Genomic DNA, 144,179 nt, shown 5'->3' on the forward strand with positions numbered 1-144,179 from the left:
ATTCATCTCTGTGTAGTATGGCATGTTGACATGATGGTAAAATTACTTATTGATATGAAGGATTCACAGGTGTAATACAAAATATGTAATAAAGAGAGAAATGTGTCTCAGTAAAGCCATCTTGGACCACTCCAAAGTGAAGTTTTGTTAATAGGACACATTGCAGAGATAAACAATTAATTTACTAATGTTTTATAAATGTTATGAAGACCTAAACTAGTGTATGGTAAGGTCTTGTTACATAACAGTAAATGAATAAGAGAAGCATTTTTGCATTACATAAATGTAAGTGTTAACGAAGATTTATTTGCAAAAATCAGAAAATTAAAAAAAAAATGCTCAAAAAGTGTCATTAAGGTAAAAGCAGATGCCAGCAAGCCAATCCAATAGCAAAAATGTCCCCACACAAAATATTAAATTAAAATCCCAAGAGAGCGTCACAAAGAGTAAAGAAAGAACTGCAAATCCAAAGACAATAGCAACAGAAATACTCACTCAGTGAATGAAGAGGGAAAGAATTTCCCACCTTCCCTTACAGGGCTGTGGGCAGTCCCTCAATGGTGATAGACAGGTGGCCCCAGATCTTGGGGACCCACCCATAAAATACATGTAACATCAGAGACTCATATTCTCACACATAGCAACTGTATATTAACTAAATACAGTATAATCAAATTATCAGATATTACATAGACAAATAATAAATGAACACAACAATATTGTAAAAAATAATGGAAAAAATGAACAACAATGAAAAGTGAACAAAGAAGGCAAAAAGAAGCAATTTTAACATGAAACAGGGAAGGAACGCTGGCTTGACCATAACACAGACATTCAGCGGTGAATATGTTTAGTGAGAAAGAACGAGAATTCCCTTTGTTTGCTAAACTTAATTTTCGGCTGCAGTAGGGAAGTAGATATTCAGTTTGGCTTTGAGTGCTCAGACTGAAGGAGCTTTACAAACAAATGCATGGAGAGAGCTGCAGTGGGCAGAAGCTAGAAAGCTAAGTGTTTATTAGGAGTGGTAGTGTACATTAAGGAAGGCACTCTGTAACATAGATTGAAACACGGTGTGATCATTTTCAATGCTGAATGAGTGATGAGCAAGAGACAGATGTCTACTATGAACCAGAGTAACATGGACCAAGAGGAGGTATGTGAACTCTCATCAGTCTGAAAGAGGTCATATATATATATTTATTTATATGAACCCTTTCATGTCATATATATAAAATCCAACGTCTCTCTGCCTGTCTGTATGCCTGTCCACTTTTCATGAGAGAACTACATAATGGATTTTCTATAATTTGCTTCAACATTCCGGTTTATTTTGTGACTTCTTTCGTCACGCTAAGTATTATAGTTTAGTTGTAGCATCGATTTATTTGTGCAAATCTGAGAGACAGGCTGCGGGCAAAGTGGATGGGGAGGTGGAACCTCAGGAGTAGGGAGTCTGGCGGGGCCCTCCTCACTCCAGTGCCAGCCACCGTTCAAGTCACTCTACCTCTCGCCACGTGTTGGAGCACACCTTGCCTCTGCTTAGCTAGCGATACCTGTTTGTTCAGCAGACATTAGCATCTAGAGTTTGTTAAAGAGTAACGTCTGACGTTTTTGCGAGAGAGATCACAGCTATGTGTGTTTTAGAGGGTACCTGCTCATTGACAGAGATATCATGGCCATGTGCTCTTCTCTGCACATAGGGGACGCTCTCCTGTCAGAGCTGAACACGATCAGATACAGTGCCAACGTTTGACATTTTTGGCAAAGAGATCACAGCTACATTCTCACCCCGAGAGCAAATCCAAAAATACTGTATATCAAGAGTCCCTCATATATGATTGTCAAAATAAATTCTTCTCAATACAAATTACTACATTTTTTAAAATGTTTTTATTGATTTTTAAAGTTTGTCCTGTTTCACTACTACATGGGCGAGGCTGCAGGGGACAGCTAGTATATATCGTTATTGTCACCATTATGAGGGTGGTAGATAATGCTTTATTTTCATACCTAATTAAACATTAAAACAATTTAGAACTCTTCTAGAAAACATCTTTGAAAAATGTTAAAATAGTCTTCCTTCCTGAACAGACAGTTGGCTTTAGGACCACAGAACAAATCATTTTGGTTTTAATTGTTTTAAAGATTTTTAAGAATATTAAAGAAAGTGTTGCATTAAATTTTCACTTTCTTACAGTTCAATATTATATTTAAAAAACCTCACTGGATTTCTTGTGAGTATACTCTTGTAGTAGAGTGTTTACAGGTGGCACAATGATAGCGCTTCTGCCTTACAGGAAGGAGATCATGGATTCGCATTCCGGGTTCTCCCTGCATGGAGCACAAATTGCTTTGAGTAAAGAGATAAGCACTATATAAATGTAAAGAATTATTATTATAGAAGTTTGTGTGTTCTTTAAGGATACCTTATAAAATTCATGTACAGTATCTATATAGGAAATTCCAACTGAGTACATCTCAAATAGATTATTAACACATATTTTTAGAAGTATGCTCCACTGCAATACAAGTCAGAGCTTGTTTTGCGTTAGGTTTTTGAAACCTGCAATATTTAGTTTCCGTAATAAAATTTGCAAATAGAAATGTTAAAAAACAGAATATATTTGAAAAAGTACACTACCTGTTCCTTTTAATATAATATCATAACTCTGGTGATTCTGTCAGCCCAAGATAAACCATACCTGTTGCCCTACAAACAGGAGTAAATGGAAGGTGCAGGGTGATACTAAAGCAAGAGGTCTCTTGTGCTTCAGTCAGCCAACTTGACTGAAATCACTATATGTGTCCTGAATGTAGCTGATTTTTTGCAACTTATAAATAACATGTCAGCAGAATCTGCCATTGACTCCTACATTAGTCTTCTTTGTTGACCAGATTATTATTGTAAATGGCTCTGTACGATTACTCGAACTCCACTCACTAGATGGTACTGTTCACTCTACTATGTGTTTCCAAACTGCTGTGCTGCATTTACCAGATTTAACTCAGAATTTGATACAATGCCTTCTGGCTTATAGAACATTATTTTTTTCAACTTTCTGATTTCATTGATATTTTTGTTTTCTTAATCTCTCTTGCTGTCATTCCTGCGTGTTCCTCACTGAAGTTATCAATCCTTTGCAACATGATTTTATGGTAGAGGGTATAAAAAAGAAGTGAGTGTGTGCAGAATTTGACTTGAGCCTTGTTTTTCCAACTCAATTGGAGATGATCCAAACTCTTTTTGTACAGGTCACCTTTCAACAAATATTTTGGTTCTTCACTTGTTCCTGAGTAAACTGAACATACTGATCTGGCTTGAAGACAACAATATCATTCTTTGTTTCTTATAGTTTTCTTACATTTAGTGACACTTCTTGAGTGCTACAAGAGTTGAGCAATCCAACACCTTGGGTTGCCAAGTGGCAACCTAATTTTGAAGGAAAGATAATTCCTAATTCTGAAGTTCAGTTAACAGTAGCTTTAAGGTTTTTAGACATAAGATATACATTTGTATATTCCCATTTGATGGTACATTAGTTGGTTCTGCTGATTCGTGGGGCTAGCATTCCATGCTTAGTTGTTGTCCATATGGAATGTGCATGTTCTTCATGTGCCTGCCTGGGTTATCCTGCAGGTACTAAAAATCTCCCTCTCAAAGATGTACATATTAGGTTAACTGATAATTCCTAATTGACTGTGTGGATGTGTGCATGTGTGTATGATGTACTAGTGCCCTGACTAGGCTATTCCCTGCCTTACACAAAAGACCCTAAACTGGATGAAACATATCTGAAAATGTTGTTATACAAAATTTCACTTTGTTACTTTTAATGATAATCTTGCAGATGATTGGCAATTACAAATAAATATAGTTAAAAATTAGAAATGTATTCATTACTTTCTTCAGGAACATTTCTTTTCTGTGCCCATACTGGTTTTTCTATTTTGTTTTTCATCCCATATTCAGTAAATGATGTATACATGTTTCAGTGGCAACCCTACATTTCTGAGTGTTGATCGATATGGGTGGGTAGATGAGAGTGTCTCTGACTTGTTTCTGTTTTGTGCTGGACGTGCTGGATGCCCCCTACACCTCTGTTTTGGGATACACTAAGTAGATATGAAAAATGAATGAATGTTTGCTTGACTGCCTGCAACATTTGGTACAGAAAAGCAGGCTCAGAAGATCAATAGAAGAGACATTGCTGCATTGTACCATATCACTGTGGAAAAAAGAGAAAGATATTTATTTTAAATCAATCCAAAATAATGATTACATTGCTTAAATGTCTTCAAAATATGTCTGTCATGCAGCTTTTCACCTTATTTGTTCATCACATGGCCTGATCCATCCATTGCCATGCCACATCTGCACCTAACCTTTGAGACCGTTTACCCCTTTCCATATATTCATTTTTAGGCTAGCATGTGCAGAGTGATAAGAAAGAGTATAATAAAATGTAAAAAACAAATGATTGACAAGAAAAATATATGAACAAAACATTCCTGTAATTGCTTAGCAAGCAGGAACTCGAAACCAAAAACTGACAAAAGGTATAAAAGAAATTCTTAGAAAAAGTGTAACCATTAGGGGGCGCCACACTGAGCACCAAACACTAGACATAATTTCACCCACCATGACTCTTCAAATAAAGGATTTGTTTTTCTACAACATCTCCCATGAATGAACACAGCCAAAATAACACAACTATGAGATGAGACACAAAAATAACCGGACTGGGTTTGGGGCTGGAGGTCAGCCGGACGTGAATCATAGAACTTTATCCCCTCCTACACACCCTCTCAAACCGCTGACCAACTAGATATATCCTTTGAATAGCTCAGTCAGTATTTGCATGACAATCGCTACACAAGTTGCCGCGATAATGTCAAGTTAAAAAAATCAAACAGTGAATCAACATCAAATTTCTCGTGAATTTTCTCTTTTTCCATAAGGCAGTTTTTGACTGACAAAAACAGTTCTGTCCTCGATCATCCTCCTTATTCACCCGATTTAGCTCCCTGTGACTTTTACTTGTTCCCGAAAATCAAGTGTCCTGAAGGGAACACATTTTTCTTCAATGGATAAAGTGAACACAAAAATGGCAAGCCTTTTGAAGAGCCTCAAGCAAGAAGACTTCCAGCACTGTTTCAATCAATGGAAGATACATATGGAGCGGTGTAGAGATCAGGAGGGGGACTATATAGAAGGTGACAATGTTTAGAATGCTGTAATTCATCAATAAATATTTTTGTGTCTCACCTCGTAAACATAATGTAAACAATCTTTCCCTCCACGTGAGTTTTGTCCAATACCTCCCATCTCTAACTTCCTGTGTTGAGGTGGTGGGACTCCTTTTATGTGAGACCAGGGAGTGCTTGCAGTGTTACAGCAATGGTCACCTGGAGGTACTTCCGGGTCTCTGATAAACTAGGGTAGTTCTCCTCCAGCAGCGCTGTCTGGGGACCCTGACAGGACTGCGCTTCCGTACTCCAATTCCCATGCCACCCTGTGAGTGTCCTAACCGGGATCAGCTAGGTGGCACAGTAGTCAGTTCTGCTAATTCATGGGGCTGGCATTCCATGCTCAGTTGTTGTCCATATAGAATTGTCATGTTCTTCATGAGTCTGAGTAACACTGCCACCTACCGTGCGAGGGAATGAACTGCCCCCCAGAATCTACCTTCGTCTAGTCCATCCGTTACCCTTCGCTCCCAGCCAGAATGAAGATTGTAAAGCATTAGCCTCCTTAGTCTATTATCTAATGCCATTAATTCCAACAAGAGGTTGTGAATTTGAAGGCTGTGTATTTTAATTATCATTGATAGACAACCATGCTCTAATTAATGGCCATTCTTTGTGTGAATGTACATCAATCCATCCATCCATTTTCTAAACCTCTTTTTCTTCATGGAAGTCAGCGGAAGTCATTTAACTGAGAATTTGTTTTTGTGTTAGCTTTTAGAAAAGCCTACTGCTAGCCATTATTTGTATACAGCCTGAATGAACAGCCTCTGGGGCTGTAATATGAAAAGTACTGTCTGCTTAACTGTGCCTTTATTTTAAACTCGCAACAAGTTAATGGGGAAGTAAGATGCCAAAGCAGACTGCTTGTTCACTTCCACAAATAACTCAATGTTAAGCCTAAATTACCTGTCATTTGAGACATTTTCATTCCTTGCTAGTTTGTTTCTTGACTATGTTGTAATACAAAGCAGGTTTGCGTTAGAGGGCAACTACCAGTACACCTTTAGTGTTTTTGGACATTATGACTATTGACCTCTGATGGGACAAATAACAAAAAGTCTTACTTGCTCAATGCACTTTAGTAATACTTTATATAAATATGCATGTTCTAACTACAATGTTCAAGATGGAGAAAGTGAATACCGGTTACACAATCCATTAACACAACCTCAGCTTCAAAATATACATGTATATTTTTGACTAATTTAATCTGAAGCATGCATTTCAAAAGTCTATATACTCTTGAGAAGCTGAGCTGTGCAATCACTATGCAACCATATTCAAAATGAAGTTTAAAACACAGTAGTCAGAAACAATCCAACATCTGAAGTGAACCAGGTAAAAACGTAAAGCTTAGGTTTATAGTAACTTGAGCTATTTATTACTACACAGTCAAAAAAGCTTCTCCTGCCCTTTTGCATAAACATTAAGCATATAACTGCTCTGTTCATTTAAAAACAGGAACTGGAAACTGTGGCACAGTGATATTGCTGCTGCCTTGCAGAGAGGAGACCAGGGTTCGTGTCCTGGGTTCTTTCTGCGTGGAGTTTGCATGTTCTCCCCATGTCTGTGTGGGTTTTCTCCGGGTGCTCCAGTTTCCTCCCACTGTCTATGGACATGCAGGTTAGGTGAATTGGTGATCCTAAATTGGCCCTAGTGTGTAGTTGGGCTATGTGTGTGTGTGTGTGTGTGTGTGTGTGTATGTGAGTGTTTGTTCACACTGTGATGGACTGACCCTGTGCCAATCCCTGTCCAGGGTTTGTTCCTGCCTTGCACCCTTTGCTAGCTGGGATATGCTCTGGCACCCCATGACCCTTTTAGGAATAAGCAGGTTAGAAAATGACTGATTGATTTTTATATATGCAATCCATTATCTATAGTATATTATATTACTTTAGTAGTTGTATTTGCAGCATAAAAAATCCATATGTGTATGGCGTTTGTGCAAATGTGCTTCAAATTTTGAATTCTGTGAAAAAAGTCTATTTTTTTAGCTATACAAATATGGATTATATTATCAGGTAGGACGGTGGAGCCCTGGATTTGGCTCCAAAGTATTGGTTAAGCTTAAACAGACTCAAGACTTTTTTTTAATTTACTAGGTATTTTGCACAAAAATTCTCCATGTGCTTGTGTGTGTTTTGATGTATGCCTTTTGGGCTTCCTCAGACATCCCATGATCCATGTGGGTTAGGTTCAAGTCTGAATTTAATAAGGGCAAGTGTGCTATTCCATTGACAGATACCCTAGTTCCTGCTTTGTGCCCGATGCCAACAGGGACAGGTTCAAGCCCACAGCCACCTATCTTCTTCTTTATCTTTTGGCTGCTCCTGTTAGGGGTCGGCTCAGCAGCTCATGTGTTTCCATATTTTCCTGTCCTCTGTCATCACCTGCATGTCCTCCCTCAACACATCCATAAACCTCCTCTTAGGCCTTCCTCTTTTAATCTTGCCTGGCATTTCCTTCCCTAGCATGCTTCTCCCAATATACCCAGCATCTCTCCTCTGCACATGTCCGAACCAACACAATCTCATCTGTCTGGCTTTGTCTCCAAACTATTCTATCTGAGCTGACCTCACCCTCTGACGTACTTGTTCCTAATCCTGTCCATCCTCATCACACCCAATGCCATCTATAAGTGGAATAAATGCGACTGAGAATGTTATGTAACACTGTAGTATTTCTGAACTTTTTTTTTTTTTAGAACAACACAACCACTTCTGATCAGTTTGTTTTAGATGATAAGGTTGTTGGGGCACTGTACTTGGCTGTGCTAAAACAATTTTTCTGAAATTGACAAAAGCAATATTGTTCTATTATAGACTGAAGTACTGTTGTTTCATGCCTTGCACCAAATGCTACCAGAACAGATTACACTTCCTCAATACTATTGACATGAGCAGCATTGCAAACATTATTGATGTAATGACATGTTTTTGTGAGTTATTAGTCTGAAGTTTGTAGTGAATATGACACATATAGTTTACTGCTCTTAATTGTATGAACATATTTAAACTAATTTCCAGTCCTGTCTTATATAGTAAGCAAAAAAGTAAACTTTTTGTATTATATTGTAGCATGTAAATAGATAGAACTTTCTTTGTGACCAGGGGGAAATTTAGCTTTTCACTGAAGCTCTTTAAATAAATAAATACATACATAAATAAAAAAGAAAATAAATATATATAGACACACACCCCCCAGAATGACAAAAAAGGAAGAAAATTTGAAAAGAAAGAAAACTTTTGACTTGGCAGTCACAATCGCAGTGAGGCATTATGCAGACGTATTGCTGCTGGTATAAAGGAGCCCCGGTAGCATTTCTTGACACACTTCTGCTGAATACTTTTTTGGCTGAACGTACTCAGTGTCAGAGAGATGATGTGCAAAGTTGTTCATAATGGCACTCAGTTTTATTTTAATTCTCATCTCTGCTCCTACCGCCAGGGGGTCCAAAGTGTAAAAGCTGTTTGTTCTTCTCACCTTACCAGACCCTGGTGTTGGTTCTTTCTTGGCTCTTGAGTGACCTCGGTAGCGTAGCAGAGTAGTCCTTGATATGTAGAAAAGCACTCAGAGATAAGTCACCCCAGTTTAAGGACTTTATGACAATTCTTTTAATGAGACCACAGTGTACATACAACGCTGAGCTACACCCACCACGTCTCTCCTTCACTTCTACACCTCCCCTTACTAGTTGCTCCTCCTTCCTTTATAAACTTTATAACAATATATGACATAAATATAATATAAAATAAATATAATATATACATTTATAACAAGAAACTTTATAAATACTCACTCCAATATGAATTACTGCTTACAACAAGTGCATCCCATTATGGAGTCTGCCCTTTTAATTAGTTTGTTAATTTGGTGGTCCTCTCTTGAAGTGATCTAACCAGCCCAGCACACCATAGCACAGAAAATCACATTGGCCATCACAGAGTTATAGAAGATGTGAAGGAAGTCACGTGCCACATTAAAGGAACACAGTCTTCTAAGGAAGAAGAGCCTGCTCTGCCCTTTCTTCGATAGTTCCTCTATGTTCTGAGACCAGTCTAACCTGCCATTGATACTTGTGGGAGTGGACCACCTCAACATCTACTTCCTGTATGTATACTTCATTATAATGTTAAGTTGTACAGTATCAAAATGTGAGTGTATTCACATATTATTTTTCCACACCTGGTTTTATGTCAAGTGCGTAATCACCAGAGAGAGATAAAAGTACCTTTCATTGAAATGACTAAACAAAAACACACTGCTGTCTTTTCTGGCCCATGAAAACAACAGTCTAACATGTAGTGTGGTTCGCCCACCTCCCACCATAACCTCCCAAGTACCATCAAGTCTTTCTCACTCCTTATCTCTCTTATGACCTTGGCTTCTCCTCCTTCCACTGTTAACTTCTTGCATCAACTATCCCAGACTCTATAATCCATTTTAATCTCACTCTCAGGGTCACTTCAGATTAATCATTTCTGTAGTAAGAGATGGCTACAATGCAATCAGCTAGCTGTAACTCCTTCTAAAGGCCCCTAGTGTGCCTGCAGTGACAAAAGTCATCAGTGTGCCTGACAAGAAAAGCATCCATTTAAAAAGATTATTGCTGGAATTTTATTTGTTTCTTTTCTTCAGTGACTTTGAACATAAAACCAGAAATTCTAACCGTATGACAAACAGGAGTCAAGCATTTAATCAGGCAAATGTTTATCACGCAAACCAAAAAAGTTAAGAGAGCTAGATCATGAATCTATTATTCATAGCAAAACCTTACCTTTGATTCATTTGACAAATTAGTTTAGTCATTTGCATATAAACTTCAGACTAGCCTAAGCAAGCCATCCATCCATCCATCCATTATCAAACCCACTATATCCTAACTACAGGGTCACGGGGGTCGGATGTAGCCAATCCCAGGCAACACAGGGCTCAAGGTAGGAAACAAACCCCGGGACGAGCGCCAGCCCACCGCAGGGCATTTACACACCCACACACCAAGCACACACTAGGGACAATTTAGAATCGCCAATGCAGCTAACCTGCATGTCTTTGGACTGTGGGAGGAAACCGGAGTACCCCAGAGGAAACTAAGCAAGCATTTGTCATTAAAATATATGGCATCCATTACAGAGAAGATTGGCACATGTGCTCAGCCAAGTGCTGCTATAGCAGTGTATCTGCAGCAATCAGCATTACAATCACATTAAATGCTTTCATCAAACTCTGACAGAAAGAGCATAAAAATAAATAAAATAAATGTCAAATGACAGACAAAAAATTAAAAAGAAGGCCATAATGACCTGGATAATAATTATTTTCAAAAGTGGAAAGTCTCAAAACATGCTCTCCTTTAACACATACTCCAACATGGCTCCTCTTCTTCAAGTCTTTAACAATGCATGTGTTCCAATCAGAATGGTGATATTTGTCCTTTTACAAAACCTCCATAACCCCCAACCCCATTTATTATAAGCTTATTTGCTTATGCTCTAGAAGTTGAGTAATGAATTGTCATCTTTTCTTGAGGATGTCTTGCTTTTGCAGAAGACATGTCCAGAGAATAATATAAATAATAGGACATTGATATTCTCAGCTTTTCCAGCCATCAAGTATTGACATCTCAGCTATTTTTCATGTCTCGTTACATGATTTGTGCACTTGTTACTAGTCTTTTCACTTTTCATTAATTTCTCAAATATGACTGTTTTTTAAAGGAATGTTTGCACAATACACAAAAAATAATCTTGCAATCTGAGAAAGAATGTTCATAAAATAAGGACATTTTGAGATTCAATACAGTTAAGTACGTGTGAATAAAATAATTAACATTAATGAAATCCTGAAAATAGTGATACTGTGGATTACTGGAGTTGAAAGTTTTGGTTTCATGTAGGGGAACTAGAGAGCTTGGCCTGACACTTACTATAAAGTTACGATACTTGTCTTTTGTTGTACTCTGCACGCTTGCTGTTCTTTAGGCATCACCAGCACATGGTCTTAATTAGTCTCCATCTTTCACCCATAGACACTTCCATCAGGACATTTATTAACATGCACCATTTTTAAATAGCATTAAGTCCCATTCATTTTTTGACTAAATAAGCTACAGATCAATGCAAACATTTTTATCTCTTTGTGGGCAAGCTAAAGCAAATTTAAAAAGACACACAATTTTCTTAACTTGTCTAGCTTGTTATCTCCTGGTGCTGCCTCTGTGACACTTAGTGACAAACATTTTAAAGTAAAACTCTCTGCATGCCTTTGTTCTGGGTTTACGCTCTTTATACACTCAATCTGCTTCTTCATGTCTCTCATCTCTTGGCTCATTCATTAACATTATTTTCTTACAGTTTCCTCTTCAGTAAAACATTTCATTCCTTCATAGTATACTTGTCCTATAGGTGTTTCACTTTACATCAACTTTGATGTACATTCTTAAAAATAAAGGTGCCAGAGTGGTTCTTCAGGGTGATGCCATAGAAGAATCATTTTTGGTTCTAAAAAGACCCATCTACATGCAGGTTACAGAAGGAGCTTTTATTTTTTAGATCCATTACAGGTTCATAAAGTAAGTAAGCATAAATAGATGGTCAGAAATTTGTGAAATACCAATAGGTTCCTGATTTTAAATGGACTATTTCTACATACAACAACACATGCCAAATCCAGATTTCTTGATCTGTTAGTTTCCGAATATGTAGCCTACCATACATGAAAATTTGCGTTTTGTTTTTCACATATCAGGAAGTTTTTCAAAGCATAAAAAAACAACTTCATAAGCAAAGAACAATTCCCAGAATGAAATGGTGCTTTTTCACACAATAATTTTATGAGGAAAACCATACATGTATAGAAGTAAAAAATGCCAAATACAGAACAAATATTTTTAAGAGCATAGCTTGATTTTGAATCTAAAAAGTCTATAAGTAGCACATGATACTTTCAAAAATTAATGAGCCCCAAACTTTAGGAAGTCAAATCAAGCTTATCACATCTTTGTCCAGAATGGCTGTCACCTTTAGTTTCTTATTCATTCATCCTCCTTTGCTTTTCTAAGATCACTACATTCAGTGCTGGCCTTCTATGTATGTTTCATAAGCCCGGGGAGGTTTGATGTGTCCAGATAGCCTTGGTTTACTTCATGCATGAATGATGAGGATTTAAAGAGTCGCCGACTCTTGAAATTTTCTTCTACACTTTTTTTCTTGTTGCTGTTTTATTTTGCTATCAAGTCTATTATAAAGTCTATACATTTTTCTTTTCTAATTTTGTCATTTGTTTAATGCTTATTTTGGTTGATGATGTTGCAGATTGTGGTCTGTAAATTAGAAAAATGCAGTTTTACATCGTGCACTGCTCTGCAGAAAGAAAGAAAGAAAGAAAGAAAGATATTTTAAGTACATACTTACAGACTTTTTAATATGCTGCTTTAAACTGTTATTTGAGATGTGAACATCTTGCTGCTCTGTTGTTATGGCTGAAAGGAAAATAGCACCAATCTGCTGTTTTCTATCTAGTGACATAAAGCATGACAAAATGGTGTGATGAAGTTATTTATACTTTGTGCTGTATTTCCTTTTGCAGCACAACATAACGTTTGTTGTATAGTATACATGTTGAATAGATAACTAAAAAGAGGCATGACATAGTAACAGTATATATAGTATAGAGAAAAATACACCCATAGATTTACAGCAGTAATGACTTCAATTTCAAGCCCGATACTGTAAATGTGTAAAGCTCCCTTAAATCAAATAAAAGGCAAATCAAACCATTGTGGGGCTACTGTATTAATTTTCCTTTAATGCTAATACCTCTATTCATGCTGGGTAAGCAAAATTCCCCTTGTAGAAGATTAAATATAATCTATCTATCTATCTATCTATCTATCTATCTATCTATCTATCTATCTATCTATCTATCATGTCCTCAGTGTGGAGCTCATACTGTAACTTCTAAGTGAAGGCAAACCTATAACGCAACAGGTGTAGGTTCAGAGACGGCCACACTAAGTAACACTGCAATATGGCAACACCTACTGCCACTGCAGTCTTGAGCCCTGACATTACAAAGAATGAGATATCCAGAAATATTCTTATCTTGCTAGATCTCACCATCAGATATTAGGGCAGCAGTATATTGCCATCTAGAGATGTTGATATCTTTTGTGGTCTCTCTTGACACCTCCTAATATTAAGTGGAAGTGTCAGCAACCCTACAGTGTTAGCCATGTCAATCGAGATTCTCTGCATCTTCTCCTTCTGCTCTGAGACGTGCCAACAATGAGTGAATCCTCTTTCAACACTCTGCCACTCAAGTTACTGGGGATCATCTCACTACAGCCTGACATGTCCTACTACAACAATCCTGTATCTTGAGTTTGACCACCCACCCTAATGAGTCTTCTCTTGACAAGGTATAAGTATTTCAATTGTCTCATGAAGAAAGAGGCAATGATTAACTGTGTGCAGGATAAACTAATTTGTAACAGGGATGGTAGTTTACTGGCTATCAAGAGATTCCAATTACTTTGCTGAAAATATGAAATATTTAATAAACTTCTGAGTACAAGAGACATTTTTCCTTATAGCCAACTCACTAGTGTGCCATGAGAACCAGGGTCTCAGTTAGAGAGAAAATGGGCTTTTGTAGTTCAGTTTGCACTCATTCAGAGACATCTGGTGATTACAACTAAATTCCAAACTAGCACCTTTCATACAAGCAGGCCATTCCAGGAACGTTTCATGAAATCGTCATAAGCACAACATCTCAGAGAAACAAATCTCAGTAAGTCAAGACTTTGCATGGCCCCCAAAATTGTACTTCTTTTTGTTACACATAAAATAGGCACACAGTGTTTCACATCAACTTTCCATTAGACTTGATTCATACGTAGAATTCTGAAACTAGCTTTATGAACAAGCCCAGCACTAACTACTTGAAAATGTGTGGAAATTGGGTGGAGTCTAAATCAAGGGAGTTACTTTCAATTTGAGGAGAGGGGAAAATAATTATGTAGCTTCCTGGTATAGTAAAAAGTGCAATAATACAGTACACAAACAAATTACAAAGGTACTGTATGAGCATAATTTTGTGATTCACAAAGGATTTATGATTTAAAACAATATTTCAAGGCAGTTTTGTGGAACTTTTATGCAACTTTCATAATGCTACCATATTGATTCCATCTCAGTCTGGAACTCTCTTGTGCAAATGCTATCAAAATGGAAAATGAGTGAGACATTGGTGGAAATGTAGCTGAGTGAATCCCTTTACATTTCTGGGACAGCGGAGCTTCTAATGCCATGTTCTCAGTATGAAACTGGCTGTTGGCATTTACCAATGTAAGAACTGCTGTACCTTTGTAAAGGGCTGTCATGCCAGGGACTTCATGTTTTGTGGCTATCAGTGGTATCTTTATCCCCTTGAGAAAGTAGGTTTTGGTGTCTTGACTATAACAGCAGAGCTGTTGAGATGCACAATAGTTCTCCCTCTTTCTTTCCATTCGATAATTGCACCTCTATCATACAGATCTGCGGTTTTTTAACATCTAACAAAGAATTTTCTTGAGATAAGGATGTAACTGCTTTGAAAGTAGTTATCTTTCTGTTTTTAATCTTAAAGCATGTAATTTAACTTTTTGAAACAGAAGAATGTAGTAGAAGGTAACATATTACTTTTCTTTATGCCATCCTTTGTAGAAATGACTTTTCTCCATGGGGATGGTAAATTTGATTCAGTATTTCATATCCAGGAATTATGAAATTGCTACATTGTAGTGTTTTTTCTATCAAGCCATATATTTTAATGGTAGTGCAAAGAGTACCCAGAAACACAAGAACACTACCACTACTGCTGTGCCTGGTGGAAAATGGCAAGCCACAGGGGTAAAAAAGGGAAAAAAATTGGATCAGACTTTGTTAGAAGCAATCTGTTGGCAGTATCAGAAAACAGGCTCTGTTTGGTACTAAAAAAAAACACAAAAACAAAAACAAAAGACAACCTTGCATTTAAAAAAGTTAAACAAAAGAAAAAAATACTAAACCTACTCTAATATTATTTCCCTTTCTGGCTTGAAACTGCATTCTCCTTTTTGTTGTTGAACCCAAAGGTTTAGATGTGTAGTAATGTGTGCTACTATATTTTATAATGCCTGCCATGATTAGGGGTTGAGTAAATTCATTAGATTTTTTTACATCTTGAACACTTTTTAGGTCCTTTTATCAGGATGGTTTGAGAACCGTCGTTGGCGCTGCTTCCCGTGTTGCTAAGGGTGTGGCTTGTAGGGTCGTGACATGCAGGATATGAGATTGGCTGGGAGTTTCTTCCATTATTCTATCTGTGGACACAAACCTCCTCAATCTGTTCAAAAAATAGTTAAATGAAGCCTTTTGTTATTGTGCTTCTCATGAGTTTTGTTCTGTTTGACCTTTGTTTATTTGTTAAACTTCAACTTTTGTCTTACATCAGGATTTGGTGGCTATGTTTATTTTTATTTGTTTTAGTCTAATTTTTACTTGCTCCTCTGAGTTTAGCTCAGTATATAAATCACCTGTCCATTTCTCAGCAGGACAATATCAATGCAATGACGTCTCATAGCCCAACAACAAGCACCATTGCGACAGCAGCATGACTGTGCCAAGAGTGTAAAAAAATAAATGAAAACATTAGCAATAGCGAAAAATAATAAGAAGCAGTCATAGGGCATGGCTAAATCACACAGTAAGCCTGTAGAAAAGCAAGAGAATCATATTGCTGACTGTGTCAATGAGGGAGTGTAGATGTACTACTAGTGATATACAAATGGCAAGAAGTAAGGACAGAATTAAAGAGAATAGACCACAAGATGAAAGAGAAAATTGTGCTCAAAAACAAGCAAGAGTCTCAGCTATATAAAAAAAAAAACCAAGATATCAAAACCCAAAACATTAACCAAAAGATGCAATTGAAATAATGTGTATTGCCTTGGACTCACACCATGACTAATCTCAGTTTGAAAATATGCACTGTGGTAACTGGTGGGGGAAAGTCATGAACCTGTAACATCTGGCACAGAAGTAATCACCATGCAATGTGAGCAAAATGGAGAGCTCATCTTAGTTAGCCACAAAGAGACCACCTTTGAATACTGCGACCAGAGTGCTTCCTTATTTCATCAGCCGATCTCTTTTTGTGTCAGCCCCCATCTTTTCTGCACAGTATCACCACTACATTACACCCATTCACAGTGGAAAATCCCATCCTTTTCGCCAAGGGTATTGTCATGGACTCAACACCACAAAGCATCTCAGTTTAAAGATTTGCACTGTAGTGACTGTTGGAGGTCAGCTACAAACCTGCAACATCTGGCTCAAAAGTGATTACCTTACAGAGTAAGCTAATTAGAAAGCGTCTCTAATTATGCCAGGGTTAGCTTGACAATGAAGATGGGATTTGCACTGTGGAAAGATGTAGTTTAGTGGTGATGCAGAAAAGGTGGAGGCTAACAGAAAAAGAGTTCAGCTAATGTCACCAGGAAACACTCCATTCACAGTGTTCAGATGTGATCTCTCTCTGGGGCTGACTAAAGTTCAAAATAGGAAGAAAATCTTAATATATATTCAAAATAAAACTCTATACATACACTGTAAACACCTTGGAGTTCATAACAGCAGGGAGACTTAGGGAATGGTAAGCTTTGCATGTGTGGGGCAATGGGGACAGAAGACAGAGATAGAAGTGTAAATGTGGTAGGAGAATACAAGATGTAGGAGTTTAGAAAGCAGTTTATAAAATAGATAATGAACAGAACATTTGAGTGCAATTTATGAGCCATTTATTAAAAATAGCGAGGGTTATCAGTAAAGTACACCAGATATACCTCAAAAGGAAACTCCTCAGTTACACAGGAAGATGTATGAACCAAAAGTAACTTTTAAAAACTGCCTCGTGTCAACCAAAAGCCAACCATCTTCTCACAGCATAGTCAGCTACTTCTCAATTTCACTACTTACCACTGCTGTTTTTCTTCTTTTTTAATTCCAGCAGGCCCCCAAGGCAGATGTGAAGGCCATAATGGCCAAATTCAACAATGCTAATGAAGGTGTTCCTGCCAGTCAGCTCAAACTCACCCCAACTCCTTTTCCAGGGGTTGCTTCAGGTCAAGTGAAGAAAGTTGTTTCTCCATTTCAGAAGACTGACTTCAATCAAGGAAACACAACTCTGAACACACAGCCAAAGCCGGTGTTTGTAAAGCCGCAAGGATCTTTGAGGCTGCATCAGGAAGGTAATAATGACAAGGATCCACCTTTTCCTAAACTGAAAGCGACCCAGATGAAATCTTTAGGCCAATCAGACGAAACCAAGCCTCTATTTCCTAAACAACCAATAAATATTAAAAATACAGAGCTAGTGAAAACTGATGAAACAAAGCCTGCTTTTCTCAAACCATCAACACTGAAGCCTGTGTCCAACAGCAACCTGTCAGAGAAAGAACCAAAACCAAACTTTCAAAAGACACCCTCTTCAGCTAAACCTCCTTGGGTGACCGAGAGTTCGCAGAATGAAGACAGCGGTACAAAGACTGTTCCAAAACCCAAGCCAAAAGTGGGCTCCTTCAAGATCAACAAAGAAACAGAAGAAGGAAGTCCTGGAACAGATTCTCAAGTAAAGCCTTATGGCGGCATCACTTTAAAACCGACAGTGAAGCCCATCGGACAAACAATTGTGATAGAGAAAAAAGAACAGACTGAAACAAATGAAAACAAAGCATCAAATCCCCGGGATGCTTTTCTTGCAAAACTAAATCAAGGAGCAAGTGGAGCCACAACAGGTGCAGCACTGAAGTCACCGGTGCATAAGCCTAATGTCGTTAAAAAAACATTTGGTCCAAACTTGGACAAAGAAAATGAAAAAAACAACAGTTCAGCTCCGAAACGCAAGACGTTGCCCCATAAATTAGCGATTGGAAATCCACCTACAAAACCCAATAGACCCCCATTTGTTAACTTGGAGCAACATAAAACAAACACCTCATTTAGCAGTTTAGGTAAGTCATTGTTATTTAAGTTACATTAAAAGTGTTAAATATTATTTCACTCTGTGTAGCTGGCTTGTTTACATTTGTATGATAGCACTAAGCCAGAAATGTTTCTAATTTTTTTTTTGTCATGTCAAGTAACCATCAGAACAGGATTAGTAAAATCATGACATTGATGTCCAATGTGAAAGATATCAGCCAATGTTTTTCCATTGCAGACCTGGAATCTATCAGCTTGGGCTCTAGAAATTGACTTCCTTCATTATGTCTTCTTTTTACAGAGTATGCCACATGGGGCCATATCTATAATCCAAAAACATTTATAATCTTATGAAAACTTTAGCCTGTTTCAGTTTTGTTGCTGATCACCATATGTGCCTTGTGTTAAGGTCACAAAGCGAGTTTGAAGTACTCTCTGTACATAATCTTGGTCATGAGTGAGGGAAGATCTGATTGTGGAAGTGATTGCTGTTTTTGCTACAGGGACACTAGGCTATACCTACACTTAGAGATTCCTGCTGTCCCCAAAATAGTTAGGTTTCTCTCAGGCAAACTCCATATGTCCCACTCTCTTAAATAGCCAATGTGTTCTGTACATCTCCATGTATCCCGACAGCATTTTCCACCCAATGTGTACCTCTCATTTTCATGTATCTTCCCCTAATAGTTCCTGCCATCCAACACAGGCATCTCTCAACTTGTAAGAGCCGATCTTCCTCTAATTTGGAGTGGCATTATTCTGCCCTGTGTCAACCTATAGATGTCCCTGTCTCTCCCAACATCTTGCCAAACGTGATGGAAAATACTGTAGGACTGTCCTTCAATCCAAAGTCTAGACTCAGGAGAGATGAAGTGAGGTCTCACTGAATGGAAGAAGGAAATGGAAGGTGAAAAGTGGCGTGCTTAGTGATTCTGTTGAGGAGATCAAAACATATCGCTGGGAAGACAAAGGTCGACAACTGTACTGAGTGTGGCATTCACTTTTCTTGTTATACTTCTGTTTCACTTAACATTTTACAGTCTGCCTTTAGTTAATCCTTTCCACTAAGTGTTACGGTATCAATCACACCATTTTTTAATATTGGTGGTCTTTCAGACCTTCTCTGCAAGGGCTCCACTCCTATTAGAACATCATTTATTTTCCCAAATTTTTTTAAGATGAAAATCTCTTGTTAAATTAAAGGCTTAAATTCATAAGCTTTTGTGGATCAGCATTGGACAGGCTGCTAAAAAAGTTTGTAATGTTAAGCAGTTCCCCATAAGCTTGCTAGACTACAAAATCAACTCTTCTGTTTTATAGTACTGCATAGTTTCTTAAAGATTACAGTTAGAGTTAATATTTCCTGTGCTGTGCATGTGCATGGGTCAAAAGTATGTGAGAGTGCATTTAAGAGACAAAAAAGTGTTATTACGAAACTAAAATGAATGCTTTCAGGATTGTCTTGTTGTAACTCAATAATAATGTATATAACACTTAGACTCAGTTATATTACAGTTTACATAATGGTTGCTCAGGTTAGTCTATGGAGAGCAGCTTTGGCTATTGGTATTAATTGCAAATAATCTTTGACTCATAGGTTCATTCTTGGCTATAACTGAACTCATCACTTCTTGTTTTTATATTTTCCTCTTTTTTAAATTTGCCTTCTGATACTGAATGCAGAATTATCTAGTGATGTGACACTTTGCAAAATTGTGTAATGAAGCTAAGAAACATTGATCCGCAACTGTGCATTTACTTTTCAGCTACTGTATTACATTAGAAGTTGGCTCTTGACAGGGCCACAAATTATGAAGGCTGCAAGTCAGGAATCAGTTGTGGGTGGGGTACCATGCTATTGTCAGACCACTCATCTGTATTGTAGCATCCACTTATAAGTGGTCAATTTAGAATTGCCAATTAACCACAGCTTTGTGATGCAGCATTCAAAACTGGAGTAAAATTCAGTCAATCACAGAAAATGGCCAAACCCCACATGGGCAGAGCATAAGTTGGGGTTTAAACCCAGGACTTTGAAGCTACAAGGTAGTAATACTAACCACTGTCCTATCCTATAATTCTTCTTTTGGTATGTATTAGTTACCTATATATTTTCCACTAGCATACCGTAGAAATCGAAAATTTGCCCTGTTACCAAACAAACCACACCACTTCCTTTGGTTGATCAGTTCACTGAACCAGATCGCTTAGTTGTAATTGCTACATAATGCATTTTAATTTATTCTCTGAGAATAAATATTTCATTCATGTGCATGTTTCCCGTTTTCATTCACTTCTTTACACTCACAGTAGCAACATGCTAATTTGGTCTGACTAGGCCTCCCTATCCTTAGGACATTCTTCATACCTCAGTGTGAAGCATGTCCTTGGTCTGCCCCTTCCACTTAACTGTGCCAAGGCAGCATTGTAAGTACATGATCAAACCACTTCAACCACCGATGTGATTCTACGCAAAGGGCTTTGTATTTCACTAAGCTCCTCATGTTGTCTGATGAAGCCAAGAGAACTAAATTATATATTACCTGAAAAAAAGCATATTTACAAGCCTTAAGCATTATACTAGATGAGACGCAAACTTTGCCTATACCTTGACATCATGTCCTATGAATCAGGGGTTCTCAAACTTGGTGCTATTAACCAAATGTAGCTACAGGTTTTTATTCCAACCAGCTTCTGTTTTTAATTGGACTCCTAGGCTATTTAAGTGAATTGTTATTTCCCAGATTTTATGTTTTAGGAACAACAAAGAAATTACAAAGCTAAGTTTGGTAAAAAAAAAATAAATATATATATATATTTCTGTTAATATATATATATATATATATATATCTGTTTATGATTTAAAATCATCTGTAGCTAGCAAAATGTTTGACCTGTTGATCTGAACTTTTGTACACATACTGTATACTACGTGACATCTACTATTCACTTTCAAGGTGATGATTGACCTCCAAGGTTATTCTTCTTTTTATTTTTATTTTATTTTATTGTAGAATCAACTCTCAGCAGCCACCAGCAGGGTGGCCGTGTGGCACATCTGCACGGGTGCCGTTCTCATCCCTGCCACCTCCGCCATCACTTCCTCTAGCTCTTCATATCTTAAATCATTCTTGAGGCAGATTGAATACTTAAGTGCCAACTTAAGTGAAAAATTAAGGAAAATGTACTAAGTAATTGCAATACAAACACTGACTTAATCAGTTTTAACGCGAAAAGATGGCGACGAAAGAAGAGAAGAAGTGGGTCACTAGGGTAGAGAAAAGAAGAGCTGCTCAGGAAGCACCAGGCGCATCAACCTCTGAGCAAACAAATGCTAAATGTACAGAGAAAGAAGATAAAAATTATGAATGCTCAAGTCAAGTTATTCACTGCATGTTATCATGCAGAACGCTGTTACTGGTTGTAACAAAGGCGCTATATAGGTGCCTGACCCGACACAGATGGACACGGAGGCACGTATAAAAAGCACAAAGACTTTATTTTTCTCTTCAGCTGTGGGACACGTCTTCCCCGTGCCACACAGCCCACACAGAATCCCAAAGCACAAGCACAAACACAAAACAATTCTCTTTCTTTCTTTTACCACCACTCCTCCTCAAGCTTAGTCTCCTTCCTCCCAACTCTGGCTCCTCGAGTGGTGGTGGCTGGGCCCTTTTATAGCCCACCTGGAAGCATTCCAGGTGATTGACCACCTGGTCCTGATTGCACTTCCATGTGGGGCTAAAGACTTGTCCAGCCGGGCTGTTGGAAGGAGACAGCACCCCCTAGTGGTCACCCCGGGCCCCAACCAAGCTGTGGAGGACTCCATCTCCCATGGAGCCCTGCGGGTGGTTGGGGAATCACTGCCGGCCAGGGAGGCTGCTACCAAGCGTCCCAGGTAGGTATTGGACTGGCCATGGTGGCTCCCCCGGAACATAAGAAGCAGGGGCGTCCCTGCCGAGCATGTGACCCAGCTGTCCTTCACATAGTATATATATATATATATATTCACCATCAAGTTGAAAGAAATCTGATGGATCTTCTTGGATCTGAGCATTAGCTATTGGAGAGACTCTCCATTCCAGATCCCCGGCGTAGGCTTTTCTAGTAAGGCTGAAGTATGTGGACTATATCTTCTGAAGATGTGTAGTCTTGATAGGGTTACCCATGGCAAACTGGTCTAAGATATTTAAGAGGTTGGGCTAGACAAAGAACATTCCATTAATAACCCTCATAATAGTCTCAGATAAATTAACAGTCATACTGTGATCCACTACTGTGGCCAGGTTAAGAAGAGAAGTTTGTCAATGAGCTTCTGGTGACAGGATGACCGACGTAGCCCAGTCAGGATAAGTTTAGAAAAACTGCATGGAGTTGCCATGTGGTCTCTCCACAAACAGGATGAAGGATGAAGGTTAGCTGAAATAATACTTGGACATGTAGCAAAGATGATACACATCTAGGAATAAACATATTGTAGCTATAGTCCAAGTGCCAAACACATGACAAAATTTATACATATATTTTTTAAAGAAACTAAGAAGCAACCATATTTTTTATGAAGAGATCAGTACCATCAAAGCCATAAAGTCAGCATGTCTATTTGAGCAAAAACTGAAGTCTTTGGGGAGAAAAGGGTATAGGTCAGCAAAAACGTTATTTGCTTAAATCAACTTTCCTAACCACTTAAGCTAGGTTCCTTTTCTTTATCACCGAAACAAACAACATACAACATAGATCTTTCTTGTGCCATATTTCAGTTGATGTCTCACTCTCTCAGGCAAACAGCTTCCTATATATTCCAGAGTCAGTTTCATGTAGTCCGTACTCCACATGCATCTCATACCTGGGTCTGCATGGCTACATTCACTTGTGTAACACCACATCTGGCACATTATTTCTTACCTTCCTTTTCATGCAACTCCAAACATTTGTTTTTACATTTTCCTCAATGAGAAAGCTATGGCCTCAGTTACTGCTTTCTTGGAGCTACATTATACTGAATGTTTCTCCAACTGGTGAGACATCTAATTATAAGATCAAAGGACCAAAACAGATACTGAAATTAAAAGTAAAACCAGCAAATAACAAGCATGTAAATGCACTCAAATGCAATTCAGGGATATACTAGGCCCATTTTAAAATTTATAAAAGGTCTGCATTTAAGTGTACAGTATGCTAGGTACCATTACTAGTACAATTTGACTGCATTGGTGTTTAAAAAAGTTTAAGTAAACCTACTCAAAACCTGCTTTAGAACTTCATTGACTAGTAGAGCATTGTCTCCCTCCTGACCTGCCTAGACTTCCCCCACCTACATTCAAGAGTATCTGGCTGTGCTCTGTCTCTGATCATGTGCGGCATTATAGAGCCTCTCCTCTGTACTCTGGGGGCTCTGGGAAAGGCAGAAGGCACTATCGTCTGAATGGGTGGCACATGTAATGATGTGATTGCTCTTACAATGAATAGTACCAGCCATATGAAACACTGCAGGTTCAGCCAGTTAGTTACCTTATCAACAATTCAACCACCATGTACATCACTGTCACATCAGTTCAAGCTAATTTGCCTCAAAATAAATGAGACAGGATGTTTGCCAGGCACATCTTGGCTGACTTGTACATTAATAGAATGTTACTGCTTATGGTTTAAAAAAGTGGCTTTGAGTCATCATTTAGCTGGTTTGGCTGCATTTCCCTGCTTGATCATTCCCCAGTTTGTTTGAAATGTTGCATACACATAGGTCAGTGTTGCCGTAAATATACGTATCTTCCCCTGTCAAGTTTTCTTTTATAATCTTTTATAAATCCTGGTGTTTGCATTGCAAAAAGAGCTTCAAAATGTGCATACGCAAGCTTAATAAATAAGGCCCCCGGACATTAGCCTAAATTGACTACATGACCATGTAGAGCTTGGGGACTGCTCCAGTGACTGCAGGTTTTCTTAATCTTCTTAATTAGTGACCAGTTTTTTCTGCTAAGTAACTTCTTTTGCCTTTGGTTTAATTAACTCGACTCAGGTCTCTTAGTTGTTTCTTTTTCTTTAATTAGCAGCCAAACAATAACGAGACACGAAACAAGCCCCCACATGACCAGCTCACCTACGCCTGTCTCACAATATCTGAAAGTAAAGAAAAGTGATGGTCTCAGTAAGGTTGATCTCTTGGGTCACCAAAACTTTTTGACGATGTTCTTAGAGAAAAACAGAAAATCAACAATTTTGGAAATGTCTACTGTGTCAGAATGAGAGTAGCAACAGGCTGTGGAATTAAACAACGGGGTTAATTACCAGCAAGAATTGGCTTCTCGTTAAGAAACTGGTTGGAGTGAAAGTGGTTTTTAGTTTGAAGTCCCAATATAGCTGATCATCTTTTGGTTTGTTTCACGTCTCATTTCTGTTTGGCTGTCATTTAATGAAGAAAAGAATCAATTCAGAGAACCGAATCCTTAAAAGCAGGGCTATTAAACTGAAGGGAAAAGAAGATAATTAGAATTGAAACGTAGTCACTGATAGGAAAAGGGTTAGAATGAAAACCTGCAGTCAGTGCAGCCCTCCAGGCCTGGAGTTTGACACCCGTGTGGTAGAGGCTCAATCAACACATTATGTAGCAATACATAGTCTAACGCGTCACTCTGGTGACATCTATCATCCTGTTTGAACTCTTAGGTTACCAGATATTGTGCCCTTCTGCCGTTAATCCAAGAACAGTTACTTCCAGTGATCATTACATGCAGTGCCAGTAGTAGCATTTTTGCTACTCTAGGCATAACTGTAAATGGCTGTTTCAAACCTCATATAATTATTGGAGTATTGTGGGCATTGTTATACATATATTTCATCGATGCTTTAACCTGGTGTTGTGTTGACTCCAAGTTTTTAGACGTTAGATCTTTAGTGTTTAAAACAATTCCATCTGTCTTCCACCCTCCCCTCCAAACATGCTTTTGCCACACTGGGCAACCACCTAATTCTCCTAAATGGTAGAGCCAGCCCTGCTTACATCCCAGAGAGACTGGCATCTTCATTGAAGTGGAACTAGTAGCCAAAATGGCAGGAACGTCCATTGCTTGTAAAAAATGATCTGATATAGTTCACAATTCTACGTCTACCTTTTCAATATAAGAGTATATCTCAGATATTCATTTAGAAAATATATTAATCATAATTTTCTTTTATATAACTATTGAATCTGGACTGCATTAAGTGCAGCAGATTTGAAGTGATTTTAGTAAGAGTTACAGATAATAATAAAAATAAATTTAAGAAATGTATTTTAAAAAGTGTACCACTTATTCATTTTAAGGCACATTGGAGAATTTGATCTGTTGACAATTTTCAGTTAAGCTTTCGGCTTTTTTATAAATTAAATGGATCAGTAGTTTTCAGAAAACCATTGAAAATGCACGCAGGGAATCATACATCACATAGCCTGGCAGGTTTTAGCATCACCACTACAGTTAAAAGTATCTGCTTGAACTGTGTGAAGAAATAAATGGGAGAAGATGATGACTTCACCAAGAATGTACCCCAGGTAGCAATTCCAATATGGGGCTGAAACATCATATATACGCAAAATGCATATTTTTATAAATTTCAGTAGCTGCGATAATTTAATAGTAACTAAGAAAATCTTATTTACAAGGTAGATTTTCAATTGTAGAACAAATCCATTTTTTTCGTTATGCAGTAAAGCACAGGTTAGTAGAATAATCCTGTCTTGTCTCTATGTCATACATGACTGCCTCTAATACTTTGACACCACAATAAGGCAGAATTTTGTCACATTTTTCAATGTACAGGGTGGACAACTTAGCAATCTAGTAAGACAGGAGACTAGTAGTTGCTCACCCATGTTGCAGCTATTCTCACATTTCCACCATAACCCTAAAACAGTTCAGTTTGGCCCAGTTGTTTTCAATTTAGTTGTATTCAGAAGAGCTCAGGAATTATTGTAAGAATTATACCTTGGGTACTTACACCATGTTAGCTCTGTGATGTCTACATCGGCTTTTGTATAGTAGACACCAGATCAATTAAGTTAAGTAACAGAAGCTTTTTCCTTCAGAGGCTTTTATTTGAGATTTTGTCAACTTAATTAAAAGAAAAAAAACAAAGAAATCCCAATGAAAACAAGAAAAAAAACCAGTCAAGATTCAAGGTCATACCTCAAGGGGTATCACCAGGAGAAAGATTTTTAATATAAAAATATGGCATTGCTGGTGCCTACACGTTAGGGGAGTAAGAATGGAGGAGTGGCACACTGTCAGCCATCCTTCAATATTTTGCAGGAAAAATAAGTATTTTCAACACAGTATGAATTTATTGTATATTGTTTGCATAGGACTTTGTGTTTATTTGGAGGAAGCCTGAACAGACATGTCCACCTTAACTAAGGTTATGTTGGTTGCATGCATATGAAATATAACAAACTAGTAACGGTTGTAACTTGACTTGAGCATTCATAGTTTTCATGCTTTTACTCTGTACTTTTAGCATTTGTTTGCTCAGAGGTTGATACAGTTGCTGCTTCCTGAGCAACTCTTCTTTTCTCCACCCTAGCAGCCTGCCTCTTCTCTCTTTTGACTGCATCTTTTTGTGTTAAAACTGATGAAGTCAGTGTTTGTGTTGCAATTACTTAGTATGTTTTCCTTCATTTTTCACTTAAACTGGCACTTAAGTCTTCAATCTGCCTCAAGAATGATTTAAGATATGAAGAGGGAGGTGAAGCGACGACGACGGAGGTAGGAAATGAGAATGGCCCCATACACATGGCTGAGAGATAGTTATACAATAAAATAAAATCAAAATAAAAAGAGGAATAACCTTGGAGGTCAATCATCACCTTGAAAGCGGATAGTAGACGTCATGTAGTATATGTGTACCAAATTTCAGGTCGATAGTTCAAACGGTTTGCGAGCACAACAGGTGATTTAAAATCCTGGACAAATATACAGCTATCGTTGTGTATTATATAAGAAGATACAATGTTATTGGAAAAGTTAAGAATTCCAGGTTTGAGAAGGTTTACTCATTCTAATGCAAAAGTACAACTACATGTTTTGAATTTACTGATAATTAAACATCAAAATCCTGTCCATCTTTTCCAAAAACATAGTAAAAGGATATGAAAAACAGTCTTCAGGAAACAATTGTGTCCAATATTGTAAAAAACAATTTATGAATCCAAGTTCTTTTTATTCATTTTTAATATGCATAGCTGTACTTATCAGTTTATCTCAAAATGTTATTGTTATAAAAAATGAAATACTATGGAATGAACATTTCAGAATATTGCTCTTATAAATCAAATAAAAAGCAGTAGTACCAGTAAGTTGTGCAGCTACTCCAACATGAAAATGAGATTCAAATTAATTTTGGTCAATTGCAAGCTGCACTTGCTTATTTCATATTTAGTTTCCCTCTGTAAGACTAGTTCCTGTCTTTTGACAGTTACTTAAGTGTTCAAACACCTCTTTGCAGGCGTTGAACAGAGCAACCTACTCTGTTTGCACAACCCTGCAAATGGCATTTCACGGCAAACCCTGTTCCTTCATCTGTTGGTTTACTGTTTGCAATTTTAAGCTAATGTGCTGTACAATATACTACTAAACACATCTATTGAGAAACCTTCTTCGGTACCACTTTAGAATAGGGGCTACCTCAGTGCATCTGTTAGTCAGTTACTGCAGTGTAACAGGACCTTAACAAATGCATTGTTTTATCTTAATGAGACTAACAAAATGCCAGTGTAGAGCAACAAGTGTCATTTACTGCTGTGTAAGAAGACCTTAACAAATGCTTTGCTTGTGATATGTAGAAAAAGGCGAGTAGCAGTTGTACTAAATAATGCCCTTAATACCTCAATTCTAAAGTGTTAATTAATTTTCTACTATTATTGTCAAGATTTGGGCTGTGCTTTACTCATGGCAACTCCTCCTGTTACGCTCCATTTAAGTCTACCTCTACAGCAGCTTTGTTCGTCACACCTTATGTAACAACTACTCTTGGCTTCCAGGTTTGTTAATTAAGTCTAGCATGTTTTTCTATCTTACTTAGATCATTTTGTTTACTATTAGGTTGTATTTTTGGTGTAAAACTTGATTTTGATGTCTTAAACCTATTGCTCACTACAGCTCCCATCATGACAATTTTTTTTACTCCCAGAGCATTCCAGAATCTACCATCTCAAAATTCATTGTGTTGTATGCCAAAAATGATCTTGTCACAATGTAAGATGCATCCATAGCTAGCTGTCAGGAACTGCTATTTTGAATATCGTTTACTTCTATTAGATGGTAGAGGGGGTTCTACCCTTTGGCATCTGTTTGGTTCATTTAGTTTTGAAATATAGTTACAGTTTTATTTTTAATTTGTGCTGTTATGCTATCATTTTTCTGATGGCTCTATTGTTGCTAGTCCTATTATGAAGTGGGCATTTCCTTAGAGGTCAAAGCCTGTCAATCATGACACAACGGGATAAAGGGTCACCCAGGCGTATGCTTCACCATCTGAATACACAGATTCCAAAACCCTTCAACTTTTTTTCTGGTTTTAGAACTCTTTACAATCCTTCTGAATTCAATTTGTCTTGCAGTTCTTGACTTAGGTTACTGATAGTTGTTCTCTTGGTTCTGACCCTCGCTACATTTTCTAACAAGTTCCCTCTGAGGTCTTATGCTTTCTGGGCATAATACCAGTCATTTGCCCATTCTCGCCATGTGCTTTTTCACTCAGATTACCTCCACCACACACAGATTTCTTCTTAGCACGCCTCATATTTTCAGTTGCATGACAACTACAATGGCCTCCAGAAACCTTCTCCTTGTTTACTGGCATGCTCCTGACTTCACTCTAAATTCAGGCTTTAAATCATTGTTTCCGCACCTTTCTCACCTCTCCGTACTAAAGTATTTTTTGATGCTTTCCATATTCATTGACTATGTTTAGCCTATGTCAAATTATATTGCTTACAAAAATATTGGGCATGATGCCTTCATTTTTCAATTAATGTCCATGGGTTGTGTTTATTATTTTACCAATCAATTACTGACTTTTTTCTCTTTGATTAAATCTACTTGTACTTCATAATAAATGTGCCACCATAGTAATAGCTTATGTAATGCACCTCATCTGCCCCTGATTTAACTTAACGTCAGTTATGGGGTTAGAAACCAAATGTCCAAATTAATAGAATAAATGACAAAGGAGGCAAACTTTCCAGTTATTGAGTCTTTCAAGGTGTTGAGTGTAAAGGAGCACATGTGTGGTACCACCTGCTCGGTATTTCTGCCTGATGCACCTTGGACAGTACCACCTTGCTGGTCAGGAGCCACCATTTACTTTTCACTCCTTCAATCCTGGAACCTCTCAAGGTGGTTGAGCAGCGATAGAGAAGTTTCCCTTCCACCCCTGCATCCAGCTCCTGGGATCCTTGTTTTCTCCACATTTTATCCTTTCTTCTGAGCCAGAGCCAGAAGCTCTCTTTTTCTGCCTTCTCCACCAAATCTTTGAAGGCCTTCCTCAGCTTTGAGCCTGTAATCCTAAGGGACGTCTGCAACCTCTGGGAGGATGTTCCAGTGAAGTCTCTGTAACCTACCTCTACTGGGAAGATAAAAGCCCTCCAGCCTGCTTGTGAGCATGCAGCTAAAAGTTTTGCAAACGTTTCACTCTTTTTCTGAGGTGAGGTTTAATGAAGTAGTAACCTGACCAGGGCATCAGTGAATTTTCTTGTACCCTGATGAGTGGCCCCTGCCTTTCAAAAGTATAACTGATCCAAATAATTTTCTGATAATCTCAGTTGATGGGCAGGGTGGTGTATGGGTTAAGGCTTTGGTCCTCAAGCCCTGAGGTTGTGGCTTCAAATCCTGCTGTCGACCCAGTGTGGGCATTGGGAAATCATTTTATCTACCTATGTTCCAACTGGGAAAACAAAAGAAATGTAACCAATTGCATCTCAAATGTTATAAAGCGCCTTGGATAGAGGTGTCAACCAAATTAGTAACTAATAATAGCTAAGTTGGCTTTGTTGTTAATTTATGAACATGTTTAATAATAGCTTTAGCTAGGATGGGTTTCAGGAAGTGATACTAAATTGACAAACAATATAAGATTGCTTCAGACTCATGACCATATGGCTACATACAGCTCTAACACTGTTATTAAGATGATCTGCAATGGAGATGAGTCAGCTTTCAGAATGGAGATACAACGATTGGTGGACTGGTACAAATGCAACAATCTGTATCTTAATGTGGGCAAAATGAAAGACATGATTGTTGACTTCAGGAAGTCCCATGCTATCCACACCCCACTAGTCATCAAGGGCTTTGCGAAGGAACTAGTCAATAGCACCAAATTCTTTGGTGTACACCTGGCAGCTGAACTTACTTGGTTTATTAACAACACCTCCATAGCCAAGAAGGTACAGCAGCATCTCCACTTCCTTCAGTGACTGAAGAAAGCAAGACAACATCCCCTGATTCTCACCACATTCTACAGGGACACCATCAAGACCATTCCAACCAGCTGCAGCACTGTCTGGTTTGAGAACTGCATTGTCTCTGACAGTAAGATAGTGCACACTGCAGGAAAGACTGTTGGGTCCTCTCAGCCGCCCTCCACTGAAGACATCTTTGCAAAGCATTATATCTGCAAGCCTTATAGCATTGTGAAGGACTGCTCCCACTCCTCCCACGATCTCTTTGTCCCACTTCCATATGGCAGAAGGTACTGTTGCATTCAAACCCATCCTGCCAGGAACTATGTACAACAGCTTCACCCCTTGGCTGTCCAGACTCTGAAATCTGTGCTGCCCCCCAGTCCTCAGATCTGCCCCTAGTAGCGAATTTATATTCAGTACATTTGTTACTACTGTTTTTATTATTAGCTTTTATTAGTTATTATTAGTTTTACTGTTAGTATTTATTTCAAATTCATACTCTCTATTCACTTACCTATTACTTATTTTTAATTATTTATTTTTCTTTTATAGTATAGTATAGCGCTTTACCTGTCTTGCACTTGCTGTGAGTTTATGTATATGTTGCACTGGGGAACGTTACTTTGTTCCACTGTATACTGCAACACTTTGTACAGATGGTGTAACATAAAGCCACTTGACTTTAAGATGAAGCTGACAAAGTACTTAGTGTCACAATGCCTTTGTGAAATTCACCCCAGATATCCAAGTACGCAATATAAATAATGAAATGTACCTCATTAAAAAACATTAATCTACAGCTACACATCTGGAAAAGTTAAACTCTGTGTTTTCTGGGCTGTATAGAAATTAATGCTACTCTGGAAACAATACATAGTAGTCAACTACAGTACAAAGCAAGTTGAAGACATTCAGATCTGAATACAGTTTGACAAACATTGTCACAAGTGTTCTGTTATTGAATGAACTTCAGACATAAATTCTAGTATTTATTTGGATCTTTTGTCAATGCAATACAAGGCTGTCAGTTTAGTCAATGAACAAGAATAAAGGATGTAATGCATACTGGCCATCTTTCTGAAAATATTTTTCTCTGAAGACTTCTTAAAAGACTGGGTGGCAAATTGAACTTGTTTTTAGTTCTAAGTAGGGCAAAGATTGCTACTTTTTTGCATTCTGTGCTTGATACTAGCAAAAACAATCAAACTCAAAATAAGGAAAAAAATCTGCATGAACTGTGCAAGCTTATAATTATTTCCCGTGCAATACACCCATTTTCTAAATATAGCTCCAAGAAGCAGCCTAACTCTGTATGTATACAAAGCATACAATTACCTGGTAAAAAATGCTTGTCGAAATTAATTAGAATGATTTTATTATTCTTTAAACTTATATAAAACTAAAGTGATATTAATCAATGGTGTATATAATCTTAAAATACATTACAATACATAATATTTTTAGTTAAATCACAGTGTATAGTTTCTGAAACTGTTACATTCCTGCTGTCATCCCCAAACTGGTTTTAGTTTAGTGTGGTGAGTGTGCCCTGTATTGTCTGCTGTGTTGATTTATGTTTTGTGCCTGATTCGGCTGGGACAGACTTGATCCCTGCAACTTAGTTTCAGAACATGGGTGAATAGACTATATTATATTATATTATATTATATTATATTATATTATATTATATTATATTATATTATATTATATTAGATTAGATTAGATTAGATTAGATTAGATTAGATTAGATTCAACTTTATTGTCATCATATAGGTACAATGAAATGCAGTTTAGCATCTAAACAGAAAGTGCAAATAGTAGACTAAAGTGCAATAGACAGTGGGTGTAAATAGTACATTAAAGTGTAATAGACATTAAGGTGCAATAAGGCAGCATACAAATGAGTATATGTATGTATATAATATTTGAATTTACAGGTAGTAGTATTTAAAAGGAAGAGTATATATATGTGAATACTGATCAGTAGTACAGATACATGGTATGAATAAATATAGATAGATTAAATATTTTTATATACATAATCTATATATATATAAAAGCCAAATACCACTGACTCACTTAACATGAAATCTCATGCACCATGAGGACTTGGGACTTGAAATTTGGAATGAAGGTTACCCTTGGCATATAGCTGCTCGCTAAGAAACGGTTTAAAAAATTTGTGGTCCAAGCGCGTTATGTCTTTATGTCTGTCTGCTTTTCACGAAAGAATTACTTAACGTATTTAGAACTGGTTGTTTTCTATAGTATGCTTGAACTTTCCGGTTGATTTTGCGACTTCTCTCATCGCACCAAGTACCATTGTTCACTTGCGGTACCAATGTATTTATGCAAATCCAACAGAGTGGCTGTGGGCTAAGAGCTGGGGTCAGGGCCTTCCTCCTTCACTTGCCAGCCTCTGTTCGAGTTAGTCTATGTCTCACCACATGTTGGAGTGTACCTTGCCTCCGCTTAGCTAGCGATACATGTTTGTTCAACAGACATTATCATCTACAGATTGTTAAGGAGTAACGTTTGAGATTTTTGAGTGACAGATCAGAGCTCCATGTGCTTTAGAGGGTAGCTGCTAATTGCCAGAGATATCATGGCCATGTGCTTTTCTCCCCACATGGGGAATGCTCTCCAGTCAGAGCTGAACATGATCAGATATAGTGCCAACGTCTATTGATTTTTAAAGTTTGTCCTGTGTTATTACTATGTGGGCAAAGCCATGAGGTACAGCTAGTAGATATATATACAAACAGGTGAAAATATACATAGAATATACATAGAGTATAGTCAGAAGTTACAGATATTTAGAAAGGTCAGCTATTAAGTGGTAAGGGTGGAGAGTTCAGAATCATGATGGTGTTATGAAAGAAACTGTTCCTGAACCTGCTGGTGTGGGACTGAAGGGTCCTGCAGTGCTTCCCTGATGGGAGAAGGATAAACAGTCCATGCTTGATGTTTGAGGCATCCTTGATGATGATGTTAGCCCGTCACAGACACCGTATGTGCTGTAGGTCAGCAATAGTTGGCAGTGGCATGCCGATGATACCCTGGGCAGTTTTCACTACCCATTGCTGGGCCTTCCTGTCAGCTGCGGAGCAGTTGCCTTACCACAAGGTAATGCAGCTTGTACATATGATCTTAACAGTGCAGTGGTAAAAGTTCGACAGAATCTGAGGAGACAGGCTGGCTTTCTTTAGCATCCTCAGAAAGGAAAGATGTTGTTGTGCTTTTTTAACCAGACTTAAAGTGTTTATTGTCCAAGAAAGGGCCATGGAGATGTGGACGCCCAGGCATTTGAAGCTTCATGGTATCATTAAAACAAAGTCCGTTAAGCTGGAACTGATGTAAGGCAGACCACCACACAACCAGTTTAGAGTCACAAATCAATGTAATAGCATGTCTTTGGGTGATGTAAAGAAAGCCATGTGAGCACAGGGTGAACATGAAAATCTGTAGATACAAGACCCTGACCCCTAAATTGCTGGAACCATTACCCAGGTACTGCTGCTGCTACTGCTTTTGTTTTACTTATAAACAAATTCTTTTTAAGTGTTGACAAATAAAAAAGAGAATGTAACCTTATAGTCCCATTATGAGTAGGTCACTGTCCAAAGGAAGTTTACAAGTTATTACAGAAAAGAATGAAAAAAGCACAAAATTACTGGATAGATTATAAAAGTAATGAAGGCGAATATCGACATTTCATGTAATATTCAACAAAAATGAAAAATGAGTTATTACATGCTGAAAAATTTGTTTTCAGTTTTTAGCACAAATGGAAATAACCTTTCTCTGATCTTTCTTCTTAGAGATTCATGTTGATGCAGACCGTCACTAACATTCAGCACCTCTGCCTTCTGGTGCATGAAAAAAAATGTTAAAATTCCTAACCACATGTGTGCAAAAATGTCACAGGAAACTGCTTTTGTTTTCCTCAAATTCAAAATGAAAATATACTACCAATTTGCTTCTGTTCTAGAATTCTCAGGCTTGAAAAGAGAAAACAGTGATTTTGCAAGGTTTACGATATTGAGGCCTTTTCTTAAAATATGTGCAGGCAACAATCCGCTTGCTATTTATTTAGCGTGTGTGGGTGTAAGTGGGTTTTATTTGTGTAAATGAACCAGCTCTCATAATTTGTTTCCAGTCATTTCTTGAAGCTCACTAAAATTAACTAGCATGTTCTATACAGTATGATTAGGTTATTGAATCTGGCCATTTGTAGTCAAGAGGGTAGTGGGTCAATACCCTATTACAGTGCAATGTTATACATACATCAATTGCTTTGCTTAGTTTTTCATTGTTAGTGCATATAAATACCGGCCTTACTGGAGGTAATGGCAAAAAAAGGATGACAGCAAAATAAGAGGCCACCCCAGCTAATGCTGTCCATCCTCTCCATGGCCTGTTGTTTAAAGAGCACCTTTAACTACTGGATTATTCTACCACGTTATGGTAAGAGATGCTGCTGGGGCTTTATTTTTTCCCCCTGCCTTCTTACTGGGTAAAGCCACCTCTCATTGTATCAGCCTTCCCCATTTTCAGGTATGGTGGGAACAATGGCATGAAGACAGTATCTCTTCAGGGATCCAAAATATGAATTGTACACAGGGTTTATTGTGTATAGGTTTAGATGGTACATGGTATATGTAATAGTAATAGTGGTTTTCACATTTCCTTCCACGATCTAAATATATGCTGACACGTGGTCTGGCTCTCTAAATTGGCCAAGTGTCGGTAAGGCCGAGTTTGAATGTGGCTTTGATGCTGTGGCATTTTATTGAGAATTTTCTTTGTACCTTTTTCCATTACATCTGGAATACATTCCAGCTTCTGGGGACCATTAATCAGACAAATAAGCAAAGTAAGATGGTGTAAAACTAAACTGATGAATTGATACATGAACGAATTAAGTGAAATATCAGAGATCAGGAAAGGAAATAGTTTTCATTACTATAATTCAGATAGGAATATTCCAGCATACTGGCAGGAAATTATTTGCATTTTCTGCTATCCACAATCACAAATTCCCAAGTATACTTTCTTAAAGCATGTTACTTCTTGTTTTCTGGCTCGTAAAGTATATGGAACATGATTCAAAAGTAATTCTATCTGTCCACCCAATTTCTAAATCTACTTTAAATGAAGGAAATTTGAGCAAGGCTTTCATTTTTTATACATGTTGTAAGAGGACTTCATTTTTTTTTTATTGCAGCAGTGCCAGTACATGATATTTGGCAATTTACTGTATATGAAGTAAATCAGTCACTAGACTAAGGGCCTTGCTAGTCTCTCTGGAAAATGCAGTCAAGAAAGATGTGGGACAGTACAAGCGACTGATTGCCTATAAGCCACCTCAGAAACCTCAGTAAAGAAACCTTCTTTAGAAGTTGATTTTTTTTACTTTTTCTGCAGATATGTACTGTATATAAAAGGAGATGATTGTGATAAAGTTAAAACTTTGAGTTTATAGTGCCTTTTACAGTTTGTACACACGATAGGAGTTCTTTGATATGATCTGACCACTTTTGCAGTGATGTCTCGCGGTGTGTATGTCAGAATGTGGTACTATGAACTAGATAATTCAAATATGAATTAAATGGAAATTTAGAAGCAGTTATTAATAGTGTAAAATTCGAGAAATCTATTTGGTTTGAGAAAAATTGCTTCAGTAGATTTTGGTCTTTAGAAATAGATTTTTTTTCCTATTTTTCATAAAGCACATATAAGGAAGTAGAAATGTTCTTTTTTCATCACATATAATAAAATGCTGCTATATTTTCCTGCTAAAACCACATTTAGAGAAACCTCATCTAGAGAAGTCATGTACTGCCTGGCTGGGGGGCTGTTAGTTAAACAGGCCTGTTAAAGCCCATTCTTTGTGTGATTTTGGGCTACACAAAAATAAAGTGTTGTAATGGCTTACAGCACACACACATTTACAGACCTTAGAATAAGTATATCAATTACAAAATGTGGAAGAAAACCCCAAATGCCCTAATATGTATTACAGTCTATTCTGAGCTGCTTCACTATCGTTGGAAACTCCCATGTATTATGGTTATAATTGAGAAGATTTATCTCATAGCGACAACCTACAAAAATATGCACTTCTGGTCCCTTTCTTTGTGCCTAACTCTATAGCTGATCTACACCAATCTAACCAAGACATTGTTCACAAATCTGAAACCATCCACCTGTCTGTTCATCCATCCATTTTTGAAGCTAATGTTTTCTTGGTGGTAAGGAGTCAAGGCCAAAGCAGTAATGGTGTAAAATGAGTTGTGTCTCCTCCAGTAAGTTCAACTGTTGCACCAGTTCATTTCTGGATACGTTCCTGAATTTTCCAATTATGTAAATACTTGGGAACATGAAAAAATAAAAATTTCCCACTGTAAGATATGTTGTTAGGAAAATGAGATTAGAAATTTAGCACATTTGATATTTAGCCTGTGAACCAGAAGGGGGCCCCAGAGAGCTTTAAGCCCCAAACACAAATACACAGACACAGTCCCGCTTAAAAATATGGTTTATTTTTACATCCACAAAGGTTCCTATAGTGCAATAAACACAATTCTCCTCACCTTCTTTCTTTCTCTTCTCCTTCTCTATACGTGACAGGCGAGCTTTGTCCACTTCCACCCGAGTTTGACTCCTTGAACTGTGGCAGGCAGCTCCTTTTATGTGAAACCCGGGAGTACTTCTGTTGTCCTATAATCGTTGTTTGGGAGCACTTCCGGGTTAAGCTGTAGCCCGACAAGGTAAGGCTTTTTAGTCCCACAGTACCGCCTGGCAGCACCCACGGAACACAAAAGGGCTGAGTCCAAGAACTCCAGTTCCCATGATGCACTGTGGGAAACCGTGGTGCTGCCGTAACCCAGGGGGAAGTCATCTGGTGGTCCAGGGGAGATAATGTCCTGTGTATGTTATCTCCCCCAGCTGTTCCCAGCTGAGAGCATCCCGACCGGACCAGGTTCCCAGCCTTCCCTCACAAGACACAGTTCTAAAAAAATGCATAATTAAATGGTTTTTCTTTTTCTTTTGGTTGATGCTTGCACAGTTTTTGCTGTACTTTCACTTGTTAATTTCTCCACCTCCTTCATAATTTATCTTAACCATTGTAGTGTAGATATATCCCACAATTAGCACTCTGCTGTTCTGATACCAGGCAGTTTGTATTTCCAAATAAAGTTACTTTCTGCCATTTTTTACTTAACATGATGTTCTTTTGTTATACACCTCTACTCTTCTGAAGTGAGAAACCATAAAGACCATATTTGTGAAAAATAACTGAAACCTTCATACATAGTGATATTTATGTCATAAATTGACAAGAGGAATGCATGCTGTATCTTGAAACAAGTCTCAAGTGGGGCTTCATGCTGGTGTGTTTTTTCCCCTAAATTAAACTAGGGGGTGCAGGTATTATTTTATTTTCTCTACCTATTTATTCATGGTTAGGATTATTACTGAGACAGATCTAACCATGGCAGTGATGGATGAAAATAAGATTTAGTTTTGGCTGGGGTGCCCTTAAGGGCTCTAAGACAATTTACATTTGCAAATCAGCGTGTCTTTGGAGGGTGGAAGGAGGCTAGTTAAAAATAAACAAAAATATACACCGAACTGAAAATATAAAAGAGCGAAAAGAACTCAGTGGAACACAATTTAATTAAAACAAATGACCAGCATTTTCAAAATTCCTCTATTTTACATATATATTTTTCCATTGTTTTTCATCTGAACCTAACTACAAGACAGCAGTGAATCCTTGTCTGTTTTGCATGCTTATTTAGCTCACTTACAATTAGGCAACAACAAGAGGAAGAAGGCGGAAAGTCACACAATAAGTACAGTAGGTGCAGCAATGTAAAATGATCAAATGGTTTTTATGTTGTACTGTACCATATTATAATGATTTAAAAAAAATATGACCAAATCTATAAAAATGGAAAGACTACTTGTTTAAGCTCTGTGAGCAAGCAATAAAAAGGGAAATACATTTTACCCAGATTTTTAAAATAAACTGCTGATCTGACATGATGGCAGGACACTTCCCCTTTTGCATTTTCTAACTTTCACCGCTGAAAAATGGAAACAGAAATTAACAGTTTTAGTCAAAGGCATCACTGCATCATAAAATTAAGAATTCCAAAGAACATTTTACCCAAAATCTTTTTGCAATTTTCACTTATACAGTTGAAATACTAGTTTTAGTTTCAGTTGCAACTGTACTGTAATATAGCAAAAGGAATAACATCACTTAATGGCTTTTTCTCTCATCATTTCACAGGTTTTTTACTGTTTAAACAATTCATGCAATAAAATAATAATATGATGTGCCACAACGGTTTCACAGTCATTGCTTTCATACCAACTAAGAACTAACCATTCTTGACTTTTTTATTCCAAGCTGATATAATTTTTCTGGGTAACTGACCCATCAAAATGATCAGTCTAGCCCACTGATGATGTGCAAAACATTTTGGTTCTCAGGTTGTAAACAGGAAACCAATACAGTGTTTAAAAGTGAAGTACTTGCTTTCATTGTAGAGCCTTTATCTCTGAGTAAAAACATATGGACATCCAGACAGAAGCATGTAGGTGTGAAAGTGGCCTCTTCATTTGGTTTGTATTTCTTTTTTCTACATTGATGTTTAATTAGATAGTTTTGGATTAGAAGAACTTTGTGAGAATTCAACAGCAGACAATTTTCTTATTTTAAAGAGATACACACTCAGTGGCCACTTTATTAGGTACACCAGCCCATTAATGCAAATGGCCTTCTCCTCCAAGCATTCAGTCATGTGGATGCAAACCAGTTTATATGTTTAGTATGTTTTGTGCAATAGAAAAAAAATACTAAAAGAATTGCCTTCAAGAAAAATAAAAATTAAAAAAAAAAATCCTGGTGGTAGTGAAATGGTTTGTGAAATGTTTTCTTAGCACATGCAAGGCCTCTTAATACCAATTAGGCATCATTCGTTTGCCACAGCATACCTAAACCTTGTTGCTGATCACATACATCCTTATATGGCTGCAGTCCACTGTTTTTAATCACCTCAAACTGGTTGAATGAATATTACAGTCACTCAATTTTAGTCCAATGGCCTGCATAGTTCCCAGTTCTCAATCCTGTAGAACATATTTTGGAATGCTTCAAGTTCAACTTTAAATTCATTGTAATGTAAGTGCATGGAAACTGTTATTTGCATGTCTGATGGAAATGAAGTTTCTAACACCATGATCAGCAAGTATTACTAGTCACATGTGAACCTTCGTTTTTTAAAAGGTAGTTTATGAAGAAATCTCAAAGTCTAAAATAACATTAGTGAGTACATTTGTAATTAATAAATGTCTTGTTGAATATCTCAAAGAATTCAGGCTGATCTATAAAGAAAAGGAGATTCTATCTGGCTTTAAATATATATACTTTATAAAGTGGCCAAGTGTGTGAAACAATGAAATGCTCAAATTAGAGTAACATATAATAATATTGAATCTATCAATGTGTTATTTACTTTTATTTTTCTAATAACCAGTAAACAATAAGAATGTTTTTGGCTTTGCAGGTCCTTTCAAAGAGTTTCTTGCACGCAAACATTTCAGTAGGAGTAATCCTTCTCGAAACAGTTGTATTTAGTTTTTAAAGTAATCTAGAAAAGCCTTACTTTATACACAAGAATCAATTCATTTTTCTAAACTTGCTCTAACAGTAAAGAGCAGGTATGAACATAATATATTATTCTTAGATCTGTTTAATCCAGTTTTCGAGATGTGGGGTGCTGGAGATTGTCCCAGAAGTTCTGGACACAAGGCAGGGACCAGCACTGCACAGAAGAGCAGTTCATCAGAGGTAATAACAGGTTTAAAATAAAAAAAGCAAACATACTTTTATTTATTAGAACCTATGATAACGCTTTTTTTCTAAATTTTGTTATAAAACTCAGTCTAATACTGAAATATAGTTCTAGCTTTATAGAAACAAAGGGTCTAATTAATAAGGAGAGAAACTGTATGCACTACAGTCACTGAAGAAATTATGTTTTTTAATGGGTGCATGAAATTGCCTGTTTGTATTCTGTTTCCGTCAAGGGTTAGCTCCTACTTTATAATCAATTCTGCAGCATAGACAAATTCACATTGACAGTAAGTTGAAAATGCATGTATAGATAGACAAATAAGAAATGAGAATTGGTGAAGATATTTCTTGGAAATAAAAGCAGTAATGGGATTCAAGTCAAATCTGAAGATTCCATCTTTGTGAAGTCATGTTTCTCATGAATCCACTCTATAGACTCTATACAGTTAGGACAAGCAAAGACATAAGCCAAATAAATGTGGTGCCTGCTGGGTGGTGCCAGCCTGTTTAGTTCAACATTTGTTCATACTGAACAAAACAAGTGCTCAAGGACACAAAACCGAAAATAATCTCTGACTTAAAGAATACAGTATTCTTGGGTTTGATAGATCAGAGGCTCAGCAGAGTGAGTTTTGATTTTGGAGCTGCTTTCTTGTGTATGCTCAGTTCCAAATGAGATGTCTCTTTCTAGGGACATCTAGGTGTTATAGGGTTCCAACCGGAAGGGGCGGAATCAGTTGCCCACACTGGACATCTTCTCAGCAATGTGGATGAGAGGGGAGACAATACTATTAGGAACAGTGCCCCCCTCTTGTTCTGGTGGGGTATTGCATACCTCAGATTAGCCCAGAAGGTGATCGCCTGATGCGCATGCATGACAGCAGTCATTAACAAGAACAAATCAAATTCTCAAGGTGTTTAAAAGATAACCATACTTACTGGTTTCTCAGCCATGCATCTAAAACCTGATGGGTATGTGAGGTGGGGGTCGGGACAAGAAGTAGTGAAGTGCAGAGGTTCTTAGGAAAATATACTCAAGAAGTAACTCCTTGTTCTTTTCAACCTGCCTCAAATCCTTACATGCTTCAGTTCAGTTATTTTATCTATGAGATCCCGGAAAATCTGGAGCTTGAGCCTTAGGAGGGGATTATGTTAAGATTCTGAAGTTATTTATTCTTATCGAACTGTATTTGCAATGTATTATATGTGCTTTTTTCATGGTTAGAGCCATATCGTTTACAGTTTCTTAGCCCTGAAGTTGTCATGGCAGGATGTTTCATGCCATTTCCTATTTAATGTGGCACTGCACTTCTTGATATTAAAATTTTTGAATGCACTTTGACTTAATTTTTGGCTAGTGATTAGGTTTTGACAGTGGGTATTTTTGACTTCCTGTTCTGAGCTTTTGCTAAGAATTTTTGGTTATGAGCTCTTTCTCATCTCCCTTTAGTGCGCTCTGTACTTCTGCCTGTCCCTGTAAAGAAGTACACATTGTATTCTAAATTAAGGAAAAACTCATCAGGTGCTTCTGTTAGTTTCTGTGTGAAGAAGCTACTTCTGCATTTTTAAAATAATCTTCATCTACTGTTTTCAAATTGCACTACTTCTTTAACAAGAACTGATTTGCAATGTACAGATTCAAATATAGCCCTTTTGTGTTAATTCTGGAAAGTTTGAAAAATGGTTGTTTCCATAAAGAATTCTTCATTGGAGCCCATTATAATAGTATTTTTACGTTTTCCTCTTTGTTCCCTATTTTTTCTTTTCATGCTATGTGAAGCATTTCTTCTTTTCACAGCAAATTTGGCATAGTTATTTCATATGATTAACTTGTGTTCTCTGACATCTCAGTAATCACACAAGCAGCAGAAGAAAATATTCACTGCCATCTGGCATTGCTACTTTTTCCCCTGGAGACTTCTAGCACTTTCTTATAAATTTCTGCGGTGGCTGTGACAATCAATGATTCGTGGAGGTGCCATCTTATTCCACTAAGGAGAGAGCTGTGTGTTTAGTTCTTTATCTCTTGAGTATTCATGAGACAAGTTTGAATCAGTACTGTGTTCTTCAAAAGCTTTTTCTGACAAGTACCAGTAAAATGATTATAATGGAAGTGAGGGAAATGGTAACTTTCTTGCATGGTGTGTTTGCCAAGAACTGCTATGGTACTGTAAAATGGATAAAGAATTTCTTGCACAGCCAATCAACAGCTAAAATGAAGGTAATAAGTAACCCTGGACACTGAGCCAGACCATCAACAGGCATATTGATGCATACAGCCATACTAACACTGAGATGATTTAGAATTGCCAATTAACCTCATCTTCATGTCTTTAAGATATGAGAGGAAACCAGATAAGCCAGACAAAATCCTTCGAAAACATGGACAGAATGTACTAACTTTACAGGGCTTCAGACAGAATGTGAAATCAGTCTCCTGGAATTGTGAGACAGTAGCACTTACCCTTGTGTTGCCGAAGCCTGTAAAAAGATTTATTTAACACTTATAAATCTTAAAAAATCAAGCCATTAAGAAGGACTTTCAAGATAATTTATGAACTATAGTAACTGTCAGAGGCAAAAAAGGATAACATGAAGATATTTTAAATAAAAACAAAAAATGCTAAATTCATTATAGTTTGCATAGAGTACTACAAAACAGAAAAAAGTGAGCTTAACATTACAACAGACGGAGAGGATATTCAGCAAATTTTTTCATTAGGTTTGCTCATTTCTGGCAACAAATTCTATCACATTTCACTGCTGTTTGATACTGATTTTATATTTGCCAAAATACTTGCAGTACTCTGAAAACTAGAAATCCATTTGGACTATATGTCTGTAATCTTAAATTTCTTCTTCTTCTTCCTCATCAGTATATTAAGTCTTCCAAAAAGGTAATAATGTGTATCTGAAAAATTCTATGATAACATATACCAAACGTTTAAGACTTTTCATAAAACTAATCTAAGAAAACCTGAGCATGATATATACACCTGGTACTCTATATGAATATGAACAACCATGGAACAAAATTAAGTCTCAGATCGTGGGACTGCTGCTATAGATCTTTACTTGCACCAATTGGGAAAATTTCTCAGCTGATATGCCACTTAATGACTCAGTGGAGGCCATAACAGATTGAATTTCTTTATAAGCAGATATTTTATGTCAAAAAGAAAGATTTAATAATTTACAATTATTATTTGATTACTCAAGCACATAATGGCATTAATTCATTTATTTTTTAACCAATGGTATGTTATATGGGTTAGAGGCAGTGGCACTGACCAAAAAACATGAGACACAGCTAGAGGTGGCAGAGCTAAAGATGTTAAGATTTGTATTGGGTGTGATGAGGATGGACAGGATTAGAAACATTAGAGGGTCAGCTCAGGGTGGACGGTTTGGAGGCAAAGTCAGAGAGGCAAGATTGAGTTGGTTTGGATATGTGCAGAGGAGAAATGCTGGATGTATTGGGAAAAGGATGCTAAGGATGGATCTGCCAGGCAATGGGAAAAGAGGAAGGCCTAAGAGGATGAGGTGAGAGAAGACATATGGAACAAGATGATCCACTGTGATGACCCTGAATGGGAGCAGCTGTAAGAAGAAGAAGGTGAATGAGACACAAGTTCATTATAAGGCAGACTCACTCAAACACAGGACCAACTTACACTCACAGAAGCCAAAGTATTAGGCCATTTTATGCAATAATATTTATTTAAGAAATAAATATTACTAGCTGAGTTACCCAGTGTGCCTGGATGAAATAATGGAAAAATGGGATAATAAAATGCAGTAATTACAAATCATATTTTACCATAATATTTTACCTTAAACACTTTGCATTTAGTACACAACTATTTAAATACTGCCAACCCTTTTAGTACACAATATTCTTGTTTTTTCCTTTTGGTGCAAAGGATCCCAAATTACACAAAATAATTCCAGAGACAATACAGCTTCACTTGGGGCAGCTTGGAGCAATGACACAAATAGAAGGAGAAATGCTTGATTAAAAAAAAAAAAGTTATTTGTAATGGGCCAGAATCAAACCCAGATTATTAGGCTAAAAGAAAAGCACATTGGCCATCACATCAACAATACAACCTCCATGAAACTGTTTCTCTGTTATTAGGTCATATGGTAATATTTTTGCCACTCGCTCTGACACCAGCCTCCCCACAGTCATATGTTGAAAATCTGACTTATGGAATTAAGTACCTGTGTATCAAATTTCATGTCTGTGGTGTGAAAAACAAAACTATTCATCAAGAACAAGAAAATTAGTACTGTATTGTGCTTTATAGACACAGAGGTTAATGCAAATAATTAACCTGGCTGAAGATAGCTAGAGATCATAATGAAAGCCCATGTAAAAACTTTTCACTAGGGGGAATGAAAGGAGGTCATGGCAAGGGCAAAGGAACGTGACTGACTGTTTTGGGAAGAAACCTTCAACAGTATAAACGTCCAAAGAAAAATTTAAAACTATTTTTTGTTATTGTTTTATAATAATTTTAATTAATATGCAGCCCCATACACAATTAAATGAGTTTAAAAATGGAGGGATGAATAGATGATTTTACTGTATTGAATGGTCAAGTAACCTGGAGCACTATATGCATTGATGTTTACTAAACTTTAGAGAATGTACAAAAAGCTTGGAACTTTGATAATCGTGCTGTTTGTTAGAACTGTTAAATGACCAACCACCATAAGATACTAGAGGAAAACAAACCATGTGAATGTAAAAATTTCCCACAAGCAACACCCATCCAAGACATAAGAAAATGCCTTGAGAAAATGAAAACATGCTTCTAAAGCAAACCTGTTTTTACTGAGCTTCTTCAATTTGACTATAGACTCGAGACAAAGTTATAAACCAAAATCCAGTGTAAGAAGTTTATTTGTTGACTTCTTTTCAACATTTAACTTGATATACAGCATATATGATATAGGTACACACATATAATAAAAGATGGAGATTAGCTTACATTTATTTTATTTATAAATAGACAAAGTAACTTTAGAGAACAAAACCTTTTACAACAAGCTATGTATAACCTGGGCATCATAAAGGGGTACATTGTTTGTACTTTGTTGTTTATTTTATATTATCAACTAATCTGAACCTTACTAAGGGCTCACAAGAAACTGGAAATGACCTTTATACCTCAGGCAAAAGGCAGTGTACATGCTTGTGGCATGAATAGGTTAAGAGCAGTACTAAAAGGTAGGATGGTCTACAGGAGACCCACTTATTAAGCAAGGATCAGTTTCAGCTGCACAAAGACTGGACTGGCCAAATGTTCCATTCCAGATTTACAAAGAAAACTAGAGGTGTGGGAATTGTTATACATATAACAGTCTCATTTGTAGTATCAGATGTAGTATCTTATCCTGAAGGGAGATATGTGATTGTCATAGGTAATTTATTTAACTGTAAAGTGATTTTTATAAATATTTGTGCACTCAATGTTGATGATAGGGAATTCATGGAAAATGTATTTAAGTACCTTTAAGCTAGAACGTGGTATCAGGATGCCCCTTGTCAACACTGCATTTTGTACTAGCCATTGAGCCACTGGCAATTCACTACTGAAATGCTTATGAGATAAAGGGGATTATCAGAGAACAACTTGAACAGAAAGTTTCTCTATGTGCAGATGATATGGCAATGTATATATCAGAAAATGTATACAAAATACTGTACCTGCAGTCCTAACAACACTAATAGAGTTTCAAAAGATTTCTGGTCTCAGAATCAATTTGAATAAAAATGTGCTCTTCCCAATGAATTCTCAAGCACATTAGATTGGACACCTTCCCTTTTATCATTGCATATCAGTTTAAATACCTAGGGGTAAACATCACAAGTAAACACAAAGCTCTTTATCAACAAAATTGTGATGCCTGTATGGAAAAAATTAAGCAAGACTTGCACAGATGGTCAACCCCTCATCTGACTTTAGTTAGAAGAATTAACATTGTTAAGATGAGTATCCTTCCTAAGCTTCTGTTTTTATTTCAAAACAATCAAATATACATCAATAGATTTTTTTTAAGAAATTAGATTCAACTGTAACCTCATTTATTTGGAATTCAAAATATCTATGTATCAAAAGGGCGACCCTACAAAGACCTAAGGCGGAAGGTGGCATGGCTCTACCTAACTTTCAGTTTTATTACTAGGCAGCAAATATACAAGCTATTAAAAAATGGATATGGACAAAAATAGATGAACATACACAGGCTTGGTCCACAATAGAAATACAATCCTGCAGTACTTCTTTATATTCCTTACTTGCACACCCAATAAATACACGTTATCATCATTATACTATCAACCTAATTGTGCTTCACTCACTCAGAATATAGAACCAATGTAGGAAGTATTTTAAGATAGAGAAACTTTTATCTGTTTCACCACTGCCCAAGAACCACCTTTTTCCACCCTCTAAAATGTATGCAGTTTTTAATGTCTGGAAAACATATGGGATTAAATCACTTAGAGATCTGTAGATAGAAAACTTCTTTGAATCCTACAAACAATTACACTCCAAATTTAACTTTCCAGCAACACATTTCATTCACTACCTTCAAATTAGAAACTTTGTTAAACAAAACCTGCCCAATTTTCCTCACCTTCCTCACTTGAGGACTCAGACAGCATTTCCGTAATATATAAAACCATTTTACAGTCCATCCCTTTCAAAGATCCAAGAGGACAGTGGGAAAAGGATCACTCACTCAACATCAAAGAAAAGGAGTGGAAAGTAGCAATGCACAGAATTCACTCAAGCTCCATATGCAAAAAGCACAGAATTATTCAACTCAAAATTAAATATCGAGCACATCTCTCTCATTTAAAATTGTCCAAAATGTTTCCAGGGCAAGATCCAACCTGTGAACGCTGCAATCAAGTTCCAGCCTCACAGGGCCACATGTTTTGGGCGTGCAATAAATTAACATTATTCTGGACCAAAATCTTTAAATGCCTTTGAGACAGCCTTGGTGTCACAATCCCTCCTAATCCACTAACAGGTTTGTTTGGGGTACTCCCAGATGGGCTTAAAGTCGAGAAGGACAAACAAATTGTAATTGCCTTTACTACATTATTGGCACGTAGACTTATCTTGGTCAACTGGAAGAATCCTAATTCTCCTATTCTAAGTCAGTGGCTAACTGATGTTATATACTATTTGAAACTGGAAAAAATCTTATTCACACTTAGAGGATCTGCACAAAAATGTTTCAACACCTAGCAGGATCTAATCAATAACATTTTAGAATAAGCATTTAAATTGAGGAAGCAGGTTCTCCACCCTCTTTTACTCCTGTCAGAAATTTGACACAGAGTCATGGAAAAGTCTGGGGCAACCACCTGTATAATTGAATTCCTGGCTGCAAAGTCGTAAATAATGAGTACAGCACTGATGTGCACAAAACCGAGTCCAGTACAGACCTGAGGGAATAGGAAAAAATGTGCAGGCTTTTAAAGGGGGAGACAGGAAGTGAGATCATAGGGGTCGAGCTCATGAAGGTCTTCAGCCATTGGTTCGAGCCCAGATGTGACATCACAGGAGCCGGAGCCGCAATATCTCCTTCTATTGACTTGGTCCCGGAAGTGACGTCAAGAGAGCCAGGTGGAATCTCCCGTGAATGGTCTACAGGAAAGGGAGAAAAAGAGTCAGTGCACTCTGCCACGTCCTGGTAGGCCTCGGAACTGCCCTTACTCAAGCCCTTTAGCTGCCTCCCATGCACATGTGTGTGACACTCCATATACCTTTTCTCAGTTATTAATTAATTAATTTATTTATTTTTACTAGCTTTAAGTTTTACTTTGCTGGCCTAGCTCTCTTTCTCAGGGATAGGGTTTGATTTGTTTCGAATATTTTTTTGTAAAACTTGAGTTATTTGTATGGAATGCTATTTGATTGTAATAAAATAATAAAAAAGGTAGGATGGAAGAAAGAAACCAATACAGGCACCAAATAAAGAGTTTTTAAATACAGTGCAAAAAAATAATAGCTTTTTAAAATTATACTGCAATACCAGGTGACCTTAAAAATATAGTACAGGATGCATTTTTATGAATGGTAATGGTAAGCAAGGGCTGGACCCTGATTCACTTTTTACCTTTTCTTAATTTTACCTTTACAGTAGTTACAGTAAAAAGAATTAAAAAATTGTACTTCCCTGTATTTAAAGTCAAGAACAACTTGTACTAGAAAAGTGGAAGTAAATATCTGCAAACTAATGCAAAACTATTGTGGTATTGGTAGGAAGTTCAAGAAGCCCAATAACAGGTGTTCGATTCAAAAAGTCTATCGTGTAGTATAACTTTTAGAGAAAAAAATAACATTGAAATTCCGGTGTCTACTCCACATCAACAGATGTACCGTCACTATGCTGCATCTTTTTGAAGCAAATGGTGGTTCCTGATATATGAGTAAAGAAACTGTTCAACCTCATGAGTTCCATCTAGTAGCCACAGAAGCAAGCTCAAGAAAGGTTCTGAGTTTCATATTTGGAGAATGAACTTCAGTGACACAGGAAAGACAAGTATCAAACAGTCAGCACAAATCTGTCAAATAACTTGGTGTGACCATTACAGGACATAGAAAAGAAATCATCAAATGTCTAGTTTTTTTTTTTTCTTTCAGTAGATCCATTATTTCTAGTAAACACAAATAACCTTGGAGTCAGTCACAGACAGTGAGCAAAAAAGTGCTAATGTACTCTCTGTCTTGAGTTTTCCTTTCCCCAGCATTATGGTACAGGCAATGGTATAGCTTCCATTCAAAGTCCATCCACTAATCCAGTGGTTCCCAAACATATTCCCAATGATCCTATGTGGCTGCAGGTTTTTGTTTCAACCAGTTTTATAATGTGTCTATAATACACATAATGGCTATAATATTTTCAATTCCATGCCCACCAATGTCCTTATTAGTAAATAATGGATTCAATAACAAGAACTCCTGGAAAAGTAGGATGAAAATCAGGATGATAATGAAAATCTTAAAAACCACCTTAAAAAAACAATAAATTATTCCTTTGGAACATACATAAAAGCTTGGCATATTCAAATACAAGTTTACCATACATAGTTTAATTAAGCTAGCAGTCAAATTGAAAACAGAAGTTGGACAGAATAAAAACCTGGAGCCACATGTGATTCCACAGGACTGACAAATTAAGTACACACTCATTCATTTTCCTCAAAGTAAACCTGAAGTGACAAAATAAATTGAAAGAATTTGAGGGAGCTCTTTTGGTTTAATCATGCATAGAGGTCATCTTTGCAGAGTACTATTGAGTTTTTTTAAATAAGTTTGACCGTTTTATTTACTGCAGTTATGCAACAGGGACATTAGTATTTTGGGGACAGGTGCACTGACAGCTTCAGAAAGCAGTACATGGCTAGTAGATTTATCGGTTGTTTTTTCTTAGAAAGCAGCAGGTGCAATTCAAAGACATGTTGATGTGAAAGTCCTGGATGAACAAACATCTTCTTGGCTGATGTAGTACCTTGACTAAGAAAAGTGATTACATAAATCTGATGCAAATGCACATGCCCATTTCCAGTTTAGGTTTTCCTCTGCTTATTTTGAACTGGCACTGCCACTATCCAGTGCAACATTAGTGCCATGTTCTTCTCACTTGCCATACAACCCATGTTAAATCAATTAGATAGATAGATAGATAGATAGATAGATAGATAGATAGATAGATAGATAGATAGATAGATAGATAGATAGATAGATAGATAGATAGATAGATAGATAGATAGATAGATAGATATTGTATGTAACAACAGTAAGAGTGACCACTTTAAATGCAACAGGCTTAGAGGGTAATGTCAGACTTGACACAACGAATACATACGTTTTACTGAGTCTGTCAAACAGAAGAAAGAATGCCGTGCTATCCAATAACTGGGGATAACGGAAAAGACCCTACATCAAAGGAAACAGTGGTAATAGTGAAAACTGAGAAATCAAACTAAAACAGACAGATGGAATAACACTGTCAACTCATAGGCAGGAAGAACAATTCCGCACTGCAACGGGGAATACGGAGTTTTCAGCCACCATTTAATTATAGCATGGGAGCCTCGCGAAAACCCTTCTGATTACATTTAAGAACATCTGTAGGGCGCTGTCGATTTAAAAATCGCATTTAACGTCATATATTACTTGTACGTATTTTATGTTTATCATCTCAACCATTTATTTCGAAAATAATTTAAAACAAGTTAACCTTCGCGACGGAGGCGATGTCCGTACCTATCGACTTCATTTTTGACTGGCAAATATGATATACCTTTCTCTCTCCTATTACATAACTGATTATCGTTATGTTATCCCTATTGTATCATATTAACAAAGCGTAAAATATCACTTAGTTTAAATTCGCATCGGTCCTTCCAGCGTCAAGTGGGCGCCTGCAAGTCCCAAGAGCGCGTCCCCGTTCGCTCTCAGTACTCCACGCGACAGCAACCCACGCGAAGTCACGAGCGCGCTTCACGCCGCCGCGCGCGCCTACACACTTTTAGCGCGCCGTGCGCATCGAATGAAGGCTGAGAAGGTTCTGAAGAGCTCTCCAAATGCAAGGTAAATGGGGAACTCGGCCCCAAGACACCATTCCGAGTATTTTTTAAAAACATGTTGTTTTTTTTAATATGTCCGTGTTTTACATCGTTTATCGTTTTATTATGAATCTGTTTCAGCGTATGACTTTCGCTATTATTCTGTATACACCAAAACTGAAAAAAAAAATCAAACTGGAAAGTTGCAGTTTTGGACATGAGAGGCAGGTTGACTGATTTATATTGCATTACCTGACCTTTCGCGGACAATGATAGAACCAGTAGCGCTGGATTTCGCGTTGCATTATACAAGTGATTCAACCGTTAAATGGGCAACCTGATGCTGGCAGTAATGAGATGCAGCCTCCTCTTAATTGCGTAACTTCACTGCAATGTAGGTTTTACCTGTTTTTATCAGTCCTCTACCATTTAACTAAACACCGGGACTGTATGACGACGTAAAAGTGTAATTAGTAAAAGGTTATGCCTTTAAAACTTATCTTACAATGTACATCGTGGTATTCATGTGAAAATGATCTTCTTATTAAAGTAAACTGTTTTCTATTACAGTGATTCTTTGCTCATTGTAATAATGTTGTCGGTAATTCTCATTTTAATTAGCAAATGTACATGCTTATTTTAATAAAACGAATCCTTACTTGACTATCACTTTTTAAAATTTTACAAACTTTGAAATGATGCATTTTGCAATTAAAAATTAAGTGAAACATCTAAACAGTCTGGACCTTAATGCCATGCACACATGATCATTTTTTTTGTATATGCTGCGTTTATTTTATAAGCTGCGCTTTCATCACTGATTTATATTATTCTTAAAACCATTTAATCCTTTTCAGTGTAACAGGGAGCAGGGGTCTATCATGTCAACATCAGGCAGAAGATAGCAGCAGCACTAGACACGGCATCAATATATTGCAGAAACCAAACAGACATACAGTAACTATATATGTTCACTATAAATTTAAATATTCAATGAAATATTACATTATGGAAAACAGAAATTGTTTGTTGTAACTCAGGACAGTGTGAGATATTAACTGCTTTTGGAAGTGGAGGCATATTGAGAATGTTCTTCTAATAGAATACAAAACAGGTACTCTTATAGTAAAACATTCAAGACTTTTGCCAACTCAACATGAATGTTAGCTACAGTACATACATAGATTATTTGGAATATAATGACCTTTTTTATAGGCACAGCCAACTCATTACCACACTGCATCATGTGTAATGCACAAAATGTTCCCTTGGTTAAAACTTTACCCGTAAACAAGTATTTAATTACATTCCATTAAATCAATAAGCATCCTAGTTGCATATGAAACCAGTAAAGTCAAAGGTGAAATCAGACACCAATAAATACTCATTACTCAATAATTACATATAAACACATCCATACTGAACTTTATGGTTTATATACACAGATTTATATTTGAAAAATATTTATGAAATGCTGAAGTGATTACAACCACATTATCTTGGTTAAGATAATTATTTCATTGTAAAATATTAAGGAGAGGAAAAAGCAAAGATAGTTCATTCATTCATTCATTCATTCAGCTTTTTTCTGTAACCATTAAAGTGCCTAAGCCCACACCAGTGTAAAAATAATTGTGTGATGCTATTCCTTTCAGCAAATCTCTGAAGCCCTAAATATTGTGCACAGAGCATCATTAATTCAGTTATTTCTTTCTGTCATTAGCCTAAAACTTAGTAAAATAAAAAAATTAAAATGAAAAAATGTATTATGAAATTCATTGTTCTGCTGGTAATTGCAGTTTTTGGGATCTTTATTTCATTTTCTTCAAGATGCAGAATAGAGGCTTAATTAAACATATATGAGGTAAATTTATTTTTGTTAAAAATCCAGATGTAAATGTGCAGAACTGAACGTACTTGTATTAACTGTTAGAAATACTTTTATTTAGTTTCAGATCAAAGGAAAACCATTGCTTGAAACTTTTTGTGAGTCACCCTTTCCATTATAGAGTGAATTAGTGTATAAATTATCCACATAGTCAGGAACTAATCTTTGACAGAATGCCAGCCCATCACTAGGTACACTCTTGCACATAACATCTCTCGCTGACATTGTGAGTTTACAGTCATTAATAAACTAACTGATATGCATTGCTTTGAAAGAAAAATGTAGTATTAAATAATGTTAATATTCAGAATCTATCTATAATAGATTTATGGAGTCTTTAATTGTCACATATATAGAGTAGAGTGAGATTCTTACTACTCAACATACAACATGTTTCTCCCTTCCAGTGCCATAGTACAATACTGGTTTACATAACAATATATAGCAATTAGTATTGACAATTGGCTTTGAAGTATTCTATACAGTATATATATTTTATTAATTTTGTTCTTTTTGAATCAAGTGTAATACATAATAAAGCAATGCCATAGAGACTCAACAGTACATTAGCATATGTTGTTCTAATGCTAATGTTGTAAAATAACATGTACCAAATTGTTTGGCTGAATTTTATATTCTTTACTGTTCTATGGGCTCATATATCAATTAGATACAACATTAAAAATACTTACTTAATTTTGTATGTGTCACACTTGTTCTGCCAAAATAGCACTGACCCATTGAGTTTTGGACTCCACAGAACCTCTGAAGGTGTCTTGTGGTATCTGGTACCAAGAAATCCTTTAGTCCTGTAAATTACAAGGTGGGGTCTTCATGGATTGGACTTGTTTTTCCAGCTCATTACACAGAAGCTCAATCAGATTGAGACCTGAGGGACCTGGAGGCCAAGACAAACACTCTGAACTCTTTATCATGTTCCTCAAACCATTCCTGAACAATTTTTGCTGTGTAGCAGGGTGCGTTTTACTGCTGAAGGAGACTATCACAGAATAACTTTTACATGGATTGGTGTACATGGTCAATAGTCTTTCGGTACATAGTATGTGTCAAAGTAACATCTACATGAATGCCATTGACTCTGCTGGCTTGCCTTCTTTGGCCATCTCTTCCCCAGTCTACAAACCACATGCACCTGGTTGTCTACTTGATCTAAAAGAAAACGTGATTCATCCGACTAGTTCACCTTCTTCAATTGCTGAATGGTCCAGTTTTGAGATTCACATGCCCATTGTAGGCACTTTCGGCAGTAAATAGGGGTCTGCATGGGCATTATGAGCAGTCTGCAGCTACTCAGCAAGCTGTGATGCACTGTGTTTTAAGATTTCTCTTGCTTGGCAAGCAGTAAGTTCTTTTGGAGATGACCTGACCCAAATCCTTACACTTTCCCATTTCCCCTACTTCCAACGCATCACGTTCAAGAACTGGCTGTTCACTTGCTGCCTAGTATACTCCATCCCTTGACAGGCGCCATTATAATGAGATAATCAATGTTATTCAATTTACCTGTCAGTGGATTTAATGGTGTGGATGATTGGTGTATTAGACAAATATAAACTCATAAAATAGCAGCCTTTTGCATTCACTGAAGTTAAATCATAGAAATCCTATATAAAGCTACAAATGGACCTTAGTTTACATTGAATCTTCTCAGTTTGCTCTTCCAATTTCAAAATAAACAAAATCATACAGTAGTATACTGGATGTGTTTTGTTCCAATAAATCTACATTATATCATCATAGGTAGCTCAATCTTATATGTCACTACTGAGTCATTGAGGTGATTTTGAAATTTACACCCAGTGTTAGAAAAGTACATGACTGGGAGCTGACTACATTTGACATATGCTGAAGCCCAGGATGTTTTACAAGAATATACAAGACAGAAGACTATACAGTACATCATTAGTATAGCGTATGCCAATAGTTACAATAAGTGTAGCTTAAATAGTTAACTAGAAACTGAATTAAATACGCTGTTAAATTTTTTAATGTAATTGGATAAAGAACTGGCAAGATTACTGCAGTCAAAATTAGGCTGTTACAAAATCAGCCTGATTTTTAAAGCTACAGTATTTGTATTTAAATTTTTGAGTTTGTAAGCATCTAGGGGATGTTTTCCTTGCTTACTTACTGTTGAATAGCTCTAGATTTATGTAAGTAGTAGTTATGACAATTTTTCCTTTTGAAATCATTGCAGTGATCTTGTGCGACACAGTAATTGAGATTTGACAAGCATATGGCTATGGCCCAGTTATAAATGATAATAGATATCACTAGCAAATGTGAACAATGTTTTATGTGCTCATTCCCAGTCCCAGATCTCCAATGAAAACATTTGGTGAATTATATAAGACCTGTAAACTTCAGTCATAATAAACATACTGTAAAAAAGGTGATAAATTGTGGTTACGCAATCAATGAACAGCAAGCTCATTATGATTATGTTGCAGTTTGCAGTTTGGCAGTGAAAGATGTGTGTAATTTGCAATGGAGATACAATTTGCAATTCACTTTTTTGTACAGACTATGTTTCATTTTATTGTTTTATATTTAGTAATTATTATTCTATTACTGAATGTTAATTGAATAATTATAGGAGAAAATAAAAAAAATGCTAAGCTTTGGCTTATATGCTCTACATTTACATTTACATTTTTTTGCTCAGCAGACACTTTTATCCAAAGTGACTAACAAAAGAGGTCAACATACAAGTAGTAGACTAAATATCGGTCTAGGGACTACAGAACAGAGTTACAAAATTAAACATTACAAGTTAAGACCTCTAAACCAACAGAAAAACACAAGGTTAATTAGCTACTAAGAACTTAACATGGAAACTATTATGGATATGAAACATATTCACAAGAACAAGAGAATCTTGAAATGCTTCTTAAACATAGAGAGTTGGTGGTTCAGATGGAGATGGGCAGCTCGTTTCACCAGCTGGAACACATGAAAAACATCTGGATTTAGATTTGATGCCACATACAGTACGTGAGCATTAGCTGATCAGAGCAGACAAAAAGAAGCATAGTTCCTTACGAGTGTGCTGCAACAAGAAGCCAGTGTATTGACCTGAAAAGAGAAGTGACATGTACCCATCTTGGCAGGTTTAATACAAGAAATGCTGCAGAATTTTGAATCATCTGCAGTGATTTAGTAGTGCATGCATGTACCTCTGCCAGTAAAGAGCTGAAGTCAAATGCCTGAACCAGAAGTTGTACTGCATACTTTGCCAGATACAGCTTGATTTTGTGGATATTATACAGAGTGAATCTGCACAAATGAGAGACAGTTGCAACGTGGCCAGTGAATGATGGTGCTTGAATGAAAAATAATTGAAATATGATTAGTGAGGAATATTATCCAAGGCTGCATACTCACTTGGTAGGTGTTAGTGATAATGAGCCAAACTTTATACATTGACAGGGTGTTGGACAGAAATACCTTTTGGGATAACAAGGGACACTGCCTTTGCCAGTTTGAGCTAGAGATGGTATTCATTCATCTAAGCTGAGATATCATTGAGGCAAACTGAGACTGTGCTGTCCTCAGGAGAGAATGTAGTATAATCCACCATAAAGAATATTGTAAACATCATGAACCACTGTTAAAAGAATTGCAGATTTCAAGAGCCCCAATAAGGTACCAATGGGCAATAAATAGTCCTTAGGAAAATCTTTGGACAAACATGAAATTTATATTGATATTGGCAGGGCAACTTCTAATGTGATTTTGGGGAAACTAGTGATAATAAGGGTAGGGAAACCTTGCTAAACAAGATGACCTGTAAGAAAAGCCTTCAGAGATATTGGTACTAGAGACAGAGAAAAGTATACTTAGTGTGCCTGAGATGGAAGTCTTTCAAGCATGCAGTACAGTATACTTTTTGATGACAGAAATTAACTCAAGGGCACTAGCCAGGGAGACCTAGAACCATGTCTCCCTTTTAAGAGTCAGAGCAGAGAGGACTGTCAAGAGTGAACTATCTTAGCAAGCAAGCCCTGGGATTATGCCACTGAGTATATGACAGGAGGAGTACTGCATCTTTAACACAGCTCAGATTGCAGAGGAGTTCTAGCTCTTTAAAGTCTACACAAAACATCTGTGTTTAGGATTCCCAGGGGCTGTGTTAGTCTTAATGGGCTGCCCTGAGTAGAAGAGTGATTCCATGGACTTGAAGAAGGCTTGAGTTAGAAAGTTTGCACAAAGCCTAACTGAGGAAAGCATGAATGGCCAGCATCTTTAGGAATTAAGTGCTGTAACAGTACTTTTGAGGTGGGTGAGTGGATAAATTACACCATCACACAAGCACATCAGCTATCTGAGACAAACCAAGAAGGGGTATAAGGTTTTGTTTGTGTAAATGCTCATGAAGTTTCAGCTCTAATGTTGTTTATCCTTCCGTTGTGAGTTTTACTTGAAATTTAATCACACTACTGTTTGAGACACTCGTCTCCTGGAATTATTTTGGGTGTAAAAAAACACCAAGAGGCTGCTCTAAGATTGACAGATATATAGGGTCAAAGTTATAGGTGAATTTCAAACCCTGATTATTGAGATGGTAATAGCAATCACAGAAGATAAAGTTGGAGAGTATTATGATTATGCAGTTATATGTGCATGGTTACATAATATGGCAAAAAACAGAACACAACATGACTCCACAAACATACAGTTAGAGAAATTAGTAATATTAATATTCAAACAATTTTGTCTCAATGTCATCTTTCAAAACTGAATCACACCATGGTAGGTGGTTGTTTATTTCCCACAGCAAATACATTGATTGATTGTGTGATTTGTGACCTGAGGGAAAGGAATGTATTGCATTTAGTATTGCAGAGGAACATTTCCTTCCCAAACAAGAACACAATGTGTGAAAAAATAGTTAAAGGAGACAGCTCCATTAATAGTTTAAGCTATGTTTATTTACTTCCCTTTTGCTTTATGCGGAAGACATTATGGTAATTAAGGCTAATTAGTGTGTGAATGTAGTCTGATGGGTAGGTCACCACTACACGGACTGGTGAGGATGGCAGAAGCAGGAACTGGAGAAGAGCTCATAAGAGCGCAAAAGAAACTTCAAAGTGGCAAAAGCTTGTAAGAGTTCACAAATAAGCCTACAAAGCCTAAAAAGCATTGCTATATAATTTCAGAGATGAAATGTTCTAATACACCAAATTAACCCTATTCTGGGCCAAAATCTTTAAATGCCTATCAGGCAGTCTTGGTGTCACGATCACTCCTAATCCATTAACAACTGTGTTTGGTGTACTCCCAGATGGGCTTAAAGCAGAGAAGAACAAACAAACTGTAAATGCCTTTACTCCACTGATAGCACATAGACTTATCTTGCTCAGCTGGAAGAATCCTAACCCGCCGCTTTTAAGTCAGAGTGTGACTGATGTTATTTACTATTTGAAATTGGAAAAAATCAATTTCTCACTTAGAGAATCTATTCAAAACTTTTTTAAAACCTGGCTGGATCTAATCAATAACATTTTAGAATAGGCTTTTATATTGGAGAAAATGATTCTCCTCCCTCTTTTCTACTCCTAAACCTTTACTCTGGCTGTTGGCCTTTCTCTCTTTCTCTTGGGCAGGGGTTAAATTGAATTTAGTTTTGTTAAGTTTGACTTGTTCGCATGGAATGGTACTTGTTTTTAATAAATTCAATAAAAATGTTTCTAATAGGGAAACCATCCCTGTATTTGTGTTTTGTTGAATTGATACTGTAACACTGTACACTGCAACTTATTGGGATAGATAGCAGAATGCTAGTACTGTAGTGATATTTAAGTGCAACTCTTTTCGCTATGGTTAACTCTTAACATAACTTTCACTTTTTAGCTAATAGCATGTGCTATCACAAGTCAAGCTCTTTTGGATTTGAGTATATTGAGGAGAAGACAACATACATATTAATATATTTGTCATTATGCCTGGTTGGTAAGCAGGAATAAATTGATAATGGTTAAATGAAACAAGATATATTTTATGTAGAGCAACATGAAAACGATATTTATAGTGTCAATGGAAATTTAAGAAAGAAAGAATAATATTAATTATCTGAAAAAGTTCAGTGCTGTAAATCAGCATTCAGCTGATCCACATTTGACTATTCATACTTTTAATCATGGCACTGAAGAGTATCAGATTTTTCACTCTCCTTTGTACATATAACAGAGTCTTTGTACTTGAACTTGTGTGAACTTTATGATGCTTCTGGAATGTGAACTCTCTTTTGCAAATGCTAGAACAGAAAAATTACAAATTTTGCAAAGATTGTGATACTCCAAAATTTGAATTAAGTTTAAAAACAGATGAATGAATGACTTTGAGCATTTATGTTTATTAATATTTCCCTTCATTGGTCCATCCTCCATTTATCTTTTGATTCTATGTTTGTATATGCAGTGCCATGAGAAACTGGCAAAATTCAACTGTGAATGGAACTTTGTAGCTTCACTTATCAGTCCATCCATGCATTTTCTGAAATTGCTTCTTTTAGCATCACAGTGAGACAGAACCAGTTATAGTAGCATGAGATGTAAGGTAGGAACTCTTGTCTATTGTAGACCAAACTCAGGCTGACGTGTGAATAAAGTGGAAATTATCAGTTTCTACCTTGTCTTCTAAAGTTATCATACTACCCATTGCCCCACCATTCCAACAATAAAGACATTTGATTTGTATTATCATTTAAAACAGAAAAGCAAATGGAGAAATGCAAAATGTCCACACAGAGAGTGACCAGAATTAAACTTTCAGGCTATGATACAACAGCACTAACCACTAGACCATCCTTTTACTAATTAATATTGTATCATTCTCAAACTTACTTAATCCTGTTCAGGGTAATGGTATTAAGAAACTATCCAGGGATTATCAGATTCAAGAGAGGAGCTATTCTTGATGTGGCGGTAGACCTTTATTAAATTTAATAAAGTAAATTATTTGTAAATATTAAGGTGACACACAGATTTTTACATGTGCCAGGGTAGCTTTTACTTTTATACACATGTGGGAAAATAGTTGTCTGTATATATATATATATATATATATATATATATATATATATATATATATATATATATATATATATATATATATATATATATATATATATATATATATATGTTCTTATCTGTTGAGGAATGCTGTTATTTAAATTGGGAATCTTTTTTAAAAAAGACACTTGTATGTGGTGTTAGTGTATGATGTCATTGTGGTCAGATTCAGGCAGATGTGATAACTTTAGATAGGGTTTATATTATACATACCATAAATCCTTTTGGCGCAGCACAAAAATGCTGTAATTTAACTTTTTATTCACTGTTTTCTTTTTTATTTTCCATTTTTCATATACTTTCTAATTCCTTCTTCGGCGAACGTCGTCAGCCCTTTCCAGCTCATATCCCAGTGACTTGAGCCAGTCACTACTAGGATTCACAAAGAACGGCTCCCTTGTTCTACCATTATCCTCTGGCACGTGCTGGATGACCCTGGGAGCACTTGACTGCTCCTGCTCCCAGTGCTCAACTAGAGCGATTTGGTCCTGGAGCACCAATCCCCTGGTTGACCAATTGGAATCCCAACTGCCTTGCCTCCTCTTCTCAGAACTTGCTCTTTCTCCTGCTTCTGCACTTTCTTTCTTTCATTTCTCTTTGGCTTTCTTTTCTCTGATTGTCCTCCTTTTCATTCTTGATCTCGAACCTCTCTCCTACTCAGACCCATTTTATCCTTGTGAGTGTAGGTGATTTCCATAATAACCCACGGATTGTCAAAGAAGAATGACTATGCTGATTCGGCTCATACATGAACAAATGATGAACCAATTCCCCCATGAAACATGCTGGGGCCTCACATATTTCTGCCGACACACTCCTACATGCCACAAATTCTGAGCCAAAGTGTTTAAAAAAAAAACAACTTGCACTACTATGAACCCCTGACATGCTGCTTTACTTATTGTTGGAAAAGACTAACAGAATAACAAAGAACTGATGTTTAGGATACTTTCAGAGGTGTTGCCCAGCACTGGTACACTGCACTACCATAACTGTTTGAGTTTTTCTTTTTGATATAAGGGAGCTGTAGATTTCCTTGAAAAGTAAATAATAATGCAGTCACACCAAGTATATACCATAACTTCTGTGAAAAAGTTTTATTTTCACCAATTGTAAATGGGTTGTCTAATGGATTTCAGGCAGGAAAATGCATTATAAGACAAAGCATGACTCACCAGTCAAAGTAACAGTAGAAAAGTGAGGGGGAATAGTGACAATGTATGTTTTCATACTGCTATAGAAGTACTAGAACTGCTACGGGTCCGTATGCCCTGTGTGTGTATTAGGTTCCCTGACAGGATGATACATAGAGTCACATGAACAAAAATGGCCGTCTGTGCAGAAGCATGTAATGTTTCAAGAAGGAGCAGACAGTCCAGCAGTTGGCAGGTGATATACACGGCCATTTTGTGTATTTATTTTCATGTATGCTGCTACTTTACAGCTTAGGACTCAAAATACCCATTTTTCTTTCAATTCTAACCACAAATTGGGTCAATATAGAGTGTCAAATAACAATATTAATAGATTTATTCTTACTTTTAAAGTTACTTGCATATGGAACAATCACTAATCCATATCTAATGGAAATGTGGCCTGTTTCATCAGTAAAGGTAGCAAAATAAAATTAGAACCCTTGTAGACAACACCAGCATTGGAACCATGATGATTAAAATGGCTAAAGGTGCAGTAGTGCTGAACAGCTTAAAAAGGAAAATAAAAATGAAGTCTAAGATGTAAGCATAGTGGAAGACTGAGTGAAAAAACTAATCGATACTTGTATTTTAACAGAGAATTGTTCATAGCACTCTGTGCTGGCACTCAGTGAAGATCGTTATTCAATAAATAAGTTGTACTGTATTATATTGTATTGATGTTAACAACTCAACTAGAAGGAGACCTCTAGTCTTATGAGACAGCTTACAGAGAGGAAATCAACCCATGGCATCAGAACAACAACAATTTTTCTCTTAATGTCAAGAAAACCAAGCAGCTGGTCATAGACTCCAGGAAGCAGGAGGCAGACCACACACCAATTTACATTGGACTGAATGCTATGGAGAGGGTCAGCAGCTTTACATTTGAACATTGGAAAACCTTTTGATAATAACAGACCATTTAGCTTACTAAAGCTCAGCAGTCATATCCTCCTAATTCATCCAAAACAAAATCAAGTGGAGTTTTGAATGTTCCTAGACTACTACTGTCCACCACATTACTTGGAACATATTTCATGTGTCCATATTTCTCTGTGTGAAGAAAAACTTTCTAACATTAATAAATTACTTGGAACAACCATCACTGAGAGCGCAGCATACCTTGGCTATAGTTAGGAAGTTGGACTGAAAAAACCCTTTATTTAATTAGATGTATAAGGAAAGCCCCGATGTCCTCATTTATGCTTACTGGGTCTACAGGTGTATAGTGGAACCGGACATTACTGACTGCATAACATGGCAACTGCTCAGATCAGCAATGAAAAGCACTGCAAAGGATGGTGTAATTGGACACACAGCTTTTCAGCACATACAGTATTAAACAGATACTACCTTAGAAAAGCAAACTTTATTATTAAAAACCTTAGCACTCATACTAACAAACTTAAGTTAATTGTCCTATGGACTAATGAAAATAAACTTGAACTTCGAACACATATATACTGTACTTCTTGTCCTTAATTTCACCTTGCTGAATATTTATTGAATTTCCACCTGTCTGAAACTCCACTTACTCAATGGTGGCATGCATCTAATAATAAATTATTAGTCATTTGCCCTGGCTTATACAGCAACACAAGTGTTAATGAACACAGTAATTATACCTGTATTTTTGTAAATACTGTTCTATGCTTTTTTTGCGGCAGAGTGTTTTTGTGTGAGTAATTCTTTGTTTCACCTTTGTAGATACTACTTGATTTAGTCATATGTAATTCTATTATCTTCTAAGTAAGTGAGTATGATAGATGCTTTTTCCTCTTTTAGGATCTAAGCCAGGAATACCTAAACCGGGTCCTGCACCTCCTGCTGGTGCCCCTCCAACTTCCCAACCATCTCCAGCACCACCTCTTCCGATACTACCTCCCCGACACCCAGCCGCTGTGTAAGTATTTTTGACAAGCATTTGTAATGATGAGTTTGCCTTAAGCAAATATAACCTAAAGTTCTTGTTATATGTCTTTACATAATGCAAACATAATTTATGATATACAGGCTAAAATAAACAAAACATGAAATGGTAAACTATGTAAATTTAAAGTAATTATTTGAAAGTTATTGTCTGTAATGTATGGGTGATCATTTGGAAACATAATTCGGAAATTATCCATATATGTACAGGTAACATATTCACATTCGTGAGTGTTAGGGGCTGAAGACACCTGGAAAAGTGAAAATTTACAAATCATACTTGGGCTTCCTTAACTGTGGTGGGGATGTGCTACAGAGGGAAATTTATATGGTTTTGTTTATTTATTTCTTTTATTCTTTATTTTAAATTACACATTAATGAGTTGATTGCCATTAAGAAGCAGGAAGAGAGCTGGGGTTGGCCACGCAGATTAATAGGAGAGGGATATGTAAAATAAGAAAAAAAGAAATCAAGAGAAAGGAATTTGACAAGTGAGCGAGAAAAGTGAGAGCTCAGAAGGATGGCTAGAAATCTGTCTAGGGTTCGGATAGTGGAAAGAGAGAGAGAACGCGAGCACAAATGCGTATACAAGCTAGTAGGAGATGTCTGGATATGCTGAATAGATAAGGGAACAGTGAAGCAGGAAGGTAACTGGTGCAGATCCGACAGTTGCGCCATTTTTTTGACCAAAAATAACATTTAATATTAATGATATAGTATGAACTTATGTTAAGAAATATTACATAACATCAATATTTATGAAGTATATGATTTTATATGATAAAAATCATTTCCAGTATTGTTTATATATTTTTGGCTAATGTGTTTTCTAAATATTTCTGCAGTCTTTTGGCAAGCTTTAAAAATGTCCTTTGTAATAGTTCATGGCAACTTGCGAATAACAGAAGCTGTGAATGTCAAATCGAATCTGGAGAACAGACTGCATGTACATATATATATATATCAGTGGGCCCCCATTTAATCCAAAGGTAGTGAGAGAAAATCTGGCCAAAATAAACAGCATGAAAAGGTATTAAAACAAGAAAAGAATATTGTACTTTTGAGCATTTCTTGTCGGCCATGGTTTGTCAACAAACTGACCTCCTCCTTCCGGTCTCAGTTGGTTATGTAATACCTTCCTGGAAGGAGCAGGTCCTAAAGTGATGCCATTCACCATCCATTTGAGGTTCCCCTAATTTGCAGATGGGAAGAAAGATTGTGTTAACAAGAGCATCCTCTCTCTATGCGAGGTGTCTGCATAGAGCTTTGGGGATGCCTCCTAATTGCACCTGCCTGACAATATACATACTGTATATATACAGTATATATATATATTTACAGTATATATATATATATATATATATACTAGCGGGGCGGCGGTGGTAGCGCTGCTGCCTCGCAGTTAGGAGACCCGGGTTCGTTTCCTGGGTCCTCCCTGCGTGAAGTTTACATGTTCTCCCTGTGTCTGCATGGGTTTCCTCCCACAATCCAAAGACATGCAGGTTAGGTGGATTGGCAATTCTAAATTGGCCCTAATGTGTGCTTGATGTGTGGGTGCGTTTGTGTGTGTGTCCTGCAGTGGGTTGGCACCCTGCCCAGGATTGGTTCTTGCCTTGTGCCCTGTGTTGGCTGGGATTGGCTCCAGCAGACCCCCGTGACCCTGTGTTCAGATTCAGCGGGTTAGAAAATGGATGGATGGATGGATATATACTAGCTGATTACCCAGTGGCTTCGCTCACTGAGTGCAAGGGAATAAAATGTATAGAAATTATTAAACAGTAAAACATTAACATGTAGAAGTAAAGATACATTGAGCAGTACTGGAGTGCTTTTGGGTAAAGTACATTTTAAAGGCGCTATAACACAACAGTTAAGTAGCACTAACAGCAGCTTAAATGTATTTGGATCATCTCTCGGTAGCAAATCCCTTGTGAAAGGCACTGCAAGACCGCTGTGGTATAGAAATTATATTTTCTATGCGATCCTGAAAATTTCTGCCTGACAACCTTGCACTATGTGCCTGTGATTTAAGAGAAAAATTATTCTGAGGCATGTGGACGCTGCCCTTCCGTGCTTAATGGGCAGAAGGACCAAACAATTCCCAAGTCCAAAACTTAACATGAAGAGGTTGATACATCTTCTTAGATGTAAACCCTTCATCTTCTTAAAAGAATTTATCACAAAAGCAACCTTGAATGTTGCGGGGTTTTAGTGACCTGAACTCACCTTAAGGGACAGTAAGTAGTCGTGAAGCACAATTTACAAAAAGAGTCCTGCTTCAATGGTGCGATTACACTCATTCACAAAGATTTCCACTCTCCCAGGAGCCGACGGGGCACTCGAAGTGTCACAAACAGTGCAAGAAGAGAGGACGCCGCCTGAAACTGCGAAGCTGTCAACCCGGCAGAGCAGCTCGACATTCCGCGCCTCTGAGCGTCCACTTTGTTCTCACGACCCCTCGCCGCTGAAGGTGGTGTCGTCTTCACATTGTTTACAGCTTGGCGCACTTAAAAATTAGAAAGACGCAAAGCTGTTTTCCTCATCTCTTCTACTATCAAGTACTGCCAATTAAAAAAAAGTTATAATGTGACAGTTTCCGCGACAGTCACGTGGACGAATAAATAAAACTTCTCTGTCAGAACGCGCCTGGCGGTGAACGGGTCAGCACTGGAGTCCAGAGAGGAGGGCTGGGAGAGGGCGACGCAGGGCGCACTTCTATGGGATAGATCGGCGTGTTTGTGTTTACTTCTTTTCAATATCAGTAAAGTAACTCTCACACAAATAATAACAATTCATAAAGATGATATAAAAAAGGGCGTCCACAAACAAAGTGATTAGGTCCTGTATTATGTTCTGTGGTCATACGTAATTTCTGTTTCAAACGCAAAAAGAATTTTATATATATAGATTCATGACATTCGTAGTCTGACTCACAATCTGATTGTATGGGTGGTTACCTATCAGGTAACGCTTGTGGTTGGCCTGCAAATCGGCAAACATCCGCCACGGTGCCCTCTTTCAGTTGTGAGAAAATTCCATTGTAATGAATATCTTTACAATGAAATTTTCATTATAACGAAGTATTTTACGACCCCCGACAGTTTCCTCATAAGACAGAGGCTATAAAAATCTTGTTACTATGAAATACATTCAGCAGATACTTTCATTACAACAAAGTGCCCAAAAGCCCAACATCTGATAAACATCCATTGGAATTTAACTCATTGTCACCCTCCTATAGAAATGGCAAACACGAAAAAATGACATTTTATCTTAGAAAAAAAACTTGAAATTTTTGGGGCTCTTGATTACAGCAAAACGAGTTGCCAATGAATTCGGAATTTCTCCATCGTCATTGTCAACTTTCTTAAAAGACCAAGCAAAAATAGAAGAAACATCTCAGGTTACAAGCCTTGGGCATCAGTGCAAACATATGCGAACTGCTTCATTTGAAGACATCGAAAAAGCAATTATTCCTCTCATCATTGACAAGTCGATCAGGCCTCAGTGTTTTAAGCGCGTTACATTCCTTCCCTGTGAGTATAAAACAAACCAGCATTTTGGGAAACTGGCTGAGACAATTTGACAAGAATATTGTGATGTGTGAGTCACTGTCTTATACCCAAAAACATGAGGCTAAGTCTCAGTACTTTAGCAAAACCAGCTTTATTCAGCTTGAAACAGGAACAGCACGGTTATTTATTGTAGCGGGATCTACCACTCTCCTATACATAGACACAGCAATCAGGTAGGGTCGCGGCCAAGTTAGTGGCCAAGCAATACTGTCCCCTGCAGTTATAATGTTCCTTGCATCACCTATCGATGACAGGTACTTATACCGTGACTGGCTCAGATTTGCTTCTGAGGCGCTCCGATGAAGCACTATGACAAGCAATCTTCCACAGATGTGGCAATCATGTTTTGGGATGCGCTTCGGCGAGTAGGGTTCCCAAAAGAGTTCAGAAACCTCACAATATGAAGAAGACAAGGAAGATTCTACTACTGATTGATAACTGTGCTGCTCACACACACTATGCTTCTACATTTAGATAATGTTCAAGTTGAGTTCCTCCTACCCAATTGCACAGCAATGCTTTAGTCATTGGATTTGGGCATCATTCGCACCCTGAAAATGTATTATTGTAAAGAAAATGCTGAGAAAAAATCTCTTCAGCATAACTTGTAGACAGGCAGAGATAAAAATTAACGTGAAAGAAGCTATTGAAATGATTGCAAATGCCTGGACGCAAGTTAAAGAAAGCACTGTAGTGACAAATACAGAATCTTATTACTACGAAATTTTCATTACAACGAAAAATACTTTTTAGGTCCCTGGCACTTCGTTGTAATGGAATTTTACCGAAATATATATATAAATACATATATATAAATTGTGAAAACAACTTCAAACACCATCTGACAAACACCACTTCTTCATAAAACACACATTTATTAAAGCCGTTCTTGCACAAAACACAGTTCCCCTAGCACCAATCAAGTCTTTCTCTTCCTGTCTTTCCTCTCCTCACGGGAGCTTCGTCCTGCTCCCACTCCCGACTCTAGCTCCCTGATTGGTGTGAGGCGGCCCCTTTTATTTCCACCCGAATGTGCTCCAGGTGCGTGATGTGTGTTAAGAAGAGCTGGTGGTCTTGTATTACTGTAAGTTGACTTAAGTATGTATATATTTGCAGTTCTGAAGGAGATGAAAATTATGATGATGTTGGGGTTGGTCTTCCCCCTCCACTTCCTGCTGGAAAACCTGGAGAAGGTAATGAAGAAAACTCTTACATCTTTAAAGTAATATTTAAAAACAACATATATATCACAGGAGTTTATTGCAATATTTTTCATGATGATATATCATCATTGTACCAATGTTAAGCATCAGGATTTGTTTTGCGTTTTTGAGATGCGTTAATGTCTGCAATATGACAACCTTTGCAATAAAAAGCCTTGGTATCTTTTTAGTACTTTCAAAACAAAATATGTTGTTATAGATGGATGATCACATTTGTTAACACTGCTGCATAGATTTTTACATCAACTGCCCTGTCCATGTTTAAGTCAAGCATTTGGGTTAATTTCAGTTTTCACAATGTTACATTGAAGAATGAGCTTATTATCATGAAATATGCAGTTTGCAAGCAATTTCATATTAAAATAAAGTGCATCTGAAAAATAACAGACAGACATTCTTGGAAGGTCTGATTTGTACTGAGTTTAGTCTTCACAAACATACAGTATGTAATCAAAGTTAAACTAAAAAAGCAAGAAACATAAGCTGAAATCATTCTTCATGCTCCTCTACAGCAAGTACTTAGTTTGTGCTTGACGTAACTGTCCATAGTCGATCCCTGCCTGAGCAAAAGATAAAAAGACACATGTCATTAAAGTAAGAAAAGTGAATACAAAGCATCACAAGATATTTTTTCTAAAGTCAATTAACATGGAACTTTTTATCAGTATTTAAGAACTGAATAGTGTTCAAAATGTCTTACATGTTCACAAAAGATTAATGTACATCATGGCAGTGAACATTTAGATAACTACAGAATTTTAAAGGCACATTTGAATGTGTTTAAATATGAAACATTGTAGTCTCATTTATTGGTTAACTATTGTACTTCAAACATAAGGGTGTATTTCACAAGAACTCATCCAGCACAAAAGTCAGGTTATGCTTTTACCAGTGTGTGAGATATCGTGTACTATGCTGAGATACTTAATAACAATTTCTGCTATTAAAAAAACTAAGTAGGAAGCGAGTCACGGGTTTCTCTAGGTATGTGTAACAGATTGACTTTTTGTCTATAGGGATAAGAGTCCAACTTTAACATTGGTCAGATTAAAAGAGGGAAAAACTACATTTTATTACAGAATCAAATCATAGTGATTAAAGTATTGCACAGCACGCAACAACAAAAAATGTAACCCAAATATCAGAATAATATCATATTATGGAGTCCCTATCAATTCCCATCCCTAGTAAGGACAATACATACAGTATAGTGTATGTAGAATATATTCTAATAATGACCTTGTGAAAGCAGATTCCTAAAGAAGTAGTGCATCATTGTCTTGTAAATCCTGAAGAGCTGTCAGATAGATCCTGATTTATATACTTCTTATCCAGACTAATTCTTAGGGATTTGGGCATTTTGTCAGGTGAATATAGGCACATACTAAGAAGATACTGGTGCTTAGTTCAGAGAATTTGGTCTTTCCAGAACCAAAAAAATAAATTACATATGTCTGACTGTGTTGGAGGTTGAAAAGAGGGGGGTGGAAAGATAGTTAAGCATCTCTTTCACACACTCCGTGTGTTTATTATCCATAGCCTACTTTCTGAGCTGTCTGGCATGATGTGTCACTCCAAAAAACAAGGCTACTGTTTGCTTGGACCTACACTTTAGCACAGATTATATGAAATGTTTAGAATTTTTAATTAAAAAATATATTGAAGCCTGTTATTTTTCTCCCTTGGCAACAATTTACAAAGCATTACAACGATGCTTCTTTCCTTAGCTGTGCTTTTACTTTAATGTGTAACATTTCTGTGGATTTTAATTACACGGTCCAAACACATTGTTCTGTCAGCTACCACTCTAAATTGACCTGAAAAGATTAAGGGGAGTCTGTGCATAAATATGCCTTGCAAGTGTCCTGTCAGCCTGTTCAGGATGGGATTTTGCTTTACGCCCTTCACTGAAATAGAGAAGACTAGTTTAGAAAACAGTTGGATAAATTCTGCACTTGAATGCATTATACTTTTGCACTTGTTCCTTTGACGTGACTGATAGTAGTTTTTAGGTAGCTTTAAGGATTTAAGTTTGAAAATTTTAATACCTGTAGAAAGTGTTTCATTTTTATTGCAATCCGTTTTTATTTTATATAAGTGATATCATAGCACACACTATAAGCAAGGCACATTGCAAAACAAGGAAGAATGACATTGCAAATAATGTAAAATATTTAGTTAGATTTCATTAACTTTCAGTTTCAAGACAAACAAAAATTAAATTGGGCCAGTTCAGCTTGAAAAAAACGTCAACAGTGTAATATACTGTAATTACAGCACTGGAGCTTAATAATACTTGTTGTTATTTCACCTTATCTCTTGTTCTTCTGGTAAGGATGAGAGTCTTCCATATGAATTCTGTGAAGGGAAAGAGCCAAACAGTGGGTGATGTGAACTGGCAAGTGCCTGACAGTTCGATAACCTTCATGAAATGGTCTGAATTAGTCTGAAGAAGCTGTGTGGAGCCATCCAAGCAAAAAAAAAAAGATTAAAAGAATAGAATTTAAGTTCAGTACATTGCCATTTAGGAGACAAACCTAGGAAACAGAGATTCAGATTAAAACTTGATTTCATGTTTTTGCTCGAATACAGAAATGATTAAAATAACAGCAGGAAATGTCATGAATGCTAAAGTCCTAGGAATTTGCTTTCCTTGTGATTTAACAGTTTCACTTTTTAGGTGGCCAGCATCTCACATTGTCACCTAGAGATTCTGCTGTTAATAACTTCTTCTGTAACTTGATTCTTCTCTCACTATTTCTGTACACCAGTGGGTCAAACCCAATTTTCATCACAACTCCCTGCAGCTGCTTTTGCTGCTGTGGTCTTGAACATGGTCCATTTAGACTCCATATGCTTGACCTCATCTGAGATAAATGAGTAGCTCATTCAAAGGTGAAACTTGAACTAATCCTGAACAGAGGCTTTTGCTAACTGTTCAAAGTTAACAGAATCAATGTGATTAACAATTCTCATGCAGTGGTTGCATATGGCAAAACCTGAGAAGTCCAACAAGTTACTGATAAGGATTCAAAAACAGCTATTGTTTGAATGTTAAATGTGAGAAAAAGTGAGGAAAGGTTATTACAATAAATAATGAATGAATACTGTCTGAATATTTCATTTTCTCTATGTCATTTTAAATTATACTCTTAAAAAGCTAGTATTTACTGCACTAATATTATTTCTGACAAAATATATTAATTTATTTAATATGTTAATTTATTTTGACAAATTAATTGAGGATAACTAACAGTTTTAAATTGTTGTATAGTTTTATTGAATCTAAAGAGAAAATATAAACATGGTGTATACTAGAATTGCTGAATTCTAGTCTAAAAAGCCTTTAATAAGACAGACGTGCTGTCACAAAAGTTCCATAATGTTTCCTTAGTCAGAACTGATAATTTTATTTTTTTATATTTGTCCAATTAATAGGTGTTCAGCAATTTGCCAAAAAACTGATGCTATTAATAAAGTTTCTACAGTGACAAATCTCTTCAAAAACAGATCCTAAATAAAAGATGAATTGCTTCCAATATCTATTTTAGTCGGTGTGTTATAGAAGGCAAATGTTATGCTATTGATACTTCTCACAGCACAAAAATGGTAATACCTGTTTTTTTTTTTGTTTTTTTTTAGTTCCTTCGGGAGAGGTAAGATATATATCTATTTTATTCTGCTTATAAATTATTTTTTAAGGACTGTAATCTCAGTTTATCCTACAGATCTCCAGACTGAATTCTTATCATCTCCAGACTGTCAGACAAATTATTCTAGTAAGGTCTGGCCCTGGGGATCAGTTTGTTTTCTTTCTGTAGATAGCTCTATTTCTATTTGAACACATTTCCATTTTGATCTTTATATAACATAATGAATTTACAGTGGTAACAGTATGACCACAGAATAGTTTTCCACTTTGCCTCAGTCCATTTCAAATGAGCTTTGACCCAAAGAAGATGGTAGCATTTATGGATTATTTTCACAAATGACTTCTTCGTTGCATGATAGAGCTTTAACCTGCATTTGTGGATGGCATGGCAAGCTGTGCTCACAGACTATGATTTCTGGATGTGTTCCTGAGCCCATGCAGTGATTTCCATGACAGAATCATACCTGTTTTTATTGCAGTGCCGCCTGAATGGCCAAAGAACACGGGCATCCAATATTGATTTTCGGTCTTGTCCCTTGCACACAGAGAGTTCTCCAAATTCTTGGAATCTTTTGATGATATCATGTACAGTACTGTAGATGATGAGATATTCAAAGTCTTTGCAATTTTATATTAAGGGACATTATCCTGAAATTTTTCCATAATTTGTGAATGCATTTTTTTGCAGATTGGTGAACCTCTACCATCTATACTTCTGAGAGCCTCTGCCACTCCAAATGCTTTTTTTATACTCAATCCTGTTGCTGAACTGTTGCCAATTAACCTAATTAGTTACAAAATATTCCGCCAGTTGTTTCTTTTAAGTACCACTTACTTTTCTAGACGTTTATTGCCCCCATCTTTTTTGAGACGTGTTGCTGCTGTCAAATTCAAAATGAGCTAATATTTTTCATTAAATAGTAAAATGTCTCACTTTCAACTTTAGATATGTTTTTGATTTTCTGTTGTGAATAAAATATGGGTTTATGAGATTTGAAAATACATTGCATTCTGTTTTATATACTTTTTACACAGCATCCCAACTTTTTTGGAATTGGGTTTATATATATATATATATATATATATATATATATTAAATATATATGTACTGTATATATATATATATATATATATATATATATATGTATATATTCATTTAGTACACTCTTCATACAGTACAACCTACAGATAGGCACTATCCCTGAATCTTCTGGTGCATGTACCAATTCTCCTGTGCAATTTTCTACAATGAAGGAGCACAAAAAGTGACTGTGTGAGGTGGCTGAGCTCTTTAATAAAACCTGTTTGCCTCCCTAAAGCACTCTATCTCCTAAATTTAAACTCAGTACATGCTGCAAAGCACAACCATTAATATGCATTCACAAAGATACCGGAAGTCTACAATGCTAATTAGATTCTGAAATCCATTGTAGATGCCAATGATAACTAGACCACATTGACTGTAGTTCCTGGGTTTAATTATCATGTTATCTTTTTTATTCATGTTTTGAGATACAGGCACTTTGGACTTCTTCTGGCATGCATGATCTTCTTAATGCATAACGATGTGCAAGTAATTCTGAATTGGTCATTCTTAACATTTGTTAAAGGCAAGAAAGCTATGGCTAACTTTTCATAAAATGCAGGGAATTTACAAATGTTCAAAATTAAATATTTCTCTCTCCAGGCTGGATAAATAATAGCTTCCTTTGCTCCTTTAAGCACAGGGCATAATCTTCTAGGCACTCCTACATGACTACTTTTCTGGGTTTATGGTTATGCTTTATAATCTGCTTATCATATTTTTGTGATTTCTGTAAACAGGGTGAACCAATAGATGAAGATATGTATGAAGATTTAGAGGAACGCTGGTATTTATTTCTTTGTCTTCTGCATTTATGTGAAAGTAATTTTGGATTATAGATTTAAAAAGAATAACAGTTATTTCCTTTCTGAATAAACCAGTCAGTTAATTAATGGCAGATATATTGTAGAGTTTAGCAACTATAGCATTTTCCATAATACTTTTTTTACATATCTGCACTCTTAATTAAAGGCTAGGTACATAATATTTATATTTTAAATCATGGCTTGTGGTGAATTATAAAGTCAAGGTGTGGTGGTTAACAAGAAAGAGTCCTGTTGAAATGAGAAGCTAAACTTTCTGCCTGATCAGTCAAGCAATTACCCTCAAGGGAAGTGAACCAGTAAAGCATTGTAGATAGTTAAAATGGAAAGAATTCAGCATGGTCATCTTTCCTTCACATATATATATATATATATATATATATATATATATATATATATATATATATATATATATATATATATATATATATATATATATATATATATATATATATATATATATATATATATAGAAGGGTAAAATAGCCTAATTCTGGGAGTTACAAGAACAGTTGCTCAAAATAAAGCAGAGAAAATACAAAACCCTTTGAAACAAAAGTGTCAGTAAAAAATCACTAGTGCAAGCTTTAAACAACTTGATTTGATAACACCTTTGGGGCTTTTGCAGCCTCGTTTTCCTGAGCCACTTTGGTTTGATGGTACATTAACTTCATTGTGGCAACAAAAAAAGGTAATACAGACCAGATCAATTTAAATTGTGTCAATAAAAACAGATTATACAGTATGGTGGCTAAGCAGCAGGACTGAAATCCACTGTCACTATGAAATTGTTTTGATCTGAGTGGTATTATTAAAAATAGTATCTGTATAATTTGGATTGTCTTGTTCTTATTATACACATCAAATCAAATCCACAGGAAAGTCATCTATAAAATAGAGACTGACTGATTGAAGTTCAGTTATGACAAATTTATGACTTTAAGCATACTGTAAAATAAAATATACTATATTAAAATAATAGAACTGTTCAGTATGTATCATCATATTTTGCACAACTATAAATGTGTCCATCAGACTAATTTTTAGATTAGAAAAACATATGTGTGAATAGGCCATACTGTATATATAGTGTGGAGCATGGCACGAACACAGACAGGCAGACACCGATAGTTCACCCAACACACGTTTATTATACATTCTTATTTACACAGATGACACACACAACGCCAGTACTTCAAAGCATAAAAATTCATTATTCTGATAACTGTAACTTAAATGTGCTGCTATGATATAATTTTTTCCATTTGATGCTTTTGCATCAGTCCCTGAATACCTCAAGAGAGTTCTGTACCCAATGATATTTCAACTCAAAAGCATGAGAGTGCTATATTATGTGCTAAAGCGTGTTCAGCATAACATAATTTGATATGTGTTGAATATTCAAATATGCATTTTATAAGTCTTTCAATGCAGGTGCAATTTAAGTGGTTTAGTTTTTTTACATATATGATTACATTATTTTTAAAAGGGAAAAAGAAAACAAAGAACAAGATAAAAAGCGAGAGAAAGAACAGAAGAAGCGACTTGAGCAGGAGAAAAAAGAACAAAAGGACAGAGAAAAGAAAGAGAATGAAATTAGGAAACGGTTTAAGGTAAGAAAATGTTTGACAAAATTTAAAAAGAGACTTAAAATTTAAACAGAGAGAAAGTAAATTTCCCTTGTTTTTTAACCCCACATGGGATTAATTTATTATAGCTACAATTTTAAAGGGTGGAACAAACTGTGCTATGATTTAAATATGTATATGTGCATGGTTTGATGGCTCATGTATGCAGGAGGTGGAGGAGGCTACCAGAAGGAGTTTGGGGAGTAAAAGAAAAATAAGTAATTTTAATTGCTTGAACCACAGTGTTAGATTCACGTCTATTTTGTTTGTGAACACGACAAGCCTTTAAGGAGCCCTCCTTTATTTATTACTTACACCAAAAATGCCAAGAGAGTTAAGATCAAACATTTTCAGTGAAAATATTATTAGTGACCTCTGGTGGAGAAGGCTGCAGTAGAACTTGCAATATAACATGCTTTATATTGAAGTCTTTTTCAGAGTGAACTGGTTTGTGTTTACTCTACACCAGTGGTTCTTAACCTGAGGTCTGTGGACCGCTTGGGGGTCCATGGATGGGGTTCAGGGGGTTCATGTGGGTCACTATAAAAGTTAACATTTATATTCACTATATAGCCCAGTACTGTTGATTTAGAGTAGCTTAGTAGTAGTAGTAATGGTAGTAGAAAACATAATAGTAGTAGATCTGTTTTAATTTGCCCAAGAAGATTGTATTTCATAATTATTATTAGTAGCCATCACTTTTTGCATAAAAAGGAGTGTTTTTTTTAGATTGTTTACTTTAAAGTTTACAATACTTTGTGTATGTCAATGTGTATAAAATAATCAAATCTCGATTAATACATTATATTCATTGAATGCAAAGCTGTTTTTATGTGACTATTTGTGAGGAAGGTGTCCATAGCTTTCAACAGATTCTTAAAGGGGTCCGTGACCCAGAAAAGGTTAAGAGTCACTGCTGTACACAGTGCAGTGGGAAGGTCAAAGACCTCTGTCATATAAATGGAAAAATATTACTTAATCTTGAATCTTATTTCTTTTATTCAATTCGTAGTATTTTACTATAGCTAATCTATATTTTTGACAGAACTTTTTTTTAACATAGATTTTTTGATATACAACAGTCTTTGTTTATTAACACCAATGGTTATAAGGGTGTGGCCCATTAAAATAATACAGAGAGAAGAATTCAATAAAGACTGCATTGACTGTATAAAGAGTACATAAATGCATATTACCATAGGTCATTTTTTAGAAAGAGTTGGTTCTCTGAGAAAGATGCTAAATATTAATAAATATAAATCTATATAATGACTAATGAAAATCTACGGTGAATAAACATATAGCAACTGAGTAGTCACTAGTGACAAACTAATTTTGAAACACAAGGAAAGTCTTGCATATCTTCTTATTCTTATTTTCCATAAATCTACAGCTTTATATATGAAATTTAGATGGAATTCTAAAGGCTGGATGTACTGATCTTTATTGCTTCTAGAGCAACTACTTAAATTTATTTTTGTAGTAATGCAGAGGAAAAATATACAACTAGGTGTGGTGTTTGCCAGCAACCTCTGGTGGCCTGGTAACACATGCAGCCCAGTTGGGCCCAGCTGAAAAAAGCTTCATGAAGCTGTCATTGAGATAGTCTGGTGAAATGCCATTTGGTTAACAGAAAATAGTGGAACAGATCTAGGTACACTAGACCTTGGCAATGAAAACTGACTCATGGGACTTGTAACATAACTCCTCTGCTGAGGAAGGAGCCATAACTCCTGCATAAGGGTGAACAATAATGGCTAAATATACTGTAGCTTTTCACACAGAGCATTTGCTCAGGAACTAAAGTTCTGAATCAAGAGTGGTCTACTCTTGAGTTGCCCTACAAGAGAGGCCCTTGGAGGTATGGATATACTTATAAGCGCATGCCTAGATTTTATACAATAGGATTTTTTCCCATTGCAACAGCTGTTAGAGTATTTAGCCTTTACAGAGAGATTTTGGATTTAATACTTAAAAAGTTTCCACCTACTGACTCCATAGTCCTACTGAAAAACTTCAAAGCTCATCTGGGAAATGACAGAGGTACCGGGAGAGATGGAAATTGGAAAAAAACAGCCCATCTTATCTGAATCTGAGGTTTGATTTTTTGCTCGATTTCTGAACACTATGTTTGAACACACAAGTGAACCTTAGATCAACTTTATAGCTGATTAATTGGATCTGAGGCCTCATATTCTGGACATTAATGTAAAGAGTATGTTGCAGATCTGCAGACCTCACCCAGGTTGTTTTTAGCATGATAATTGAAACATGAAGAAATATTTTCAATAATGCTGGAATATACGTAGATACACACTCCCTGGAGCAGGCAGTGTCAAAGAGTTAGTTGGGATGGATCCTTCTGAATGACTAAAGTTGCTGTGGTGATTAAGAAGTTTATTAGTGGCAACACTACTGGGGATGGAGGTCCAGCTGGAAATGCTGAGAGCAATAGATATTATTGGGTTGTTAAGGAAGGACAGTTCATTAGAACTGGAGTTCGGCGTGGTTGTCCCCATTTTTTAAAATTGAGGCACAAGGTCTCTGTGGGAAAGGCTGTACTGGCATATGTTAGAAAATACTATCTGACAGCTTGCATTCTAGAGGGACAATGTGGATTACATTTTGACCACTGAACAGTGGACCAACATGTTATCCTTGCACAGATACTTGAGGGGTGAAGAGACTTGTCTATATTTGGTTTTTGGACTTAGGAAAAAAGCTTATGACCATGAACCCTATAGTGTCTACTGGAAGTGGCTAAATTAAGTTTTTGTATAAGGTTGTTGGACTCACTCTCTGTGACAGGGTGTGAGCTTAGCAAGACCTTGCAGTTGAACTGCTTTGCCTGATCAAGTTCAGTTAGTTTGGACATGTAGCTAGGATGCCCCTGGATTAATCTCTCTGGAGGTGTACAAGGCATGGCCCACTAAGAAAAGACAGAGAGCAGACCAAGGACATCCAGGAGGGATTTTATCTCAGTGCTGTTCTGGGACCACCTGGGTATTTCCCAGGGTGAGCTGGAGGAGTTTGTTGAGGATAGACAGGCCAAGTTAGCATAGCATCTTGCTACTATGACCCTCACCAAGAAAACTGGAACTAAAATGATCATTTTGAATTCACATTGATTTATATTTTACTGATTTTGAATATTGCCAGGATGTTGTTAAATTTGACACAGTTATTCTCATTCTTTGTTATGTTACTCTCATCTGCAAATGTCTGTTATTTAATTACTACAGTTTTATCACAAACTATAGCGATAAATACTTTTTAATGATTTTTTGTGTTATCTGGCTTTTTGTGTTTGTGAGTCTACTCTCATTTTTTAACGTTTTTATATTTCCTCAATGTACTTGTTTGTCCTCATTTGTTTTTAATGTCTTCTTCTGTTTGCCTTCATTGCTTTTTCTGTACTTGTCTGCGTGCTGTCATTAACCTCTCTTTGTGAGAAATCCTGATGCTTAACAAAATTACCAAAGTGTTAAATGATTGTAAAATATACCTAGAATGTCTGTCATGTAATGCAGCTTAACATAATCTGTTTATGATAATGTAATACCTAAGGAAATGGATTAGAAAGGGACAAAGGTGTAAAATTAAAAAAGTTAACATACTGTGCTTTAAATTAAAATTAGCCGTCTCTGTACCTTTGTTATAATGTACTATATATGTATAGCACATTGGTGTTTATTATAAATGCTGATATATGACATACATAATTATTCATTTAAGTTTACTTTCCAAGAAAACTATAAATCTTCCTCAACCTTTCCAGTATGAACAATTTTTTTTCATAGCAGCCTCTACTTCTCTTGTATTTTTTTAAACTGTACTAAATTTTAAAAAATTGCTTAAATTTGCTGAAATGATAAGTATTAAATAGTAAGTACAAAGTGATCTTTAGCTGTTCAGTGTTCTTATAGCTGGTGGGCCCTATTGAAGTTATTCATGAAGCAAAGGGTAAAGTGGACTGCAAAGGAGGAAAGAATGAACTGTCGCTGAAGCAGGGGGAGCGCGTGGAGATCATTCGTGTGACAGACAACCCAGAAGGAAAGTGGCTGGGGAGGACAGCAGATGGCTCATGTAAGAATTTATTAACTAAATAATATTTAAGCAGTACTTGTTTGATTTTGAAAACTGCAAGCCATAAGTCCAGAATGTGTAACAGGGATAACAGGTCAAAAGTACAATAAGGACTAATTTCCATAATAGAAACTAGAGTGCTTACTATAAGGAGCTGAGCTTGAGGATGTGCCCCACATATTCATTGAATGACTGAAACCATTAGTATGGGTTACCAATTACAAGGACAAATGCAATATTGAGAACTTGCGGATTGAGGAAGAAAATGCTAACTGAGCCCCATTAAATAAAGCTGGAGCCTAGAGTGTTGGTGCATCAAAGGACCAGGATAAACTGGTGGCTATGAGAGTTTACAGGTAAACCTTGACTGTAAAAATTACTCCATAAAATGCATAATGGATTCTTCTTGTGAAAAAAGCAGCTGAGAGCGTAGGTAAGAAAGACAAAAGCGTGTGCCGCCTAAAGAGGATGGATAAGAAAGGGCCAATTAATAAATCCAAAATAGAATATAAAGTCATTTATATGCTTTCTCTTGTGGGTTTGAGTCCATGCCTTTTGTGTATTTGTGTATCTGAATTCTTGTGACCTGACATAATATTGCATTCATGTCTTACTTGCAAGTGGAAAAATGAATACATACATCTTATTGTGAATTTAACTGCAAGACAAAAACTATGACCAAAAGAAAAATATTTTCTCAATGATACACTATATTCTTTCTGTTATCTTTACTACTATATGCTGTGTTCAAGCTAATTTAAACTTTAGTGTTATATTTCAACATACCTAAATACTATTTAATCCATGGAAGGCTTTCTGTAAAACATACATTCTACTTTAGACATAGCACTAATGAAGAACTTTTCATTATGAGCTTATAGCATTCACTAAAGACTGTATAATTCTATAATTCACTTTATTCTGAAATCTATCGAGAATATTAGTTTATGTGTGTAATATCCCAATTGTAATATCTGACTCTTTATATAATTATACACTGGACCATGTTTCTTTAATAAATAATAAATTACTTTGTTGTTGTTAAACTTACTGTATATATCTAAATGTAGATTTTTGAAATTGAATACATAAAAAATGCCTTATAAGTATTTTTTCAGATTCACAATCAGATAATAATCAACTAAGTTAAATAAAGTCTTCTTTTGAATTTTACTTAGATGGTTACATCAAAACGGAATTAGTGGAAGTTGATTATGGAGCTTTAAAAAGCCAGCAGAAGAAACCCGTGCTTCCTTCTTCTCGAATTCAAGCTGAGAATGATCCAGACGTCTATGATGATGTTGGAGCCCAAGATGATGTTGACAGGTAAAACACCAAAGAATGAAAACATAAAAAGCACTGTATTTTATAATTAATGTTAAAAGACTTTGTGCTATAAAAAAAGGTTGTGACAGGTATCTCAAAAAACTCTTGCACGTGGCAGAGTTTATACAGTGCATCCGGAAATTATTCACAGCGCATCACTTTTTCCACATTTTGTTATGTTACAGCCTTATTCCAAAATTGATCAAATTCATTTTTTTTTTCCTCAGAATTCTACACACAACACCCCATAATGGCAACGTGAAAAAAAATTACTTGAGGTTTTTGCAAATTTATTACAAATAAAAAAACTGAGAAATCACATTGTGATGTGAATACTTTCCGGATGCACTACTGTACATATGTAAATGTTCTCTGTGATGGATTGGCACACTGTCCAGGAATAATTTCTTCCTTTTAATCAGTGTTGCTCCTTGTAGTCCTTAACTGAATAAGTTTTTTAGCAAATGGGTGGATATACAGTATAGATGTTCTATAGCACTTTAAGGGTAATATTTTACATTTACAGTTTTTAATAGTTTAAAAAGTTAAACAGACACTATTCATATCATCAGTTCTTCAAGAATATTATATTAAAATGTATAGCTTGGTTGGATAAATGGGTATTTAAGTCAGTTACAATTGAAGAGGATGATCCAAGGGGTCTGTACAGTAAAAATATAACTGTACTTGATTTTGTTTTAATATCTAATATTAGCACACTTAGATTATTAAGGGATTTGTGAATTATTATTAACTAGCTGATTATCCAGTGGCTTTGCTCACTGAGTGCAAGGGAAAAAAATAAAATGTAGTATATAAATTATTAAACAGTAAAACATTAACATGTAAGAAGTAAAGACACATTGAGCAGTACTGGAGTGCTTTCAGGTAAAGTACATTTTAAAGGCGCTGTAACACAACAGGTAAGTAGCACTAACAGCAGCTTACATGTATTTGGATCATCTCTTAGTAGCAGATCCTTAGTGAAAGGCGCTGTATGCCCGCTGTGGTATAGAAATTACATTTTCTATGCGATCCTGCAAATTTCTGCCCGACAACCTTGTTCTACGTGCCTGTGATTTAAGAGAAAAATTATTCTGAGAAATGTGGACACTGCCGTTCAGTGCTTAACGGGCAGAAGGTCCAAACAATTCCCAAGTCCAAAACTTAACATGAAGAGGTCGGTACATCTTCTTAGATGTAAACCCTCCATCTTCTTAATAGAATTCATCACAAAAGCAACCTTGAATGTTGCAGGGTTTTAGTTATCGGAACTCACCTTAAGGGACAGTAAGTTGTCGTGCAGCGCAATTTACAAAGAGAGTTTTGCTTCGATGGCACCGAACACACTTATTTGTAAAGATTTCCACTCTCCCAGGAGCCGACGGAGCACTCGAAGTGTCACAAACAGTGCGAGAAGTGAGGATACCGCCCAAAACTGCGAAGCTCTCGACCCGGTGGAACAGCCCGACATTCCGTGCCTCTAAGTGTCCACTTTGTTCTCACGACCCCTCACCGCTGAAGGCAGTGTCACCTTCACATTGTTTACAGCTCGGCGCAGTTAAAAAGTAGAAAGACGCAAAGCCGTTTTCCTCATCTCTTCTACTATGATGTACTGCCAATTAAAAAAAGTTATAATGTGGCAGTTTTCGCGACGGTCACATGGACGAATAAATAAAACTTGTCTGTCAGAACTAGCGCTGGAGTCCAGAGAGGGGGGCTGGGAGAGGGCGACGCGGGCCACACTTCTATGGGATAGATCGGCGTGTCTGTGTTTACTTCTTTTCAATATCAGTAAAATAACTCTCACACAAATAATAACAATTCTTAAAGACGATATAAAAATGGCGTCTACAAATGAAGTGATTCGTTCATGTATTGTAATAAGTTCTGTGGTCATACGTAATTTCCGTTTCGCGTGGTCATACATAATTTCCGTTTCAAACGCGAAAAGAATTTTATATATAGATAATCACTTAAAACCTTCTCCTTGACCAATAGTTTGTGATTTATAGAATAAGGAAAAAATCTCCTGCATGGTATTGAGTATTACAAAGGCAAGACTAATTGTTTTAAAGTGACTTGTATTTATGGTGGTACTGATTTCTTAAGATCATTACAAAAATAAAATAAACTGTCTATATAACCTTTAAATGTATTTGATATGAAACATAAGTTAAACAAATACACTTCTTTTGTAACAACTTTTTTTTTATCTTCAACAGCAGTCAAAGAGGCAGTGGAGGTGAGTTCATGTTTCATAAATATTAGTCAAAAATTTGAACAATCATCTTGTTTTTTTTATTATTTGAAAGGTGTCGTGCTTGACGCCATTAAGGACCAACTCCAGCAAAAGGCAACTGAGAAACTACTCTATTTCACACCCTTCAGTGCCCCAGAAATCTCACTATTACTGTTTCTAGGAAATGTAGAGCTATACTTTAGAAATGTGCAGGCACTGTTCATTATCTTGTTTTGATGTACTTGCAGGTGACCATGTTTACAGAATAATTTTGTTAGTCCTCAACTTTTTTAAAAGTATATTTTTCTCTTATATTTTAAAATTTCTGAGACATCTCACAAACCATGCCCCAGAATCTTAGCTACATTAATGCGCCATCTTGCACTAGTAGTGTATTCATTCATTCAGGAGATCCTCAGCTTCTAAGGAGAAATATCTCTCCAACTCTCTAGTCTGTAACTGTGTGGGGCAATTTCATTTTTGTATTTTAAGTATTTAATGTATGCCTCTATTGATATGCTAAAATGCATGTTCCTGTCCACATGGACTTTCTGTACTTTGTAAGTTTTTCATTATATTTATTTCAGATACATATTGTGTAACCAGTTACCTCTGTAATGCTTCAGTTATTAATAGGGATTAGAAAGTACAACTTTCATTCTCCTCCAGCTTGCTGCTTCCTGACTCTTTTAGCTGAATAATTTTATTTCTGTTTTGTTTAGTCATCTTACCACCACTACCAAATGAAGATGATATTTATCATGACGTGGATAATCCAGAGTTAAGCGTAAGGTATGTATTCCATTGTGACCAACGTCTTACACAAGTGGAGCTCAGCATGTATTTATGAAAAAAATCAAGTGTATAAAATGTAAACAGATGATACTTGGAAAAATAAAAAAAAAAGGTTTAGCCACCATCCTAAGCTATAACAAAGTATTTTCAAAATGGTGAGCTGTAGCACATCCCGAAGACATAGAATCTTAGAGATTAATAAGCAGCTTTACAACAGACATATGAAATGTTCAAGTACATTTTTATGTGTTTGCCAAAACCCTTCTTAGTGGGCCTCAGAATAAAGTACTACTTTGTTAACTCTACTTTTGAAGTCACCTACAAAAAGGCATCATAAGTAGATGGAATATTGAACAATTGACAATGATTTCATTTACAGTATATAAGGACATTTTTGTTCATTTGATGGGATGAAATAAAGTTGTGAAAAGTCAAATATAATATAAACATGATATTGTAAGTTAATACCCAAATAGGACAAAGCATAATATGACAACATGCACCATAAAGGAAAAACACAGTTTTCTAAAGAAGGGCTTGTTCTTCTTTTAGATGATAACAAAGTTTTGTTATTTACTAAGGCACACAAAAGCCTTTTCAAAATTGAGAAATAAAAGAAAAGTGGGACAAGAAAGTGAAAAAAATAAGCCTACACATTGCAGCTTAATTTTGCTTTCTTTATACAGTACACATAGACACCACCTGAGCAGAATACTGGCAATATGTACATTATTTGCATATATGTGTAATTGATATGATCTGTAATTTTTCCACAATCTTTAAAAGGAGTAAATAAATTTAATTATGTATTAACAATTCCTGCTTATCTTTAGACAATATATGGTTTATTTGTTATTGAATATATAGGCAGTGATATGTCTTACACAATGCAAATAAAGTATTTTAGTTAGAAACTAGCAAACAAAATAAAATAATTATGAAAAAATGATAGCGCCATCAGTTCGCCTAGCATCCACAACAGCCTGCTGTACACCCACTGCCCTAGGATCAAGAAATATCACATTTCCAACCTTCAGCCCCCCTTGCAGTTGTCAGATTTTTTTACCAGAGGTGTGCTTACTCCAATAGCATTGCTGTGCAGCACTGCATGCAGTTGTAACGGCACAGAAAGGTAATCATGGATATCATCTGATGATTTGTGAAGACAGTGGCTGTATATTTTCCATATAGCCATACCTTGCATTCCACAGTGCTGCAGGTTTGCTAATGTGCTGTGTCCCTTTGTTCTTCAAGCATCACCTGGCAGTTAGTCCCAAGTGTCAACAAGTGTGCAGAAAGGGGATATCTGCTATCACTGAGTAGTCATCCACCACAAAACTAATTGTTTCTTTTCTTTTGAGACACTGCTGAATTGGTCCACAGATGAAAACATTGTGGGTAGTCCCACATCATTTTGACACAATTTTTACAATATGTAAAAAATCTTCAGTGCTTGCAGATCGCCTGTACTGTACATTCAATGAAGAGAACCTTTATGGCAGGTATGACTATACTTTAAGACACTGGGACTATGCACCGATATTAGCTACACTCCATGATTTAACTTAAATAGTATACAAGGGTTGGTTTCTTGAAGTGGTGGTCAGAGACATAGACACAAAATTCAGTGGATGTTCTTCTGAGTAGGTTTTCTCCATTGCAGCTGTACTGTATTTCCACATACTGTATGTACAAACTTCCAATTCTTGTCCTTCCCTTTTCTTCTCTCCTGCCTCTCCCAATAACCAAGCACTATATAGAAATGCCTCTGTTAAAATATACTTAGCTTCCACTTTAGGACTCAGATTATTCAAAACTTTTAACAACATAGAAATTTTGTTAATTTATCACCTTTTAAGAATCTCTTAGTTGTGAGAAGTCAAGCAAAATGATACCTTTTATTGGCTAACTAAAGAGTTTACAATATGTAAGCTTTTGAGGCAACTCAGGTCCCTTCTTCAAGCAAGATGTTTTAGTAGTGAGATGTCAAACAAAATGACACCTTTTATTGGCTAATTAAAAAGATTACAATATGCAAGCTTTCGAGGGAACTCAGGCCCCTTCTTCAAGCAAGATCTCACTACATTCGTAATGGCTAATACAGTACAACACCCTAGTACTACAGACATACAAGAATCTCTTAGAAATTAATGAATAGGTTGAGGGACACATAAATTATAAATGATTTAACATTTTGTTTTAGTTATGAGGAATTTAGGGAAACCCAAATAATTTAATGGTCAATCTTATCATTACAGTACTTTCAGGAAACTCTCCCCAAGCTGTTTTGTTATAAAGGGTGGTGTTTATATTCTTGCTTAAAATTATTTGAGTAATGTTTAAGAACACCAATACTCATAAATAAAAGATTCTTGCAAAGTTATCTAATAACAGATGTTATTGGCATTCTCAAATGCTACTTTCACAAACATTACAAAATTCACAAATAATGTAAAAAAAAAAAAAAGAACATTTGTAGTAAAAGGCAGTTCCAACACAGTTATACCAACATCATGCACATTTTAAAAGCCAGGATCTTTTGTTATGTTTGTTAAAATTAAAAGTAGTGCTGTGGAACAGTGCAGCCTGATAATCGAGTAGGTGAACTGGAAAGCACTATACCTTTAAGGTTTGTGGGATATTTTTCATTGTTAACAGAGGTATGTAAAACAAGGATACCTGGTTTGTATATACGTACCTGCTTAGCATTCTGCTTATGAAATATTCATCAGCTTTAGCAAACCTCACATCGAGTTGCTCATGTACTCCCCTTGTCATATGCCTGTATTCGTCTTTGCTCCAAGCCTTAGACTAGCTGTGTGTTGTACCCTGTTTGCCTTAGTTACTGAAATAGGGTGCATCAACAAATGTGCTGTAGGACAAATGTGCTCATATAGTTAAGGGTCTCTGTACTGTGCAGTTCATAGCACCTTAAATAAAATTTACAAATCATAAAATATTATATAAGGTGAAATATTATACACAAAGAAGAGGGAAAAAAAATGTGAATTAAAGAGTAAGTATACTGTTCAATTATAGAGCCACATTATGTGCAATGCCTGGCAAAAAATCTAAATGTGTCATTTATCGAGAAGGATAGAAGGGTATTGCTGCAGCCAGGAGCCAAATGTTGAGTGGGAGGAGCAATGTCAAGTGGGTGGGACTACAGTGTTGAGTAGGAGGAGTTTATGGCCTGTTAACATCATGACATTAGTCATTACGTAAAATGAATTGGAAATCTCTTGTCATTGCACATGCTGCAAAATCCCAGCCCAGGATTCACCTGTGCAAAGAGTATGCTAAAAAGTAGAATGACACACCAGGTGTTTTGGCCTCCTGGCAGGTCAGGCCAACAGTGCGAATCATTCAAATAATTTAAACGTTGTTTCCCTTTAATGGGAAGGATCACCTGCATTTCAACTGTATTGTATCTTCAAGCCAAAAACAAAAGCACTAGTTTATCACATATCAGGACTACTCGATATTGTAATAACATGACGTACTGGAGACATAAACAATACTTATAATGGGTAGGAGAGGCAAGCCAAACAGTAGACAATAAGAATAGTAAGGCAAATATCAATGCATTCTTTTTAGGTAAGATCGGTGATGGCTTGACATGAAGATTAAAAATCCCAAGAATGAAATGAAGAATAGAAAGTAAGAAGGTAAAATGAAGAGAAAGTAAAGGCATGAAATGAACACTAAAAGTTGAGATCATGGAATGAGGAGTATTTGGCCACCTGAAAGTGAAGAATTCACATTAAAAATCCAGAATGTGAATTGAAAACTGAAAAGTGATGGACCAGGAAGCAAACCCAGTTCTCTTGAAGAGCAGGTGGCTACGATCGATGTGTGTCAGGAAGCTGCTGTTAGGGGTTTGAAGGCATGAATATAAGAATAAAATATGACTGTGTGAACTTGACACTGGAGTATACACTTGAAATTTTTACGTCATTAAAACTTGACTACAGCATGCAATGGTGATTGAAAAATCTCTCAGCATGAAGTGAAGTTTAAAAAATTACAGCTTGAAATCAACATGCCCTTAGGCTGTTCTTGGTCTAGGTCTGTGTTTTGGGGACACAGCTTGACTCTTCTTGCAGTGTATCCTTTCAGTTCTGCTTAAATTGTATAATTCCCCAATTAAAACTTCAGAGTATTCATGACAAAAGTTTATTTTGACAACTTCATGAGTGAGTATGTCCACTCCTACTTGATATATGGCTCCTGGCTGCAGGGATACATACTTGCATCTATCTAGATGTCAGCATTAGCTGTTGCAGGTGGCACTTAAGCTGGAATAAGATGAAAATAAAATAAAGTATATAAGTACCTTGGACAAGCTACATCTAGACGCAAGCTTTTGTCGTTATGCACACTTCTCTTCAACATATTTGTCATGGTGAACTTTTGTCGACGCTCATTTGTCCCACGCACTTTTGTTGTGCTACCTGAAAGAGGTATAATATTATTTAGTCAGTTTTATATATATATGTATATATATATATATTTTTATTAATGTTGTGCTTTTTTATCATAACTATATGATAAAGTTTAGGCTCACAGGAAGATCCAAAATCCAACTCCTGGTCCTGGGGACTGCTGAAGATGCTAAAGAGCAAAGATGAAAAAAAGAAAAGCTTACCTGACATTAATCTGGAAAATGTAGAAGGCAGTTTGTAAGAAGTCAAGACCCAAATTAACAATGCTATGAATAAACTAATGACAAATCTTAATTAACTTACTAATTGCAAATTCAACTAACCTTAAAATTATTTTTTAACTGTATATTTTATATACGGTGTCTAAATACGCGCATTTTATTAAGTTTTTAATACTTAGATATTTACAGAATAACTTAAAAAATAACTTTTTAATAAATATATAGTACACTGCAGGAGACCCATGTAAGATGTGGTACAGTAGGTGCTCAGAGCACAGGAGTGGAACATGCTTAAGCCCACGTTCTATAGTATACATAGCATATTAAAAACAACAAATTTTGAATAAAGACTCTAGAGAAGTGCTTGGAACTACCTAGGATACAGCAACATAAAACGAGCATTCATTAGTCAGTATTTTTTGTTTTTGTTATTTTTGCAAATATCATAACACTTTTTATCAGTGTTTCTCTCATTTGCTACCATAAGAGTGGAAATGCTTTCCTCTAAGACTAAGTTACGTAGATCTAACAACAAAAGAAATGCTTGTTTAGCCTAAAAAAGCTACTTCCATTTTGTCTATTACAGGAGCTTTGCACAGTGTTTCAGATCCTACGGAAGAAGTTTAAATTTAGCCACAGCTAAACATATTAGATCTTTTTTCCAGCTTACTAATGGGGTTACTACATAAACTTACCAATTTAATTTTAAAGAATATTCTGACATTCTGGATTTGCTACTTTTGGAAAATCCAGTAAAACCATTTAATAAAGAATAAATAATCAAATCAGAATAAAAAGGTAAGTCATCTTGAAGCATACGTTACAACAGAACCATCAGTGCATTGAAAGCTATTCAGCGCTCAGTACATAAGAGAGGTATGATGAGAATGCTCATAGAAGTGATTCAGCTCATAACTGAAGTTCCATCCACTACATATCAAGTCAGCAATAAGTTCACCTAAAATATATTGCCCATTAAAACCTTTAAATTACGCTGCTTACCTATAATCCTCTGAAAACCAAGTAACAGAAGAATACAGCCTTTTTCAGCTACACAGCTCACTCTGGTAAAGGACATCTCCGTAGTATTATATTTACCATTATAATATTGTATTTTCTTACAATTGTCTGAATGAGTTGACTAACTCATTTAGATACATTTTTTATTGTTGTGTGTGTTAATTACACAGATGTTAGTGTTATGAATTATTTTGTATATTCTGGGTAAAAATCATCATCAAAATATATAATTTGCTTTATCATGACTATGTGGTTATAGTCACATGGGTCAGTTGGGATTCTCAAATGAGAATACACATCTGGGGACAACCTGTTAAAAAATGAATTGTGGCAAAATCCTACACCCAGAGGGCTTCTTTCTAAGACATGTAGTCATAAGGCAGATGTTGTGCAGCCTCATCTGTGCATCTACTGATGTTGTTAGGCAGATCAGGTAATTCAGGTGTTTTGAGTACTGAAATCTGCATCTCCTGTGTCTCTTCAATATCACCTGTCTTAATAGCAGTCCTTTTAACAGTGTGACAGTGTTCAATTCAAATGCATATTTAGTAGGTCATATTTTCATGAGTATAGCTGCCAGTTCTTTGAAGTTTACATCAACACCTACTCTATCATTGTAACAATGAAATGCAGAGAACACACACTGCGACATGTCATTCATGTTTACCATTTCTCCATTGATTCCTTTGAATGCTATTGTATAATCTGATGCTACAAAATGTTTTTTTTCCCTTATACCTCATAATATCTGAAAATTGGGGACAATCAAAATGGGTGCACAAGTTCCACTTGAGATAAAGTAATGAATAGTAAAAATAGCTGAATAGAGTTGTTTTCAGAATACTAAAAGAATAACAGTGCTTTCTTTACTTGCTCAGGGCATGCTAGTCAGACACACCCGAAGAAGTGAGCGCAGCACAGTAACAACTAGCCATTTGGTATACATGGCAGAAACAATAAAAACAACAACCAAATTATTCAAATTAAAAATCCAGCAAATTAACTTTTTATCGTATTTTGTTTTGGCTTGTCATTTCCTGGCAGTTATTTTACAAGTGAACAAATATTTACATAACATGTAAAACTGGTGCTATGAAATATTCAAGAGTTGGTATAAAATATCCTAGAGTAATTTTACCATCTTGCAAAAAATAATATATTCATTTTGTCCACAACATGATATCAGGACTCTTAAGCCATTTCTAATTAAGTGCAAGGCAGGGACAATCCCTGTACTGGACCCCAGCTCATCGTATGGCACATTTACATGCACTCACCAACACTGGACCAATCAAAGCAGCCAATTAAACTAACCTGCACAATAAAAAGAGACTGAGGTTAGAAATACTAAGGAAAATCAGATATACAGAGGGAAACACACTCTACACAGAGAGTGGGCTATGATTTAAAATGATATCATTATATCATAATTAAGTTAAGTAAATTAATGGACATTTACTTTTTTTGCATATTTTTCTTTATATTATTGTTAGCTTTAATCAATTCATTTTTAATACATAATGACCATAGTATTTACTCATTTCCTACTCTAAAAATCTTTTTTAAGATTCAATAAATCAATTAATCATAATTGTTTCTTCAAAATTTTACTTATTTCCCTGGAATTTTCCAATGCATGCAGATCCTAAATTAAGTATATGCAGCATGTTGTTCATGTTGTTTATGAAATCTCTCAGTAGTACTATATCTCAGCTTCGTATTTTTAAGTTGGCTACTTCTCTTTTAACATTTTATCCATTACCATCCATTTATACCTAATTATGCAACAATATTAAGTATGTAGAAGCTTCTTCTGAAATTACTGATGCTTAAAAAATACAAGTCTGCTTTGAGAAAAATAAGTATATTTGCCACAAATGCACAGAGTTAACTGAACCCTTTGGCAAATTAAAGTCATAATTTTATCACTTACTGCACTTATTTTACTTTTAGCATAAAATGTGCAGCCTGGATGGTAATAATTTCTTCCATTGTATTGATAAAACAAATGACATTGTTTGACATCATGATTACCCATAGTGCAGAATGAACTGAATTGGAAGAATTTAGCAGTTGGTTTAACTGTATTCTACTGGTTGTATGCTGTGATCCAGTACTCTAAGAGACAGTCTTCAGGCATTGAGTTGGGCACCCTTGTTTTTGTTCAATCATCCATGTATTATATCTTGAATTGCAGATATTTTCAATCCTGTATTGATTTTTTTTAAATTTTTTGAAACATTTATATGCCAAAGTAATCAGTCCATGTTGCAAATGTATCTTTATAATCAATCTGAATGATGTCATCATTTTAAGTGAATCTTGAGGTTTGTACGCTCAACTGTGATTCCTTCATTCATCTGTCACTTTTACCTTAATAATATTGCTATCACTTTATTTATAAACAACGACTCTTATCCCTTTCTGACAAAAAATGTTAAGCCTGCTATTCATTCACACTTTTTTATATTTCAGAATACCCCCACCACCTCAGTTTGCAAAAGGTAAAAAACCAAATCTTTCATCTATCTTTGCTTATTTCTTTAGTTCCTTGCCAACGTGGAATTTGTGACTGACTCATATACAGGGTCAAGCTGAAGAAAGTTTACTAATATAAACAGGCAACAACTACAGCATCCAGATGTGCAAAGTTGAAAGACACTCATAAGAAAAGACTTATGGCAGTACTTTAGAATAGTGTTTTCACTTTGACATTATAAGGTTTTCTTTGCTCATCAATCACCAAAATTTCAATATTATATGTTGAGATTTTATATTATATTTTAATACAGTAAAATGTACGTGGTCTTAGGTGGTGCATATATTTTACTTCCACTATAACAGAGCCATGTGAATTCAAACCATTGCTTATTTGTGAAGAACAAGGCAATAGTCTGGGCAAATACTGCTAAACATGATCTATAATACTTATATTTCCCCATGTTGCATTCCTTGTATCAATCAGAGGTATACTACTGTACACACTGCCAAATGTTTGTTTTTATACTACTAGAGGCAAGTGACTTAATGAAACTGACCTTCAGAGCAGTTTGCTTAGTAGACTGGTGCTTTATATTCAGTTACATCCTTTCACGGAACATAAGACTGGGCAGACTTTAATTATTATTTTTCAATTTATTATAGTGGTTTAGAAAGCTTACTTGTTTTGCCCATGAAATACTTAATACATGAGTGTGGTTTTAAACATATAGAGTTGATTGCAATTTGAGAATTATACATAGTAATGAGACAAACTGTAAAATGTGTAAAATCTGCTCACTATATACATATTTGTTTAGACAGGAATTAAAAAATAATTAAAAGTGAAATGGTTTTATCAGGAAGTATATTTAGTCTAAAAATAGTTATTGCAATTTAAAATGAAGGAATTTGTCAATCTGCATCTGCAGAAAAAAAAAATTATGAAATATTTATTTCTATGCTGAAAAAGTAAAAAGTGTTTTAGAAACAAAATATTTTGCTTATTTTGTAACACCCAGTATGACAAAAGTTTAATTACATTTAGAGAGAATTCCATTTTGACGTTTTATTATACATTGCTATTATTATCTTCCAAAAAATGAAAACCGTATGTGAAATCCACCAGTAATAATTTTTATATTTCAAAATAGATATTTTTTTTTTACTTCTAGAGAAATAACTGTTGAGTACTGGATTGTTTTTAATGTAAAATATCCATCCATTATCCAACCTGCTATAAGCTAATACAGGGTCACGGGGGGTCTGCTGGAGCCAACCCAGTCAGCAAGGCAGGAACAAATCCAGGGCAGGGCGCCAGCCCACCACAGGGCACACACACATACCAAGCATAATTTAGGATCACAATGCACCTAACCTGCATGTCTTTGGGAGTACACCAGAGCACCCGGAGGAAACCCACGCAGACATGGGGAGAACATACAAACTCCACGCAGGGAGGACCCGGGAAGCGAACCCAGGTCTTCTTATTGTGAGGCAGCAGTGCTACCACTGCGCCACCCCTAATGTAAAATATGTTTTATTTATTTTTGTTTCTAATTTTAGGTCGTTATGAAATAGATGGTTATTGGCTATGTCCTGATATATAAACCACAGGAGATATTTACTTTATCACATAATTTTATTAGCTCATTATAATTCACAAACCCTACAGCAATAATATACTGGATTGAAAAAGAGATCTTAAAGGCCAAAGTGGCAATTGACCTTTGTTCTAAGCATTTATTCTAAGGCTAATTTTGACTTAAGATTACATTTTTTTAAACTTTTTGAAGTTTTGTAATAGCCAGCTATGCCATATATATGCTAGATTATTTATAAGTATATTTTTAGTGCACATACTGTATATATGCGGTGAAGATAAAAATGAGGGCGTCTGTTGGGGTTTTTTGTTTAATTTCAGACATGTTTGCAAAACAAAATGAAGGTTGGACGATAACAGCAGGCTGGTTGGCAGAACAGGCAAGTTGTTCCTCTGATAGATCCTCAGGCACAACTGTCCTCCTTCGTAGCTGGATTGAGTATAAACAGAGACTTTGATAGCAGGTCTCCATAAATATCGGACAGATGGGAAGCGGTGGGGCAGAAGTGGTCACTCTTATTACTTATAATAATTTGTCTGCTGAAGTAAGTTGCTCAAGAATACAGTGTCAGGATTTGAACCCACAACCTCAGGGTTTGAAGACCTAAGTCCAATGCCTTAACCATTACGCCCACACACATTACTACTGCCACTTGTCTCCTGGGGCATCCTCCTCCTCCTTAAATGTGAAAACCAAAAGAAAGTTACAGATGGGGTAACATCCTTCCTCCTCCCACTGGAACCTGTTAGACACTTCCTACACTTGTGTGTTAGGTGATGTGAATATACAGTATATTCTATATATAGTTTATATATACTGTATATATATTGTTTTATTTCATCAGTGTTTGACTCCCTCTGCCCAAAGAAAATCTCACTATGGTGTGTTGTTCAACAGTGGTGCAATCCTTCAGAAAACCGTCCATGTTCATTTGACATTGGCTTCAAATAGACTAATGACAGAGTGCTATGTTATGTGTGTTCAAACTACCCATAAGCCATTTCAAACTTGTTGTATTGTGTCAGCTCCTATCTGTTTTGTAATAAAAACTACAGATTTGTATGATTGTTTCAATTTATCATTTTAGATAAAACTCCTGCAGATGATGAAATTTACGATGATGTGGAGTCAACTGATTTTCCTCCTCCACCTCCAGAATCAAGGTAATCCTCAACTACTTGTGGATATGCAGTCCATTTTTTATACAACATCCAAAAAGACAGAAATCCATTTATCCTTCTTCCAAACCCGTCTATCCAGAGGAGAGTTGCGGAGAAGGTGGAGCCTATATATTGGAGCAGATGTCCCTAATACGGTTTTAAGGCACTTTTGTGAAATTTTTCATTCTGATCAGAGTCCTGATTGACATTATTGCCCTAATGCAACTCTTTCTTTCTCCTTATTGATTTGCCCAGTTGTTTCCTTTGCATCCTATAATAAATGTACTTTAACTCTATTAAAAGGAGCAATATTATATAAGTAAAGTTCATACATTTAGTAACCTGTCCATTTATTGGGTAGTACCAATAATAATCATTATTCACACTAATACTAAAGTCAGTTGACAACTGTGTGATGATCAGTCTTGTAACAACACCTCTCTGACTGTCCCAATTACCTTTGTCATCTTGTATTTCTTTCATAATAAGCATCAAGAAAAAATAATGAAACATGACACTAAGCATTATGATAAAAAATGTGAACATAAAGAAAACTGTTGGTGCTTAGCCTAAAACAGCAAACAGAGGATTCATTTAGCATCAAATTGTGCAGAAAAGCTTTTATTTAAAAGCATTTATTTTTTATTTATTAAATATAAAAGTACTTTTCCTATAATTACTCATGAATAATGATTTGTGTAAACTCCCAGATGCGTACAGAAAAAGTAGATAGTTAATAGTGGATATACCTGTATGATAATCTATAAAATAACACCACTGCAAACATTACAACATTGTTTAACAGATTACAGGACAGAGAGGCCATGCTGCCTAACATAATGAAGAGGAAAGAGAGTCACAAAGGCACATGTTTCTTTACTGTTCACACGCCATATAAATCTCAGCCATTTAATTTTGACACAGATTTGCTGACTTAATGTCTTGATTGATTTTTATTTGCTAGCCTCCCAAAGATTAAAAATGCTGACAAAACACCAGATAAGGACCCCAAGAAGCAAAAGAAGTTTGAAAAAGAAGAAAAAGAATTCAGAAAAAGATTCAAAGTAAGACTATATTATATTTACTTCAAAGCAAGACTATACTATACTTACAAAGTAAGACTTTACTATACTAACTGGTCACCCAAATAAATGTCAAGTAGTACAATTTTATTTTCCTTATTTAACAGTTTTGTTCATTAGAATCAGTTTGTGTTCAGTGATTGTTTTATAAAATAATATTCCTAAATCCACTTATTCCAGTTTAGCATCAAGAAAGACCACATCCAAAAATGTTTTGCAATAACACAAATGGGCAGACAGGGCTATTAAGGGTAGCCATCCATTAACCTTATCTGACCATTACATTTCTTACCAGTTCAGGGACAAAGGGGCCAAGGCACTAGTAGTCCAATAATTGTCAGAATGCATTATCTGGTATTGTAGTGCATATGTACAGATGAATAGGATTTTGTTAACCATAAAAAGTGCAATATAATCCAAAGGTTGATTTGAGTAATACTCAGAAAGCTTCAGAGATAATGTAATAAACATTCCGATAAATAAAACTGAAATATTAATGTAAGTAGATGCTTAAATAATCTGAACCTTTTATCTTAAAAAAAGACACATGCATTTATATGATCAAACATATTATTGTATTTGATAGCTTGGAGTCAAGTGTTGTTTATTGTTTCTTTAAACAGGGTTTAGAGTAAAAATCTATTGTATACACAGCCTCATTTCTTTAATTGCTTAAAACATACTTCTCATCTATTGCTGTTTCTAGCAGTGTAGCTGCAATGTTTATTGTGTATTTGCAGCTATGCCTAGTACTAAAAGAAACTGAGCCATAGCCTTGACCACCATGAGCACTGTCCTTTCTTCTGGGGCTAGAGTGAATTTATTTTATACATTTATTTCTTGAGCTTCAGTACCAAGGGTATTGGGCAGGGGTGTCACAGAAGTCCAATGGTGTCATGAAGGTCTAGTTGTACAATCCATTTAAGGGCATAGCAGGGGCATTCTAGGATGACAGCTCCAACATCCATTTGAGTTCCAGTGGCTGAGTCTGGAACTTAAATAATCCTGGGCTCCTTTCAATTTAAAGTGTGTAAGGTGGACAGAGAACATACTGGATAAAGCACCTATAGATAGCAAATGCCTCTTCAAGTTAAGCCTCCTATATATATTTTATCCTGCTTCTTGCTATCACTGGACTTGAATCCTAGACTGTAGTATCAGAAGGTGTAGGTCCTATAAGGTGCTCATGTTCGGAGTCCTACTTACTATATAATGGGGACTGCCCTTCTTTGGCCTGAAATACACTAAAATAACTGAGTCATTTGTTGGCTAGTGATTTTTACTGACTTTTGCGTCTGTGTTCTCTGTGAATTGGGAAATCAATAATAATTGATATTAAATAAAAATCACTTTACAGTGAACACAAATTTGTGCATTAAATTTAACGGTTCATATTTGAGCAGAGAAGATAATACATTCCCACTTTTACCCAAGGATCACACTCATGTGCCATGGTGGGTGCATCTGCATTACACCTATTCACAGAATCCCAGTGTAATCAAGGTTATACTATTAACCAGCAGAGAACATGGTGATGCCCCAAGCATTGTTACAGCTTCAATGCATTTGGACTCCAGGCTCTCTGATTTCCTACCGAGCCCTAATGTACAGTGTGTTCCATGACTTACTGATGATTTACAATTTGTCTGGTTTGACAGAGTGTATGCCTTTATAGGTTATTCACTGCAATAGACTGATATCCAAATCCATTTCTAGTACCAGTCCCACAGCCATTCATGTTTTAGACATGGGATGTATACATGTTAACATCAACTGGCATATCAGTGAATAATATATTTTTGTGCTCCTTGTTTTCCTCTGCAGTGCTTCAGTGATCCACTAACTTTCCTCTATAATAACAATATCTCTGTGCCCCACTCACAAATGTTATGATTGTAATGTTATCCTTTTTCTCCAAAAGACAGATAGTTAAAAAATAAGAATAAAATAGTATTGCAATAAGTGGTGCAATTCAAATATTAATATCTCAGTTAAATTCAAATTTCTAAATAGAAAAAAGAGGGACAAGTAAAAGAAAATCCATCAATTTCTCTAACTACGGTAATCCAATTATTGGATTGCAGGAGTCCTAGCAAAATCATAAACAAGGATGGAACCTTTTTGGACTGGTCTGCTGGTCCATTTCAGAGCACTTTACCACACAACTGTACTCAGCAACTTTGGGTCACTTAAGAGTTTTTAGTTAAACCAACACACAAGACTTAACCTCTGCAGTTCATGCCTCTCAATCTCAATAAATATTGTATAGCACATACAAGTGTTTCTCAGTCCTGATTGTGGGGTAATACAGAGACAGCTTATTTTTAAATGCAGGCAATTATAAACAAATTTATATATATTTGAGTTTTGTTTCTTTATTAATGCAATTCAGAAATTTTAAGGGAACTCTATTGGGAATGGCCAACTATATGGTAAATGTATATGAATTTTGAATCATATTTATTGCTTTTATTTGAATATATACTTTTATATTTTTTTCTATAGTATGAAGGAGAAATTAAGGTTTTGCACCAGGTCACTGTTATTCCCGGACTAAACAACAAAAAATGGGCAAATAAGGAGTTGGCCTTGAAACCTAGTGAGGTCTTGGATGTTATACAAAAAGCTGTGGACAACAAATTTATCTGCAGGAATGAAGAAGGAAAATGTAAGCTCATTTACTGGAAATGGCATTAGCTCACCAAATGCACAATTTTAACTGCCAATAATTTATATTGTAGCAATTAATTTAAAAAAATGAAGTTTACAACTTGCTTAGCGGACATATAAATGTAGTTTTTTTTTAAATATGCAAATCCGCAATACATGTGCACTTTAGTTTGGGAGTACCATTGGTTTATGGAACTAAAGCCAGCATTTTTTTGTTTTTTTCAGAGGTAGTGTTAAAAATGAAATGACAGAATTTCATGTAAAATGTACACTTTATATATATATATACCCTGTATATGTACTGTACATGTATTTATCTATCCCTGTATATATATATATATATATATATACAGATATATACAGATGTAGATATAGATATAAATAAAAAATAGGTATAGATATAAATAAAATATATTTGGCATGGTAAAGTTAACATGTTAATTTTTATTATTAATGTGGCCTGTTTAATGTGTTAAAAAATATTTTCGCTACAGCACCTCATACCCCAGGCACAAAGGTACAGCATACAAGTACTCATAAACACTCCAATATTTTCCTCCACACCTCTGCTCCTCTAGGCAAGCATCATCTACTTCCTACAGACTCTGGCTCGCCTGGCCGAGGTTGAGAGGCTCCTTTTATCTTGGAATACATCTGGTGCCAGGGCATAGGCCAATGGAAGTACTTCTGGGTCAATCGGATGTCGTGCAAAGTGGGGATTATGAAACCCTTCAGCATCCCCTGGCAGCCCCAAGGAATCCATAAGGGCTGTTCCATGGGACTATGTTGCCTCTCCCACATCATTAAAAACTCATATGCCCTTTTTTATTGTATGTATAGAAACATTGCAGACAGTGCATAAGAACATGTAAACTGTTGCATGGATTAATTATAGGCGAAAATGCCCATGATATAAGTGAAAATATACATGATGAAGATAATTAAAGTCTGGTAAGGGTAAATGTTTTTTATCTGCAGATCAAAGCTAAACTCTTTTTGGTATTAGTAGCAGTGTTTCAACACAAAGCCAGTTGTTACATATGATTTGAACTCTCAAGTTTTTAATACAGAAATTATTATCTACTTTACTTTTTTAGTTGGATTTGTTTCAACAAGCAACATCATTACAGAGTAAGTTAACTTTTCTTTATAGTAAATCACAATAAAGGTGTATTTTTTGGATAGTTTCTTAATTTAACCGTTTAAAAGAGCCCTTATTCATTTGTATCTATTCATTTTTCTCTTAATCATTTGTAACAAATAAGCAGAACCTTGTATATTTTTTCTTCAGAATGGCAAATGCAGCAAGTGCAATAATGCTGAATGAGACACTACTGTATATGGCTATATTCTTTATCTGTTTATTTCAATTAATGGTTGTTGATGACACATTTATGCCTTTGTTTATTTACCTCCAGTACTTTATAATAGTGATCTGCACCCAGCTACTCCTGACAAATCCCATCCTGTTTCTGTCTGCTTTGTCCCACTCCTTGCTATATTCTCATTTTCTCCTCTTAAGGGCACATGAATTGGACACATGCTACCCTCTATTAACCAGAAAAGTCTCTGAACCTCTGTCCAACCTGTTATTTCTTTTCAAAGGGATGATAAGACATCTCTGGCATCAGCAGGGTTGCCTACCTACTAGTTTTCAGGAGTGATATTACATACAGTATTAATGTACTATTTCTGGCTGCATCTCCACTCAGTATCCCTGCTACATCTGTGCAAAGACCCTCTGAGTTTACTAACAGGGCCTACCTTCCGTTGGTTCTACCCTTCCATCTCTGCTGCACTGGAATGACAATGTTTCATCACTAATAGGACACCAGGACATGCTGCCTGCTCTCTCCTGCCTCTGCTCTGTGCCACCGTTCACTCTCTAAATACTTTGGTACCCTTCCTTCTGACTGACCACAACAATATATGCAATGTATATTATTGCACTTTTTAAAGTTTAGCCCAGGTCAGCAATATTACACATAAATATTCATCACTTTTTATGCTATAAAAATGCATACATTGGTATTTATTATTTTTTGCTATGAAACCATCTTAAAACATGTGTAATGTTCAAACAATGTGTTTTGTCAAGTTAAAAATACTCCTCATTTTTGGTGGAAATAAAATTAGCAGAAGTATAGAAAGTGCATAAATGCTTAAATAGCTGTGATGCCTGGGTTGCTCGCAGCTGGGGTCATCCCCTTTTAAAACCCAGACAATCGTAACAGGAATGGTTAGGGCAATAAGGACACTAACAAGCAAGGTTGGTGCTTGAGAAGCACTTGGTGCAGTTTGTTAAACAGTTTCCAAATAAATAACATGCAGTGCAATTTTCTCAAACCTGTCTCTCCTCAGTTTTACTCCCTCCAGTTTGATTGTTCTCTTTTTTCATCCTCTTTCTTTCCTTCTCCTTCCTACTCTGGCTCCTTTTATACTTTGTGGCTGTAGCTGCTTTGACTCTTCACCTGCGGTACGTCAATGAGGAAACTGACTGAACTGATTGCACACCCATGAGCAAACACAATTACCCCATTTCCTCAGAAAACATTTCGCGGCTGTTCAGTTACACTTCTGCATGCACCAACACACAAATAGCCTGAGAGGCCCTGTTTTTATACTCAAATCCTTAATCGCCATGGACCCCTAACTTGGTTCATCACAATTGCTGAAAAACCTAGGTTGCCAACAATCATTTCAATTTAGCATTACTAACATTGTACTCTTTATGTACATTTGGTTCATTGTTTTAAATTCTGATTAATGCCAGTACTCTTGATGGCTCTCAGAGTCTTTATTTCAGTAAGGTGTCATTCCACTTAAGTATTTCGTATTATATTTGTGTTTGTTTTGAAAAGCCCTATGGGATGCAATACACAGTGAGAAGAGGTGTGAAGTTGGAATGATTTAGCTGAACTTCATTTTCTCTTTGAAATTCACATTGTTACAATTAACTGTAAAATTTGTCTTACAATTTGAAAATTATGCAGTATGTGCTATATAAATAAAATGTATTATCTTATTTATTTAAATGTATTATTTATTACTTGTGTATTAATTATTTAAATGTATGACTTATTTTTATTATTGTTATTGTAATGAAAGCAAACAATATTGTGAACTTTTGCAGTTGCTAAAAATATTAGGGAAATGCTAATGTCTGCCTTTTGTTTTTAATAGGGATTCTGACATTTATGATGATATTGGAGATGGTATGTGAATATTGTAATTTGAAAATGCTTTTTGTGGAATAGTTTTGTATCATTTCAAGACAGGGGACATTTTGATAAGAACCCATACGTAATCAGCAAGAAACAGCAATAGCAATTATGATTTTCAAGAAATGTATTTAAATATTTTATTCTTTCAGATTTTTGAATCTGAAAGAACAAAAATTCCACAGTAATGGTGAAACTAAAGATTGTCATTTTATTAATTTCTCAGTAGTTGTGCTTAAGAGAACAGGTGCACAGTCCAACAGAGCAGGTTGTCTTGTGGGTGAAAATGAATCTGAGAATTAAATAGTTATTTGTGTTATGTAAAGCAAAACTGTTAAAATAGCCATGTGGAATTTCTCCATAATTCATTTATAGTATGAAAACTATTTTTTCTTTGAAGATAATTTAAAAATGTATGCCTCATACATATTATCCTAGCTATAAATAAGTATTAACAATGCTATCATATTTTAAACATACCTACATATTAACTAGTATACAGTACATTTCAGACAAAAACAAATTTTATATTTAGTTAATTTTGGTTTTTGTACTTCATCATTTCCATTTTTCCAAATGCATTGTCTGTGTCTCTGAAAAGTGTGAAGTTGAGTTGTACAGGTCTTACTACGAATGTAGAAACCCATTGTTCTCGCTCTTTAAAGTGAGTGGCACACTGCAGCCATAAATATATGACTTAAATGGCTCTATGAGCTGCTGGCCCAAAAGCTGTCTGTCTGAACTCTTCACCTCAGTGCTTATATGTCAGTGATTTGTTGCAGCTTTTGTTTTATTGTAAAAATGTTTGGAATAATTCACACTGCATTCTTACAGAAACTTTTATAGATATTAAATTTTATGCAGTAAGTTGTGCTCTCACTCAGTTCTTGGAGTCATTATTTCAGTTGATGTTGATGTTTTGTTAAGTATTTATTTAATACATATGTATGACTTTCTGCTTGCCAGTCTTAAAGTCTAACCAACATTTTTTAATAGTGATTATTTTTTAACGTTGTTTTTCAATTCTCTTTCTAGATTGTATCTACGATAATGACTGAATGACTAGTATTGTTTCCAAGAAATTTATTTGTATGAACATTCAAGATTAAATATTGGCAGCAACCTCTGCATCAGCCGTTTACAGTATATGACTTTAAAAAAAGCTTTAATTGTTCAGGCAACACATGATAATTTATAAATATTTTGTACACCTGAAAAAAAAAATTTTACTTTGCATTCATTTTGCTGCTGTTGACTGGCTTTGGTAATCTTGTGAAAAGTATTGATTGCTGTCATTTCTGACGTATTTGCAGGCAACTTGTTTTTCAAAAGGTTTTACAAGCAAGATTGTTTTCTTTTTTGTGATTGCATCTGTGGTGCAAATAAAGTGTCTCAGAAGAGTTAAAGAGAATCAGTGTTCTTTCCATCCTTAAGCATACCATTATGTATATACTGTATATATATATTTTAATGTATGAGCCTGCGGCTTAAAATAATGGAGCGAGCCAGTCCCACAAGCTGCTTATTCTCACTGCTAATGAGTATCCTGAATATTGGAATTCTGTGAGTACATTTTTAATTACTTCTAGTTTGTGGAAATTTGTTGTATTTTGTTTGTGGTTATTGTTCTGTCTGCATCTTTTGTTGTTGGAGGCACAGAGGCGCAGTGTTAGCATTACTGCCTCACAGCTCAGGTCATATGTTTGGCCATGATAAACAATCCAGTATAGTTGGCAGACACTTCCCTGGCCCTCCAGGACACTTATAATTCACTTGCACCATTATAAGCCACCTAGTTCAGCTCCTCCTTCCCCATTCACTTCAATGAATTTGGGTTCAGTACAGTGAAGTTCTTGAACACTTCCCCAATTTTGCAAAGCGGACCCCACAAGGTTCACTCATCACTAATGATTTTACAACAAAATACTTGGTGTAGTAGGCAGGATTTGCACTGTGGTAGGTGAAGCAAATTGACAGTGCTGTGCAAAAAGGTGACAGCAGAGTGAGATATAGTTTAGCTTATATGATAGTTATGAACACTAACAGGTACTGGAGGATTATTGTGAGAAAAATTTACCAAAACGCTAGGAACGAATAGTAAAAAGGCAGGCAAAGGTTGAAAACCATGAAGGCCAAAATAAAACCAGGCAGACAAGAATCATAGAGCTGAGCAAAATACTGGAGTCAGAAACAAAGTGAAAACTAAAACCAAAAATCAATCCTAATGAGAATTAAAATTTAACTAATTACACTATCCATTATCCAACCAGCTGCACTAACGATGTTCAAAAAGTAGAATCCACCAAGGAATGAAGAGGGAATGAATGGAAGCTCTACCAGTCGTAGACATGTAACTATAGAAAGTGAGAGTAAAAGCAAATTGCTGTTTCAATTAATCTTGAACCCAAAACAAAATTGCAGGAGTCAATTCCTGGAAATTCAAAACCAAAAATAAATCTAAAATATGATTCACTTTCATACAGTACAATAACCCTAGGACAAGGCAAAGACAACACAGGAGTGGCTTAGGAACAACTCTGTGAATGTCCTTGACTGGACCAGCCAGAGTCTGGACTTGAAACTGGTCGAACATCTCTGGAGTGACCTGAAATTATCTGTCCTCTAACAGTCTCCATCCAAATCTCACAGAGCTTGAGAGAATTCGCAAAGAATAATGGCAGAAAATCCCCAAATCCAAGTGTGCAAGGCTTTTCGTGTTGTATCCATGTAGACTCCAGGCTGGAATCACTGCCAAAGGCACTGCAGCTAAGCACAGAGAAAAGGGTTTAAATACTTGTGTCAGAGTAAAAACGTCTAAAATCTTGTTTTCACTTTGTCATTCTGAGGTTTTGAGTGTTGCTTGAATTGAAATGATTTTAGTATAAGTCAGCATCATAACAAAATGTGAAGGGGTCTGAATAATTTCTGATGGCACTGTATGTGTTATGCTGCACAAGAGTCCACAAGTATTTTTGTGAGCAAACAATGAGACCAGGAGATGACAAACATACAGGGACAGACAGGGGTCTAAACCAGGAAAGCCATAATAGCATGCAGTCAGGAAAAAGAAGGTAAGATGAGAATGGGGAGTCATAACCAAGCCTAGCATTTGGGTCTACTTCGACATAAAGCTATATTAACTATACTAAAGATTTCAAGGATGTTGTTTATCCACCGAAGTACTGTGAATACGAAAATCACTTCCATATTTATACCATCACTTTCTTGATTTCATTATCATGTGACACGTCCACCATGTGAACAACACAAAATAAAACATGCAAGGAATATTCCAAAAGTTTTCTTTGGAAATGTGAAGGCAGGAGGAGTTGTAATTGGTCATGACTGAGAGTGTCATGTGACTAGTTCTGTCAGGCAAGCTGGCTTCCCTAGTAGTTTAGTATAAGACTTGTCACCCTGTGGTGAAGATGGCTGCGAAACTTATAAATTTCTCCCAATAGGAACAGCGTTCTGTCATACGCTTTTTGTGGGCAGAAGGTGTGCTGGGAGCACAAATTCATCTCCTCATGTGTGCTCAGTATGGGGATAAAGTTCTCTCTCATAGAGTCATCTATGAGTGGATTGAAATGTTTGAAAATGGCCGTACTAGTATGACGGATGCAGAGTGCTCTGGACGTCCAGTTACAGCCACGACCACGAGGAATGATGTGAAAACAGTGGTGCATCAGTGGCTACACGCTCAACCAAAAACATTTTTTGCATTAAAAAGTTGGTACGACGCTGGGAAAATTGCATCGCAAAGGAAGGTGACTATGTAGATAAGTGATGTAATTTACTTTTTAAAATCTTAATAAATGATGTTAAAAAAAAAGTGCGGAAACCTTTTGAATGTCTCTCATATATCAAAACCAATTGAAACTGAGATTATAGTTCAGAAACAGAATCCTAATGATAAAAAAAAAAAATTAAAGGGACCAAAACACTGTCCCAGAAGACATGGGTTGACTGGCACCCCGGCCACAGTGGATGTTTCCTTACCTGACCATGAAGCCGTGGCAAAAGAAGCATATGGATATAGATGGGCATCAGGACCTAGGTTGATTATTGGTACCTTTTCTAGTCAAAGAGGCCATTATGAGGGAATAACAGAGGACAACTGTCTCCCGAGGCTTTGTGTTCCTGCAGTACACCTGGTTGCAGTGTTCCTCTGGTACGGGTCCCATTTGGATGTCCGCAGGGCTACATGGGTAGTTTTGCTGGCAGCCCTGTTGGGCTTCTTGGTAGAAAAAAAAACTAAAGGAGAGAAAAGAAACTAAACAAAATGGAATTGTGACTGACTTACCAGGTGATAAAAACCTGTAAAAGGAATTTTGTTGTAATAAAAAAATTCTTTCCTTCTTTTTTCTTAGCATCACATGTTTTTGTCACTGCATTATTTTTGTCTACACAAACCATGCCCTGTTATCCAATGTCTAAAACCTGAAACTTTACCACAGTAACATTTTATGGTCATTTATATTACTGTAAATCAAGAAAGACAAAGGTTTTTTTAAAAGGGAGAGAGGATGGAAAACATAACAAGCATTAGTGAAGTGATTTTCTGCCTGATGTTTATCCTCACTCCATTGAATAGATGTTAACACTTTTCTCATTAATTTCACGGCTAATTTGAAGGTTTGGAAGCATATCGAAATCAATTCAATAAATGATGATAATGCACTTGGGATTGCTGTGATGTGCACTTACTGAAGTGTGTAGGTGTGAATGAACATTTATAAATTTATAATTTATAAAAGGTTTTACTAAAATCAAATAAAAATGGCATGTTTTGATCCAGTACAAATAATGCCTTATTCATTTACTTTTTTATTATTCATCTTTATTTTAATCTTTCACTATTTGTTTGTGCCGTCATCATGGGTTGAAATTTTAGAACGGGCTGCTATAACGCTACACATCACCAGAGCATGAGGCCTGCATGTGAACATGAATGGTGGACTCAGAAAGTTATCTGCATATTTTTATTAAAGGAAAGAATCTAGAGCAGCGTTTCTCAAATTATGGGTCACAGACATGTTTGTGATTGGTCATTAAATGATTGTGTAGTAAAGTTAGTCAAGATCATCCCAACATGAATTGTATCGCCAAGCGAGATACCGACCTCTAATTTAGGGTGCCAAACAACGCTATTAATCTATCACAGAGAGCTTTCATTTTATGGCACGAAAATTAAAAAATAAATGTATTCCACTCAATCCCAGATTCCCTGTCAGAAATAGTCAAACTAAGATGACTGATAAGCAAAGACCCACATATAAGGAAGACGGTAAAAGAAGAAGAAGAGGTTGTGAGGCCAAGTTGCCAGCACAGTTAGCTGAAAAATCAGCCTAATGGTGCTGTGGACCAGCCCGGTGAATGATGACGTCAGTTTATCCCCCTTGGAGCTTGGCAGTTTTCAACGTCCTTAGGTGGCTGCAAATATTTACCGCCAAATTCATTTTTTTCCCCGCCCAACACTAGTTTGCCATGAAAACCACACATTTGTACGCAACTCTAGTTTGAAAGATCAAGATGAAAATCAAGAAAGTTACACTTTTCAGAGAGTTCTGAAGGGTGAGTGAATAGGATTGGGGCACTGGTAGAGTTTGGGGAGTTTCTGCCGTCCTCATCCCTGTGGATGCACTATGTTAATAAAGTAAACCACTAATAAAGGCTTATGTTTTACACAAAAGAAAAATTAAAGCCACATGTAATGTAAAAATGTTAATAATTAACAAATACGGTAATTTACCATCTCATTTGCCTTTCAAACGGAGAAACATTTTGCTGTACTACATAAAATACGCATTACTTTACTGTTTCAAATTCAGCTTGAGGTGTTAAAACATGTTTATGGCAATTTACCTCAATATAAAAGCAAGGTCAGCATGCTTAAAAATGTTTGAAGGACTTGCCGTTGCGATTGTACTGCACATTCTTTTCTCTTTGCAAGAATCAACAGTAGTCATGCATCAAGCTTGGAGTAAATTTTCCCTGATATCAGTTTTCCATCACCTTTATATCTTGATGAAATCTTTCCCCATGCTCATCTCTGAAATCGCCCAAATTTGATGGAAATAGATTGGAGCTGAGAATACAAGAAATGCATCTTCAATGACATCCTGGCTCCCATAAGCTGATATGCTTTCAGGATGTTCTCCACAAGCTCCGCATAATTCTCTGCTCTGTGACTGCCAAGAAAATTCTGGACAACCTGCACAAATGCTTCCCATGCTGCTGAATTAGTTGGCTTCAGTTTCCTTTTGAACGCATCGTTAAGCATCAGTTCACCAATTTCAGGACCAACAAAAACACCTTCCTTAATTTTTTTTTCACTTTTCTCGAGACCAAAGTATTTCTTAAATGCTGAAACCCATCACCATTTCTGTCCATCGACTTGACAATTTTCAAAGTAATGGTGAATCTAACGAACAAAATGTCCTAAAATGCAATATTATGTTAAGGAAACAGTAAAACCGACTACTTACTGCAGTTTCATGTCTTGAGTTGTGTCATTATGCTTTAGAGTCTGTGATAAGAATGACCAAGAGACATTGGGAAGGTTTGGGGCAGCCACCCATATAACATTTCCCGGCTGCAAAATCTATCAAAAAGAATAGACATGTTCACACAACTGAGTCCAAAACAGAACTGACTATTGTCTTAAGATGGCGGCTTTTAAATGTCATCAAGACCGGAACAGGAAGTGACGTCATTGGCTGCCCCAGAACCAGGCGGGATTTCCCGAGAATGGTCTGTAAGGAATTGAGAGAGAGAGAGAATCAGTGCACTTCGCCCCCTCTGGTCTGGCGTGGAATTACATCTATTCAGGCCCTTTAGTTGTCTCCTAATCATGTGTGTGTGACAAGTCATATAAGACTTAGTACTCAGTAACAAATATTTTTTCAGTTAAATTAAAAATGAATAATTTTTAAATAAAATTAATAATGACAAGGTAAACAACTCACAGCTGTTTGTAATGTGTGGTTTTGTTTATTTCAATGGCATCCCTAGTGGAATTACTGTTATTTATCAAAATGATTACCGTCCAGTCACTATAGTTGTCCAAGACCTGGAACATCATAACTAAAAAACGGGATGTACTGGATGAAAACGGTTTTCAGATTTGGAGTCGGCACGTGAAATTTATTAAAGTACAGGTGAAAGAATCCCAGTAGTGAAATGCATGTTGACCAGTGTAATTTATTTAACATGGAGCTAGTTGGGGAAAAAGTCTTACCCCAGATTCCTCTGGATCCCTGGGTTACTTCATCAATCAAATACTGTACAAACTTTCTCAGGACTCCAGCAAGTAAATAATAAATTAATTTAATGAAGACATCTGAGGAGCATACAATGCAAGATGTTATGTTAGTCTTGCACTGTAATGATGGGTCTGCTAATAATGATCTATTCAGGCAAAGCTTTTATAGATATAAATATACAACAGTATATTTAGCATATAGCTGATATCTTGCAAATTAGAGGCAAGTACATTTTCTTATACAGGTAAGTTAGGATGGTCTACACATGAATAATGGGACATATTTATGGTGCTTAGTTCTTACGGTCAGGGGCTATTTCCTACAGAAGCCTCAGGATACTTTAAACCAGAAAAACAAAAGTAAGTATAATGCACCTACAGTATGTTATATTGGTAATCGTATGGAACTTTTTCTGTGACAACTTTAAGCCAACTGCATTATTTAGGGACAGTAATTGGTTATTTAAAACAACTTCAGATCCTTGCACGCCTAAGAAACCAGGATGCTAAAGTGTTATAAAAAGATTTTCAAAATATCCTAAAGAGTGCAGACTTGTTGCATGTAGGTCAGCTATGCAAGTACTCTGTACATGTTAAAAGCATGCAAATCCCATAAGCACTTCCAAAAATGCCCACTAGAGGGGGACAAATCCCATTAAAAAAACCCTGGCTAGATGGAAAAAGATCCCTGTAGAATCTTTATAAAAGACACATCATCACAAAAATGCTCTGTAAATAAACGAAGCCGAATAGAACACACAAGGCAAAAAGGAGTTGCCGGCAAGGGCAATGCAAAGCGAACACGTCCTAATACACAATTCCAAGGCAAAATCATAAAACAGACAAAAATGCAATGAATCAAAATTGCAAAAACAAAAGTAACTTTCACCCACTCACTAGCACATTCAAAATAATTTATAGGGTGGAGAAAAGTTCTTGGCAGTGATCAGCAGGTGGCTCCGCCTCTTGGGGGACCACCCATAAAACATTTGGAACATAGCACAGGCATAGAAAACAAAGCAGGCAATAAACAGACATCCAGTACTCAAAATGGAACAAAAAGACATACAGTCATATGAACAAGTTTGGGAACCCCTCGTAATTGTTTGGATTTTTGTTCATCATTGTCTGAGCTTTCAAAGTAGCAACTTCCTTTTAATATATGACATGCCTTATGGAGGCAGTGGTATTTTTAGCAGTGACATTAAGTTTATTGGATTAACAGAAAATATGTAATATGCATTATAACAAAATTTGGCAGGTGCATAAATTTGGGCAGCCCAACAGAGATATTACATCAATACTAAGTTGGGGCTCATTTTGCAAATATAACAGTCTCTAGACGCCTCCTATAGCCTTTGATGAGTGTCTGGATTCTGGATGGAGGTATTTTTGACCATTCTTCCATACAAAATCTCTCCAGTTCAGTCAAATTTGATGGCTGCTGAGCATGGACAGCCTGCTTCAAATCATCCTATAGATTTTCAATGATATTCAAGTCAGAGGACTGTGACGGCCATTCCAGAACATTAAACTTCTCTCTCTGCATGAAAGCCTTTGTAGATTTCGAACTGTGTTTTGGGTCATTGTCTTGTTAGAATATCCAACCACCGGCGTAACTTCAACTTTGTGACTGATGCTTGAACATTATCCTGAAGAATTTGTTGATATTGGGTTGAATTCATCTGACCCTTGACTTTAACAAAGGCCCCAGTACCTGAACTAGCCACACAACCACACAGCATGACGGAACCTCCACCAAATTTGACAGTAGGTAGCAGGTGTTTTTCTTGGAATGCGGTGTTCTTCTTCCGCCATGCAAAGCGCTTTTTGTTATGACCAAATAACTCAATCTTTGTCTCATCAGTCCAAAGAACTTTGTTCCAAAATGAATGTGGCTTGTCTAAATGAGCATTTGCATACAACAAGCGACTCTGTTTGTGGTGTGAGTGCACCACCCTGCCATACAGATGTTCTTTGTGCAAATTGCGCTGAATTGTAGAACGATGTACAGATACACCATCTGCAGCAAGATGCTCTTGCAGGTCTTTGGAGGTGATCTGTGGGTTGTCTGTAACCATTCTCACAATCCTGCGTATATATCGCTCCTGTATTTTTCTTGGCCTGCCAGACCTGCTGGGTTTAACAGCAACTGTGCCTGTGGCCTTCCATTTCCTGATTCCATTCCTTACAGTTGAAACTGACAGTTTAAACCTCTGAAATAGCTTTTTGTAGCCTTCCCTTAAACCATAATACTGAACAATCTTTGTTTTCAGATCTTTTGAGAGTTGCTTTGAGGATCCCATGCTGTCACTCTTCAGAGGAGAGTCAAAGGGAAGCACAACTTGCAATTGACCACCTTAAATACCTTTTCTCATGATTGGACACACCTGTCTATGAAGTTCAAGGCTTTGTGAGCTAATCCAACCAATTTGGTGTTGCAAGTAATCAGTATGGAGCAGTTACATGCATTCAAATCAGCAAAATTACAAGGGGACCCAAATATTTGCACAGCCAGTTTTTCACATTTGATTTAATTTCATACAACTAAATACTGTACTGCTTCACTAAAAAAATTTTATTCGGAAAACACCCCAGTACTCAGATGTTCCTAGGAAATGAAAGACATTCCACTGCTATCTTTTTTTGTTGAAAGTAGAGTAAATTATTATGCAGGCTGAGAGGGGTTCCCAAACCTTTTCATATAAAAAATAAAATAAGACTTTGAACCCCAGCCGGAGCAAAAGTTCTAGCATAACAGGACACATGATATGATACCACTACTGCTGTTTTAAGATATTTAAAATTACCTTATAATAGTGAGTAAAGTCTGTGTTGTTACTGAATGTAATTTCAGGATATGATATTGTTATGAATGTGGGATATCTTTAAATTGATGTTAAATTGGAGTTTACAGAAATGCATCGGAGATATTTCAAAATGAACTGTGCATGTATTTTTTGGCACTTTATTGGCACTGTCTGAAAATACAAGATCATTTTTAAGGCCTTGAATGCACTTGGAAATGTCCTAACAGTTCATTTAGCTTTTCATCCATTGATCCTAGTTGTGCCGATATAAAAGTCACTAGATGGCAGAATTTCCCTTCATGCAATTTAGCATACCCTGCATTCTGACTTTAAAGAAATCCTTATCGCTACTTTGAAAGCTTTATCAATAAGTGAGGGACTTACTTTAAACAGTCTTTTTTGCATACCATACCTGCTAGAAAAAAACACTAAAAACATATGAATTAAACATTAAAGTAACAAGTTGTCCTAAGTGTAATCATTCGAATTGTTGGGCTGGTATGCTCACAGCTGTATAGAGGGGTTCATTTTAAACAGTCTCCTTAGCAGAGGGTTATCTCCATTACAAAAAAAAATAAGTGTTTTATCTTAATTTCGTTAGCTCTCTTAGTTAATACTAAACCTCCAACCTATATATATATTTATTTCCTAAATTTGACGATATGATCAAGAGAAATTAGGAAGCAACACCCCATCCGTCTGTGGCATTATCATTTTTTTAGCATTCATCCTAAAATGTTCAGTCCTAACACCATTATTGTATTATTTCATTTTATTTTGCTAAAGTGCTTGTCAAAAGAAAACATTTGTTTCTCTTTAAAATGTCACATGAGAAGAAGAGATAACATTATTGTATAGCAACCCAGCCACTGATAACATGTGGTACCATGTTGTCTTCTATAAAGAGCAAGAGAGGGCAGAAGCTATAAAACTACAGAGGTACCCCCTACCCATGATCTACTGACGCAATCTGAAATCAAAAGTTATAGGGAGAGCTCTTTGACTGCACAAATCATCTGCTCTAATGCAGTAAGCCCTCCAGACCCCTGAAAGTGGGACACGTCTGTGAAGCTGTCTTGCTCAAACGTGCATAGCTGTCGTTCTTTTACTGTCTGCTGAACATTACAGCTTTGGATTTTACTTTTGATCTAAACTGTCACGTTTTCATTTATCAGACTGGGGTAGCACTTTTTGAATCAGTTTACATTTAAGCACATTGAAAGGGGTGCTGGCGGAATTTGGGTTACTGTTGGCCGAAGAAGAGGTGGGAGACGTGTCCGGAGGCAGGGAGAGAGGAATTGCAGGTGATGGGTGTAACAGAGCAAGATGCAGAGGACAGAAAGATATGGAGGAAGATGATCAGCTGTGGAAACCCCTAACGGGAGCAGCCGAAATAAGAAGAAGAAGAAGAAAGACTGCATACCAAACTATTCTTTCCGGTAAATATATTTTTTCTGTGATTCTGTGACATAAGTGTTAAATAGTGCACCACAGAAAATAAAATGTTTGTGAAGCTGTAAATTATGCAGTAGCTATTGCCAATTCAGCTCATTGCAGCAATAAACACAAAATGAAAAATGTCTAATAAATCAGTTCTCCAATACAATGAGCACCACTCGCATTACACAGGCATATGGTGTTCTCAAATAAAAGTGCCTGTGTATACTATTCAAACTGAAAACATTAGGAGGGTCGCTTAAAACATTTGCATTCTGGCTAATTTGGTATAGGTGCTATTCTGACAATGAGAACTCTGGCAGACATGGAGCTTAACTCTAGCTGTGCTATCTGCTTTCTAACCTGATACCATTCTTTGCATCATGATTCACTCTTTTACCTGAAACATGCCATGGGTTAACTGAATAAAAACCAAGATCCAGGCCTTTAATAACCTCTTGGGCACAGCCATCTGTTTGCGGAGAGAGTGTCAAACTTGTCGAGAGGTTTACTTACCTTGGCAGTGACATTCGTGTCTCTGGTGACTCTTCCTATGAAGTCAGTAGATGGATTGGGAGAGCACGGGGGTCATGAGGTCGCTGGAAAAAGGTGTGTGGTGCTGCCGATATCTATGCAAAAAGATGAAGGTCCAAGTCTTTAGAGTCCTGGTGCTTCCTGTCTTGCTATATAGATGTGAAACATGGATGCTATCCAGTGACCTGAGATGAAGACTGGACTCCTTTGGTATTGTGTCTCTCCGGAAAATCCTTGGGTACCATTGGTTTGACTTTGTGTCGAATGAGCGGTTGCTTATGGAGTACCGAATGAGGCACATTACCTGCATTGTGAGGGAGCGTCAGTTACGGCACTACGGCCATGTGGCGCGTTTCCCCGAGGGTGATCCAGCTCATAAGATCCTCATTGTTGGGGACCCAAGTGGCTGGACCAGGCCAAGGGGTCACCCACATAACACCTGGCTGCGGAAGATAGAGGGTCATTTCCGGAGGGTAGGACTGGACCGCTTGTCTGCCTGGGGGGTTGCCAACCAAATCCTGAGCTGGTGGGTGCGGCAACGCAATGTACCAGTAAATGCCTCCCAACTTGACTTGACTTGGCTTGCACACTGAAGTGGGTGGCCAGAAGAGGATTCAGTTGGAGGAGTTTCCTTTCTTGACATGGTGTTTCTCTCAGGGTTCATGGAAATGGAATCTCACGGGTATGTGTGTTCCACATGCATCACCAAGGTCTTGTTACCTTATCCTATTGATCCTTTAATTTTATTTTATGCATCAACAACACATTAAACGTTTTGCTTTTGTTTCAAAAGTAGCAGTGACTTGCTCTTTTTTGCATTGAATGTGGAAATTTCTATTTGCAAATTTTTGTTTCTTTTGGGTTGAGTTTACAGGTTTGGATTAGTCAATGTCAATATTAAAATGTTCTTTATGTATTGACTAATATTTTTGACCTAGCTCGGTTAAGCACGACCCAGTCTTTCCTAGAGAGGGATGTTCCATTGGGTAGATACTCTTGAGGTGTAGGAAGAGCTTCATTGGAAGGGCTACAGTCAGTCTCTCGCCACCTCTCGAGCCTATGTTTTGTGGACTGCTTTGGAGTAAGGGGTTCCACTGTGGTGAAGCTCCGACGAGAAGGTAGTCGGCGATTTACCTCCTGGTGATGGTGAAGTGGGTGTCTGCAGTCCATCAGTTGCTTGAACCTTTCAACTCTTGAACTACTTTCTCATCGTATATGGGAAGGTGCGATTCCGGCCAGCCTGTATAAAGCAGGAAGGCATGTTGTTCGCAATGTGCTGGTGATGATCAGCATGTACTATTTAGCTCAGGGTCAACCTTGTTGGCATGGGTTCACTTAGCCCACACTGGTGTGCAATACTCTGCTGTTGAATAACAGAGTACCATGGCCGTTGATCGCAGGTGTCTTAGGGTCTGCTCCCCAGGATGAGTTTGCTAGTTTGTTAAGGAGGTTATTCCTGCTGGATATCTTCTTTTTGAGTTTAAAAATATGTTCTTTAAAAGACAGTGTCCTGTTCAGAGTGATGCCTAAGTAAACACGATGTTTGGTGTTCTTCAATACTTTGTTATTCCATCTGATCTCTAGAGTTGTGTTTGCTTGTGCATTCTTGCCTGCTCTTGCAGTTTAAAATGACCAAGGGAAAAAACTTCAGTGCCCATATGTGCAAAGCTGACAGAAACCTGTGCACAGAGACTCAAGGCTGGTGTGGCTGCCAAAGGGGCATCTACTAAGTGCCGATTTGAAGGGCATGAATACTTGGGTGATAAATTATTGTTTTGTATTTGTAAATAATTTAAACCACTTTCTGTTTTTTGTTTTTTTTTCTGCTCATCAGTGGCAATAAATCCAAATTTAATCTACTTTGATTCCATACTGTATGTGAAAACTTACAAAGTGAATAATTTTTATTGGCACTGTATGTCCACTTTGAAGCCACTGTGGTGGATGGCAGGGGCTCATGCCCAGTTGGGATGCCTGGAGGATGGAAGGACAGTGAGAGGAGAAGTACCTATGAGAAGGCAGCCACCCTAGTGGGTGTTGGGGTCACCGGACCAGAGCTTGGAAGCTCAACCTTGTGGGGACCCATGGCCACTGCCAAAGAGTGTCTGGATGGTTCAGAAGCCATAGTATGAGGCATTTCTGCCACACCAGGAAGTGCTGCTGGACCAGGAAGCAGGTACACCTGGAGTTCTTTTGGGTGCCAATGCAGCATTTCCGCCACACCAGGAAGTGCTGCATGAAGGTCATCAGGGAGCACCTGGAGCACATCCATGTGAACTATAAAAGGGGCCGCCTCACTCCAGCTTGCGAGGAGAGGAGTGGAGGTGGCAGAAGACTTAAGAGAAGTAAAAAGGACTGAGGATTGTGAGTTTGAGCATTGTGTGGTGCTGTAAAAAGGAAAGAGGAAAATAAAAAAAACATTAACTTGTGTAAGTGTGCCACTTGTGTCTGTCTGTGCCAAGTTAAGTGCTGGTATAGCACCATCTATTGTCACACCACAAAGATTTTGATTACAGAAAACATGCCAAGAAACTGAAAAGTAGGGCATTTTTTTTATCAAAGACCCTTAGCAGAATTTTCTTGAGGTAAGGATTCATTTATGTTCACAGTTATTGTCATGGGTGAAGTTTTAGTGTATATAATGAAGTAAAATATCACAACATTGCATTTCTTTTAAAATGGCTCAACAATGCATACAAATGAAAATAAAACCAAAAAATCAAGTGTTTACACTAGTGTCCATCAACCCCTTATAGTAATTGTTGTAAGTAAAAGATACCTTGCCAGTTTTCCAGAGTCTTGGCATAACTTCAGGCTTCATGTTTCCCCCCTTTTGACTCTCTACTTCTGTCCCTTTCTTTTTTCTGTCATGCAGAATCACTTGAAGCTCTTGAACATCATCTGTATATTCTGGCTTGTGCCTATAAAGTACATCTGATCTCAAAGGAAGCTGTGCAATGAGAAAAAAGGGACAGACAAAAAGTCAAAGTGGCAAGCAAATGGTCTTACGCTGGTGAAGAGGAGAACATGAGCTGAATATCCAGGAATTTATATCAAAGTTATATGTACTGCATGAAACCATTACAGATTTTAGCACTAAAGACTTCTTGGAAACATCTTTAAATGTCCCATAATGTTAAAAGTGGTGCAGAACAGAACAGAGACAAAGTCAGGGACAGGGAAAGGGGTCAAAATAGCATACAGAAATCTAAAGTGCTGATCAATTCAAGTCAAGTCACGTTCATTGTACATAGTACAATGAAATTCATACCTGCATGTCTCCTTAAAACATTTGACAAAAATAAAATAAAAAAGTAAATCTATTATATAATAAAACACTAAGGTGTGTATGTCCAGTCCCTCAGAGCAATCTGATTAGTCAGTTTGGCTTTGGTGACACGTAAAAAGAGAAAGTGCAAGTGTGAGACACACCAGGAGTAAAAATGCACTCTGAGAGAATGGCTTTCAAAGACAGAAGGAGGCAGGAAAGGCAACTCGAAAATACCAATAGAGTCTTTATAGAAATGCCTTGAGATTAAGAGAGCACCAGTGAAGAGACTTTCACACAATTGCAAATACAGAGGAAAACATTGAAGGTACACATAGGGCAAAAGACAGCAAATATTTAAAAATTATTCTATTACTTGTCTTTGACAGGTACCGTGACTAGAACGTAAATAAAATATATACTTTGCATACAACATAAAAGCTCCAATACACAGAAACACAAAACCTATTTGGTGCTAGGTTTGCTTGGCTCTAGTCATGCTGTTTATGCTTATGTTGCTTGTCTTGTCTTGGATGTCACTGTTACTCATGACTTGCAATGTGGCAAAGACTCTATCTGTGCGTGAGATTCACTTGTGAGAACAACAAAACAATCATCATTTGTAGTTTAGTGTGACAAAATCAGATAGCATAAAGGCCTTTAGATTTTTGGGTAACACTTTACATTAAGTATCCATAATTACACTTTAACTACTCTGTAATTACCTGTATAAGTACAGTAATCCCTCCTCGATCACGGGGGTTGCGTTCCAGAACCCCCTGTGTTAGGTAAAAATCCGCGAAGTAGAAACCATATGTTTGTATGGTTATTTTTATATATTTTAAGCCCTTAGAAACTCTCCCACACTGTTAACATTATTAGAGCCCTCTAGACATGAAATAACAACCTTTAGTCAAAAGTTTAAACTGTGTTCCATGACAAGACAGAGATGACAGTTCTTTCTCACAATTAAAAGAATGCAAACATATCTTCCTCTTCAAAGAATGCATGTCAGGAGCAGAGAATGTCAGAGAGAGAGTAGAGAAAAGCAAACAATCAAAAAATCAATACGTGCTGTTGGGCTTTTCAGTATGCCGAAGCACCGCGATAAAGCGGCATTTTTTAGAGGAGCATCCGTATCTTCTAGGCAAACAGCCTCTGTGCAAACAGCCCCTCTGCTCACACCCCCTCCATCAGGCAGAGAGAGTGAGAGAGACAGAGAAAAGCAAACAATCAAGCACCGCGTGGGAAGCATATCGTATATCATTGAGGAGTTTTATTTAATACGTAATACATGCTCTGATTGGGTAGCTTCTAAGCCATCCGCCAATAGCGTCCCTTGTATGAAATCAACTGGGCAAACAAACTGAGGAAGCATGTACCATAAATTAAAGACCCATTGTCCGCAGAAATCCGTGAACCAGCGAAAAATCCGTGATATATATTTAGATATGCTTACATTTAAAATCCGTGATGGAGTGAAGCCGCGAAAGTCGAAGCGCGATATAGTGAGGGATCACTGTATAGTGTAACTACGAGTTATTACTCGGTACTTACTATGTAATACAAAGTAACGTTATAGTTAATTACTCAGTTGTCATTTTTATACCACAGTTTATATAATTACAATGTAACAATTTATTTACTGATCCAAAAACAAGTGTACTTACAAGACAAGACAAGCAACATAAGCATAAACAACACGGCTAGAGCCAAGCAAACCTAGCACCAAATAGCGGTGCTCACAAAGAAATAAACAATATGATAGCAGCATAGTGATTTCACAGTGATGGCAATAAAATTAAAAAATCTGAAAGTCAGATTACATCAATATGGGTCAGCAATGAAGCTAAAAGTATCCTTTTCTTCTTGGCAGGACATAATGCTGGTATAAAATGACATCTTATTTGATTACATCCTAAGAAAAATCTTACCCTATGCTTTCAAATCACTCTCCAAAGAACTATGACAGTTCAACTTTTACAAAATGAGTAACAGGAAACTGCGTTCCTAGGGGTGAAAGGTTGCTGCAGAAGGAGACAGGCAATGAGATAAAGAGCACAGCCAGACTTCTTATAAAATGACAATATTTCACTAATCTTTTTTTTCATAAATGATTTGGATACACAGATCAACATATTGAAAGTATTTGACGTGTTTTTAGTCTTTTGTTCTCACTTTTGGACGGGTGTCCAATAGACAAAAATTTAAACTGAAGATCATCTACAGCTGTTTGTACTTCTACTGCCAAAATAATACTTTCAGAATTGGATTCTGGTTAGGACCTGCCCTTCATACAGTGAAGTTAGGAGGAAAAGACTGATAAGAGGTGGGGTTTTATGGACCATCCTGTCTGACATTGGTAATGTTATATTGTCTGGGTTTAGATAGCCCTAGAGAGGTACATCTCTGACACTGTCACTCAGGGAAGAGACAAAAAGACACCAAAAGCATCTACATTTACTATGTCGTCGTCTCTGTGCTTCACCAAAATAGTTTACTGTAATGTAAAAATTTTAAGGATTCTAGCTCTGTATTTTTCCAGTGTTCTATGCTGTGTTGCCAAATGCCAGGTATGTATCTATTTTTTTTTTTGAAGGTGCTTTTTTGTGGTAAGATCCTGAATGGCGTGGTTTCATCTACACAAAGCGTCAAGACACCTTCCACATTTCAAAGGGCTTAACTTTCACTACAAAATATAATGTTATATATATATAATGTTTCTCTGAGTGAGTGTCTACATGAGAGCAGATTTTCAAATAATTTAAATCTGTAGGCTAATAGCTGCACAAGGAAGTTTTTCTAAATGGAATTAAGGCATTAGAGACTAGGTGTATTTTTATAAAGGAGTGGAGAGTTGAGAAAGTTTAGAATAGCTCCACTGAACTCTGACCTGCTTAATCTAAAGGACCATGGACTTCACTTTTGTCCAGCAACACTGTAATTGGAACACAATTTATGTATCTAATAGTATTAAGTGAAAAGCAATTGGACTTGCTGTGTATTCTTGAAGATGCCTCACTTCCAATTTGAGTGGCTACTCCAGTTCAGATGAGTCGTGGGGAAATTAAATGGGATTACATCCTAATGTTCATTAACCAATTCAATCACTCTGGCATCAAGATTAAGTGAATGACATGACTAGAGATGTGAACTGTTGTAAAACTACCAGGGTAAAGGTATTAGGATGGCATTGCATTTGGCTGATGCTGTCAGAGGTCCAGACACAGGTTGCTTCTATTGCACCTCTAAAAACCAGTCATCTTCTCTGTTTAAAACGTGAACCTTATTATCCTGAAAAAAAATACTCCTTGTCCTTTAGCCGAACGTAGACAATCGAATCTTGGCCTAAAGATTTAGCACTCCTATCTTGGACCATGTGTTCCTTTAACAGTTGTTTCATCCTCTCCCGTGTAGAGATCTTTGCACTCCTCACTGCATTTAACTGAAGAAACAATGTTTTGCTTATGTTTGGGGGTTCCAGTTTCTGATTGAATGTATCGCCAGGTTCAAAACACACAGGAATGTGATGTTTGTTAAAAATCCTTTGAGAAATCTCAGGTACTTTTGGGATGACTGTGTTATTTCGCATACCCTACTTCTGTTCTTTGCTTCTCTGTTTGGTGTCTCTGATGGAGTGTTTTGCATGTTTTGATGTCCTGTGTTGATACATTACTGATGTAACAAAAGCCAGGAACACGAGTCGACTTAACTGTGAGTTGCCACCTCACAGGCTGAAAGGGAATAAAAGGCCTTATACCTGATAATATGGTCCAAGCAGGACTGTCTTAACGTATGGGCACAGTGGTGTGATAGACGGCTGGCAGCTCAACCGGGACGGGATGCCCATAGACTGGAAGGAGGGAGGAAGGCAGCTATTTTAGGACATTGCCTTCCCCAAGATTCTAGATGGCAGCTTCCTTACAGTAAAGCGGTGCCCCGGATTCCTGCAGGGCATCATGGGATATAGAGTTCGGCATCACAGCCCTGCTGGGTACCATGGGCGTCGCCAGGGGATGCCGAGCCCAGAAGTACTAGTAGGTCACGAGGACAGAAGCCCCGAAGTACTTCGGAGCTAATTTAGAAACTTGAGTTCTCTATCTGATCCGTAAGTGCTGGCAGGTCACGTGGACGGAAGAACAGAAGCACTTCTGGGTCGAGCACTATAAAAAAGACTGCTGGGAACACAGCCAGTGAGCCAGAGTCGGGTGGATGGTGGACAAAGCTTGCTGGGAGGTGTGAAGGAAATAGAGAGAGAAGATTTGTGTTTTGTGCTTTGTGCTTGTTTACTTGCCTGTTTATCTGTGCCTGTGGTGCTTGGAGGGCACTGTAAGACGGAAGAAAAGCAATTAAGCAACTTCTTAGTGCTTTTACCTTGTGTCCTGTGTGTCTGTCTGCTGGGTTTAAGGGGCAACAGTGACCTTAACATCCACAATGGGCACTGGCCAGGGGCCCCAGGAGCATAGGGGTCCATGATGTTTCAGATGCCTATGTCTGCTTCCGTTTTGCTATCAAAACAGCAGCCCCAGTGCACTTCTGACCCTGGGGGCCTATGATGCTGTTAAGATGGCCCTGGGTCCAAGCATTGCTTTGTACTTACTATGTCCTACCACTATTATGCAGAAGGTGTTCTTGCTTCTTGCCAAGTTCCCATGGCCTCTCGGACATGGCAAAGGCTACTGTATGTATTACTGACCCCAAGTATGTCCCTGTCTCTCCAAATCCTGGGGAAACATTTAAGTATTACTTGTCAGGGTTCACATTCTGCACTGCTGCCACTGCGTGTTGTCCTTTCAGGGCACCATTCATTACAGAATCCAAGACCACTTACAGGACCCTGCCTTCCCTCACTGGCACACCTAAGACAAGTCCTTGTCCCAGAATGAGATCTTTCTCACAGTGGGCTTTCTTCTACCTTTGACACCTTGATGATGCTCTTGCTTCTGACAACATCACTGTGCCTTGTTGCCTCTCAAAGTGCTTTAAGCCTGTCTTCAATGAAAAGAAAAATACCAATGTAAATGGAATAAACTAAAATAAAAACAAAAATATTTTAGTGACAAATGTTTTTATATGTTAGCATGGTATATAGGGATCAGAAAATATCATTGTATTGATTTCTAAAATGGGAATATAAAACACTGAAATAGACGCAACAGCAAAAACAGGTGATAAACGTTCAAGTCTTCTTCAGTTTCCTAAAAATAAAACCCTCATTACAGGGAAATCTTCACAAGCTGCATCTGTAAACTATCTGCCGTATTGCTAGCTAGGATTTGGCCAGCAGCAGCTGTTCCCTCTATTTCAGGTCATCACATGCTTTTTTGCCGCAATAGTTTGCATTCATTATCACCCACACTGACATGATGGTCTCTGTAACATTAGGTTCCTGTGAAAAACAAGGAGAAATGCAGAAAATGTGCTAAGTTGTTTGCCTATATGAGGCATTTCTGAACAGTGTTGTGGTGATGGGGGGGTCTATTTTCAATAAGAAAAAGGAAGCTGAAAGCTTACAAGCAAAGCTTTGCTTTTCAGAACACACAAAAGATTAGCAATAGTATATCTTCACAGGTGTCACCATTACACTTTTTACATACTGTACGTCCCTGCAGCTCAAGAGGTTCTTTTGTACATACAGTTTAACTCTTGGATCAAGTTACATTTTAAATAAGGAATCTATCTGTAACACTGACAAGAAGCTTGTCTTAAATTCTTGTTAAAGTCAGACCCTGCATGGTAATGGTTGGAGCAACTTTCTTAATTAGTCACCAATTACTGCTGCAAATGGTACACTGCCTATAGATTAATTTACTTGCTTTTTAAGATTTAGAAACCTTAATATTTCCAACAACCTAATAATAATGAGATGTAAAGTGAGCCAAGAGATGGTCACTTATCTCATTTGTACCTTTGTATCCATCATAAAATATCTGTTTTAATGGAACATTTGAATAAAGAAAAAGTTAAAGTTTGAGAAATATTGATCTGTCCAGACCCAGAGAATAAAAAACTCACCATCTTTGAAAATGTGTGATTTGGCAGAATGAGAGCTCTAAGAAGCCATAGAATTAAATAACATGCTTCATCAATAGCGAAATTAGGATTCGAATTAAGATGTAGTTTGTAGTGAAAAATGAATACCCTCCAGGAACTGAGTTTCAGACCCTTTAGTTAGCTGGTTATCTTTTCATTCACTCAGTAACTCACTATTATTTGGCTGCTGGTTAAGAAAACAAGAAATAACTAAGGGTTCTGAATCGAAAAAATCAAATCACCAATTAAAATAAAGGCAAAAATGTGCTCCACTAGCAGCAGTAGCCCCCACAGGACCTCAGGATGACACCCCTGACTTAAGTAGCTTCCATAGAGTCATGAAAAACTGGAGCCATTCTCAGTAGTGTCAGGTCCAAGGCAGTTATTATCCCTAGCTGGGACTAGATAACAGCAATAAGTGTAAAAAAATAGATAGAAAATATCACAAATCACGTGTAGTGAAACAGATTGTTATGATTATTAATTATGTCCGCCTGATAAAAATGAAAGCTGTGAGAGAACATTGGAAAGAAACAGAAGACACAAGTACTAAAGGGTATTGAGGTCAGAAATTTCTAAAATAAACATATATACAGTATGATACGTCCCTTTCCTAGTCTACTGACAACACACAACTGAAAAATATCCTCACTTTAATATAGTAAATATGTACAATTTTTAACAAACAATTCATTTACAAAGTGGAGTCGGTTTCTGGTTGATCCTTTATTCACAGTTATAGTGAAACCTTTCAAATATAACTCAACCCATTATTGACGCATTAATATTTTCAAAATGGAAGAAAAGATCAAATTAATATGCTCTTGGGCTTAACTGCTTTATTTTATGCAAGTGACCAATCCATTTTATTATAAAAGATTAAGAATTACATTGGGCTGTCAGCTACTGTTAATAGCTATTGCTGTGTTTATATCCCATTCACTTACCGTATTATCTGTCTACCTGTTACTTTGTTCACTTTCTTGTTTAATCCGTTATGGTGACTCAGAGCATCATCCACATGAGGTGCCAGGCAGAAATCCAACCCCACATCAGAACTATGATAACCAGAACAGGCCATTCAGTCCAACAAGCTTGCCCATGCCATTCACCCAGATTATCCAAAACAACATCTAGTGTAGATTTGACAGACACTAGAGTCCTTCTCTATAGTTTGACCTTTTGACCTGAAATTTGGTACACATATACTACGTGAGGTATACTGTCCGCTTTTGGGGTCATGACTTTTATTACCCTTTTTTTTTTTTTTTATTTTATTGTAGAGTCAGCTCTTGGCAATGGGCAGCAGGGTAGCTGTGTGGCACGTGCGTACAGTTGCCGTTTTCATCCCTACCACCTTCACTCTCACTTCCTCTGCCTCTTCATATCTTAAATCATACTTGAGGCAGATTGAAGACATAAGTGCCAGCTTAAATGAAAAATTAAGAAAAACGCACTAAGTAATTGCAACACAACAACAATGCAGACGGAAGAAGAGAAGAAGCGGGCCGCTAGGGTGGAGAAAACAAGAGCTGCTCACGAAGCAGCAAGCACATCAAGCTCTAAGCAAACAAATGCTAAACGTACAGAGAAAGAGGATGAAATCTAGGAATGCTCAAGTCAAGTGTATTCACTGCATGTTATCATGCAGTCCGCCGTTACTGGTTAAAAGATGATATGAGGCAAGTCTAATGAGTGATGTAGTTCTGCCGCAGTATTAAAATTGCTAGTTATACTTCCATCATTGGCTAATCATAACTTTATTGAAAATCAAGAAAATTAACCTTTAATTGATTCAGTTTTGTCTGAATTTTTAGCTAATATTATCTAGTTAATGAGAAGTAGAAAATACTTTATGATCTCTTTTATATTTTCAGGTGGTGTTTGATACCATTTGGGGTGGAGTGGTGACCATGGGGCTAGGGATCTGTGCCAGAAATCGGAAGGTCCCCTAAACAACAGAATTGACTGTACTCTGTTGGGTCCTTAAGCAAGGCCCTCAATCTACAATTGCTTTGTCCTACTATGACGTTAATCTGTATCCAGCCCTGCAAGCAGGTCCTCCAATTTACAGGGAAAACTTGGGGGTTGGTGGCAGGATTGGCACTCCAGCCACCTTAAAAAAGCTCAAATTGTCTTGTGGTTGGTGTTGCAATCAGTGCATGATCCCAAACCTCTCCTCTCCCTCTTTTATAACGTTATTTTTTTGTATTACTAGAGAAAGGTGCTAGGAAATAGGAAAAACTACTTCTTGGATAAAATATTTGAATGATCATATTTTTGAAAATCTATTTAATATTTTAAAAATCTGTTTACAATTAGTAATACTCTTAATATTAAAAATTGCCTTCCTTTATTATATCATGATTATTCAGAAGGTTTTCATACACTATAACCCTTAAATTATCTCTCTAATACCAATATTATTGCTCACAGGATTTACATTCTGAAACTCAGCTAAAGAAAGAATAAATTAACGACTTTATCCATTAATATTGGATACTTTTCTTATTGAAAATGGTGATTCTTTCATTTAATACTTAATTTGATAATTGTAGTATCCTCCTCCTTTTACACTATACACTTCTACATAACACATGAATCCTGTATGTGTAAAGGTCTTGCACTTTACATTATTGTCAACAATGTATAGTATACTAATGCAATGTTAATCATAAGTCACTGCTCACCTGAGGTGCAATTTTGAAAGATAAAATGTTGGTTTTCCTATTCGCCAAGAGGTTTCACAAATGTTATTGTTACTGCCGTCTGAACCATTTCATCCATAAATACTAAAGAGACACTTTAATTATAGTTTGAGGCACCCAGCTCTCTGTGACTCTGAAATGGATAAATGGGTTGGCAAGTGGATGTAAATACGGCTATTGTTGCAGGCAATTTTAACCAGACAAATCTCAAGTTATTTGTCCCAAAATTCTGTCAACACATGCTAGGTATTGCTTGAGGCAACAACATGTTACAACACATCCATATCAATAGTAAAGGTGCTTACAAACAGAGGCCCATCTATATGTACCTAAATCTCATCAGATCTCTTTTTCTTCCAATATACAGACTGTTTTTGAAAGGACCAAATTGTCCAATTGTATGTATTGAGAAATGTGTAAAGTAATAGTTATAATTTTTAACCTAAAATGATACTAAACAATATGCATCAGCTGTGTGATTTGTTGTAGCAGGAAACGTGTTGATAATTTTGTAACCTCCACAATGATGAGTCCAATCACAAATTGACGATTAACAACGAGGTATGGTTATTGATGAAAGCATAGGATGTTGCATTTAAATCTGTATAAAAGAGAAAAGAGCAATGAAACTGTCAAGAACAAAAACAAACAGCAGTTAAAAAGCAATTTCAAAAATAATGCATACCCACAAATCATGTAGTAAGACAAAAAGGGAATAATAGATTATCGGAGTAAATTGAACTGTGTAATGGCCAATTAGTTCTCCTAGCCAGATCAACCTGACATCCTTTACACTCATCTGAAATTCAAAAACAAAGAAGTTGCTAGTAGATCCTGTCACACGTGCACTTGGGAGACAGTTTATGGGCTCAGATACCTGTATGTTTTCCTGCCAGACCAGGGGTTGGCACTGCCCACTAACTCTTTCTCGTCTTTCCCTGCAGACCAGCCGACAAACTGTCAGCCTAAAGTCACTTTTATTCCTCAGAAGATACCCAACACCACTTCCTCTTCTGGTTATCAATATCCCACCTCATTCTGATGTCATGTCCGGTTCCCAGAATACCATTCTCCCATTACATCACTTCCCATTTACCAAATAGCAATTTTGTTTTCTTTTCAGTTCTGTTTTGATCTCATGTATGTAAAGGCCAACTCTAACTTAACCTTATTTCAAGTATACGGAGTGGACACCCAAACCTTTCACATTGTTTAGTGTATTCTTTTACAATCCATAAATTCAATGTGCTCTCACAGTCCAGAGAGAATATACTGTATGAACATTTTTGGTGAAAAGAAACACATATCAAGTTGTTAGATTTGATAGCATCAGTGGGTAGATACTCACAGCCATTGTTAAAGACTGCTTAATATCTACTGGAACCTTTAATATTTGTTTGGCTTATATATTATTCCGGTCTATTTTATCGCAACAATCATCACACTGTTCCATTCCATTCAAACAAGCATGGTGCTGCGGTGTCACCCACTGTATGGCTGCATTCTAGTCCTAATTTGGGATCCTGAGGCAGTTCGTCGTGTGGTGGGTACGGCAATGTGCTCTATCAGTGCATGCATCTAATCATCATTATAGTACTAATAAAATCATAATAACATGTCTGAATGACTATCGACCTCTTTTACTTACCCTAATTATAATTAGGTACCCTGAGAGGTTGGTCATGGCACATACTGGAACTAGCATTTCTGACACACTGAGCTTATATTGACATATCTACCCCACTAACAAATCCATCAAGTTGGCAATCTGTATAGTCAGCAACTATACTACCCGTGCTTTAGAACAGGTCATCTCCTTGAAGCTAAACATGTTCAGGCCTGGCCAGTATTTGGATGGGAGACTATCTAGGAAAAGCTTGAGTTGCTGCCGGATGAGGTGTTGGTGAGGCCAGCAGGGGGTGTTTACCCTGTGGTCTGTGTGTGGACCCCAATGCCACAGTGCAGAGATGTAGACACAGTACTGTAAAAATAGTGCTGTCCTTTGGATGAGACATAAAACCGAGGTCCTGATACTGTGGTTATTAAAGATCCCTGGCCATCTTTCGAAAAAAGTAGAGTTTATCCTGATGACCTTGTCCATTGTGGTCACCTTATTATCCCGTCTCTAATTAGCTAATGACCTCTCTCACCCCTTTACCACCTAATAGCTAATGTGTGGTGAGTGTACTGGTTTAAAATGGCTGCCATCGCATCATCCAAGTGGATATTACACATTGGTGGTGGTTGAAGTGGTTCTCCTCTGTCTATGTAAAGTGCTTAGAGTAGAGAAAAAAGTGATATATAAGTGTAATTAATTAATGAATGAATGAATTATTGCCCTGCATGCTGCATTAACTAAATAAAAGTACCAAAGTAAGAATGCAGTTCATTGACTTAATTTGGTATTAAGTACCATTACGTTCCTGAACCTACTCACTAATTTAGATTCAAAAACACTTGTATGATTTGGGATTCTCAACTTCGTTATTTATAGACCTCAATAACCAGTTTTGAGTTTTATATTTTGGACAAACTTTCTGTAAATCTGGAAAATGAAGTCTCTCAAGAAGGTATGCTCAGCTCATTGCTGCTGTACTTCCTGTTCAAACATTAAGTATGACAAATTTCAACTATAATTAGTTTTGCAGATTATATTTTGAATCTGAAAAAAATAAAACAAAAACACAGCTTGCAGGAAATAAAGTTCAATTCAGTTCATGTTGTGCAGACAACAACTTCTCCCTCTATGTCCAGTAAAACAAAAAGGCTGCTTATTGGATAATAGAAGATATGGGGTTAATGCTCAATCCACACAATGGGTCTATGGCTGAAAAGTGTGAGTAACTTCACAAAGGATCTATCATGGACCATCAGCTTCTTCTTTTTTTGTTAAAAAGGCACAACAACAATAATACTAAAAAGCTAAGTAATGTACTGTAAGTTTATTTCTTTGAATCCCTTCTAATCTTGCAAAAGTAAAGCAGAGATCACACTGACAGATACATTACAGTATGGTACAGCAATAGCACTGTTTCTGACTGGAAGCATCTGGAATGGGTGTTTCTATTAATTTTGGACATTTATGAGAATCCAAGCCTGTAATATGACCTTCGAGTCCTTTCACTCTAGCTACAAGTTATTCATCTTTCTGTTCACTCCCAAACGGGATGCACAAGTAGCTTTTATGCCAAGGTCATAGACGAGTGAGTGAGATTTATGATTTCTACTTTCAGTTCTTATTGGAACAGGGACCTTTTACACAATAGGTACTTTAGTCTCTGGCTTTGTTAAATGTGATTTTGTTGTGATTGATCATGGCCAATCACTACTGAGGTTTGCCATAGGTTTATTTTTTGCCCAAAATTTGACCTATCAAAGTTAACTTAACAGTTTTAGTCTACGCATCCAAACTATTCCAAAAAAACTGAGAACTGTATAATATGTTTATTCATTTGGCCCTAGTTTTTCAATCACCTCTGCACCCTCAATTCTATCTTGATTATTACAAAATACTAGGGGGCTTTGCCCCCTGCTCGCTTCGCTCACCAACCCCCGTGTTTGGTTTTCCGGATACACACTTGTAAGATTTTTTTTTTTTTTGAATTGTTGCTATTTCATTAGTTTCACTTTTATTTCAGAACTTCTGTAAAAACAATATTTGGAAACTTTCGCGTCCCTATATGCTGAATCTTTTAAATGAGGTCCGTGAGACTTGTGTTTAATGACTTTGTACCCTAATTCAGGATAGGTTTCTCTGTTCGGAATTTCAGCACAGACAAAACGATCCATATCATCAGCAGTTAATAATTTTTTTTGCAAAGTAACCAATAAATGCATGTGAGTTAAACCCCATTTTTGAAATTCTCTGACTTAAATTTTAAAGCCTTACAATATTTACATACTTCTGACATATCACAAATGTCCATATATTCGATCTCTAGTCTCCTTTTCGTTATTTCTCCGAGTAATAATTTCTCTTTGTTTGCGCTAATGCGATGTTTACTTTCTTTTTTTGACACTGTCGTTTTTGTCTGCTTTCATATTCTGCATCTTGCTCTACATGTGTTTAATGCCTACTTTTTTTTTAGTCTTTTCAATTCCAGTTTTTATTATCTCTAACCTGCTCTGCATGTGTTTGGCCCCCTTGTTTTATAACCGCTTTATGACTGTTTTCTACTCTGCCTTTTATTTCTTACCTCGTTTTTTCCTGCTTTTCTTTCGGTTACCCCTGGTCCGTGGTGATTATTTTCCCTTTTCCGAGTAATTTCCATTTGTTTGCGATACTGCAATCTTTACTTTCTTTTTTTTATACTTTCTAATTTTTCTAGTTTCATATTCTTTAACTTTCTCTGCATGTGTATCGCGCCAAGGGGTTTTTTTTTGAGCCTTTTGAATTCCACTGCTTTCATAATCTGTAACCTGCTCTTCATGTGTATAGCGCCAACCCCTTTGCTTGGTTAATTGAATATACTATTTTAAAAGCTTTTTTTTTCTTTTTTGGAAGCGTTGCTGTTGTGCGGGACCACAGATTCTCATAGCATATGGTCCACTATTGTGTACATGCACGTTTTGTGCATCGAATGATCCAAAGGCGAAAAGACTTTGTTTTACACTCTTTGCCTTTTATTTCTGACCTCGATTTGTCCTGCTATTTTTTCAATTTCACCCGGTTCTGATGATAAATTTCCATTTGTTTGTCTTTTTTTTTGATACTATAGCGACTGACATAATAAAGTGTCACAAAAGTTCTACTTTAACAGTCACCGACTGCGTAACCCCAAACACAACTTTCTAGCACCCTGGGTTTCGCCTCCCCCTTACCGCATCAATCAGCACCTATTTATCAGTCTTCCGTGCTATACTCTGCCTTCCCTCAATCAGACCTAACAGTCACTTAAAACAAAAAAGGCTTCAGCTTGGCTGGGACGTTATACAATACTTTCGAATTTTACTGCTTTCATATTCTGCACCTTTCTCTGCATGTTTATCGTGCCTTAAGTCTCTTTTCTCCGCGCTGCTCTTTCTTCTTTGCTGAGAGCACAGGATCTGTGTGTGCCACGTGACTTTACATGACTGAATGTTTTGCTGGCTGTCCGTGTTCTTATTTGATAAGAAGGGCGTGTCTTGCAAGAATCTTATGTTCCATGCCCCCGCGAGACTGCCCTGGGACAATCTCTTGGCACCAAGTATCATGTTTACGGTCTCCGCAAGACGCTCCGTGGCCAGTCTTTTTTGTCTCACAGGTCTTTTAAATGTCTTCCGAGAACTTCCGAGAAGATCACGTATCGTCGCCTTGCTTTTCCATTCCAGGATTTTTTTTTTTATATATAGAGAGACTAAATCCAGACAGGCTTCATCTCATATTAGATCTTTAATGTATTTTTTTAAAAAACAAGTCACTGATTACTTCTAAAAACACCTGCTCTTGTGCTCTGCTATTTGCAAGGTTATCCCAGTTAGTATTTGGGTAGTTAAAGTCCCCCATGACTATAATATCCCCCTGTAAAGTTGCCATTTTAATATTACCAAAAAGATTCATCAGATTTGCTTTTCTTTTCTTTTGTAAGCATCCTGGAAAAAAAGCACTTTTTCAAGAAGTGTGTAATAAAGCAATTTAATTTAGAATCTTTACCTTCAATCTCTTTTATAGAATTAAATAAAAACTCATTATGAATCTAAATTGTAATTAGAAAGGGCTGGCTCCTGACGCTGGTGCATCTGAACTTCGTACAGATATCTCACAGTGCTTGAGTGATGTTTTCTTTTATGTCTAACTTTTTTCTCATTTGAATTAGTTTTTTAATAAGTATTGTTGTTAAACTGTGCTAATCAAAGCCAACAATGACTTGATGACTTCCATGCAAAATAGCTTATAGTCCCTTCAAATTATAACATAATTAATCCCTCAGTCCTTTACAAGTGGAATTATTATCTGCATGTATTAGGTCTATAATTAATAAATAAACAGGCCATGAAATCACAAGTGTGCTGGCTTAAATTGCATTCCAGCTAAGCTTGTCAGTGAGGGAATTATTTCACTGAGGATGCTGCAAACAATCCTTCTACCATACTGACCACTGATTTTTGCACAAAGTGACAATTAATTGACAAAGCATTGCTGGACAGTGTACAACACCGCGTGTGTCTGCACACATCAAAGCATCCCAATTTGCACACCTGTGCAATATTTAGATTTGTTCAAATATCTTCTTCTATCAGCAGCAATGCCACCTGCATTTCAGAACAGGTAATCCACGTGAAGCTAAGTGAGTACCTGTATGGGAGACCAAATAGGAAAAACTTGCGTTGCTGCTGGAAGAGGTTTTGGTGAGGCCAGCAGGGGGTTCGTACCTGTGGTATGTGTGTGTAGTGCCGTGACCAGGGCAATGTGCTGAAAAAATGATGCCATTATTAGGATAAGACATACAACAGCGGTCCCAACGTTTAGTGGTTAAAAAATATCCCTAGGCATACTTTGAAAAGAGTAGGGTGTTTTCCAATGACCTGGCTAACTTGCCCACCATGTCCTGTTCATTCTGGCCTCCAACCACCCATCATCCCCTGTTGGCAAACTATCTCTCTCCCCTCTTTGCCACCAAATAGCAATTGTGCGATGTGTATACTGGCACATAAATGACTTCTGTCTCATCATCTAGATGGTGGTTAAAGTGGTTCCCCACTGCCTAAGAATTACATAAGGATTACTTATGAACACTTTGAAATCATTTCTTTTTTTTATTTTTGTTTGGCACCTCCTGACTCATCAGTATGAGAAAATCCCAATATATATATACTGTTCAACTCGTGTTGATGTCCAGTTATGCAAATCATTGAGCTTTATTGGGTGTTTTGACTTTTTGGGCCATATTCTGTGCAGGAAATGATAAAGAGTATGCCAATTGGTGTCTTCGAGAAAAATGAGAAGGACCTTGAGCTGTGCATGCCTCATCAACCAACCCTAGGGATTCATTTCCTAATGGAATATGAAAGGTCAATATTACTTCTTTTCACAAAAACAGGGATCAGTAATATATGCACTTAGAGTGTCGTTTCATACTATTTCGAGCTTGCTGATCATGAATATATATTTGACATTTGATTTTTTTTTTTTAACCAGTGGTTTTAGCCCTCTAAGAGTCACTCCCAGAAGGTTAAAAATAACAAAGTTCAAACAAAAGCAATTGAGGTATCATTTTAGACTATTTCAAAGTCAGTGATTATGAATATAATGTTATTATTGATCCTTTATTTGAGATCTAGTCCTGTATGGACCTCTATCAGAGCATGAAAGTGACCAATTACAATTATAATTTAGAATATTTAGACTTTAAACATTTAAATTGAAGTACACATTTTTATATTTCAGGTATTTGACACAACTACTCTTGTATATTATGTACTTCTACTGCATGAAGCAAATCATTCCCTTTCTTATGAAAACACCGATTTGAGGAGGCACACGCTATTTCTGAAATGTACTTTCATTATTAGGCTTACAAAATGTTTTGAAACTTTATTCATAATTCAAGCCACTATACTATAATAAGTAGTCAATGGTTTAATTATAAATGACAGTATGAAGACAACTTTCATGCAATTGTAATACAAATCAACGGAAACCTTTTATACCCACAATATGATTGATTCATAGTATAGTATTTACATTTGACATTGCATTAAAGAAGGACAAAGCTCAAATCAGGGCTAATAATTTGAGCGGGACTGTCCCGAGTTCAACATACAAAACCAGTGCCAGTGCCACATTGCCTCTGAAAATCTCGATTGAACAAAACTTGTAAGTAGAAAAAATCTTAGTTCAACTTCATATTAAATATCTAGTTAAAGTGACTTGACAAATTTTTGTAGACAGCCTGGCGTACCAACGTTTATGAATACAATTTGTAACTTTCAGCTGAATCTGAGTGTTTGAATTGTGTGTGTTTGGGTACGTCGTGTGCTTGTGTCGTTGTATGTTTCTCGTGATATCATGGCTACTCGTGCTCTTGTGTAATGCGTTTTGAAAGTGAAGCGATACTGATAAAGACTTTCCGACTAACAAGGTAGGTTATATCTGGATGGTATTTACATATTGTGTTGTATTATATGAAACAAACATCCATCCGTCAAGTTACCGGTACCTAAATTTTGAAAGAAAAAGAAATGATGAATTATGTTATATACATAACCGTGTGAAATGTTTATATTCATATTTGTGTTAGTTAATATACATTGAAATATTGCATTACTACTCGCACTAAGTGCTTGTGTAAGTAAAATAAGCAAAAATCAAGATTGATCATTCAAAGTGTACTATTGTGATTGTCTATTTTATATATGTTCCCTTGTAAGTATGTACTTATTTACATATACTTATATGTATAGATTACACATGTTTATATGCCTAATTATAATCTAATTAAAATGATCTTTTTTTCTTCCTTAGTTCCTTAACATGTTTCTTTTTGGTCGCTCTAAATAGTGGCTGTCCCGATCTGTGACTTCGGAAATCTGGCAACCCTGTCTCACACTCTTAGTTATTTCGATATTCTACGTTAATTATACTTCCATATGAAAATATTTTCTTATTATGAAAATATTTTCTTAAAGTGGGCGTTTCACTACGTATGTGTTATGTTACTTTTTCTACTTAATATATTTTGCTCCTTACAGGCTGTTTTCAGTCCTAGCAACAGTCATGTCTATATCTCCGTTGATCTGCTTAGATTCTGGGCTGTGCTCACATTTTCATTTACCGCCTTCCTCTACCAAAATTGTTTGTACCTCATACTACCCACCAACCTCAAGAAAATAAAAAGTGCATTCCACCGCAAGTCTTGACAAAGGGAAATAACAGATATATGTAATTGTATGGCGGTTCTGCTTTGAAGCCATAATTCACGCTCGATTCCACCAAACAGGGTGCAAAAATGCGTTTACAATTCCTTTCGGTCTTATTAATTTATCGCTCCAAACATTTTGCCGAAGCGGGCGACAGTTAAAAGCCGCTTCAGGCCACAGCGTGTCGCTAACGTCCAAGGTGTTTACGTCACAAATTTGTACCACGGAGAAGGAGAGGGAGCCGGTTAGCCAGGAGCACTCTCGCGATATTCCTCGAGGTTTCCGGTGTTGTGAATGTTCCACAAAGATGGCGGTCAGCATCCGCGGCCGTCAGATCTGGAGCATTAGGATGCGAGGTAAGACAGGCACATACCTGCTAATCGATCCGTCGACGACTGCGATTTCCCTTTTTGGACGGTGTGCACACGGTTTCGTCAACGTTTTTGAGTTGGAGTGCTCGTCCCATTAGTTCTTACTCTTGTGTTTTTTCTCTTGTGTTTGACAGGTCGGAATGACAGCGGGGAAGAAAATGTACCGCTCGATCTCTCAAGAGGTGAGGAAGGCAGACACACGGAGGGGGGTGGAGGGAGGGGGGTTGTCTGGAAAACCCAAAATAAGAATGAAAAAGTGGCAAAAGGTTTTGATGCTGTTTTATCGAGCACGGATCTTTTTTGCACTGCAGCTGCTGTGACCAACATTTAGCGAGTGATGTTTCTGTAAATCAGTGGAGTGGCGTTGAGGTTATTGTAGTGTTTTCAACAGAGCTACTGATTAGAATCACTGCACTGTCTATCACCCTTGTATACACACGTACACATTCCGACCGGACTGGAATTTATGTGTGCTCCCTGGTTGTGGACTGATAGGAGGAACCTGGCAAGGGGAGATGTATTGTGATTTTTTTTTTCATGTTGGGTTGTATTTTGTTTTGCTTTTCGTCTGGGGTGGAGTGGGACTGTAGGAGACGTCTCCCCCACGTGTACAAAAAGAAAGAAAAACAGTTATTCTATTGTTGCTTATCGAAGCGCAACCCTTGCTACTCCAGTATTTTGCTTCCTTATTTATTACACTGTAAACCAGGCTGTGGTCATCCTACATCGCAGTGAACCGACTATTGAGAAGAATCCGCTCTGGACTTCCTCCTTCTGCGACAGCAGCAGCCAACGGCGTGCCTGCTGTTAACGCGTCTGCTTTTGGGAGGGGTTTGGAGGTTTAAAATAATAACATAACTTACTTTGTGGTCTTAATCCACGTCTGTCTAAGGAGGTGTTTAGGTACTTTGTCCCTAGAACCCCAGAGGTGCTTTCTCCCCCGAATGATACGTCACGCTGGAATTTCTGTATTCTGGCCTTTGACACACTTTATTCTACGCAAATTTGAGGTATTTTGCAGGGAAAAACAAATTAAATTAAATTGTAAGCAGATTGAACAATGAATAATAATATTGATGCAAATTAGCCGATGATAGTATGAACAGCAGCAGTTTAAAATAGATACGTGGTCTGATTTTTGTTTCGGCTTTTTATGCTTTTGCATGTGTAATATTCATATATCTAAGCTGTATTAATCAGTTCATGTACACTTTTACACACACACAGTGTTTCTTTAGGTTTGTACTTCTGGGTTCCACTTGGCTTGTTCTTATTCTAGCTTTGTGTTAGTTTATTTCATTCTTATTTTTTCCTTTAGTATATTTAAAATTTTCTGTGTAAGGCTATGGTAACCTATGGAAGTATTTAGTTTAGCATTTTTATGAAGTTGCCTTCTTTGAAATTAATCAGAATAGTTTCAAATATAAATGGATTGCATCCCTGGTATAGCAAGAACAGAATAACACCCTGTATAATTAAGCATTTATAGGAGTAGTGTATTTCCTGTCAGTATTTAATAACGTATCTGTAAGTGTCACAAAAGTTAATTAACGTTGAAAGGAAAATTAGTCACAACTTTTCATCAGAACTTTTTTATTTTGGTTGGGTTACTTTTGGATGCATTGTTTTCATTTTCCAGATGCATCTGTATATCCATTTTTTTAAAACTTGTTCATAAGAGTTCAGGATGAAAGGGAACAGGGGGCTAATTGGCATGGACTTGGGTGAAAAAATACATAGATCAAAAAACAGGAAAATGCATACACCAAAAAAGTGTGCATACTTGTTTGGCCGTCAAACCTTTCCTGGTTGACACCCGGAAATAAACATATATAGACTATTCTAATTAACCTTGTACATATGCAGTCATGAAGCTGCTGACCTTCATTGGCAGATAGAGCAGCCTCCCTTCTGATGCATCGAGTCCTGTGCTGCACTCTGCAACTAAGCATGCAAGAGCCAGCACAACAATGTAGTGCCTCTTCTCAGTGTTTTGGGGTTCGCAGAAAGGCATAAGGCGCCAGCATCTGGGTGAGCAGCCACTATCACTTGGCACATTTAATGAATTAACTCCTGTTACAATGAATAGTATTGTATAGGTGGGATGAAAAACTGAGGGTTACCAACAAGCCAGCCAGCACATATTGTAGCATCCTATCTGCCAAAGCTACTTTGTCTCAGAGTAAATGAAACATAGATTGACCCGGGCCACCAAGTCACAATGTGGCAGTTTATTTTTGGCATCATGAATGATTTGTGCATAAATGTAGCATAACTGTTTACAGTTAACAAATGCATCTTCATTCTCACTAGGTGCCATTTTTGCAATATAAGTGCAGTGTAGTACTACAATTACATTAGGAAAACCACACAATGCTAAACATTGCCTATTTATTTTGCCAAAAACATGTTATTTTTTTATGTATGTACACCCACCCCCTATGAAAACCGAATGTAGTTCCTCTTGGGTCAATAATGGCTTCCAGCACAACATGCATGATAAAGTGAAGCTTGGTGGAGTTATTCCTGACTTGTGCACCAGTATGTTGAGAAGTGACAACAGGTAGCAGATATAAAATAACAAAACAAACAAATAAGTACCGGTTGTAGCTTTGAAATATGCAGCATTGGCCTTCTTAAAAGGGTACTAAAACAAGAGTCTATACATTCATTCATCTCCTCAGCTTCAGAAAAACAGCCCTGGACAGAGTGTTAATATATCACAGAACATAATCATGTACACATCACCAACTGGTTACACATTTTATAGCCATAAAATATATTGTCTTTCCTTTTAGCACTAGGCTTTTTGTGCATTTTGAAGAGCACAAAGCTATATATTATCCCCTGTTTTCATTGATGCAGAAAGTAATCGGGTATGCATAAATGTCAATGGAAAAATGATATTTGATTTATTTTTTAAACTGCCTGTCAGAATGTCAGTGTTTTACTTTATAAAAAATAGTGTTGAAGTCACCCCTATGATGTTTATATACAATACACCATCTCTCTTTTTCTGTTCATGTCTTGAACGTATTTTGTGATAATCTGAAATCGCTTGCTAGCTAATGCACTACAGCAAAACAATTTTCCACTGCATCTTTAATAATCAGAATTAATAACAAAGCCAACAGCCCGTTAGAAATTGTATATAAAGACATTTGTGTAGAAATGTGTGTGGCAAAATTGTATTTGTATAGGGAGAGAGAGAAAGAGATCGAGATCAAAGCACTGTTCGTTTTATTTCTTATAAATTCCAGATTCTAGGAAAGGCCAAGAGGAACTTAGTGATAATGATACACCTTGTGCCTGCAATGTCCAAGATCAGCTGATGAGTTTATCCAAGAGTACCAACAGATTAAAACCAACAAGCTCTCAGTATCCAAGGGTAGTGTGAAAGTTATCAAGAAGAGCATAAGGAGGTTGACAAACAGGAGGAGACAATTCTGTCCATTAGGCTGTTTTGGCTAGCTAATAGCTACAGTAAGTTATGTCTGTTTTTCAGATACTTTTCAAAAGTCTTCAAGGTTCCTGCATAAATCGTCAGTTTGTTCTAAATTCCACAACTGCTTGTGTATAAAAATATTTTCTGGCTTCAGTCTTGAATGCCTTTCCCCTTAGTTTCATCTATTGTCCTTGAGTATGTGATTCTCTGTTTAACTGAAGGAATTCTGCTGGATTACCATTTTCAGTACCATTTGAGAATTTTGAAGACCTGGATTAGGTCCCCATGCAGCCTTCTTTGCTTGAGACTGAAGAGGTATAGTTACATGAGCCTGTCCTTTACTATTGAAAAGCACTTGGTTATTCTCCTCTGTACAGCTTAAAGAGCTATGTCTTTTTATAATACTGTGACCAGAATTGCAGACAGCACTCTAGAGGTCTCACTTGTACATTATGCAATTTGAGCATAATATTCCTTTGATTTATTCTTAAAAGATTTTACATCTTCTTCCATATCTTTCTGCCCTTGTCATCTTGTTCTGTTACACCCATCACCTGCATGTCCGCTCTCACCACATCCATAAACCTTCTCTTAGGCCTTCCTCTTTTCCTCATACAGCACCTGGCAGCTCTATCTTTAACATCCTTTTCCCAATATACCCAGCGTCTTTTATCTGCACATGTCCAAACCAAAGCAATCTCATCTCTCTGACTTTGTCTCCCAACCGTCCAAGTTGAGCTGACCCTCTAACGTACTCATTTCTTATCCTGTCCATCCTTGTCACACCCAATGCAAATCTTAATATCTTTAACTCTGCTACCTCCAGCTCAGTCTCTTGCATAACCTAACATTTTATTAGCCTTTTTTTAAGTGTTTCTGCTCATTGCCTTAGGATGTTCACAGTTGTGGGCACATTGATATCAATGAAGCCTAACTGTTGATCACAAAACTTTACTGAAAGTGATGTGTTCATATTTGCTCTTTTGTTACTGAGCTGATGAGAGTGAGATTTTTTTTTGTCCTGTCATTTTAAATCAGACATCAGAAGGCAGTAAGTAGAACAACATTGTTCAGCTTCTTATAAAATGAAAACGTTTAAAGGTATTCCCTTGAGAAAGTCAGTGTCACTATGATTTGGGATGCACAATTTGTAAATTTAAACTCTTGAAGCATTTAAGGTGATTTCGACTTCACAATAATGTTATTGAAAACCTTCTTTAGCATAGTAATGTACAGTCACACATACACACACACACTTCTCAAAATCCATGAAGCAAATGAAAAACTCGGATGAACAGGTCTTCTCCATCCACTATATCCATTGTCTTGTTGCCTCATATTTGTACTTGTTTGGGGCTGTAAGAGGTACCATTCATGAGAAAACTTTTGGGATTGATATTGAAGTATTAATGAACTGACCATGAATTATGCTACAAAATTATGTTGCACATCCCACATGTGTGTATGTACTGTAGGTTTATATGGTATATTGGAAGCAAAGAAGAAAAATCCAATTGTTGAAATGGTATGGTGCCAGCATTTCTTTAATTTAGCTATCAGAAGTAAATTGTAGTTTTCAGGCGTTCATTAGCTTGATTGGTACCCAGCCCCGCTTCACTAAATTTGATTGCTAAATTGATATATGCATTACATCTGGTTCGAATCACCAGGGAGGTCTCCCCACACTTCAGATATATACACTGGACACTCCAAGGAGCAAAAACTCCTGTTAATAATTTGTAAAGTGTGGGGTAGCAGGGAGGTGCCCGTATTTGTGGGCTGGTGAATGAAGCAGATGTTAGACGTTGGGATTTGGGTCGAGCAGTGAGGTTATTCATTACTTGCTTTGAAACTGTTTTGGTACCGGTACTGAGGTTTGAAAGCTGGTATTGATACTGAAACCAAAATTTTTGTACCGATTCAACACTAACTTACTGTATTTCTCTGTAGCCACGCTGTTAGGTACACATTCTTTTTTAATGAAAATATCTACCCCCTTAAGAACTTTAGTTATTGTTGTTATTGTTAGAAAATGTTAGAGTGACTAAGATGTGTGATCTGTGTTTTTTTTTTTTGATTATGAAGTTATTGTTGGTGTCAGAGGAAGCTGGTTCTGCATCTCAGTAATAGCTGTTCTGCTGAGATGTCCATGCACTCTAGTCTCTAGAGTTCACAGATAATAGTCTTTTAATAAACAAAAAACATCCAGTGAACAGCAGTTCTGTGGGCAAAAAACTCCTTGTTAATGATGAAAGTCGGAGATGATTGGCCAGACTTAAATTTACAGCATTTCTGCATGTACAAAATGTTATGAAATGAATGGGTGGCAGCAGCAGTATGGAAAGAAGACTAATTGTGGGCATGTCATCACAAAATGGAGTCTTAGTAGTCATCTTCTAAATGTCTTAGATATACTTAAATTTGTCAGTGAATGCATCCACTTTTGAACCAGGCTGTAAAATTTGGTGGCATGATGATAGCTGTTGCTTAAGTTGGCAACATTGGCTGCAAGGCAGGAACCAGTTTTGAATGAATTGCAAGTCAATAGTAGGGTACATTCAAGTGCACATACTGAAACTTTCTCCTACATAGACAGCTTAAAGTTGTTATTTTACCTTACCTTCATGCCTTCAGGATGTGGGAGGAAAGTGGAGTATTCAGAAAAAACCCACGCAGACAAGCAGAGAATGTTTTAACTTTCCTCTGGCAGTGCCTGCTACAGTTGTAACAAGTAGATAACACTGTATCTGTGGTTAGTTTATGATGCTGATGAAATGAGCTGCTCTGTATGTTTGTGCCAATAAAACGTTTTTAAGTAAATGTTTCCAAACTGCAACATTGAACAGACATTTGACTAGCTTAGATTTTTGTGCTGCTTTGTAGTATGAGGCAGGCCCCTCTAACAGATAAGACAGAACTTTATTTGTTCTTGGGGAAAATTTACAGAAGCTCTTTAAATAAATAAATATATACTGCACACACACGCTATACTATAAACACACACCCGAATGACTAAAAAGAAAGAAAACATCTGATGGCAGCCCAGTCACAGTGAGTGAGGCATTACAAAAGTATATTGTTGTTGGTGTAAAGGAGCCCCAGTTGTGTTGTGACCATTCATTGGCTGAAAGTACTCAGTGTTAGTGTGTTTTGGAAAGGATGAACCACATTGTTCTTAATGCCACTCAGTTTTGTTTTGGGCTGGCTGTTTTGAGCAGCTGTTTAAAGCTGATCCTCCAGCTGGGAAGTTGGACACCTCTGTGTTCATGGTTCTTGACTCTGATCCTCCAATTAGCTATGAACCACCCTGCCTCACTGACATTGCACAGGTGGTGAACCAGCTGAGGGTAGGGAAGGCTGTAGGGATCTGCGATTTCTGGGGTGAGCTTCTCAAGATTGGTGGTAAGGCTGTCCTCCTTGCATTGCAACCAATCTTTGCTTCCATTTGGGAGATGGGCATCATCCCAACTTACTTGAAAACAGGACTTGTCGTCCCTGTCTGGAAATGTAATGGTGATCGCCTGGATTGCGGCAACTGCAGGGGAATAACACTGCTCTCAGTGCCATTTAAGGTGCTTGCTAGTGTCATCTTCTGTAGGATCTATGCTCACTTGCTCACATCCTATACCTGCAACCGGAGCAGTCTGATTTTATGCCTAAGGAGTCTGTCATCAATCACATCCTGGCACTGAGGGTTCTCATGGAGTGTATACATGAATATCGGCAAAGCTTCTTTGCAGACTTTGATACAGATTTTTGTAAGGTGTTCGAGTTGCTCTAGCTGCCCTGTAGGACATCCTGAGACTTCGCGGGATCCCTCCGAAGTTGCTTGATATCATGGCTGGCCTGTACAATGGTACTGTGAGTGCTGTGCAGAGTGAGGACAGAACTTCTGCATTTTCCCAGATGATTCTGGATTTCATCAGGGCTGTGTTCTTGCTTCTACTTTGTTCAGTGCTTGCATGGACTGGTTGTTGGGCAGCGACGTGGGAGCAGAAAGATGATGAAAAAAAGATTTGCTTACCTTGACTTTGCTGATGATGCTCTGATCTTTGTGGAGTCAATGGAGGTTCTTATCAGGGCTCTTGAAAGACAGCAATGAGTCTGAGTGCCTAGGCTTGTGAAATTCCTGGATAAAAACCAAGATTCAGGCCTTTAATGACCTCTTGGGCGCAGCCGTTAGCAGTGTGTCTGTCTGCAGAGAGAATGTCAACCTCATTGAGAGGTTTACTTACCACAGCAGCGACATTCATGTCTCTGGTGACTCTTCCTACAAAGTCAGTAGACTTATTGGGAGAGCGTGGGGTAGTTTTGGGTTGTGAGAGCACTGGAAATGGGTTTGTGGTGCTCCCACTATCTTTGCAAAAGGATAAAGGTCCAAGTCTTTAGAGTCCTGGTGCTTCCTGACTTGCTATATGCACATGAGACGAAGACTGGACTCGTTTGGTACTGTGTCTCTTCGGAAAATCCTGGGGAACTGCTGGTTTGACTTTGTTTCAAATGAGAGGTTGCTCATGGAGTCCTGAGTTAGGCACATTACTTGCATTGTGAGGGAGTGACAGTTGCTACGGCCATGTGGCGCAATTCCCCAAGGTTGATCCGGCTCTTAGGATCCTCATTGTTGAGGACCCGAGCAGCTGGACCAAGCCAAGGGAATGCCAACGTAACACTTGGATGTTGCAGATAGATGGTCATTTCTGGGGGGTGGGAGTGGATCGCGTGTCTGCCTGGGAGGTTGCCAATGAGCATCCCAAGATGTTTCGTCGTGTGGTGGGTGTGGCAACACACTGTACCAGTGCATGCTCCCTAACTTGACCTGACTGTCCAGAGTGCATTTCATTAATGAGCCTGCCCTTTTAATTATTTTTTTGATTTGGTGGGCCTCTCTTGAAGTGATGCTACCAGCCCGGCAGACCACAGCCTAGAAAATCACACTGGCCATAAAAAGAGTTGTAGAAGATGTGACCAATGTCATTACCCACATTAAAGGAGTGCAATCTTCTAAGAAAAAAATAACCTGCTTTGTCCTTTCCTATATAGTTTCTCTGTTATGACACTTGTTCAACCTGTCATTGACCTGGACCTCCAAGTACTTGTAAGAGTGCACCACCTCTACATCCACTCCCAGATTGTTGAGCAAACAAGCTGTCTCTTTGGTATGACGAAAGTGAATAACCATTTCCTTGGTTTTGCAGATGTTAAGTTGCATACAATTCTTTCTGCACCAAAAAAAAAAACAAAGTTATCCACCTGATTACTATTCTATTGTCTCGTTTCCTTTATCAATGCACCCCATAAGTGCAGAATCATCACAGAATTTCTGCAAGTGACATGACCTGGTGTTATATTTACAGTCTGAGGTTCACAGAGTGTTGAGAAAAGGAGACAGGATTGTTCTCTGAGGTGATCCAGTGTTGCTCATATCCGTATCAGAAACAACAGTCCTTGTCTGAAAATGCGGTCTGCCCGAAAGGTGGTCTGTTTCTCAGGACACCATAGATTCCTCCACCTGCATATCTCTGCAGATACCCTTAAGGGGAGTAAGTAGCTGGATGGTATTGAAGGCACTGGAAAAAATCAAAAAACATAATCCTTGCAGTGCTGCCACTTTTATCAGATGAGAATAAGCCTTGTGGAGCAGATAGCTAATTGCATTCCCCACTCCATTCTTTGTCCAAAAAATAAACTGCAGCGTGTTCAGGTGGTCTACTTCAACAGGTAGTCCAGCACCAGTCTCCCAAAGGTCTTCATGATGTGAGATGCCAGTGCCACTGGTCTGTAGTCATTAGGTGAAGAGACACCTGCCTTCTTTGGAATGGAGACAATGCAGGATGTTTTCCACACCAGTGGCATTTTCTGGAGCCTT

General features: G+C 36.9%; 2 protein-coding genes across 2 annotated transcripts in view; both read left to right on the top strand.

The window, feature by feature from the left end:
- The first annotated feature begins 1,123 nt into the window (after nt 1–1,123).
- On the top strand, nt 1,124–103,016 carry LOC120528704 (FYN-binding protein 1-like). The gene is made up of 20 exons (XM_039752860.1): nt 1,124–1,153; nt 17,278–18,280; nt 63,125–63,242; nt 67,961–68,037; nt 71,710–71,723; nt 73,544–73,625; nt 74,911–74,969; nt 75,136–75,240; nt 79,182–79,341; nt 80,520–80,667; nt 82,893–82,912; nt 83,632–83,701; nt 88,261–88,386; nt 91,866–91,894; nt 94,560–94,635; nt 95,597–95,696; nt 98,220–98,382; nt 99,482–99,515; nt 101,568–101,599; nt 102,641–103,016. The coding sequence occupies exons 1-20, from the start codon at nt 1,124–1,126 to the stop codon at nt 102,661–102,663; spliced, it is 2,469 nt and encodes an 822-aa protein (XP_039608794.1). The 3' UTR covers nt 102,664–103,016.
- Nucleotides 103,017–134,799: 31,783 nt separating this feature from the next.
- Nucleotides 134,800–144,179, top strand: part of LOC120527345 (rapamycin-insensitive companion of mTOR-like) — a 151,142-nt gene continuing 141,762 nt past the window's right edge. The window contains exons 1-2 of the mRNA XM_039750640.1: nt 134,800–134,853; nt 135,003–135,050. Of these exons, the coding sequence (XP_039606574.1) occupies nt 134,805–134,853; nt 135,003–135,050 (97 nt within the window). The 5' untranslated portion in view covers nt 134,800–134,804. The remainder of the gene's footprint in view (nt 134,854–135,002; nt 135,051–144,179) is intronic.

This window comes from Polypterus senegalus, chromosome 4, assembly GCF_016835505.1.
Source record: "Polypterus senegalus isolate Bchr_013 chromosome 4, ASM1683550v1, whole genome shotgun sequence".
Classification (NCBI taxonomy): Eukaryota; Metazoa; Chordata; class Cladistia; order Polypteriformes; family Polypteridae; genus Polypterus; species Polypterus senegalus.

Excerpts from the sequence above, each read along its gene's own strand:
- LOC120528704 (XM_039752860.1), top strand. The coding sequence starts at position 1,124 with ATGAACCAGAGTAACATGGACCAAGAGGAG. Across the intron at positions 1,154-17,277 it reads GTAACATGGACCAAGAGGAG|CAGGCCCCCAAGGCAGATGT; the intron begins GTATGTGAACTC and ends TTTTAATTCCAG. Across the intron at positions 88,387-91,865 it reads GAAAATGTAGAAGGCAGTTT|AATACCCCCACCACCTCAGT; the intron begins GTAAGAAGTCAA and ends TTTATATTTCAG.